The sequence below is a fragment of the Coptis chinensis genome, chromosome 9 (assembly GCF_015680905.1).
Source record: "Coptis chinensis isolate HL-2020 chromosome 9, ASM1568090v1, whole genome shotgun sequence".
NCBI lineage: Eukaryota > Viridiplantae > Streptophyta > Magnoliopsida > Ranunculales > Ranunculaceae > Coptis > Coptis chinensis.
In genome coordinates this window covers 79,415,509-79,532,079 of record NC_141464.1, presented here as the reverse complement: position 1 = coordinate 79,532,079, position 116,571 = coordinate 79,415,509, and the positions used below count along the sequence as shown (strand labels likewise).

The 116,571-nt window shown below is 36.9% G+C and overlaps 7 protein-coding genes and 1 pseudogene across 18 annotated transcripts; 6 read left to right on the top strand and 2 right to left on the bottom strand.

Annotated features, from left to right (window-relative positions):
- Positions 1-10,964: 10,964 nt before the first annotated feature.
- On the top strand, positions 10,965-16,586 carry LOC147478447 (C2 and GRAM domain-containing protein At1g03370-like). 2 transcript variants are annotated; one of them, XM_086583153.1, is made up of 9 exons: positions 10,965-11,456; positions 11,628-12,905; positions 13,469-13,651; positions 13,759-14,042; positions 14,135-14,251; positions 14,394-14,656; positions 15,058-15,253; positions 15,748-16,020; positions 16,148-16,421. In XM_086583153.1, exons 1-9 carry the CDS (start codon positions 11,108-11,110, stop codon positions 16,337-16,339), a joined length of 3,135 nt encoding a protein of 1,044 aa, XP_086439279.1. In that variant the 5' UTR covers positions 10,965-11,107; the 3' UTR covers positions 16,340-16,421. The 2 variants fall into 2 exon arrangements, with proteins under 2 accessions (XP_086439279.1, XP_086439280.1); XM_086583154.1 differs by having other exon boundaries at positions 10,966-11,456; positions 15,058-15,226; positions 16,148-16,586.
- Positions 16,587-29,619: 13,033 nt separating this feature from the next.
- Positions 29,620-36,368, top strand: LOC147478446 (mitogen-activated protein kinase 20-like). The gene is made up of 10 exons (XM_086581815.1): positions 29,620-30,141; positions 30,712-31,120; positions 31,902-32,029; positions 32,235-32,294; positions 33,437-33,586; positions 33,678-33,833; positions 34,114-34,325; positions 34,433-34,534; positions 35,415-35,584; positions 35,719-36,368. Exons 1-10 carry the CDS (start codon positions 30,118-30,120, stop codon positions 36,162-36,164), a joined length of 1,857 nt encoding a protein of 618 aa, XP_086437941.1. The 5' UTR covers positions 29,620-30,117; the 3' UTR covers positions 36,165-36,368.
- A 1,284-nt stretch (positions 36,369-37,652) lies between these two features.
- On the top strand, positions 37,653-38,735 carry LOC147478445 (uncharacterized). Its single transcript, XM_086586250.1, has one exon. The coding sequence runs from the start codon at positions 37,653-37,655 to the stop codon at positions 38,733-38,735; it is 1,083 nt and encodes a 360-aa protein (XP_086442376.1).
- Positions 38,736-39,723: 988 nt separating this feature from the next.
- On the top strand, positions 39,724-41,496 carry LOC147478444 (uncharacterized). Its single transcript, XM_086586249.1, has 3 exons — positions 39,724-39,982; positions 40,074-40,861; positions 40,948-41,496. Exons 1-3 carry the CDS (start codon positions 39,724-39,726, stop codon positions 41,494-41,496), a joined length of 1,596 nt encoding a protein of 531 aa, XP_086442375.1.
- A 9,862-nt stretch (positions 41,497-51,358) lies between these two features.
- LOC147478443 (inorganic pyrophosphatase TTM2-like) lies at positions 51,359-59,339 on the top strand. Its single transcript, XM_086583077.1, has 5 exons — positions 51,359-51,679; positions 51,766-51,890; positions 52,377-52,500; positions 52,606-52,883; positions 58,889-59,339. The coding sequence occupies exons 1-4, from the start codon at positions 51,677-51,679 to the stop codon at positions 52,813-52,815; spliced, it is 462 nt and encodes a 153-aa protein (XP_086439203.1). The 5' UTR covers positions 51,359-51,676; the 3' UTR covers positions 52,816-52,883; positions 58,889-59,339.
- A 681-nt stretch (positions 59,340-60,020) lies between these two features.
- On the bottom strand, positions 60,021-63,368 carry LOC147478442 (protein CLAVATA3 INSENSITIVE RECEPTOR KINASE 6-like; annotated as a pseudogene). Its single transcript, XR_015209865.1, has 9 exons — positions 63,279-63,368; positions 63,014-63,157; positions 62,830-62,901; positions 62,643-62,702; positions 62,455-62,552; positions 61,764-61,911; positions 61,320-61,661; positions 60,842-61,221; positions 60,021-60,582 (listed from the first exon to the last, which is right to left on the bottom strand). The product of XR_015209865.1 is annotated as a protein CLAVATA3 INSENSITIVE RECEPTOR KINASE 6-like (transcript).
- A 61-nt stretch (positions 63,369-63,429) lies between these two features.
- On the top strand, positions 63,430-70,580 carry LOC147478441 (uncharacterized). Of its 10 annotated transcripts, XM_086586237.1 has the most exons (10): positions 63,447-63,522; positions 64,196-64,239; positions 64,353-64,391; positions 64,461-64,676; positions 64,759-64,881; positions 66,129-66,209; positions 66,349-66,498; positions 68,065-68,162; positions 68,845-69,055; positions 70,279-70,580. In XM_086586237.1, exons 3-10 carry the CDS (start codon positions 64,388-64,390, stop codon positions 70,293-70,295), a joined length of 900 nt encoding a protein of 299 aa, XP_086442363.1. In that variant the 5' UTR covers positions 63,447-63,522; positions 64,196-64,239; positions 64,353-64,387; the 3' UTR covers positions 70,296-70,580. The 10 variants fall into 10 exon arrangements, with proteins under 10 accessions (XP_086442361.1, XP_086442360.1, XP_086442356.1 ...); XM_086586235.1 differs by lacking the exon at positions 64,196-64,239 and having other exon boundaries at positions 63,430-63,522; XM_086586234.1 differs by lacking the exons at positions 64,196-64,239; positions 70,279-70,580 and adding an exon at positions 69,144-69,204 and having other exon boundaries at positions 63,430-63,522.
- Positions 70,581-73,425: 2,845 nt separating this feature from the next.
- Positions 73,426-78,396, bottom strand: LOC147478440 (S-adenosylmethionine decarboxylase proenzyme-like). Its single transcript, XM_086586248.1, has 3 exons — positions 78,290-78,396; positions 74,590-74,914; positions 73,426-74,469 (listed from the first exon to the last, which is right to left on the bottom strand). The coding sequence occupies exons 1-3, from the start codon at positions 78,394-78,396 to the stop codon at positions 73,522-73,524; spliced, it is 1,380 nt and encodes a 459-aa protein (XP_086442374.1). The 3' UTR covers positions 73,426-73,521.
- Between the last annotated feature and the right edge of the window lie 38,175 nt (positions 78,397-116,571).

Here is a 116,571-nt window from a genome sequence, read left to right as displayed (position 1 = left end):
TAATATCCGATCCGATCACAAAATCACAAAACCAAACGTCAATCTGTTGCAATCACATTTAAAAACAAACCCCAAATCTCAACCCAAACTAAATCAGTGAGAAAAACAACATTTACATAGAAATCAATCAAATAAGCGAGACCCAATTAACTAACATATGAAAAAGCAAAAGCCCAACTTTAAAAATACTAGGTTTAATTTAAGAGCACATCAAAAATGCTATCAAGAGGAAGTAAGAATTGGTTTTGATATTGAATCTTAAGAAAAAAAAATGAATTGGAAAATATAGCATAAAAGCAAGATGGTTTCCCCCCAAAAAAAAAGAAGACGATGAACAACTTGTCCGGCCATAATCCATGTGCCATGTATCCAACTGGACTTCATTTACTTTTCTTCCGGTAAAAAGTATTACTTTGAATAGTGTGACAAGCCCAAGAAAAAAACGAAAGTCTTGTTTCTTTGTCTCTTTACTTTATATATACTAGATTGATGCACGCACGTTGTGGGTTTTGCTTAAAGCATAGAAGAGTAATATTATCAATCTACTAAAAAAAACAAGGGTAAAATAGTCAAAACAAAACCACGTAAGACAAAAAATGACCAAAAGATTTAGAGATACATAAAAAATTAATGTATTACTGTTGCAGAAATGTAGATGAGTTAAGTGCTAATAATTTATGGATATGATCTACTAACCATTGATAACATCTCTACAAAAATTCATCTCAATTAGAAATATCTAACCTAGTTAAAAATCGTTGTCAACTTAATTTTTTTTTTAACGGCTCAAAATTTTCGATTTTGCAATCATCTTTTGACATAGTTAAACATTATCAAATGAGTTGAAATTTTATAGAGGTGATCTTCATGGTTAGTTGAGCACATCCACAAAAAACTAGGTTATAATTCACGATGTAGGTAAATTTGTAGGGCATAATATAAACTATTGTATAAAAAGTGTGGTAAACAGAACCTGCTCCTCTATATATATAATAATTGTATTAATTAAATCGGATTCGGATATTATCCAACCGTTATGACTAGAATTTGCATCTGTATCCGAAAGTTTTAGATAACAAAATTTATCCGGATATGAAATTTTCAGATAATATCCGATTTTTCGAATACAAATACGAATCGGATTTGGATTTTTGGATTTCCGTCTACACCCCTATATGGAACTTAACTAGCTTCTTAGTTAGTTAGTTCCTACCATATATATAGTCAATGACTTCTGCTGATATTTTCCTATGCAAGCAACCACATGTTTTAAAACTCATTTAATAAAAATGTACAATAATCTACAAAACTCAAAGTCGAACCAATCTAGGTCTTTTACTCGACCTTTGTATTCAAACCAATTTTGTATATGATAATTGCTTAATTTTAAAAGGAAGAAATATATATATATAAAGAAGAAACATAATAGTTTTGGTTACTCAAAAATATAACATTCAGGTTACAATTTCTTCCTAGTTATAATAAGTGCAGGATAACTTGTTATGTTAAAAACTCTTCAACATGGAGAAAGGTTTGAGATTACAAATGTCATTATCACAATTTCAAATGATTACACTTTAAGTGAAATTATAACTTGGCTTGGATGTGAATAAAAAATAAGTTCAAAAATGAGAAAAAGTTTTAACCCCTTAACAATAATCTTCTAGACAAGTTTTTGTTATATAAAACAATTATCGATAAATTACAAAGGACAAAAAAATAAAGAGTTAATGCCGATGAAATAGGGCGGTTAGGGCTTGGTTAGAACTTGGTTAGGGTCGGGCCTATGCTTTTATGTATTTCGGACATTGGAGTCAATTATGTCATATTGGGGTAAATGTGTCACTTTTGTGAGATAAAGGAGCAAGGGTTGGTTGTTAAGAAGTTATGTGATTAAAGGCCAAGATTCAAGGAGAAAAACCTTTTTAAATCCCGGTGAAAAGACCACCAATTTTGTAAAAGTCAAAGTCAACATTCAAAGTTAAAAAACAAGACAAAATGTTAAAAACTTCAACAAGACCTTATCTTTGGACTCGATAAGAGTTCCCTGGATTTGGACCTACCTTACGTAATAAATAAAAACGACCTTTTATGGCTCGAAAAGGAAAGCTTTCCAATGGTCCAAGACAAAGAAAAACCCAATCAAAGGAGCAGAAGTGGACGAAAAGTCTGCTGAGGTCAAATCCAACTGAAAAGACCTTTATGGACTGAAGAAATTGGGTTTTGGGCTCGATTTTCCAGCCCAAAACATGGTTCTAGGCCCATGCACGAAATTGGGGATCTCTTTTTCTTCTTGAAAAGAGGAAAGGAGGAGACTCAATAGCTAGACCTAGATTGGAAAATAAATTAGTTTAGACTCCATTAATTAGTTTTTATTTACTTGTTTTTAATTCAGTTGTTGAATCAATACTCTTTTATTTCATTAGATCAATAAAGTTAGTTTGTTACTCATAATATAGTTTTAATTATTAAATCACTTAGATCTAATTTCAATCATTTAGTTATCAATTATTTCTTAGTTGTTAATTTAGTTTTGAATTATTGATTAGATCAATATAGTAAATTTATAATTTTTATATCATGTCTTGTTTAAATTCATATAGAAATAATAGTTTAATGACTCAAGGCTAAAACCTCCATTAGAGGGGTTTGAGGAAGCCTTGATGAAAACTTGATTTTGTTAGCTTAGAAATTGTCGTGATAATCTATTCAATTCTAGAAAGTAATTAGTTCACCATGAGAATGAGTTTGATTGCTTCACATGCTAGTTATTATTTGGTAGAGACTGCCATGAATAATTAGGGATTAGAAATACTAGTTTGTTATGCGAAAGTATTGAAATTTGGATTACAATATTCCTTTGTTAGTTGATTAAAGTCGAATCAAGGTGGAATCGAATTCCCCTAATTCATTCTCTATTATCAATTTAGTATTCCGTAGTTGAATTATCGTATCTTGTTAGTATAAATTCTATCGTAGTATAATTTCCGTGTTACTCTCATTGACTTTGATAGATTGATAATCTTAGTAAACTTAAATTCTAAAGAACTAGGAGTGGAATGAACTTTCTATTCTAACTATATTGCAATAACATCTAGAGTAGAAAACTTTGATAACCTCTAAGCTGAAAATAGTTTTAGTTTTACTTACATTTAAGTTTTATCGTTTATGCGTAGGTAAAACTATCATTTTATCTTTTATTATAACTCCATAACAACTAATATATAATCAGAAAGAGTGGCTCCTTGAGTCTTGACTTTGACGAACTCGAGATATAAATTCTCTCTTCTTCATTGCAGACTCGAGACTCGAGACACCATAAGAAAATGTTGCAGTACTCCATATCCACTAGTTTCTTACATACTAAATTCCCACTAGCATGACCAAATTAAAGTATATGGAATTTTCATTCTCCAACGAGTCTCTGGAATTAGCGGGAATGCAAGTGTTATAAGGTAACAAAAGCCTCCTCCATGGACACCATCTCGGAATACTACTAGTCGTTAAGGGTTTCAATTGAAAAGGAATTTGATCTCAAGAAGCAACTGGATCCAAGTTGTTAGGAGGACATGTGGCATTTGTCCCTCCAATTTCCAGCCTAATCCCTATTAGGAATTAGTATAACAAGTTATTGTCAATTTACGTATGCAATATTGTGAAAACCAGGAAACCAAAGGAAAAATATAAAAACTATTGGGATTAGGTAGCTTGCGTGCCAAGGATCTTTATAAAATGGAGTGGACGAGGATGTGCTTTAAGGTTTGATTAAGGCATTATTAGCAAAATCACTAATGCCTTTTTGACACTCTAGCGTTTAAACACAGAATTTAATCTAACTCTATATTAGAATATGTCATATATGTAAAGTCCCATGTTTCTATAAGTGTGGACATCCATATCTACTAGTTTCTATTCTCATGTCTTAGGTTAGTATAAATATGTAACTCTGGGTAGAGAACAATATCTCCAACTCTCTCAATCACTCTAACCCTAATCAATCTCTTAATCAATTTTTCTCCATTGTTATTCTTCTTGGTTTCTCTCAATATATCAATGTCACAACTCTCTTAGCATCACCACTAACATGGAATTTAACACTCTATGGCATTAGATCCTAATTCATATATCTATCCACTTCTTAGTGAAACTGTTTAATATGGTGTAGCCATATATATGTAAGGTGCTAATATATGAGTTAATATCTCTTAGCGGAAAAAGAAAATTATATATACAAATTACTATCTGATTCCATTCACAGAGTAACTAGTTTCTACCAATTTGAATCTAGAAAAGCCATGAACAAAAGAAAACAAAATAGATATCCATTTTTCCCTCCCTTGAATCTAGATAGCAGTATTTGGTCCTTATAATGGTAGTTTATATTATGATTAACTAAATGTAATTAGAACAGATATTGTCGGCCAATAGAATTTTAAATTACAATAGCAATGACTCATATCCGAAATTCTCTTTCAGTGATTATATACACATTGTTTTTTTAAAGATTAAGGCATCATATACAGTGTTTCAATCATTTTCCCAATAGTGATTGAACATTGGACATTTTACACAATGGTTTTAGGCTTTTAGCGTTTCATATTGTTTGTGTAATCACATCTGTGTCAACACAATAGTTTATTTGTTCTAATACATATCCAATTTGGAAACCAATGGGCAATCATGCACAAAATAGTCAAGGTTCTGTAGATGAATGGAGTATTATTGGTTTCTCTAATGGAAATAACGTTAACCATATTTTATTTTCCCATATGTTACTTCTTTAAAATGGAATTGATTCCAAATTTCCATGCACATTCACCTGTTTTAAGCACTTTCTGGAATTTGTTGTAATTAAACATTGGACAATGAAACTGTTTTTATTCTTACAATGATATTAGACATCCATTAAAAATAACTTCTTTTAGTAGTGCATTTACCATTTTAACTTCACAGTAGGAAATTTTATCTCTGCTGGTATGAAGGAATTCTTCTAAGGGCATCCATGGTCATGGGAATTGATCGGGCAATAGGTAAGAGTGGTTTATGATTTTTTGCTATATCAAATTTATTTAAACTTTTAGAATACTTAATTTCTTAGTACATTGACTGATTGACCCGATATGCAAGTGCCTCTACGCTATCATTTTAAACAAAAATATTTGTGACTATACCATACTTTTAGTACTAAAACCTTATAACTTCATATTCTTTATTATGATTTCATGTTGCATTAATTTGATGAGATGATCATGGTGGAGTTTAGATCTTTTTGAATTGAATTAGCCAAATGTGATGATGCAACTAATCTTCTGTGTTTCATTTCAATGAAGGATCATAGCTATGACCTAATACCAATCTACAAACCCATCTTGAGGGCTTTTCATGCCAAGTTAATTTTCTTCTCTATTTCATTGATGATGGGAGAGCTTCAATGATGAAAAGATTGAGATTGGAACTAAATTGAAGGAATACTTCGAAAGTCTCATTAAGAGATAAAGATAAGTCTTTACGGGTCTCAAACGCTCCTTTTCTTCGTTCAATGTTGATAGGTAGTTATGGATTTAAGTTTCAATTTATACATAGTTTGTTGAGAGAGAACACTTTGAAAGTATATATAACACTCACACTGTTAACATTGATTTAGATAATTAGATGCCATTTTATGTCACTGTTCCAGAATCTCAATGTCATAATGTAAGTATAGATCCAAGTTATGTATCTATATATGTATGCATAGACTAAGAATCACCAAATTTACTTATGTTCCAATATTTTGCACTTGCCTCCAATCCATGAAAGTTGTGTTTTCACTTATTTCAATGTTAACTCTAAAGTTATGATGGTTTGTTAGTATCTACTATTTATAAGAAATTGGAAAATACTTTAGAAATTGTTATGAAGGTCCTGATGGTTAGATCCGGCATCTTTGAGTGTCTCAACTACTAATTAACTGCATCCCATTTTATCGAAAAACTAAGTTCTTCGATCATTTTTATTTTTAGGGATTTGGTACTTCCTTTATTGGGTGTTCTTAAAATGCATGCATCTTATCTCAATTAGTAGAGTACACCATAATTAACATATATGGACATTTAAATTGGACCAACTTTTTTTCTATAATTAAATACTCCTGATAAAATATTCAAACAAATTATTCAATGCCTTTAAGAAGGATTACTTTGTCATTTCAAAATTTACTACCATTTATACCTTTCAGATGATATAGTACCTTAAGGACGTATGTGTAAATTCAAGTTGAAAATCAACTACACGCCACTATTCAATTGTTTGTGACTAATGTTTTCACATTAATGTTGAATTTATTACCATTTATACTGAATTTAAATATTAGGAAACCAGACGTCTTTCTTTTCTTCTTATGTTCCCATTTCTCTCTCTCAAATCTCTTTTAAATATCACTATGATTTCATGGTCGCAGAGGTAAAAGATTTTTTTTTGGAATTTATTATTAAATGTGTTAGTTTGGGGTTGATTTTGATGATTGGGTGTTGTTGTTTTTGTGAGAAGAAATGTTTGGATGATCAATTTTCACAGCTTTAGCAACTTCAAGAGGAGAGCACTACAGATTTTGCATTTGAAGTTGTTTCTCTCATTTTTTAAGACTGTCAGAAGATTTTTCATGACTTGGATAGAGTTTTATAAGTATTTTGAACACCCCCTTTTTTGTGTTTTTTTAAGATTAAGTTGAAAATGAGAAGTCCGAGTTGTTTGATTTATATTTTGTTACAGAAAACAACCAATGGTAGACTTCAAAACAGTTGATAATAATGCCCACACCTTGAAGGGTAGTAGCTCCAGGTAAGTTTTAGATTATAGTTGTCTACATAGTCCCATACCTTGAATGGCTTGAAGCATTTAGTGAAGTGAGTTGATAAGGCTTAACTAAGATTGGTGGAAGTATAAAATGTTAGTGTGCAATATGTAAATTGCCTAAAGAAGATTATATGTTGCATAAGCACAAGTTTCGTTGTGAGAAAATATCAATTGTCAATACTTTGAAATGACAATTGTTTTAAAATAACTCCCCAAGTCGTAAATTGTTGTAAAAATTGAAGTCAAGGTTGTTTGGACTCGAATGAAATCTTCTAATCTTAGTTTAGGATACCATGTCTTTTATAAAGAAATTTCATTATGTTTCATACTTTGCGTTCAACAAATAAGATGAGTTTGTTTCCATGACAATATTATTGGTGCAGCCAGAGTTACACATGTCTGCATTACCTTCCGTAACTTCTGTGATGAACACAACTTGGAAGGGTAAGAGTTGTTTTACTGGTAACTTCTTTTCTTTGATTCCTATTGTTACATTGGAGTTGGAGATTAGAATGGAAATCATGTATGTCTTGCTATTATGATGAAGAGAAGTTTTATTAATTCAGGTGTAAATATCACAACAAATGATTATCACTAATAACACCCTAATATTTACGTTTTTAAATTATCATTTTTTACCGATGATAATTAAACCATATGTCGTGTTTTTAGTTTAACTCATTATGCAAAGTTTGGTTTTGAGCGGTGGTGTCATGGTTATGGTTATCTTTTGTAGGACCCCTTTGCATAATGAATGTTTGCAAATTGCAAAGCAACAAAGTGAAACCAGTACTAGGTATGGTTTGATTATTCAGTTTTTGTTGTTTGTAGTTATGATATGGTGTGACATTTTCTGGGCAATTGCAGCAATGAAGTTCTATTTAAATTTTTGCGTATATTTATATGCTTATTTAAAGAATGGGAACTCATTTTGAATAAAAGGTGGAGTTATTGGTTTACTGTAGAAAGGTTGGAGAATAGGATAAAAAGGAATTGGTTCTATAGGAGTTGGTTATTGAGAGAAAGCCTTGAATGTCTGCTTTTTTGGTGGCTAGGCAGTTGTTCGTTTTTGTTCATTTCAGTAGTAACTTAGACTTAGGCCCTAGATTCCAAGTTTCATGGATTTTTTTAGCTTATTGCAAGTTTGCAGCTATTGCATAACTTCTTCCTCCAGGGGAATGTATTATAAATTCATAGGCTAGATTTGGAGAATCTATACAAGCCAACCCTTAAGTGTTTTGCCACACGAAATCTGGCACAAGTAATTCCAAGACCGAATGGATATCTCGAGATGTCATTTTGTCTTGAAAGAGACATGTGCAGTTGGGCAGAAGGTTCTATCACTTTTTTAATAGCCACTTGGTATGGTGGTTAGAAATTCTCTTTTTTTGAACTTTGAGGTTCAGAGAGTTGCTCTTTTTTGGGTGGGGTTCTTCTGTTTGCTGTCATTTTTAACTGATTCTCAACAACTTCAATAAGCATGGTTTTGGGTTGGTGTGGCATGGGGTTGTAAGCTAAGTGGAATTTGATTATCTGGAACCAGTAATTAGTGATGATACTAAGAAGTGTGGTCAAAAGAATAGTATATAAAGATATCTTTCATCTGTAAAGAAAACTCCTTGCATAACAGTTCCCTTTCCATCAAACTGGATTTTTGATTTTGCTAATTTACTTTGCCTTTTACATCGAAAAAAAAATGAATTTATTACAAACAAACAACTATTAACGTTTTTTTAGGACTTTGATTCACTAGAATCTAATGAATTTGCTCAGTTCAATGCACAACTTCAAGAAAAAGTTATAACAGCAGGATCATCAAGGTCAATTCAGGTTAGTTATTCCCATTCCCCCCCCCCTCTCTTATTTTATATATTAACTTTTTTTTCAATTAAATAGTTCTTTGCACAAGTACTAAAAACAGGCAGCTAGGTACCTTTTCAAATATTTTTTTTTTCAGCACGTGAAAAACAAAAATGCGGATGACTAAAGATGAAGCTGCAGTTGAGAAAAACAATTAGCATCTCCAAATTCAAATCCAAAACAATAATGCTGCGAATTATTATACTTACAATTATCTTATTATTTGGTCATATTAAATTATATATGAATAAATCAACTATATGACTTACACATGTAACACATGTGCCAATTTATTAAGAGTTCCTTCAACACAATGAAACCTTTCAAGCTGTTAAAGAAGCGTAATCTCTCTCACTATAGTTCCAAACTCTGTAACTCCCATAAAAAACTTGGGGTCTCTTATCCCAAGTTAAAATTCATATAAATTGGTTTACTAACTAGATTATTTATCTTTATTTATTCTGCGTGATAGTTGTTTTGTTTTCAACATCTTCAAGTTGCATATAAAAGCCACATATTGGTTGAGTATTATTTATTTATTTATTTTTTGCTTTTGGTATAGTTATGTAGGAAATCATAATATGGAACATAAACAAAAGAAAATATCCGTCGTTTACTTCTTTGTTGAAGCCCGAAACCTACAAAAATACTGCATGTGGAATTGGGTGCTAATAATATTTTCAAAATGAGGACCAATAACCAATGCAAGAATTGATCAAAGGATTGTGCGACTAACAACAGGGTGAAACATATGTAATTCAACGATGCAACTAGCATCCATAATAATTTCTTTTTTGTCATCGCCTCCAAACAGATGGTTTGAAAAATCATCACTCCATCATTTGAATCATTGAATCTTCATACACATGAAATAAGATTCACATTATATTGAAAACTTTTAAATGGTAATCTTGCCACATAGACATATTCCGGAAAGCTTTTATTTACACATTTAATTCACTCCATATATTATATCCGACTTAATAGATCTATAGAACAAATATTAACAGTGTCCAATCTATTTTTTCTAATTGTTTCTCAATGTGATCGTTTCTAAATATTAAAAAAAAAAAGCATTTGTTAGCTAGCTACAATTTCTTTCTCTGTCCAATAATGCTAGCTTATTTAATCACATTAAAAAAAGAGTTGATGGATTATCTAGATCATTTTGAAAACAATGATAAAAAAAATATATATTCTTCTTGCATTTTTTTTTGAGATATTTTATTCTCCAGTGTGGAATATCAATTATGTTGCACACCATAATATAATATTCTTATATTTTACAGGTAGTACACTCATATGAATCCAACAATATTCCTCAATCACATATAAATGCTCGACAAGATTTATTTGCAACATGACAGAGCAGCAAAAATTGAATCGAACAAAGAACACAACTAGCGTATTGAATTTTTTTTTCTTATTGAAATGTTTTGTCAGACCTCGACCTGTATTAATCTAAAACATGTTGTTACATAATCCATTCAAACAAATGTAATATATTACTATTCTAATTTACATAAGTTCATTCCTTTGATTTTCTCCACCCCAATTTTCTCACCTAGCACATGCAACAGAGCAGCAAAAATTGAATCGAACAAAGAACACAACTAGCGTTTTGATTTTTTTTTTTCTTATTGAAATGTTTTGTCAGACCTCGACCTGTATTAATCTAAAACATGTTGTTACATAATCCATTCAAACAAATGAATTAATATTCTAATTTACATAAGTTCATTCCTTTGATTTTCTCCACCCTAATTTTTTCACCTAAAAGCAAAATTATATATACAAATTACTATCTGATTCCATTCACAAAGTAACTAGTTTCTACCAATTTGAATCTGGAAAAGCCATGAACAAAAGAAAACAAAATAGATATCCATTTTTTCCTCCCTTGAATCTGGATAGCAGTATTTGGTTCTTATAATGGTAGTTTATATTATGGTTAACTAAATGTAATTAGAACAGACAATGCCGGCCAATAGAATTTTAAATTACAAAACCTATAATACCTACAGTGTAAAGATATACATATCCACAAGGCCAAAAATGCAGGCCAAAATATAACATCAAAAAAGACAAAGAAGAAAGATCAAAAAAATACTTAACAGAATTGACTATTCTCTCAAGTTTTCCATGGCACGTCTAACTTCCAGTCAACCTGGATTCTATCGATCATTTTTGTTTTTTGGCAAACACGGTTTTCATTGATCTTCAATAATCTATGTTCTTTGATTTATAATATTGTTTTTTTAGCTAACATATTTTTATCCAATATTGTTAGAACCAAATTAACTTCTCTGTTTGCCCACTTGCATTTTTTTTGTAGGGGTCTTTCCGAGTTATAGAAAGTGAAACCTTCAGACACTTCAGAACTACTACTACTACTACCTTCAGTTGTTAAACAATGAGGCTTTGTGTGCATGTATATGAAGCGCAGCGGTTGCGTGCAATGGACTTAAATGGTTCAAGTGATCCTTATGTCCGTATAAAGCTTGGAGAGAAAAAGTTCAGGACTAAGGTGGTGAAAAAGACCTTGAATCCTATTTGGGGAGAAGAATTTAGTTTTCCTATTAATGATCTCGACGAAGAGCTTCTTGTCTATGTCATGGATGAAGATAAGTACTTCAATGATGACTTAGTTGGACAGCTGAAATTTCCTATAGAAAAAATCTATGATGCGCCAGAGAAGAGTTTAGGAACTGTGTGGTATACTCTGCAACCAAAGAGCAAGAAGTCCAAACACAAAGATTGCGGTAATTTTCTTGTATTGTATCCAATGTAGTCTAAGTTCTTATTAGTTCCACTTCACTCAACTGTCTTGAAATTATAACTGATATGTTCCATTATGTTTTTCCTTTAGTAAAGTTTGAAGTTTCTTTGGTATGTCATGTGTGTTCTGTTTAATCCTTTTCTACATTTTTCAGGTGAAATTCTTCTTTCAATTTTCTTCACTGAATTTGCTCCAAAGAATCCTTTCTTAGACGGAGCACAGCCTCGCATTGGTAATTATTCACCACCCTATATGGACAGATATACAGACCAAATCAGTGAATCATCTTCGGTGTCTCTAAATGACCTCTTGGGATTATCTTTAACTAGTTCTCCGCGGTTATCATCATCAACTGAGGCAGAAGAAGCCACTTCAATTATTGAAGAGAAGTCATATGACATTGCTCCAATTTTAAATGATGGCGAAACAGCACCCCCCAATGATCGAGGTCTTGCTCAGTCAGACTCATCAGAGACATCCGAACCTGAGACCTATCATAATAAGTTTTATGAAAAGAAGAACAAAAATCAGTCAAGTACTGGCAACTTTGATGAAATGATGAAAATCTTCGAGTCAAAAAATCAAAGAGTGGAAGTACCCAGCAATTTAGCAGGAGGAGTACTCGTAGACCAGTCATATCTAGTTGCACCACCCGACTTGAACGTTCTACTATTTTCGCCAGATTCAAAGTTTGCCAGTTCTTTGGCAGACGTGAAGGGGAATAAGGAACTGCGACAAGAACCTTGGAAGTTTGAAAATGATGGAAAGAGCTTGAAAAGAATGGTTACCTACTTGAAGGCTGCTACAAAAATGATGAAGGCTGTGAAGGCCATAGAGGAGCAAACTTATCTGAAAGCTAATGGGAATAATTTTGCAGTTTTAGTTAGTGTGAGCACACCAGATGCAAAGTTTGGGAACACCTTTAAAGTGGAAACACTCTACTGTATCACACCTGGACCCGAGTTGTCATCAGGAGAAAAATCGTCCAGGTTGGCAATATCGTGGCGCATAAATTTTCTACAGAGCACTATGATGAAAAGCATGATAGAAGGTGGAGCACGAAAAGGTCTGAAGGAAAGCTTTGAGCAATATTCAAGTTTGTTATTTCAGAATGTTAAGCCAGTTGATCTGAAAGATCTTGGCTCCAACAAAGAGTACATTTTAGCTTCTTTACAGGTGGAGAAGCAGTCAGATTTGGCATTGGCAACTCAGTATCTTCTGAATTTTACTGTAGTTTCCGCCGCCTTTATGGGATTGTATGTCCTTATGCACATCTTGCTTGCCATGACTAGCACATTTCAAGGGCTAGAATTCAGAGGACTAGACTTGCCAGACTCATTTGCTGAAACGATTGTGTGTATGGTTCTGGTTCTCCAAGGGCAACGGGCTCTACCAATGATATCACGTTTCCTGCGAGCCAGAGTGCAGAAAGGTAACACCTATTTTGCTCTTGATATTGCACACTAAATCATTATATAAACAAAAAACCTAACTTCAAAACAATAAAAAATTTGATACCTAACTCGTAACGTTCTTATCAACTATTTGAATCACATTGTTTGCATACACAGACATGCTTTTTCTTTTGCTAGGTAAGTGGAAATTGTATTAAATAAAGTAAAGAAAAAACTGTACAAGATTAGGGTAGCTCATAGCTAATCCATTCGACAAAAGGTCAACTAAATTTCAAATAGCTGCAATTCGAAATAGCTAATCCATACACAGACATGCTACTGCTACTATACTACTATACGCATTAGGTGCAAGTATCTAGCTGCGATTCAAAAAGACTCTGGTTCATATCTATGAGAGATCTTTTATTTGCTAGTAGTGACCCTCTAGATTTGTCTGTTACTGATTCTATTGTAATTGCAAATCTTTCACTATTAAATATGCATCTTACCTTCGAAAATGCCCATCAACGTCCTTTGGATTCCGTGCTTTAAAGACATTTTAGTAACATATTTCTTTTCTTGTCACATTATCAAAAAACAGGAACTGATCATGGAGTAAAAGCACAAGGGGAAGGTTGGTTGTTAACCATTGCTTTGATTGAAGGTTATAGCTTAGCAGCTGTCGATTCTACTGGTTTCTCAGACCCATACATAATCTTTACCTGCAACGGTAAAACAAAAACCAGTTCTATCAAGTTCCAGAAACTTGATCCTCAATGGAATGGTAAGCTCCTTTTCCATGGAAGTGGCATTAACATTGTAAAAGCTACATATCTCTCAGTGAAATATTTTGCTTACCGTTCTACTCACTGATACTTGTACTGCATGCAGAGGTATTTGAGTTTGACGCCATGGATGAGCCTCCATCTGTGATGGACGTAGAAGTATTTGATTTTGAAGGACCTTTCAATGAAGCAAAATCCCTGGGACATGCTGAAATCAATTTTGTAAAATCTAATATATCGGATCTTGCTGATATATGGATCCCTCTTCAAGGAAAATTAGCTCAAGCATGCCAGTCTATGCTGCATTTGAAAATTTTCATGAATAATACAAAAGGTAACATGGCTATGAAAGAGTACTTGACAAAGGTGGAGAAGGAGGTTGGTAAGAAGGTATGCATCAGCTGATTCTTTCGGTGACTATTCCTGTTATGTACGTTTCGAACCTTATATTCATTTATCTTTGAAATTTATGTTCAATTTAGATCAACATGCCGTCGCCTGAAACAAATACGGCGTTCCAGAAACTATTTGAGCTTCCACCCGAGGAATTTCTTATCAATGATTTCACTTGTCGCTTGAAGCGCAAAATGTTACTCCAGGTGTTGTTACTGTCCTACATTTTATATTTGTGTGAATTCTGAAGCTAATAAGCACAAAATTCTAAGTCTCAAAATCCTTCAAAAGTTTGCACTGCATTTTACAAGTTTATAAAGTTGACTCTATATTTTCCGATCTGAGCAGGGCCGCCTCTTTCTTTCAGCAAGAATAATTGGTTTTCATGGAAACTTATTTGGAAACAGAACAACATTTTTCTTTCTCTGGGATGATATAGAAGACATTCAAGTGCTTTCTCCCACTCTGACATCAATGGGTAGTCAGTCACTTATCATAGTTCTCTGGCAAGGCAGAGGTTTGGATGCACGACATGGTGCCAAGAAGGAAGATGAAGAAGGCCGGCTAAAGTTCCACTTCCACTCCTTTGTGTCATTCGGTGTAGCACACAGGTACCTTTGAACATAAATTCTCCAACATAGACACACAGTGATGAATTAAACTAAGAGTTTCTCCTAATATTCTCTTCCCTTCCCACTCCAGAATCCTTGTATTTGTGATCTTTGAAATTCTATATTTAGCTTCCTATGAAACAGATTGAAACCTCGACATAGATAGATGACACTTATTGTAAGAATATTAAAATCGAGTATTTTCGAAGTAAGGGCATTTAACATACATGGTTGACAAACTTTTCCCTCCCAGACGTTTTTCGTGTTTTATGGTACGCTGATCATACTTGAATAGTGGAGTTTGTGCTTTTGAATCTAGTTGTTATGAAGAATCTTAAGATTCAGTGTTTTTGTTTGGTTACAGTAAAGGGTTATTAGTAAAATCCATTTTCTTTGAACAGGACAATCATGGCACTATGGAAAGCAAAGTCCTTGGGTCCTGAGCAAAAGGTGCAGATAGCTGAAGAAGAATCTGAAAGTAAACCTATTCAAACTGAAGAGACTGGAAACGTAGTAGACCAGGAGGATGTGAGCATGTCAGAGGTTTATTCTTCCACTATTTCTGTTCCTGTGAGCTCTCTCTCTCTCTCCCTAAATGTACGTCTATGGCGAATCCATGCATTGTTGTGAATGACGATGATTTTTCTGACATTTCGAAGATGATTATCCTGACAAATTAAAGTTTTAGTACAATATTAGTTTGAATTAACAATAGAGCACTTGTATGATTCATAAATAGATTCATAACAATTAACAATTCCATTCATCATTGTGGTACCCTTCATGGAGGTTCAACATATATTCACACCTTGATTTTCTGTCTCATCATGGAAAACTTTACGTACACCAAATTTAAGTTGATCTTAATTGATAATCCGAAGTCATGAATATATATATGATGTGACGGTCTATATTATCCACGTTGGATATGGATTTGTACTGTGGAGGTCTCACATGTAGGCATGCTGATGACTCCATGTTCTGTTATAAGTTATCTACTACATCTGTAGTGCATCTCTGCATTAATATCCATCCTCGGGATGTTTTCTAAACCACGACTCTCAAATTGTTTATGTTTGTTATATTCACAGATGAAGTTCTTCATGGATTTGTTTGGTGGAGGGTACTTAGACAGTAAAGTAATGGAGAAAGTAGGTTACCTCGACTATACTCATACATCATGGGAATCGGTGAAGCCTGATGTGTACCAGAGACAAATTTATTATAAATTTGACAAACATATTTCACACTATAGAGGAGAAGCAACCAGCACACAACAAATATCTCCCTTCTATGAAGGAAAAGGATGGCTTATCGAAGAGGTTTTGAACATCCAGGGAATTCCACAAAGCGACCATTTCACTGTATGAACACATCCTCTCATTCTTGCTCTGACATATTCATTTCTCCATCCAGGAATTAAGATTAATGCATCTTTCTTATTTTGGAAATATCTTAACTAATACAATTTTAATTCCATCTCACTTGCAGATTCACATCAGATATCAAGTAGAAGATCTCCCAAAACCTAACACATGTACTATCCAAATGTTCTTCGGGATTGCATGGCTTAAAAGCACCAAGAATCTGAAAAGGCTCACCAAGAATATTGAGTCTAATGTGGTTGATCGCTTGAAATCAATGTCAAGTCATGTTGAACAGGAATTCATACAAGAATCTTAAATGATTACTTTGCAGTCATCATGTGCAAGATTCTTGACAAATTCATCTAGGAAAGCTGATTATTAAGTCACGTCTTTATCTATTTTCATGATCTGAAATTTGTGATGGTGATAGCTGAAATGTGTACTCCTAGACGCCTAGTAGTTATCAAGATTTCTACTAAACACATCAAGGTGGGATGCCGTAAGCCCGTAACCTATATGAGATCCGGTAAATGGAGCATTCTAGCTTCAGATTGCTCTGCAAAGCTCAATTTTCCTACAGATTTTATGTCAGTGTAGTTATCAAAGTGGAGCATATTTTGATTGTTTGAGGTCTTCATTCTTATAATAACAGAACATCCGGATAATGGTTTTGACCTTGGTTGTGAGAGGATAAAAAAGGGGAAAACTCCTTCCAGACATAAACCGATAAACGTGACCTTGATCAAGAACATGCATAGAGTTATTCGCCTTGGATAAGTATAAATGTAAGTATGTGATCTGACTATTTTCAGAAAATTGTACATGCATATATAATTATATAAATACCGGCCTGCTGCAGTTTCAAAATCGTTTAGCGAGCTTAAAAGTTTTTTACAATGTCACAATGTCTAAATTAGATATTTACATTAGTTGCTTTAGCAGTGTATTAGCAGTGTATAAAACTACCATTTCTCCAATGAAACAACTCATCTCAAACGAAGACAAATAAGAACAAGTTGCATTGGCTCTATTCTACATAAAACTACAGACTAAATTTTCACTCTTAAACTTGAAGCGAAATAACGCAATATCAAGATATTCCACAGACAACTCTACGACAAAATGGACCCACTTTAGTTGTCATGCCAGGTATTTTGGAAAGTACAACGTGACATCTGTAGTGTTGATTCTTGCATAGGTGTAACAACAGACAAAGCAGAAGTAGCTGTTTTCAGGACTGCTCGGACTTTTGAAGTTTAGAGGCCACATCTTGGTTCCCAGTCTGAGCGATTTCTTTGAACTAGGAATCCCTGCAACAAGATTAAAAACACGATCACATATTCACATTCCACAGCACGCAAGAAACAATGTTGAAATTAAGGTTTTTATATTATTGTTTACAATGTCTGTGTAGAATTAAACATCTAATTAAGAGACAACACACAAGAATTATAGTGGTTTGGTGCCAATGCGGCAACCTATGTCTACGGGAGAAGAAAGATTTTGCTTAAAATTGATTTGGTTTGTGTTACAGAGGTGTTTATATATCACAACATGAGTGCATATTTGTGTCTATTGTTTCTAAAAGGATTGGAGATTTTCCTTTATAAAAACATACGAATATATCAAATTTGTATCAAAACTGACTAGGGCGCGACCCGCACTCTTGCCTTGACGAACCTCCAGGTGATTGAGCGTGCCCCGCCCTCGACTTTGCCTGACCAAGGGCACGCCCCGCGCCTTCTCTTACTTCTTCCACACTCCCCCTCAAGTTAGTGCGAAGATATCCAGCGAACCCAACTTGAAGAGAATATCATGGAACTGGGAAGCTGGAAGTCCCTTGGTAAAAATGTCTGCAAGATGTTGGTCACTTCGAACAAAGGAGGTAGTGACAATGTTAGACTGTACTTTTTCACACACAAAATGACAGTCAACTTCAATATGCTTAGTTATCTCATGAAACACTGGATTTGCAGCAATGCGCATAGCAGCTTGATTATCACAGTAAAGTGTAGTTGGTAGATACAACCCAAAACACAAATCCTTCAGAAGAGCGCGAAGCCATATGATATTTCACTAGTGGTGGAAGCCATAGCCCTGTACTCAGCTTCTGCGCTAGAACGAGCCACTACATTCTGTTTCTTGCTCTTCTAAGTGACTAAATTACCTCCCCTAAAGGTACAATAACCGGAAGTAGACCTCCGATCAATTTGGACATCGCCTAATCAAGATCGTAGATAAGGTAATAGATGTATGCCCATTTTTTCGCATCCAAATACCTCTGCCTGGTGACCCTTTCAGATACTGCAGTATTCTAGAAACTGTATTCATATGTGGAGTCTTTGGAGCATGCATAAAACGACTAACCAAGCTTACTACATAAGAAATATTTGGTCGGGTAATAGTTAAATATATTAATTTACCAACTAATCGCTGATACTGACCAATGTCAGTAAGAAGATCACCAATGTTGTCCAATTTGGCTCCATTGTCAGTTGGAGAATCAGATGGTTTTACCCCCAGCTAGCTTTCCTGCTTCACTCAAAATATCCAACACATACTTTCTTTGATTTAGAAATATACATTTTTTTGAATAAGCAATCTCGATCCCAAGAAAGTACTTCATAATACCCAGATCCTTGATGGAAAATTTCTTGTGCAGTAACTCCTTGAGCTTAGAAATCTTGATATGGTCATCACCTGTGATAACTATGTCATCAACATAAATAAGAACAATAACCAAGCCTGACCTGCTAAATTTAACAAATAAGGAAGGATCAGCATCACTTCGCTTAAGGCCAGTCATAGCTGTAACAGAACTAAGCTTGGCATACCATGCTCGTGGAGATTGTTTAAGTCCATAGATAGCATTTTTTAACTTGCATACTAATCTAACCTTAGTCTCCTTCGGATGTCCAGGTGGGATGCTCATACACACTTCTTCTTTAAGATTTCCATGTAAGAATGCATTTTTCACATCCATCTAAAATAATTTCCATTCTTGATTTACAGCTAGAGATATAAGAACTCTAAACGTGTTCATCTTTGCAACTGGTACAAAAGTCTCTTTGTAGTCCTGACCATAAGTTTGGGTGAATCCCCTATTCTCCTTGCAACAAGTCGAGCTTTAGACCTCTTTAAGGAACCATCACTGTTGAACTTGTTTCTAAACACCCACCGACAATCAATAGTTTTCTTTCCATACGGTAGCATAACAATATCTCAAGTTTTATTCTCGTCTAGAACACGAAGTTCTTCTTGCATCGCCTTTCTCCATACTAGATGAGAGTTAGCTTCTCTAAAGTTCTTGGGTTCTTGCACGTCATCGACTGTACTTAAGAAAGCATGATGAGATGAAGTGATATTGGCATACGGTATATACTCATGTAGAGGATATGAAACATCATGCAAAGAATAAAATTCCTGTGAGTCACTGGAGGATGCAGTTCTCTATCAGATTTATAGTAATCCTTGAGAGTTGTTGGAGGTCGTCTCTCTCGTTTAGATTGTCTAGAAACTGGAGGAGATGGAGGAGCACCAGAGCGTGCCTCGCCCTTAGTTTGCTTTCGATCAGTCTGTGAGCGCGCCCGCTCCCTTGCTCCAGTAGAGCCCAATTCTTCAGTGGCAGGAACTTCACTAACCGTTGGGACAGGAACAATGCCTTCACCAACTGCTGGGAGAGGAGCCAAATCAGCCGAAACAATTGGGAGAGGTGCCAAATCTTCCAAACACTCCCCCTGGGACCGATTCCCAGGCACAGCTGAATCGTGAAAGAAAGCTTCAGATTCCACAAATCGAACATCACGAGAGACAACCAGTTTTCTTGTCGCCGGATTGTAACATATGTAACCTTTCTGTGTGGTAGAATAACCAACAAACACACATCGAGTAGCCCAAGCATCAAATTTATCTCAATGAATAGTTTGCTGATGCACATAACAAACACACCCAAACACTCGCATATGAGAGAGATCTAGCGGCCTAGATTTGAGCACTTCCAATAGGGATTTGAAGCCAAGAACCCGATTGGGAAGACGATTAATCAAATAGGCAACAATTAAGACGCCATAAGACCAGTATTGCTTATGAACATTCATGCCCAACATAATAGCACGAGTGGTCTCCAAAAGGTGTATGTTCTTTCTTTCAAATCTGCTGAGGTGTGCCAACACAGCTAGTTTGATGAACTATCCCCTGGCTAAGAAGATACTCAGGTAACTGACCTTTACAAAACTCAGTGCCATTGTCAGATCTAAACATCTTGATGTTTGTACCAAATTGATTAGTAATCATAGTATGAAAATCCTTGAATACAATCACAACCTCAGTTTTCGATTTCAACAAATATAACCATGTAGCACGACGTTTATCATCAATAAACAACACAAAATACTTATAGCCATTATAAGAATTAACGGGAGCAGGTCCCCATAAATCAGAGTGAATTAACTCAAACAACTTATTTGACACAGAATTCGAGTTTGGAAAAGATAAACGAGTTTGTTTAGAAAATTGACAAACATCATAAACATCATTAGAGTTTAAATAAACATGCGGAAACAAATTTGACAGGACATTATTAGATGGATGCCCAAGTCTTTTATGCAAAATTCGACTCTCAAGTATAAATCACTATCTTGACACGCCTTCAATTCTTATGCGACTTCAACAAATAGAGTTCATTGGAATAAATTCCTTCACCAATCGTCCTCTTCGACTTTCGATCCTGAAAGACAACAGAGTTAGGAGAAAAAATGACATCACAATTTAAAGAATCGGTAAGTTTTACAACAGATAGAATTTGAACAGGGAATGAAGGAACAACTAGAGCATCACTCTTGAGACTTTGATAAAAAAAATCCACTTGACCACTACCTAGAATGGGAACGATGGAGCCATTGGATATAGAAATATTATGTTTTTGATTTTGGACACAAAATTATGGACAGAGGCAGGGCAATTAGCCGTATGATCCGTTGCCCCCGAATCAATTATCCATGAGTTACTATTTTCTGGCATAGTAAAATAGGCATGTAAACTACCTGACACATGAGTTGAGACAAACTGACCTTTGCTAGATGACATGGACTTAGTGAGTTGTTGGAGAATTTGACTCAACTGATGACTAATATCTGAGTTGGACATTGATTATCGGCAACATCGGCATGCTCTTTCTTGAATAGTTCTTTTTCCTTTTTAAGATGTGGATATAATTCCCAACAACGGTCTTTGGTGTGCCAGTTCTTTCCACAATTATCACAGTGAGACGGTTCCCTTTTTCCCTTATATTTTTCGAACCCCTGTGACTTCTTTCAAAAATCGTTTTCTTCAAGTAATACAGTAGATTCAGAGATTGAGGACTTTACCTCGGAGTTCATGGTTTTCTTCCTTGTTTCCTCTTTCTGAATATATAGTTGCACAAACAGCATCAAGTGATGGAAGAGTGCTTTCTATTAGAATATTGCTTTCCAGATTTTCATATTCTGGTTTAAGACTGCGAAATACTGTGAAGATTTTATCCTCTTCAGCCAGTTTCAAAAGAGTCTTAGCATCTGTGGTATGTGGATGATATATGTTTAACTCATCCCATAATTTCTTCAAATTCCCAAGGTGTTTTGTAAAAGTCTTCTCACCTTGTTGCAAAGCACCGATTGCGAGTTGAAGTTCAAACACATGGGCAAAATTGTTTTGGTTTTCGTATAAATCTTCAATTAAATCCCACATCTCCTTTGCAAAATCAAAGAAAGTAAAAATTCCAACAATAGTAGACTCCATATAATTGAGTAACCAAGATCGAACAAGCTGATCATTGGAAACCCAATTCTCATATTCGACATCATCAATGGTAGGACACACATTTGCAATATTAATGAACCCTAATTTCCTCTTGCCACCAAGCGATAGCGAAACAGGCCTAGACCAAGGTATATAGTTTGTTCCATTCAAGAGAATTGATGACAACTTACAACCAGGATTAGAATCAGTCTCTGTTGTAACAGCAGACTTTGGGTTTGGTTTTGGATCTGACATAGTGTATTGTGTTTATCTAAATTGATTTAGAGGAGAGATTAAGCTCTCCGTTCTGATACCATGTAGAATTAAACAACTAATTAAGAGACATCACACAATAATTATAGTGGTTCGGTGTCAATGCGGCAATCTACGTTCACGGGAGAATAAAGGTTTTGCTTAAAATTGATTTGGTTTGTGTTACAGAAGTGTTTATATAGCATAACATGAGTGTATAGTCGTGTCTATTGTTTCTAAAAAGATTGGAGACTTTCCTTTATAAAAAATATACGAATCTATCAAATATGTATCAAAATTGACTAGGGCGACCCGTGCTCACATTAGTCTTGCTCGAGGCGCGACCCGCGCTCTTGCCTTGACAAACATCCAGGCGATTAAGCGCGTCCCGCCCTCGACTTTGCCTGGACAAGTGCGCGCCCGGCGCCTTCTTTACTTCTCCCACAGTCTGTAAAATGGGCCTTGTTAATGTGTGACTTGGGTGTTTTGGAACCACATATATACCATTACCACCTAATTATCTATGTATATCTTCACTAGGAACACGAATTTTTTTATGAAATGTTACCTGGGTCCGAATTTGCGTGTACCTATCTTAAGTATGAGTTCCAGAAAAAGGAAAATCACTCATTATTAATCACTAATGAGTAATGACGATAAGTGCAAATGGGATCCTTTGCTAACACTAGCCATAGAAAATTTGTTTGATTACTTAAATCTAAGCTTATGTGATTATGTGAAGATTCCAATGCCGACACTAGAGATTTAATAAACATAATGTGGAAAGCATATGTTAGGTTATATACAGTTATCCACTATTCTACAAAATCTATTAGTTGTATGCATAATGGTTGTATGTTGGACCAGTGACGTTACACAGGGGCAAGTAGCATCAACCTATGGATGCAAAAGGTGCAAAAGTTTATTCAAAGGCATGGTCGCGTGGGGGACCGATTCAATGATATTGATATCCCTGGAATATTGTTGGAAAACTCGATATAATTTCAACAGAAATTTGGTTTTTAACTTTCCAGAAAGTACAGCAGAACTTGAGAAAATTAGAAGGTGGGCATGTACAAGTTTTAAATGAGAACTTCAAATTTCCAGCTTGCCAGAATTCCGTGGCGTCTGAAATTCTTTTCTCTGAATGCGACTTGGAGCTACTTATTTATAGACGAAAGTTATAGTGTCCAATTTCCTTATAATTTGATGCCACCTTAAGAAATGAGTAGATATGGTATCCCGTTTTCAGTAGATCATATATATATATATAGTGAGATAAACAGAAAAATCATCCGTGTCTAATGTAGTGTTTGAAAAAGAAAAACACCAAACTAAGAAGCATTTCATGGATCAACTGATTTGCCTTAACAAATAATAACGACAAATTGTACATATTGTAAAATTGTGGTTTGATATCAGAAAGAATTTTGGATTGAAGTCATAAAAAGTTGTTCGAATTGTACTTCCCTTTGTCTTCTATAGTTTCTTATTTCCTTCTTTGCCTTATTTTTGCTAAAAAGTGCGTACTGTTTTGAGTTTTATTACCTTTTATCTAGTGTCTACTTTATTTTCTTCTTCCTTGCTTCTTTCTTTCTTCCTTCACCTTATCATTGTCAAGACTCAAGAACGCGCGTTCATTGGTTGGTTAGTCAGAAATATGTTTGTGCAAGTCTCATGAAATTATATGTACCGCTCTTACATTTTTTTCAAAGTTACAATTATTTGGTCGATCGTTGAAAATAAACCATCAAGTGATGAAGACTTCATGTACGTCATTTCCTCTTTCACATTTTTATGCATTTGAGATGGTCATATCTAACTAGGATTTACAATCTAACATAGTTAGGTAGAGCAAGAATGTGCAGAGTATATACTACGCATATTGCATATATGCCGATTGTATCAACTACACTTAATGTTAGAGTACTACTGTTCAAGACATGCTAACAAGCAGCTATTTTTTTTTCTTTTGCTAATCCTAGCAACAGCAGTTCATGTCTCCACTCTCCACCGAGAGTTGTGTGCTAAAAACAGCACTGCCTACACACACACACACGCAAAAGTCCAATTTTGAGATACGGTTTTTTATTTTTCATCCACATAATGGTGAACAGAGTTGAACTCACCCATCGCTGTATTTCTTCAAATACACCCAAAATTAGGTGCGCTTGTCCCTTTGTAATTTAGAAGGTGTCGGCTTCCATATAAAGTGAACATGTGACAACCCCCACACAACTTTACTCAGCTCACAAGTCATAATCCAACCATGCACCGACATTAAGAACCTTCTATGTATACGACCCACAGTTGTTAACTTCATGATAGGTCATAACCGTCAACCTCATGATCAAATCTCAACCATTGATAAAAAACAATCAAAAAATATGTAAGTTTCAGTAAAACGACATTATCAAATGCATCAGTTTCATCTAACGGTAGTTGGACAACACTAGGTCCCACATGACATAGAACTGATCACGTGGTCACATATACGAAAAAAATGGAATATACTTGTGATGTACGTTAGGAATCCTTCTTTGTCGTACACTGTATAATGTATTCATTTTGAAACTAATACGATATACGTAGTAGATTTGATGTTGTATTATACGGTGAGGGTGAAATGGTAATTGGAGATATTAAGTGGGACCTACCAACAGAAGAATGCAGACGTGGACCAGGTTTGGACAAAAAACGTGTGGTGCTTAAATTGGGAATCCACCGAGTTAGTGGGAGTGAATTTATCCACAATGTAATAAAAGACAATTAATTATTGAGGATGCCTAAGTCAATGTCAGTGGTGACGTGGCTTACACGGTGGGCGTTGTATGTTTTTCGCTGTTGGCTTGTGGCTCGCTTTTCTCTCTAGTTTTGCTAGCTTGTTGACTTGTTGTTGGTAAGAGCATTCCCAATGCAGTACACTATTATTTACCTCCACCTATACAGTACTTTTTCTCTTTTTCACTATTTTGGTAGGGATGTCCAAACGGATACCCGGCCGGTCTGAATCAGAATTTTTAGGTTTTGAATGGGTATCGGGTACTCAAACCCAGACCGGTTTTCAGTGGGTTAGGTTCAGAGTCCGGTATTTTGTTGAGAAGTGTGACTAAATCCTACTCTAATCCTATATTTCGAGTACCCATCGGGATCGAGTTCGGGTTCAGATTTCAGGTTGAATAAAGGCGGTATAAATGAATAAAGAAGACAATAACAAACTTTATTTGAAATATATATCTATATTTTATTTATTTTTGGCTATCTACCAATCCTTCAAACAAAATCAAATTTCTAATGAATTTGTAAGTAATTATCACTTATACTCGAACATAATTATTTAATATGATTTAAAAATAGATGGATTTGGAATGAACTATATATACATGATCACGTGCAATTACTGAAAAAATTGGAAATCCCGACATAAATATTTTCATAATCCAATATATTAAATAACTCATCATTGTAAACATGAATGAGATCATAATTCAAATATTTATCTAACTCATTCTTTTATATAAGATTAGTAGTATGCAATTGAAATCGGATTTGGGGTTCGATTTCGGTCCGGGTTCGGTTTCGGGTTTTTTTTTGCCCTTTTAACGGGTTTAAGGCTAAATTATCGGGTCGGACTTGGGTCGGCTTGGGTTTAGAGAGTGTGACCAAACCCTACCCTATGTATTTCGGGTTGGGTTCGGGTTTGGGTTTTGTCGGGTTCGATACGGGTATTTTGTTCGGATTTTGGACGGGTTTCGGGCATGATGGACATCTCTACGTTTTGGTGAAAAACAAGATGAGACTGCCTAATGCAAAAGTGAATATTAATCTCGGACGGGGTGTTAGATTCCATCTGGACGAAAAAATGTCTAAAATTCGAAAAAAGAGAACATTCCGTCAAAAAATTTTAAAAAAACACAAAAAAAACCGAAAAAAATCCACTTTCTTAATTGAAGATTTCACTTTCGTTTTGATTTGGAAAAATAATCATCACCATATTCACTTTTGGCAAAAATTTTGAACAAAAAAGAGGTGAATAAAAGCACATACAGTGGGAATGCTCTATTATAACTCATCCAACTAAAATGATTTTTATTTTGATTTAAGAATTGACATTTGCAGAATTTGATTTGGATAAATTGAATTTGCAGAATGCATGTTGCAGGAAGACCCAAGTGCAATTGTATTCAATGTGACTCAGTCTAGATTGATCGAATTTCAGGAGAATGTTGGTCGTACGTAGATTATATTTATATATATTTTTGGTATCTATTGGAGTTTTGAAAAACAATTGCATTACATGCAGTGTGATTTTTGCCGGCGTTGGTTCCTAACTCAAAGGGATTTATCACCATAACGTTTCATTTTTTCCATAGCCGGTTACAGCTACCTGTATAAAACTTCAAAAGACTTGTTTTTCATAATTGTGAAAAATTTGGAATAAACCAATGTGACATCTTTCATGCAGTTACAACTATTTTCTGGACTGTCTCCATGACTTTTGGCTAAATTAAATATGAATATGCAAAATCGTAAATTGACATTTGCAGAATGCACCTTTTTGCAGAAGGTCATTGTGATGTTATCCAATTTCCATAACTGTTGGGTGTTTAATTGATTTCATTCAATCAGTCCCAAAATCAAAGATCTCTAAGCCTGTCCATTTTTGTCCTCACATTGTTAATGTAGTAGGTCCCCAATTTAATCGAACAATTAAGAAGATGGTTAGAAGAAGAATTGAAAAGAGAATTGAAGATCAGGAGAAGAATGTTGGTCGTACGTAGATTATATTTATATATATTTTTGGTATCTATTGGAGTTTTGAAAAACAATTGCATTACATTACACATACATGATATACATCCCATGGTCACTACAGTATATCCGGCCATTAGTAGCTAGTCTCTCTCTCTTACTTAACAACTACCTGATTAGTAAAGTATATCCGGCCATTAGTAGCTAGTCTCTCTCTTACTTAACAACTAGCTGATTAGTAAGTAATATGCACGTCCTGTTCCAGTAAGCCTGTACGTACGCCTGGTATTCGTATTACCTCATAGTTGAATTTAACTTAATTCACTCATTCTTTTTATGTAATTTTGTGTGTATGCTCAAGTCAGTGAGAGGCGTACTTTTAATTAAATGTGTCTGATTCTTTAGAATTATTCCCACTCATCTTTTGAGACAATATAAGCTGAAATCATTTTAGTACCTGTGAGATTGAAATTGACCCTAAAAACCGTTTCTAAACTTTTTTTTTTTTTGGTAAGCAACAGATATATATATTTAAGGTACTGAAAGTTCTGGGGTTACAGACAGTGTATCTTCCTCAAGATATTGAGTTAACCAACTAGGTGGCCTTGACAACCATTCAGTTTTGTCCAGAACTAATGGGCTACACAGTTGGCAGATCTATAGATCCACTTAATATTTACATTATCAAAAGTAACAAGCTCTTCTAAAACATCCTCAAGTATAGGCTTTGAGTACCAGGAAATGCTTGTTGGTTTATTTTGCAAAAATTGCAGACCTTTAAAAGCTCACTTTTCTGAACTTCCGACACCGTTTCTAAACTTGACTCGCTCCAAATATTTTTAGTCGAATCTCAACTTAATTATTACAAAGTAAAAGATATCAATGACGACCTATTTGGGAGTTCATCAGGGGAAGATAACTGTGTACTGTTCACTTTTCACAGCAATGTAGAATCTAACTCATTTCCAAACTAATAACTCTATTGATTGCTAATTTTGATCGATGACCTCAATAAACAATCATGCACATCACACGTACAAGTGTACAACTTGAGGTACAACTTGTAGAAAAAAATAGAAAAGCTTGATCAAATCAAGTCTCATATCATTGTTGTTAAATGACAGAGACATCAAACTTTATATTATTAGATAAAAAAATAGATGATTGGTTAAGCGCAACTTTCTATAGCTTCTGCATGATTGCAAATTAAATAGGTTTGTTAAACGATCTACTTCTCGCACTTCTCGTGTCTAATGTGTACATTTAACATTATTGAATGAATGCGTTTGTCCTGATAACACGTGTAGTAACATAAACCATGTGTATTAGCCAAGCCAAGTTGAGTTTGAAGTATTAGCCGAGTTGTTCTGACTTCTGATAAGTCAGGTTTGGTGTCGGTGGCGTTTCCCACCGACCGACCATGAAACTCTCTTACAATGTAGTTGGCAAAACTAACAAGGAAAATGTGGATCACCTGGCTATATAAAATTTGTGCCAGCTGATCCTTGGTACAGAAGAGCAATGGGGTAGCTTCGTTGATCACCTCTCCTCTCGTGACGTCTTATTAAGTGTGATCTGTGATGGACGCGTTCATCATGTTAGAATTTATTTGTAACGCGTGCTATTTATAGAGCTTAATTCACCTTATGTCATAGTGTTGAAAACAATATATTCATGTTCATTGGAAATATAAATGAAGTTCGATCAATATATGATTTGTCACTTGATTAGACATTATCAATTGGTTTGCCAAACATCAGTGTCGTCTATTACTACATATCATTTTGCTTCATTTTTCATATTTTTCAATACCAAATTCCAGAGTTGACACTCATCTTGCACTAGTTGTAACGTTGCATCAAACCTCATTTAACTATTAAAATTTTAATTATAGTGGGTGTTTTATATGTATAGAGGTTTAGTATTTTTGGACTTACGATTTGAGGTTGGGATTGATAAGAAATAGTTGCACTATTTATTGGGATAAAAGTTACCTATGTATTAAGTTTTTCGGAGTAAATTTGAATCAAACCTTACGTAATTCATTTATCTATATTTATAGATGTTTGAGCTGACCTTTTTATTTGTTTTAGACCGTTATCAATTGTAGATCTACATTGTGTGCTATCTTGATAATTCGCCATTACTCATGATATTACAAAATAAATATATTCTTGATTGGAGCGTTGACTTAACTCAAAGATTGTGCTGGATGATTTGCTTCTATATATAGCCATAATTGAGATTTGGGACGATTTAAGTTTGAATCGTTGTGACGTGTTGGTCAAGTGATACGAACTGGTGGAAATACGACCTGGTGTGGATACGTATGTTATAGCTAGTGACATGAGCGCAGAACGGAAGGTAGTTACACTAGGGCTTCCATTTTTAAACGTAGTTATACTTTTGAGTTTTGACAATTTATTTTTTGTAGAACACCACGCCCTTTAATCGATCTGATAAACTTTTCTGTCTATATTAGTCCATTGGAATAGATAATTAAACTTGATTTGAGATAGGATCAAAATCCAAATTGAACTAATATTTCCTTAACTATATATAGAGAATAACGAAATATCGAATATTTTTATTCTAGACGTTCTACGATATTTTCAACAGTGGGTTTAAAAAAGAGACAAAATCTCTAAAAAGGAGTAAAGAATCCAATACTCTACCGACCAATAAAGACCAACTAAAGTGAAAAACCAAAAGTATCCTTAAATGAAAAACAAAATTACCATATACGACCACTGCCGTATAAAAATACACTACGGATAAGAAAGAGTAAGTATAAAAAACCTCCCTAGATTCCTACTCGTTTCTTTCTTTCTCTCTCTTCACTTCTCTCTCTTCTTCTTCTTCTTCTTCTGCCCCTTCCTCAGATCTCCACTTTCCAATCGTCAAGATTCAATCTTTAACCACTCATTAGATCACAATTCAAATTCTAACAAACACCAAATCAAAATTTTGCGAAAAAACTGTATAAAAAAAAACGTTTTTTTTGTATGGTTATGAAATCTGTTTTATTTGATCTATGATTGTTGTGGAGAGAGTGGGCATTGAGAAATATAAAGAAAAAACGGATAAAGAGTTGTGCATGAGGGATTTGGTTATATGTTTTGTAAAGAAATCAGAGAAATTGAGAAGAGATTGTGGTCTTGTGATTCGAAGTAGGGGTAGATGGGGGAAATGTGGTTAATTGTTTGTTTGTAAAAAAGTTTTATTTGTAAAATTTTGATTTTTTTTTATTATTGGGTGAAATTTAGTTTTAGAAAGTGAAGTTATTTGGTGGAGAAAGCTGTGGAGAAAAAAATAATGCAACAAGATCAGAGAAAGAAGGTTTGATTCTTTTCCTTATTTTATTGAAATCAGCTGTGAAATAGATCCATTAGACTAATTTGATTGTCACTAGTTTATAAACATGTTATCAGCTGGTGCAAGTTTTTTTTTTTTTTTTTTTTTTTTTTGAAACTGTTGTTATTGTCTTATAGTTATATATCCAGCAATAGAACCTAATTCTGTTTTCAGAGAGTAATAAATTATGTTTATTGCCTTTATTGGTATGGGAAGAGATTGTGAGCCTTGTGTTTGTCTTAAAATGATTAATATATGGAGGAATCTATGAATAATTATTCCTTTTACCTTTTATGATTGGTCTTATTGCTTTTTTGGCTAAAAAGTATGAAATTATGCTTGAATGAGAGAGCCAACTTGTTTTTATGAGATAATTATGTTGTTATGGGGTATTCGCATCATTGACCTTGAAGCTCTATATCATTGTAGCTGATTGTGCTATAGTTTTAATGTGATCCATTTTCATGTGACTATAGTTTGAGTAGCTTTTTGGTGACTCACGTATACAGTATAGTTTCTGATTATGGGATTTGACTTGGTTCTTTATTTCAACAGAGTCCAACAGAAATGGATTTCTTTTCGGATTACGGTGATGCCAATAGATACAAAATTCAGGAGGTTGTTGGGAAAGGAAGCTATGGTGTTGTGTGCTCAGCCATAGACACACATACTGGAGAAAAAGTTGCAATAAAGAAAATACATGATATATTTGAGCATATCTCTGATGCTGCTCGAATACTCCGTGAGATAAAACTTCTCAGGCTTCTACGACATCCGGACATTGTTGAAATCAAACACATAATGCTTCCACCGTCAAGAAGGGATTTTAAGGATATTTATGTTGTTTTTGAGCTCATGGAGTCGGATCTTCATCAAGTTATCAAGGCCAATGATGACTTGACTCGGGAACACTATCAGTTCTTTCTTTATCAGTTGTTACGAGCGCTGAAGTATATACATACAGGTAATAAGATATTTCTTCTTATTCTTTTTCGACTTTACAATCTGTCATTTGAAGATTGTATCAATTGATTTTGTGGGTGAAGCTTTTCCTATTTAGTTACTTTAATATCTTAAACTTTGTTACATGATTGAGTGGTTCGTGCTTATGTTATTAATAGAGCCCAATTGCACAAATTTTCCTTCTGAAATGCGATCTCACTTGCAGAGTCTAAACTATATAGCTGGTCATATTGTGTTTAGTAAGTACCCACTTGTTAATAAATTCTGGTGGGATTTGGATCTTTTTTGGTTGGGGCTCCGATTATCCCTTGATAGGTTAAATGTTATCAACTTTTAATGCCGATGGCAAGTCAATAGTCTTGGTTGTAACGAGTTGGAAATTGTGGACTTAGAAAAGTGTTTTTGCGGGGGGTTCACATTTAGTATACATCATGCATTAACCATATTTTTCTTTCATGGTCACGCTTCCCGTATTCATTTCTGATTGAATGTATAATGTATTGTTATGTGGAACCATAATGCAAAGGATACCAAGGAGGTTTGTGTTTGTTCACCGTAGCTCTCTAAGCATAGGTAGGAGGTTTCGTAAGCCCATGATTGATGCTTACTTAATGAATATCTTAGAAAGAATTTCTCACATTTTGATCTTTTTTTCTGTGAATGTCGGTTTCAATTCCCTCATTGGGCCAACTATTGTAGTAGCTTGTTGTATTTGTTCTCTGGGAACCTGAACTTTGTGTTGATGAGTTTATGCATCTGATGCTCAATTTTTTTGGTTGCAGCGAATGTGTTCCATCGAGATTTAAAACCGAAGAATATACTGGCAAATGCAAATTGCAAACTCAAAATTTGTGATTTCGGGTTGGCAAGAGTTGCATTCAACGATACCCCTACTACAATATTTTGGACGTGAGTTTTGAATTTCGAGTTTGAGTTGTATTGTGTTTGAGTATATTTTGTTTCCCTGTTTCTTCACTCCATTCAAACAAATCCGCTTTTTAATGCATACCACTTTCCCTGTTACTTCTCTCCATTCAGACAAGTCTTCTTTTTAATGCGTAACACGTTTGATATATGCATCTTAATATTCTGTCCGAAACATATTCTTTTTGTAGGATTATGTTGCTACAAGATGGTATAGAGCTCCCGAGCTATGCGGATCATTTTTCTCAAAGGTGTGTTTTTTTCCCGGGCATTAGTTGATTTGGATATACTCTTCTTCTTCTTTTTCTTTTTCTTTTCCTTTTTTTTTGGCAATTTGTACGAACAGTTGTTACTGTTCCATAGATGAAAGTATGTAAACGTTTCCATCATTCAATCACTGTTTGCCCCTTTTCACTCAATATGGAATGGCGTTGCGTGGTGTTATTCCTATTTTGGACTTGGTTCCCTTGCATTGGCTTTTACTTGGACTTTTAGTATTTTATGGTATGAGAGTATTGCATGGAAATGATGTATTGGCTGAATGCGAGAGGTTTTATCTGAACCTAATCACATATGCCTATAAAGATGTATGTGCTGGCTAGGCGCTGTTGGTGGGGCAATTTTGAGCGAGCACTGACCCCTCTAGGCTTGAGGTGCTCCATTTGAGCTTAGGGCCTAGGCAAGCCTTTGACTGCTTAGATCTAAAACATCTTGTGTTATTTGAAATAATGTACTAGTACTAGCTAATATGCACTATTCTGTGTAGCAGTGTAGAATGTTGTTGTTTATGTTGACTACGATATATGCTTGATATGCTTTAGCACCCCCTCCTTGCCCATGTTCAGTTCTGTGGAAATATGTGTGTTGACTACATTATAAATTATAAACTAGATGCGCTTGATTACCTCTCTTTCGCTGTGTGTTTATTTATATCAATATATATATGCAACTCTACTTATGTCTCATTTTCTTGAACTTCCGTAGGAACTTCACCAATTTGACATCTATTCCTTACTTCTTCTTTTGATGTATCTATGCTGTTTATTATATTTGTTGGAAAGCAATTTATTATGTTTATTTATTTTATTTTTTTGTTTTGCTAAAAACAAGAATTCAAGTACAACTATGTAATGGAGTTTTGGTTTATGAGTGTGATCATTAACGTATTTACCGCAATCTTGAGTGATTGAAACTTCTATGTCATTCATGGGATTTTTTTAGTAATACTTAGAACAAATAAATGCTTGTTCAGGAAGGAGTATTGAACTCCCCTGCAAGTTGAAATGTATATTCAGGTACTTTCTTTGCTGTTAGTTTTGTCTTTACTTGTAATAAATATGGTATATATCTTGACAGCATTATTTAATTAGTTTTTTTCTGTTTTATATTGCAGTACACTCCTGCAATTGATATTTGGAGTATAGGTTGCATCTTTGCAGAGGTCTTAACTGGGAAGCCATTGTTTCCTGGTAAAAATGTTGTCCACCAATTGGATTTGATGACCGATCTGCTTGGAACACCTTCATTAGATACCATTTCTCGGGTATGATACCATGGACTATAATTTATGTTGGAGCTTATTCAAGTTTCATTTTATAATCCTTGCTAAACTGTAATATCCTTGTTGGTTTTAGGTTCGAAATGAAAAGGCACGGAGGTACTTAACCAGCATGAGGAAGAAGCAGCCGGTGACATTTGCGCAGAAGTTCCCAAATGCAGATCCTTTAGCAATTAAGTTGTTGGAGAGACTATTAGCATTTGATCCCAAAGATCGACCAACTGCTGAAGAGGTATAATTTTGTTGCAACAGGAAGTAAAGATTCTGAGTCTTGGATGTTGTAGTTTCTCTTCAGCTGTGATTGTAATATGAAATCAAATCTATATTTTGTCTAAGGTTGCATTGATTCAGTGATAGTAGTTCCTTCTTGTTTTCTGTCGTGTGACTTATGTTGTGTACTGAATCTAGAGTCCTTTTACCAGTTTTTATTGCACATCCTGAAGTAATTTTATCTTGTTTATCCATTGACATATAGTTAGTTGTGTTGATTGCCTTGTTATACTTTTCTGTAGGCACTGGCTGACCCCTACTTTAAAGGCCTAGCAAAAGTTGAGAGAGAGCCATCCTGCCAACCAATCTCTAAGCTGGAATTTGAGTTTGAGAGGCGGAGGGTGACAAAGGAGGACATTAGAGAGCTAATTTTCCGGGAAATACTGGAATACCATCCACAACTGTTAAAAGATTACATGAGTGGAACAGATAGGACGAACTTTCTTTACCCTAGGTTCGAATGCTTCCCTCATTAGGTTTCACTCTGCTATATACCTTCCAATATGGACTGTTATTTGTTTATTTTCCCACTGTACCAATATTTTCTCTCCTTTCTTGTAGTGCTGTTGACCAATTCAGGAAGCAATTTGCACATCTGGAGGAAAATGGTGGTAAAAGTGGGCCTGTCATTCCACTGGAGAGGAAGCATACTTCTCTTCCTAGGTGAATATGCTAGACACTTTTCTTTCTTATCCTTCCTTCATATATCTATTTTTCATTTATAAATTTGTTAAGAACTTCTAAAAAAAGGTGAAGCTGGACTTTGAAAATTGTGACACTGTAAAAATGGAATGTGAAGCTGTAAGATAACTTGTTCTTTTTTTAAGCCGCGTAATATGTATATACCAAAAGAGTCTGAAGATGCTCGACTGGGAGATTTTATTTTTATCTTTTATCTTTGTTTTATTCCTTGAATTTAAACATAGGAAATTTAATTTACTGGACAAATTTCTCTTTAACACTTTTTTCCAGAAGACTATATAGATTCTGCATCATTAGAAAGAAATATCCTAAAAACATTCAAGTTCAAAACTTGAAATGAAGTTTGAGTGTTGTTCTTAATCCTTGCTCAAGTTAGAACAATTAAAAGACGTGCAAGCGGCAGGCCTTGGAGGGAAGAAGTTTAAAAGATGTGTGTGCTTTTTAAATGTGGTGGAAGAGATTGCAGTCTCTGTTTGTACAAGTTGTGAGCCTTTCGAGGAACAGAGGCTTTTCTTAAAACATTGGGGCCATAACTGTCCAACTGTCCGAGTATTTTAAACTATTGATTTTCTGTTTACAAAGTACGCTTCCTTTTTCGTTTGGAAAGTTAGAAATATGGATGTGTAGAATTTGATTTTTTATTGCATGCTTGATTTCCATATAATTAATGTGCTTATGCTACGTATTCCTGTGCTTCTTACTTATGAGATATACCATCATCCAATACTTGATGAGATGATGTATTGATGTGTGCATTTTTTAGTACCCTCCAGCCATTTGATAATAGTAATACAGTTTTATACCTGTATGTGATAGGTCTAATTTTATTGTTTATTTGCAGATCAACAATAGTCCATTCAAACCCAATCCCGCTAAAGGAGCAACCAAATCTGGGTGTATACAAGGATCAGCAAGTTCGAGAAGATACGTGCAACAAGAATCCCAGGGAGACAGATGGAATGTCAGGAAATATGTCGAGGACATTCCAAGCCCAGCAGAGAATTCCAATGGGTTAGTACAGTTTGTTGAAATTTTTGAAATGACATTTGTTTTGAACAATGAATTTAGTTGGCTCATCATTTTTCTTTTCCCTGTCATTGCACTATATATGCTTTAATTTGTTTTAATTTCAAAAATCCCTGTAGCTAAACCTGGAAAAGTTGTTGGCCCAGTAGTGCAATATGAGAATGGGGGTAGTGTCAAAGATGCTTACGAGCCAAGGATGTATGTCAGAAATGCAGTGCTTCCTCCACAGCCCACCCCTTCTCCATATTGTGTACGCAGGACTAATGTGGCAAAACAAGAAAGGTCTGGGACAGAGGCCGAGAGGGACATGTCTCAAACCAGACCACAACTCCCGCAATGCAGCATGATGGCCAAGTTGGCTCCAGATGTAGCAATAGACATCAACTCTTCTTTCTATCTTGCACGAGCAGGGGTCACAAAATCGGACCAGGCAAATGATAGGATTGTCATTGATACGCACATGCTGCAGGTAAAATCTCAGTTTGGTGGGATTGGTGCTGCAGCTGCAGCAGCTGCTCATAGAAAGGTTGGCACTGTTCAGTTTGGCATGTCTAGAATGTACTAGAAAGGAAATGTGGGATACTTCGGTTGGCATGCGGAGCTTGTAATTTATGTGTGAATCGAAAAGAAACAGTGGTTGGAGGTGGTAATGGTAATCTGACATGTTTCTTTGTGAACTGAAAATGTATCAATGGGCTCCACGATAAACTAATTAAATTTTAGTCAAATTATACACTTCAACAGAACGTCATGCTGAAGTTTACAGTTCCCTGCTTCACTTCTAACTTATTTTGTCTCCATATAACTGTACAAGAAGGATGTAACGGTACTGAGCTTATAATTGAACAAAACAAATTCTGAAATATTTGCAACCTGAAGAGGTTACATATGGGCTTTTGACATTAGAACAATGACATGCTCGTTTGTGTAAATGATTTATCCAAATTAGGTTGTTGCTGGTTTCCCTTGTAAAGAGAAGGTAAAGAAAAATAGAAGAAGAAAAAAAATTAGACAAGTTACAAATATCCACGGGGTATGCCTATTAAAGTCTTATAAGTTAAAACTCAAAACAACCTATTCACCTTATGGAGTTTTGATATAGTTGTCCATTGATCATAATGTTTTTAATTTTTTGATAGTGATTGATCATAATGTCTGGAGCTCCACGAAAGGCAATTTTTTTAATTTTTTTAATAGGGTTAAGACAGACTTGCACCGGTTACATTGAAGGATCTTAGTATGAAGACTTACATTGCCCGAAAGCTCTTGCTGATGTGCTATTTTGAGTAGACACAATTGGCCAACCACCTCTACCATGTCCATGAAAACTTTATTTCGGTCTCCATACTGTAAGAAGGCTCTCGCAATGTGCCATTTTGAATAGACTCAACCAGCAGGCCGGCTCTCGGGGCAAGACCAACTAGGCAGCTGCCTAAGGTCCCAAAAAGACAATAAATACTATTTATGTCTAAATCGTTATACTAGCCAAAGCCAATAACTTACATTGTCCAGGCCCAATAATTAAATCTTCCTCTATTATTTAGATTCTAAACCTATATACCTGGTCCAAGCTCAATAATCAAGTACATATTCATTAGATTCTTAAAAATTTAGTGTACACTAGTGGGATTTGAACCCTGCTCCTCAAAATACAGTGGAAATCTCAAACACAACATCTTACGGCAATACAACAAAAAAAATATAAATAGCTTTGTTTGAATAGGCTCTATATAGGAAAAGGCGGAGTCAATTTCATAGTTTTCCCCTCTCTTTGTCTAAAATAAAAGCTCTGCTGCGGCTTAAAAAGCAGTTTTCTCTCTCTTTGTCTAAAATTCAAACTTCAAATTTCATAGTGATCTCCTTCTGTATTTAGTTTCTCTTCTTTCTCTGTTAATCACCTCTCTCTCTTTTACTTTTACAACATCTAATTCTCTTTGTGGGTACCTTTTATATCAATTTTGGTTGGATAATTTTACTGCCTTATCTTGTATTGTCCGTTAGATTTCTACCAACCTTATCTTCGTTTACCCCTTCTCTGTATTCTGGGGCTACCATGGACTCCTTGACAAAGGAGTCATCTACAAGGATGGAGACAGACGAATCATCCAAATCTAAGATTGAAAAACTCAAAGCTGAAATGCAGAACCTTTTCTGCTCTAAGGAAAAAAGGGTGATCGATATTGGCTGCAAGAATGAGGAAGAAAGTGCAGGGGGACATAACACCCTGATAGGTAAGTTGTTTGGAGGCAAATCCATACCCCTTCAAGCTCTGGCAGAGGAGCTGCATAGATGCTGGCAAACGAGGGGAAGCACAAAGATCGAATCTGTTACAAAAAGTTTGTATAAATTGGAGTTTGAGAACCCTGTGGAATATGATCATGTCAGGAAGAATGGGCCTTGGATGGTGCAAGGTTTCATTATCTCTGTTAAGAAATGGAAGCCCTATGAGCCAGCAGATGAGGACTGGAAGTTTGATATGGTGAATTTCTGGGTTCGGATATATGGGCTACCAAATAATCGGATTAACGAAGAGAATGTAAATAAAGTGGGGCTAAGCTTGGGCAAAGTTAAGGCGGTCAACCTGCTGTGCTCACCGGAGTTCAAAAAACCGGTGGCAAGGGTCAGAGTGAGGATGGATATCAAGGAGAGGCTACTCAAAGGCATAGATCTCCGAACGGAATTGGGAGAAACTTTCCCAGTCACCTTCAAGTATGAGAAGTTGGACATTTTCTGCTACTTCTGTGGATGTATTGGTCATGATATCCACTTCTGTTACCAGCGAGAAAAGTACAGTATGGACATAAGGAAGTATGGGGGCTCTCCCAGGGATGTAAAGAACAATTTCTCCTTCATGATGAGAGCTAATGTGTTCTATAATGGGGCAGCAAGTCCTAGCCTTGTGTCAGTTATGATTTCTGGAACACCACAAAAACTGAGGTATGACCAGATTCCAGCAAGGAACAGAGGCTCATCGATGAAACGGAATTGGAGCGGGGCTGGGATTTTGACAACACCACCAAGAAGAACACATGTGGAAATCCTCACTGACAACAGGCCAGTGGCAGATGAGGAGAGAGAACTAGGTTTACATGATAGCAGAACGGATCTTTCCGAAAGGTTTTGTCTGGGTCAGTGACCGTTACTGTTCCTCGGTTGGGGGGCCCAACTCTTTTGAAATAGATCATGGGCCAGGTCTTTTTGCCCAAGCCCAAAAAGTACAAGAGAGATGTATGTGCCTTTTAATAACGATAGGACCTATTTTTGGGGCCTTGGTTGTCTAGAACCCAGATAGAAACGGGTCGGATATGGACCTGGACGAGGATATGGGTAAGGAATGTGGCCAGGAAGACATGGTGATGGGTCAAGATACAGATCTAGCTTCTGGAAGAATTGGAAATAACCCAGAATTGGGGAGTGTCACGGTGGGAACATAAGACCTAGGCTTGGAGGGGGCTAGCTTGGGAACTGGGAAAGCTATAGGGAGTGATTATACCTCGCCAAATAACAGTGATTGTCACCTTACCGAGGCAATTATTCCTCTCCTTGAATACAAGAGATTAGATGGGACTAAGCGTGCCTCCTTCCAGACTGGAGCTGAGTCATCTTTTTTTCGTTTCATTGGGCAACCAACACGAGGTAGAGGGAAAAAAGCTTTGGTTGCTCGAGGAGCAAAAAAGAGAGGTTTCTTCATATGTATTAGAAAGGAATCAATAGAGACTGGTGTGGGGAAAAAAAGGAAAGTGTTTAATCTCTCAGAAAAGGGTTTTGAAACAGAAGACATGGGTGATCATGGGTGGGGTAGGATTAGTTTGAGGTTGGCCTTACAGAAATCAAAGAGGGAAAAACTTGAAGCTGATGATCTGAGGTCAAGAGGGATGGGGAACATGCTGATACCGGAGAATGCCCCAGTCTATCCAGTTTCTAGCGATTCTAGGGAATCAAGTGTTCCATCCGAACATGCTTTGGATTCTAGTGAGCCTTCTGTAGATGGCGGAGGGGACATCCCTGAAGAAGACATTCCTTCAGATGCTTTCTCAGAGGAAGAGGAAGATTATTCCTCATAGGAAGATGCTTACTCAACAGACGAGGAAGAAGATGATCCATATGACGAAGAAGAACAAGGCATGGAGGTGTACAATGAGAACCATCCGGAGGAGGTTTCACTAGGGAATGCCCCTAGGAATTTGGTCTATGAGTCTGAGGAAAGTATCTCCCAACCTCAGCCTCTTGCTGTTGATGACTCAACGGTGGTGAAACGTCTCAATCTCAAGTTCAGAGAGCAGCAGAAAGCCAAGAAAAACAGGAAACACAGGGGTGCATGTAGTGGGCATGGTGGTGGTGCTAGATCCAAGGGTAACAGTGGTGAGTCAAGTAGCAGTGGAGGTCTGTGTGGTCCTCCTCCAAGGTTCGCGGTAGCTGTCCTCAAACAGCTGCCTCTTCAGAAATGATACAAGCCTGGAATTGCCGGGAATAGGTTCCTCCACGGCAATTCAAAATCGAAAGGATCTGGTTAGGCAACATCAACCTGAGATCATTTGCTTGTCTGAAACAAAAGTAGGAGAAAATAAGATCAGTCAGTTAAGTAGAGAGATAAAGTATGATAATTTCTTTTGTGTTCCGGCTAATGGGCTGAGAGGTGGTCTGGTAATGTTTTGGAATTTGAGAGTCAATTTGGAGGTTCTAGGAGCTACGACAAACCAGATAACAGGTAAGCTTTCAGATTACCACAGTTCTACTACTTGGTTTTTTAGTTTTGTTTATGGTGAACCAAATGCACATCTTAGGCCTAGATTCTGGGCTGAATTTAGAGATACTGCCCCTGCTTTACCTGGCCCTTGGATCATTTTTGGAGATTTTAATGCCATAAAATCTTTTGATGAGAAAGTAGGGGGCAGAGCTATTTTTACCAACTACATGCTTGATTTTAATTCTTTGATCAATGATTTGGGTTTGATTGACCTGGGTTATAAAGGACCCAAATTCACTTGGAATAACAATAGAAAGGTTAAAGATAACATCCTTGAGAGGCTTAATCGTGCTTTTGCCATTGCTAATTGGATGGATCTTTTTCCCAGTATGGTGGTCAAGAATGTGGCTAATGCTACATCAGATCACTTGTATCTTATGATCCATCTCAAGCCTAAAGTAGAGAATGCGGATAGGCCTTTTAGATTCTTTGGCATATGGCTTAAGGATGCCTTCTGTAAGCCTGTGATTGATAAGGCATGGAATGAGGTAACTCATGACATGCCTGATTGGAAGGTTATAAATAGACTAAAGAATACTGAAAAAAGTCTTACCTCTTGGAATAAAAAAGTGTTTGATAATATCTTCCATAATATCAAAAGAATACAAAAAATCTTGATAGGGTCCTCCAAAAAGCCTTCAATCCTACCAACCATGAGAAGGCAAAACAGCTGAAAGCTAGTTTGTTTGATTGGTATGAGAAGGAGGAAGACTTCTGGAAGCAGAAGTCTAGCCAACACTGGATCAAAGAAGGTGGGAGGAACACAAAGTTCTTCCACCTATCCACTATTTATAGAAGAAGGAAAAATCATAATGAAAAGATTAAAGACAATGAGGGCAGCTGGAAGGAGGGTAGGCAGGAGGTGGGAATGGCAGTAAAAGAATACTTTGATGATATCTATGCCTCAGATGAACCTGATATCAATGAAGATATTCTTACACTGTTCTCTCATTGCATAACTGATAGAGGAAATGAGATTCTTACTGCTTGCCCTACTGGGGATGATATTTGGAATGTGGTTAAGAAGATGGGAGCTTTGAAAGCACCTGGACCTGATGGGTTCCAGGGCTGCTTCTATCAGCAGTGCTGGGATGTTATTGGCCCATCCATTACTGACTGTGTTCAAATTTTTTTACCCAAGGGTGCATGAACCCTAGTTTCAATGAAACTTTTATTGCTCTTATTCCTAAAATCTCTAATCCGGATCATATGTCAAAGTTCAGACCTATTAGCCTGTGCAATTTCTACTACAATATTATAGCAAAGATTATGGCCAATAGGCTCAAAGCACATATTAGTAAGATTGTCTCCCCTTTTTAAGGAGCCTTCATAAAAGGGAGAAGTATAGGAGACAATATTGGCCTAGCTAGTGAGATCTTTCACAATATGAATCATATGAAAACAAAAAAAGGGTTTTTGGCCCTTAAGATGGATATAGCTAAAGCTTATGATAGAGTGGAGTGGTCCTTCATAGACAATATCTTTCAAAGGTTGGGGTTCAGTGCTAAGTGGAGACTCCTCATCTCCCAATCACTAGGTGAAAACATGGGTTTTTTGACTTCTGGCCCGGGTAGGAATTGACGGGTACTAATCGTCAAGAATATATTTGATGGGCTTTTTATGAAATTGATGGTCCATAACCGTCAAACAAAAACTTGACCAAGCATGTCAAGAACATTTTCCCCGAAACCCAGCCCAAAGCGCGAATATCTTCCCCCCAAAATTTTCGCTCTTTTCCAATTTTCTCTCTTTTGGTTTTTATTTGGTCAAAACCGCAACTTGCCGTCATATACAACAAATTCCGCCAAAGCTAACAATTTCATCTCTACATCAACTTCAAAGAAATAGAGTAGTTATCAGCAAGCTTCAATTTCACGGTTTGTTTCTTATATTAAAAAAAGATGTTATTTTTTCTTTAATTAGTATATTGGGATGATGCATCTTTCTCATGAAATTTATTAGAGTTGTTTAGGGTTTGTTTATGATATGGGGGTGTATTAAAAAATTGTTTTGTGAATATTTCATTGTTGTTGTGATGTGAATTATTAAGTGATTGAGGAGTTTTAGTCAGTTCAATTTATTGAATTTGTAAGAAATGAATGATTAAAAAAAAACTAATTTCAAAGAACTATCATTCCGTTGATAAACAATTTGACTGGAGTTTTGCCTACTCTTCTTTTGACTAAGTCTAAACTTAGGTACAATTTCTTTGTAGTTATTTCAATTATTTATAGCACCTATAACTCCATGAGCTAATTCATCTGTTACATATGTTGGGTATATCTGTTACTAGCTTTGAGCTTAGAGTGAAATATCATTTTTGTAGTATTGCAATCAGTACTTGCTGTATCTTGTAGCAGTTAGTAGTTGTTTATTTTTGTAGAAGATTGTACTTGTATGTTGTAGAGGTATAAATTGGTATCATAACCTTTGTTTTTTTTCCCATTCTTATAATGGGTTGTGTCAAAACTCTAACTTTTTAAATTGGTTGTTTTGCATATACACTACCACAACTAGCTTTGATGGAATTTTAGTTAGTTTGCATCTCATAAAGGTTTGTTTTTTTTTTTTGTTTAAAAAAATTTCTTTGTTTTAAGAAATGTAACACATCATTATCGTTGTTATTGACATGCTATTGTTACTGCGAATTAATATTGTATAACGTTGTGACTTTTTAGTGCTTTATCAAAAAAATTGAGTAAATTATTGTTGTTAAAATTGTGAGTTTTCACTATTCGTTTTACTGAGTAATGGAAGTTTTCATCCTTTAATTGGATGCACTTCTTGGTGAAGATGTTGTCCATCAATTCTAACGATTGTTTTTATAAACTATGTTTTGTTCAACATGGTGAGGGTGTTGGCTTGTCGGAAATGTTATTCAATTTGCGTGGTGGTTGTGTTAGGGGCAGAACTAGGAATTTAGAGTGTGTGTGTGTACAAAAACATACCAAAGTGTACAAAAAAAGAAGATTGGGAAAGCTTTATAGAAATTTGCTCGACTGATGAAGAGAAAAGTAAGCGAGAAAATGGCAAATTATCTAGGGAGCACATGAAGTTGCCACACACATCTGGTAGACTTGGATGTGCTAGAATCGAAGAGGGTATTTTCTATTGTTGCTAACAACTTTTGGATTTACCGAATATTGTTATATGCTTAAGAGTTTGTTTTCTTTTTGAAGGAGACTGTAAGCAAGTTGTATAGAATCTACAGAACTCTTGTAACTTAGATGCTCTGAATTGGAAATTAGACTCGATCAGGTGTATGATTATGGGCTTATGTCAGCCTTTTATCTTTTGTAAGGTTAACTGGATTAGTAGAGGTTCAAATTTTGAAGCGCACGACCTAGCTAAGTGGGCTTTCAAAAATCAAGATGTGAGTCTGCTGCCTGGACATATGTTGGAATGTAGTACTGTACTTTTAATGCTATAATATATGACATGTTTCTATCAAAAAATAAAAAAAAAGAATAGGCTCTATTTTTTTGGCGGCCAACCACCTCCATCTTGTCTACGAAGACTTGATTTTAGTCCCCGCCAACCACTTCAACCTTGTCTATGAAAATTTGATTTCGGTCCCCATCTTTAATATATAGAAAAAAGAGGGGCGAGTGTGCGTGGACGTAGGGACATTTTAGTAATTTCATATTTTATTATTATTATTTTTAACTTTTTAGAGGTAAAATAGTAATTTAATGTTTAGAAGTTAAAAAAAAAAAATAAAAAAAAAGTTTGTGGATCCCACGTGCACAGTAGCTAGTACCATAAAAATGCTCTAGCTAGCAGATGTGTCATTTTGCGTAGACCCAATTCCACAAGACTTGATTTCGTTCCATAGTCCCCATACCGTAGCAGCACAATTTTAATTCATTTTGTTTACTCAGCAACCCATAATAATCAGGTAGCTGTTCACTCAAAATGATTAGACAAGCCCTATAACTAAATGGTGTACATATCAATCATCTCATGGTGCGTATTTTAGGTTATATTTTGCGATCATTGCAAGTATGGTCATCATTCTGCAAATAAAAGCTCTCAAACTGGCACATGATCAATCACCACAGCTATAATTGCTACAGAACGAATTTGTGGACAAGTTTGTCCACAAACATCAACTTTTGCTGCACATTCCCCGAATTCCTATAAATGCACAAAAGTCGACTAAACATTAAGCGACTAAACATTCTATTCAGTCGACATCGGACGCCCACTATGCCAGTTCGGTGTAAATGTCTGGTCGTTGTATATCACTTCTTGGTCCTTTTCACCAGGGCCGAAACGGAAAGTATATTGGAGCTTTAGAAAATAAGGACATGAGATTACGACGAGTTAGTTACATGCCATAATCACGGTAACAGTTTGGGAGCTAGTTCTCAGTCACCCAGGTTGAGTTCGAGGAATATATGGGGTTAATTAGTTAATATGAAGAAAACTTCGATAAACTGGTATTTAGAACAGATAATCCATGGAAAAATGGATAGTAGGAGTTGAGACTTAGGATCAAGCGATCAACCTGAGCACAAACTATTAACACAGTTCCTTGTCCAAGTGCAGACGACCACAGTACCCTTTTAAATGTCACTTGGGGTATTTGTGTGATCTTTAAACAGTGGGGATGTTGAAAATTAAATTTGGGGTTTTAATGATAAGTGGTCATGATGGAAACATGGAATTATCACTTGGTAGTAGGCGCTTCTACATATATAAAAGGCCCGTCCTACTATCCAGGGGTAGTAGTTCCATTCAGTTTGAGAGTACTTTTGGGATGTTTGATCAACCTTATATTGATTGTCTTTCCACCGTTGCCATAGCCATGGATGAAGAAGCTGTTGGGGATTATACCAATACCAATCGGTTCCTCCACTACACAGATAACTTGTATTTGAACACAATTCAACTCCGGACAAAATCTAAATATCAACTACAACCTATACTAACATGCCCAACTCATTAAACATATATCAACAACAAATAATAATGTAAAGCGGTAAAAAGCAAAACCACAACACAAAGATTTACCGTGGTCGCCAATGATGCCTACTTCCACAAGAGCCAGTTCTTAATAAAATGGGAAGGAAGATTACAATCTCTCCTTACGGTCTCTCACCTTACTAGATCACTCTTATCTCTTTCTGAGGGTTGTATCTCGTAAAAGGTCTCTCTCTTTGTTTTAGTCCGGATTCCAATCCTTTCCGACTTGTTAGGTTCTCGTAGGGTTTTCCAAAACCTTGATTTTGGTTTTATCTCCAAAACCAAATTTCAAGGGTAATCTTGAAAAGGCCCACAAAATTATGCTATGCTGGCGCTATCACTCTCGGCCGAAGTCTACTGAAGACTGGAAGGCTGGCGCTCACTTTGGCTGGTCGCCTCTATGTTCTTGGAACTCTGGCTGGCGCTTCATCATCTGGGAGCGGGAGCCTCGACTTAAGGCGATGCGAATTCGCTTGTTTCTCTCCACTCGGTTTCTCTCCTTATGTGAGGGATAACTCGACAATCTCCCCCCGAACGGTGAGGGGCTTCCTCCATGCAATTTCCAAATCAGCGGGAGGAGTGTCTTTTGCCATTCCGCAATAGACAACAAACATCAAACTTACCTTTCGTAAAGAAGACTTTGGTCATCATATCCGACCCGTTCTTGTCGGTATGGATCTTCTCGATACACAAATGCTTGTCCTCGAGTACTTCTCTAATCCAATGATAACGCGACGTGTATGTCTTGGATCTAGAATGAAAACTTCGGATTCTTGCTCAAGTGGATGGCGCCCGACCGGTCACATAGTAATACAAGCAAACCGCTTTAGCCCTATTTAGTCAAAGAACCTCTTCATCCATAGCAACTCTTTTGCAACACTTTCGGTGGCTGCAATATACACAAATTCAGAAGTGGAGAGGGCAACACACTTTTGCAACTTAGATTGCCAAGAAACCGCCCCCGCAAAAGTAACGGATAACGGGAGGTGGACTTCATCGAGTCAACATCACCGCCATGTATCCGCGATCGGTGTAGGCCTTCAAGTAAGGGCTTACTTCCACCAAAACACAAACATGATTTGGAAGTGCCTTTGAGATATCTCAATATCCACTTAACACCTTCCCAATGTTCTTTACCCGATTTGATGAAATCGCTTACCACCCCAACGGGCGAAAAGCAATATCCGGGCCTAGTACACACCATGGCATACATCAAAGCGCCCATCGCGGATGCATAAGGAATCTTTTCCATCTGACTTTGCTCATGCTCACCCTTAGGACACATCTCTTTGGTCATGCGGGCTGGCCACCAAGCGGGATTAACCGACGGGTTTCGGCTGATCCATGTTGAATCTCTTCAACACCTTCTCAATGTAGCTTTCGAGAAAGCCACAACTTCCCACTCTTTTCAATCACGAAAGTGATCCGTGATCCCAAGTATCTCGCTTTTGCTTGACCCGGATCCTTCATCTCAAAGGACTTACTCAAGTCTTTCTTTAGCTTGGATATCTTGTTGATGTTTGGGCTAACTATCAACATATCATCGACATACAAAGAATAACACAATGAAATCCCCATCCGAAATCTCGAACAAACACACAATGATCGAAGCGGACTTTTGTATCCTTGTTTCGCCATAAAGGAGTCAAACTTTATGTACCAATTGTCTCGGTGCTTGCTTCAACCCATACAAGCTCTTTTATCACTTGCATACTAGGTGCTCCTTGCCTTTGACCTCAAAACCCTACGGGTTGGTCCATGTAGACATCTTCTTCAAGGTCTCCATGAAGAAAAGTCATCTTAACATCTATTCGCTCAACCTCTAGGTTCATACTTGCGGCCATACCCAATACCACCGGATAGAAGTCATCTTCACTACAGAGAGAAAATCTCATCAAAGTCGATTCCTTTCCTTTGGACCGAATCCCTTCACAACAAAGCGAGCTTTGTGCCTTGGGTGAGGATTGTTCTCCTCATGCTTGACTTTGTATATCCACTTATTCTTGAGAACTTTTCTCCCCGTGGGTTTCTCAACTAACTCATAAGTGTGATTCTTATGCAAAGAATCCATCTCGTCATGCATGGCCTTCAACCACTTTTCTTTGTCTGTACCTTCAAGTGCCTCTTGATAGTACATAGGTTCTCCACCATCCGATAGTAGCACGCGTATGTGGTGGATACCTGGTTGAAGCTAGTCTCTCTCTGTCAGACCTCCTTGCCCCATCTGCTGGTGCCTCAGGAGGATGCACTTCTGCTTGCTCTGGTGGTGGTTCATGCATCTCATCTGCATCTTCTATACCAATAGGTTCTATCCCATCATGAGCAATATGATTCTCATCATGAGCTTCAAACTCATGGTTCTCTGCATTCTCAATGCCTTCTGCACGTTCCCGCGGTAGGAACTTTCGGTTACGAATCAACAAGATCATTAGTGAAAGCTTGTGGCTTCTCACCCTCCTCAAAGTCTGCTATGGTTTGGTCTTCCGGGGAACCACAACATCTCGACTTGGATTACCTTCTTGTTAATCGGCAGAACACAACATCTCGACTTCGGATTACCTTCTTGTTAATCGGATCATAGAGTTTGTAACCAAACTTTTCATCTCCATAACCGGAAAAATACACCGCTTGGCTTTGTCATCAAGCTTTGAATCTCTCATCGCCGGAATATGCACAAATGCCCCGCACCCAAATACCTCAAGTATCCATAATCAACATCTCCGCCGACCATATCTCTGCGGATAATCACTATTCGGAGGCTTTGCTGGTGACGGGTTGATCACATGCACCAGACGCGATTTGCTTCTACCAAAGAGTTTCTAGGTAGCTTAGAGTGAGATAGCATGCATCTTATCCTCTCTACAATGGTGCGGTTCATTCTCTCTTCGCTATTCCATTACATTTGCGGTGTCTTGGGAACGGTGCGCTCATGGCGAATCCCATGACTCGGGCAATACTCTTCAAATGGCCCAATGTACTCACCCCCATTATCCGGCGAATACACTTCAACAACTTCGATCTCTCTTTCCACCATCTTTGTGGAATTTCTCAAACACGCCAAGTACTTCATCCTTGGTCTTCGTGACTATAGGCCCATATCTTTCTTGGACGCATCATCAATGAATGTCAAGAAGTACGAAACTCCCCTGGTGGGACTTCACTCTCATAGGACCACATAAGTTGCGGTGCACTAGCTCAAGGGCGATGTGTCCTTTCGTGGAGCGGGGAATCTTTGGAAAGACACCCGTGTTGCTTTCCTACCAAACAATGAGTACATGTATTTAAATGTGTACCTTTAATGTCCGGCATGGCCTTTTGCTTAGCAAGAACTTCCATCCCTTTTATGCCCATGTGACCGCGGTCTACGCCTCTTTGCCATTCGGATGAAGCTTCTTCTTCTGCGCGTGATTAACGCTTTACAAACTAGCTAGCACGTGTTTTGTAAAGAGAGCAAGTTTTCTTTCCTCTGGGTCGCTACAATGGAACCTCTCGCCGGTTTCCATACCCGTTACCAAACGAGTTTACAAAGCCATCATCATCTAATTTTCGGCCCGAAATTAGCTTAACCGTATGTCGGGGACATGTCTTACATCCTCGAGTGTCAAGGTGTAGCCGACATTGGTTTCTACATGAACATCTCAATGCCTATAATCTTGAGACTCAATCATTTACCCATCCTTACTTCACCATATTCACCACAACTGTAGGTAGTGAAGAATCCCTTGTGTGTGGACGTGATAGGATGCCCTCAGTATCTATCACCCACTCAGATATCGACATGAGGTCTTTAAGGCAAAGACACACCACACTGATATAATTCCCACTAGGGTCGCCGAACTAGATGCGGTAGTATCTCGCTGTGTTTCCGTTCCTCCGCACCATGTCTTCATGTACCGCGGTTATTCTTCTCATCCTCTTCGTTGTCGCCCGCACTCATATCTGAAGTGGCCTTTGGTGGCACAATAGTAACATTGCCTCTGCCTTAGGAGTTCTAGCTTCACCCCTAGATTTACATCATCACCTCTAGAACGCGAGATGGTTTTCTGTTTTGACCTCTCCCGTTTCTCGCGTGAAAAGGACCCTCCGAGTGAGAAGAGCTGCTTCTTGCACTCCTTCTAGTCTCCTCATTCAACAAAGGCGTGGTAGCCATCTCCATGGTAACAATTCCATCCTTGGTCGCTCCATGTAAACCGCTAATGTCTCCCCAACTTTCGGGTAGAGAGCCTAATAGAAACAAAGCCTCAACTTCGTCTCCCAAATTGATCTTCATCAAATGCATCCGATTGATGATGATATTCGTACTTCATTAAGATCTTTCGGACATTGAAGAACCTTCTTGGTACTGCGGTTAATGCGCAAACTTCTTAACGACTAACACTTTGTTTCCACTTGGAGCTTCCTCTCATAAAGGTCTTCGAAGTTTCTTCCATAGATCAAGGTTTGTAGTCTCGGGGCCACATGGTGAAAAACTGCCGCGTCTATCCATTGTCGAATGTACCCAATAGCTTTTCTCAAGCTTTTTCCACTCGGCCTCATCGGTTTTACGGTTTTACTCCCTCATTCTCGATGGGAAGTGCCAAGTCCTCGCGGTATAGCAAAAGTCTTCCATCTTGGCTTTCCGGATGGTGTAGTTCTTCCTATTCGGACTCATCATAATGAAAGTGTTCACGGAATGGTCCATCTCTACAAGTTATTTAACCTCAAATCTTTCTCTCGGGAATTTCGGCCAAACACCTTCCCGACCAAGATTGGATAACACCCTAAAAGCTATTTCTAACCAAGGCTCGATACCACTTGTGGGGATTATACCAATACCAATCGGTTCCCATTACACGGATAACTTGTATTTGAACACAATTCAACTCGGACAAAATCTAAATATCAACTTCGACTACCTATACTAACATGTCCAACTCATTAAACAACTATCAACAACAAATAATAATGTAAAGCGGTAAAAGCAAACCACAACACAAAGATTTACGTGGTTCGCCAATGATGCCTACTTCCACAAGAGCGAGTTCTTAATAAAATGGGAAGGAAGATTACAATCTCTCTACGGTCTCTCACCTACTTAGATCACTCTTTATCTCTTTCTGAGGTCAGTTGTATCTCGTAAAGGTTCTCTCTCTTTGTTTTAGTCCGGATTCCAATCCTTTTGACTTGTTAGGTTACATTAGGTTTTCCAAAACCTTGATTTTGGTTTTATCTCCAAAACCAAATTTCGTGCGGAATCTTGTAGCAAGGCCCACAAAAATTATGCACTGCCTCGGCTCTCACTGGGCTGAAGTCGTATTTGAAGACTGAAGCCTGTTTTGGTAAGCCTCTATGTCTTTGGAACTCGAAGGCTGGGGCATCCCTCATCGGCTGGCCTTCGACTTGTGCGATGCCGAATTCGCTTGTTTCTCTCCAGCTCCAGTTTCTCTCCTCATGTGAGGGATAACTCCAACAGAAGCACTTACTGACTATGCGACTAAATATGATAAGAGGATCACCTGGAATGTAACTTTGATGACAACTCCCATAGTTTGGGAAGTCTATGCGCCTGTTTGCACTTTGCATTTTTTGTGTTCTAGATCAAGTTACATGTATGTCGCTTACAGGTAGACTTGTACTATTTAGGAATGGAGACTCGGCTATGAGCAAATCATATTCAGCTAGGTCTATGTTGGTGAAGTTTGCTAAATACACTTCCTTAGGTGCTGGATTCCTTGAAAAGAACCAAGTTACTAAATGCATCTTTGTGAGAGTTCACTGTTAGATAAAAATTAAATACAAGAAAGAAAATTATGACTTACTCGTCAGTAGTGTATAATGGGTTATGGATATGAACCCATCCATTTGATATGAATTATATAGTATGCCTTCTGTGTTATGGGTCTAATATGGATCTACATATATATTAGATTCAATTTCAGGTATTCTGCTGACATATTTCATAATTCATTAATGAAAATGAGAGTTTCTTGATTTCTAGTAGATCCATATTAAAAATTCATATAGCCCACAAGCAAGATTCAAGACATTCAAATGATGTGATCCACTCGGGATGTCACCGTTTCTGTAAACCTGGTCATTGTGGTACTCAAGAGAACCTTCTTGGTGATAGAATCTTAGCATAATTTGATAGTATAGACCACTTTTATACTCAATCGTTCTATAATAGATTGTCAATCTAAGCTTTCTGGATTGGTTATACTTAGCTAGCCACCAACATGATTTTCTACTGATTTTGGTAAAAGGTACAAGGTAGAGATCGTTTATATGTAAAATTTGTCGCGGAACAACTGGGTTTGGAAGGTTCATATGTTCCTTGTACTTATATACAACAGATTCAGCTGGAGAAGCTTGTGAACGAAGTAATGGTATGTCGTCATTTGGAACGTCTCTTTAAATTAAATTTTCTTTCTGTTTTCCATGTTAATTATTTAATATTTTGGTCGTTCCACAGGCACTGCCAGATGATTTAAAGACAAAGCTCAGCATAGATGAGGATTTAGGGGCTTCAAGCCCCAAAGAAGCACTATCCCGCGTCTCAGGAGATAGGATTGCAATGAGGAATAAGGATTCCAAGAGGTACAGTATTCTGATCCCTGTTTTTCATAAATCTAATCAAGGAAAAGAGTAGTCCAAGAAACCAGGGTATTAGTGTCGGACCTTTATTTTACGGATATACATCAAATAGATTTTGTACATAAAAAAGGGATTAATTTAATTTTCTCAATAGATTTATATAGTCTAGTTGCCCATTACTAGTGTACCTGAGGAAATATCCTTCAATATCCTGAAATACTTACCAATCTAGGAATTTTGATTTCGTGAAGAGACAGGAGTTCAACATTACCAGGTAATCTGAAAATCTGTCAGATTAAAAGAAAAAGAAAAGAAGAAGAAAAAACAGTAAAAAAAATGGTGGGGAACAGGCTGAGTTCAATACTTAATAAGTTATTGTCCAAGTGTTTTGAAAATTATTTGAAGCTCAAGGTTTTCCTCATCTCGTTTGGATAATGGTTCGCTGGACTCTTTTTTGACACAGTTTATTTTCATTTCTACGTTGAGTAGTGGTATATCACACTCATACTCGACCCAAGGTGATAGGAAATTTCCCAAGCTTACTAGACTTGCTGTCAACAATCGAAAGTTTGATGAAAGGAGTCTAGAATCACCTGCAGAGTCCCCTAATCAGGTTAGTTCTTGAAATGATTGGGAAACTAAGGTACTTAAGGGCCTGATACTTCAAAATTATGCGTTCATTTTCTTGATCTGTACTACCCTCACTTCTCGTTCATAGGGTGTCATCACTCAACTGTTGGAACAAATTTCCACCCTGAGTGAGAGAATAGAAGAGTTTACTGCTCGGATTGAAGAGTTGAATTCCAATTTCAAAACCAGAAACGTTTCTGCTAGCCAACAAAATTTAGCTGTACAAAATGAAGCATGCAATGGGTCTGAGCTGCACCAACGTCTTACTTTGTGTCTGGCCTGGGAAATGGTTGTTTGACTGGATCACTACTACCCAATTCCTCTTCTTCTTCTCAGTTGGCAAAGGAAGCTCCATTGATGGAAGAGGTACCATACTATCATCCATCATATTTTTTCGATGTTTTGTTGTGTTTTATTTGGTTTTCGAAACACCCATCAGTCCTATGGAAATTGGGAAATATAGGGGCTCAAATATTGATGAATTCAGTTTGACTTGGACCTGGTTATGGACATCTAATGTTGGAAATATGGTGCTTCAATATGTATAAATGTTTTTTTTTTATTGGCAAGCCTGTTTTAAATGAGATCAGTAACTCTTTGGTGCTAGCGGGGTTCGAACCCCAGACCTTTGGTATCATCACCTAAAGATTTTACCAACTTTGCTAGTTGGCACCTGCATATGTATATGTTGGGCTGTGGAACCATCGAGTGAATGAAGCTCCGGTATCTCACCAGCAAGCTTTAGAGTTCTGAAACTTTTTGAAATTTCAATGATTTGTCGATATTTCGGCCCCAAGCCCATATTTCTCAATTTTTCTATGTGTACCTATATAAAGGAAATAGATTAGGGTTTTGAGACAACTTTTTGAGAGATTTATTTCTTGGGTATTGTGGGAGCTCTATTGAGCTAGGGTTTGAGTGAGGCCTCTTGTTCTTGATTCTTGATATCTCTTGTAAACTCTCCAATCTTTGCTATAAAGGAAACTTGGCTCTTGTGTGGATGTAGGTAACATTTACCGAACCACCTAAATCTTTGTGTCTCTTTGCATATTTACTTTCTTATTTATTGTTTGTTTTGCTATGGGTGATGATAAATTAGTGGCTTTGCTTGTTTGAGTTTGTTGTGATAATTACCAAAGTCTTGGGTGGGTGATTTTCGGGTGTGAGCTAAGTTGAAATCATTTGGGATAGAAAGTAACTAGATTGAGGTGTGACTTTCTAGTGAAATCTCCCAACAAGTGGTATCGAGACTCTGATTGAATCATTGGAACAAGGTGTGTAAGGAAAGTTTCCATCTTTAGAGAGAGAGGCTAGGTGTTTGAAGAAATTCCTTTGAGAGAGTTTCCACCGTTGTGTTGGTTCAAGTGGAAGTCATGACAACCGAAAAGGAAAGTTACAAGATAGAAGTTTGTGGAACAAATTTGGCTATTGGAAGATGCAAATCAAGGGGCGTACTCTATCAAAAGAATTTGATGGAAACATTGATATGTGAGAAGCCCTTGGATGAGATTCCATAAGACAAATGGGATTTGCAAGATAGAAAGGCATTGGCCACAATCGATTGAGTCTCTCAAAGTCGGTAGCCTTTAATATTAAAATTGAGAAGACGCGAAGTCTCATGGAGGCACTTTACTACGATGTATGAACAACCCTACCGCGCGAACAAGGTCTATTTGATCACCAAGCTATTTAGTATGAGAATGTGGGAGGGACCTCCTTCAAGGATCACCTAAATGAATTCAACCAAACTAAGGACCAATTGGAGTGGGTTGAGATTACATTTAGTGATGAGGTGCTAGCTTTGGCGATACTTGGACAATTGCCTCCAAGTTGGAAGGACTATGGCGGCTATTAGTGGCTCTGCTGGGAATGACCAAGTTGAAGTTTGAGCACGTTGTTAGTATGGTACTAACCGAGAAATCTGGAGCAGGATTGTCCTTCATCTTCGGGTCAACTTCGTGTGGGCATTAAGCGAAAGTGGGGAAGAAATTCAAACAGAGTCGTAGTAAGAAAAGTGGGGGGAGATCGAAATCTCAAGCCCCGAGAGTGCAAAGCGTTGAACACAATCCTCGAGACATAAGTGAAATTATATGTTACAATTGTGGTAAGCATGGCCACTTTAGTAACAATTGCCCGGCACCAAGAAACAATAACAAACATTAATAAGAACAAGAAAAGAATCAAGAAGCTAATGTTGTTGAGATGGTAGATGATGCTTTGATATGTTCGATGGAGCCTGCTAAGGAGTCTTGGGTACTTGATTTCGGCCAAGATCTTTCCATGCTACCTCACATCGAGAGTTCCTTGAGAACTACACGAATCGAAGGTGACCTTGGAACGGTCTTTCTCGGTGATGACCAACCTTGTGACATTGTCGGCAAGGGTGGCGTGCATGTCAAGATGAATGGCTCGTCATGGTTATTGAGGGACGTCGACACGCCCAGATTTGAGGAAGAATTTGATTTCGTGGGGCAATTGGCAAGTGAAGGATTTGTTACAGTCTTCACCGGTGATACTTGGAAGGTCTCGAAGGGTTCAATGGTTGTTGCAAATGGTAAGAAAGATGGTACTCTCTACATGATTGCACATGGTTGTGAGGTGATTGTTGTGGCACATGGCAAAGAGGATCAAAATGTTTGGCACCGCAGACTTGGTCACATGAGTGAGAAAGGAATGAAAATCCTTCACTCTTCTAGTAAACTCCCAAAGTTATAGTCAACTGAAATTGACTTATGTGAGAACTGTGTATTTGGAAAGCAGAAGCGGGTGAGTTTTCAGAGAATGGGTGGTCAAAGCTTGAAAGCTAGAAGGGCGAGTTGATTCATATAGATGTCCGGGGGCGACTAATGTCTCTTCACTTGGCGGGAAAGTCATATTTTGTGACTTTCGTTGATGACCATACTAGGGAAGGTGTGGGTCTATTTCTTGAGACACAAGTCGGAAGTATTTGAAGTGTTCAAGACTTGGAAGGCCATGGTTGAGAATGAGACAAGCTTGAAAGTAAAGAATTTGAGATCCGACAACGGTGGAAGTATGAGGATTCAGGGTTTAAAAGCTGTCGCGGTCGACAATGGCATCAAGATGGAAAAAGACTTTGCCGGGGACACCTCGTGAGAATGGGGTTGCAGAGCGGATGAATAGAACACGCTTGCGAGAGAGAGCTAGGTGTATCGTACACTCAGCGAGCTTACTTGCCTAAGCAGTCTCCGCAGAAAGTGTTAGCACATCGCCTTACCTAATCAATAGAGGACCATCGGTACCTTTGGATTTTAAGATTCCAGAGGAAGTGTGGAGCGGGAAGGATGTGAACCTTTCCCATTTGAAGGTGTTTGGTTGTGTGTCCTATGTTCACATTAGTGACCAAGCTAGAAGCAAGCTTGATGCTAAGTCACTAAAGTGCACCTTCATAAATTTATGGCGGTGATGATTTTGGGTATCGCTTTTGGGATGATCAAAATCGGAAAATCATTCGTAGTAGAGATGTTGTGTTTAATGGGAAGGTGATGTACAAGGACAGAGATGAAGCACAAACCAAAGAATCGAGTACAGAGAGCGGCACAGAGTATGTTGGGTTGGAAGACTTCGATGTAAGTCGTGGTATAGTGGGAGCCCCACAGTTAGAGGATGACATTAGTAGTGACTCAGAGAATAATGAGGATATTACACCACCGAGTTCATCTCCACCTCGTGCCCCAAGAAAGACATTCAGGCCACATGTATCGAGTATGAGATATCCACCCTCTACCTATGTGAATTACTTGCTACTTATTGATGGTGGTGAGCCTCAATGCTATGATGAAGCATTGGAGGCGAGTGATGCAAGCAAGTGGGAGCTTGCTATGCAAGATGAGATGAAGTCCCTCATCTCTAATGGCATGGGAGTTAGCCATACTACCCGTGGGTAAGAAGGCTCTGAGAACAAATGGGTGTTTAGAGTCAAAGAGGAACATGATGGTTCCTAGAGATACAAAAGAGGCTAGTAGTCAAGGGTTTTCGCAGAAAAGCGGTTGACTTCAGAGATATTCTCCCCGGTGGTGGCGAATACCATTCATTGGTCGGTGTTGAAGTATTGTTGCAGCCGGAAGATTTATATCTTGGCAGTTGGATGTTAAAACTGCCTTCCTCCATGGTGACCTAGTTGAGGAAATTTACATGCAAAACAACCGAGAGGGTTTCATCAAGAAGGGTAAAGAGAATATGGTATGCAGCTCGAAAAGAGCTTGTATGGTTTGAAACAAGCCCCTAGGTAAAGGGTACAAGAAGTTTGATAACTTCATGCAAGGAAATGGCTACTATAAGTCTGGCGTTGACCATTGTTGCTACTTGAGAGGTTCGACTCTAGCTCACGTCATCTGTTGCTATATGTTGATGATATGTTAGTAGCGAAGTTTCGATATGTCGAAATTGGGAGATTGAAAAGAAGTTAGCAAGTGAGTTCTCTATGAAGGACTTGGGTCTGTGAAACAAATTCTAGGGATGAGGATCGGGAAGAGATAAAGCGTAAAGGTATTCGGAATTGTCTCGCCGAGTATATTGAGAAGGTATTGAAGAGGTTCAACATGGGTAGTCGCGAAACCCGGTTTGCACACCTTTGCGATCCAACTTCAAGTTGTCAAGGAACACTCTTCCAAGGTTGAGGAAAGAAACTTCATGACTAAGGTACCATACCTCGCCATTGGAAGTCTTATGTATGCCATGGTTTGCGTGTCCGGATATAACCCAAGCATTGGGAGCTGTTAGTAGATTTATGTCTAATCTGGCAAGCAACATTGGGAAGCCGTGTAGTGGATATTGAGATATCTGAGAGGTACTACAGAGAAATGCCTATGTTATGGAAGGGGTGTTGTGAAACCCGCAAGAGTATGTGGATGCCGATTTTGCGGGGAGAAGTAGATCGCTTGAAGAAGCACTCTTGGTTATGTCTTTACAAAGGTGGGTGCGCTGCGATGATGAGTTGGATTTTCGATTCTGAGTAAGATTGTTGCTTTGTCTACCACAAAAGCAGAGTATGTGGTCATTCTGAGAGGCAAGCAAAGAGATGATCCAGTTCACGTGGATTGATGGAAGAGCTTGGGATGAAGAAGCAAGAGAAGTGTGTTATGATGTGGCGATCGAGTGCTATACATCTTGCTAAAATTACGCCTTTCATTCTAGGACCAAGCACATTGGTCTCGGTATCATTTTATCCGATCTCTGTTGGAGGATGAGGTTTTCGCACTTGAGAAGATCCAAGCGGAGTGAGAATCCGTGGGATATGTTGACCAAGACCGCGGCCCATCGGAGAAGTTGAAGTTGTGTTCAACCCGGTGGGTCTTCTTGCTTGAAGACCATGATGGATGAAGCGAAGTGTTTCATTAGTAAATTGGATTTGGATTGAGTTGTTACAATTGAGATGTGATGTGTATGTAGAATCTCAAAGGTTCCAAGTGGGAGATTGTTCAACGTGGAACCGCCGGTTTAATGAAGCTCCGGTATCTCACCAAACAAACTTTGAGTTCAAACTTTTCGAATTTTGATGATTTGTCGATATTTCGCCCCAAGCCCCATATTTCTCACCTTTTTCTATGTGTACCTATATAAAGGAAATAGATTAGGGTTTTGAGACAACTTTTTGAGAGATTTATTTCTTGGGTATTGTGGGAGCTCTATTGAGCTAGGGTTTGAGTGATGCCTCTTGTTCTTGATTCTTGATATCTCTTGTAAACTCTCCAATCTTTGCTATAAAGGAAATTTGGCTCTTGTGTGGATGTAGGTAACATTTACCGAACCACCTAAATCTTTGTGTCTCTTTGCATATTTACTTCCTTATTTATTGTTTGCTTGCTATGAGTGATGATAAATTAGTGGCTTTGCTTCTTTGAGTTTGTTGTGATAACTACCAAAGTCTTGGGTGAGTGATTTCTTTGGTGTGAGCTCCAAGTTGAAATCATTTGGGATAGAAAGTAACTAGATTGAGGTGTGACTTTCTAGTGAAATCTCCCAACAATATAAATGTTTAAATGTCTATGTGGTGTGTTTGGTTTGACAAGGGAATTTACCATGATTAACCCATTTTTTGGTAGATAATTTCATAAGATAGAACCATGATAATTTCACTTAACCGAACAAAAAAAACCATGACAGGGAACTTACCGAACTCTATACCACCCTCATCAACAACTTTGTTGTGGATTGTAACATAAGGATGGTATGGCAGGAGAGCATATGGTACAGCTTCCCATGAAAGTTTTGGAAAGTGACTAAAGATTCCCTTGTATGCTATCTGTTGAAGATTCTCCACCAAAAGGTGGAGAATTCTGCAGTAACACACCCTTAGTTCTGTTAATATACTGTCTAATACTGTGGTATTCTGTCAATTTGCTTCCAATTAGGTAGTGGTCATCACCCGAGGCAGCGCCAGCTCATGCATCAATTAGATAATCTTAGCAACTTTGTTCACGAAAATATAGAACAGGTACACCATGGAAGAAAAGAAAGGAGCAGATTAATGAATATCAAATTCGTTGGAATTCCAATTATTTTGTCTCTGGCTGTTGGCGGCGTGGGAATTATCTTGTTTAAGGGTGTATCATCTCGAAATTGAGTTCTTGCCTTGGACATTAGTTTGTTATGGATTCGTTGTACATAAGTTTTTCCTTTTTGGTGCCACCAGCCACCATAGAATGTCTAGCGTGGTCTATCCCTCTGCTTAGCATTTACCATTACTGAGGATCATCTTTCATTAGCTGTCAAAGTAAACCGTGAGAAGAAAAATTGTCGTGTGAATTTGTAAGTGATGTTGGGAATTGAGACATTGGAGTACAGATATTATTTGTGTTTCAATATTTCCAACATTTTCACTCCCAATCATTTTGTTTGTAATGGTATGACTGCTACTATTGTTGCTGGTGTCAGGTGTAACTTATTTATTGTTTTAATGATCAATGCAAAAGCTTTAGTAAATGGTGATTAGCTACATCATATGCTCTGGTCTGTAGTCTGAAAGTATTCAAGATGGAGTTCTTTTATTTTAAGTACATTATATTGAACTGGGAGATCCTTACCGTTTCAGAGTAATTGATTTCTTGCATTGGTTTTAGTTTATTTTATGTTCTTTTTCTTTAAGCGAGCAGTAATGCAGAATGTGATCCAAGGCCTCAATTTTATTGTGATTGATAAGGGAAGAGTAGGCGTGATTGATAAAAGTGATAACAAGTGCTCAAGGAGGTGTTCTTCACTTCTTCATCCAAGTAAAAAACGGAGACAAACTTGAAGTGTGATTCTTTTCGTTGGAAGAAATGCAGTTGTTTTTGTGATTCGCTGAGATTATAGATCAATATATCATGCTCAAACTCGTGGCCTTATTTTAAATGGTGCTCGAGTTACCACCTCCTTTTGATACGAAAACTACAACAATGAAAATTTACACAAGTCGCATTACGCCTGTTGAACTGAAGGTTAACTCGTCCCACGTCCACGATACATCAGAACTATTGTGATATGTATACAATAAAAGATGATGCAAGTTGGAAGAATAATTTCTTTTCTTTATAAGATCATTATTCATACAAGCTCATTACACTAACTTGGATACCTAACAGATTCTTTCTTCACTCAGAAAATGACATTATGAATCAGTCCATGTCTATACATTAATAACTGAACTTCACTAACTTAATTATGATGTTCTTATATGACGCTAACTACTATACAACCGATATTTTATGAAGATTCTAGTTTTTATCCTTTTTTGAAGATGTATTCACCTTGGGCCAGATAGTTCCATTGCTTGTGCTAGTAAGGAAGAGTCGTCGGTAAGATCAGATTATCTCTCTGATGAAGAGAATGAATGGGATGCTTTGTATTTGGTTCCGTCGGTTCTCTGTGAAGCTTCCCATCTCTCAGCAAGCCCATCACCTTCAAGCATTCTTATCACCTCAGACATCTTGGGTCGGTGACCTGGAAGGTACTGTGTACATAACAAAGCCACTTGAACTATCTCCTCAAGCTCAATAAGATCGTAGTTATTCTTGAGGTCTTTGTCGACAAGAACATCAAGCTTTTTTTCTTGGTGAATTTTCTTAACCTGTAATTGTTAACGAATGTTAGATCAATGAACCAAAAAAAGGTTTGTGGAGTAATTAATGATCCGTTTGTTACTCAAGAATAAAGGAAAACATCAGAAGATCAAATTAGCACTCATCACCTGGCACAAAATGACACTCACGTTTAAGACAAATAAAGGAAAGTCTACTTGTGTAGAAGTGCATTTGTGTATCTGATAGAAAATGTCAACATTGAGCTTGTCAAAACATTTTGTTCGATGTAATGGCAATAAGACTTACCCAGTCGAGCATGGCACCTTTCTGGTTTGCTGCTTTACCAAACTCTAATGCTCTCTGGCCTGTGATCAATTCTAGGAGAAGGATACCAAAGCCGAACACATCAGTTTTCTCTGAGGACTGGCCTGTTGACAGATACTCCGGTGCTATGTGCCCCACTGTGCCTCGCACAGCTGTTGTCACATGCGAGTCTCGGTGATCCAAAAGCTTTGCCAATCCAAAGTCTCCTACCACTGCCTCGCAATAGTCGTCGAGCAGTATATTTGCAGCCTTAACATCCCTATGTATTATCTTAGGATCACATTGCTCATGAAGGTATAATAGACCCCTTCAGGCTCCCAATGCAATTCTCTTTCTAGTACTCCAATCCAAGGCTGGCTTTCCTATAAAACAAAATGAATTAATAAATTCCAATAATTATTTCTGGAGAATATGTGAGAATATGTAAAATGGAGATACAGAACATTTGTAGTTTCTTTACCTTTGAGACGAGAAGCAACACTACCATTGGACATGTAGGGGTAAACCAGAAGTCTCTCAGAGTTCGTCATACAAAACCCAATAAGCCGGAGAAGATTTTGATGCACTGCTAGGCTGATCATCTCAACTCCAGTCTGCAACTGGATCTCCCCGCCAGCAGGATTCCCATCCTTGAGTCTTTTTACGGCCACATCAGTCCCATCTCGTAAGTACCCTTTATAAACATTACCAAATCCACCTTTTCCAACTAAGTTCTTGCTGCTGAAGTTGTCAGTGGCAACCTGAAGTTCCCTGAATGGAAATCTCTTCAAATTTCCAAGGCATACCTCCTCACGATGTTGGTCTGAAAATTTGGAATAATGTGGTAGTTAGAGGAATGAGATACTTTAATGGCGATGTTTGTTCTTATTTTGGTCCTGCTTTATTGAGTTTGATTTCTACAAACCGGTAACATCAAAGAAGATTTGTTTGTTGTATCTACGCCTCCACCAGAAAAGGATCCAGAATCCAAGTATGAGTAAACAGATGCAGCCTAGGCTTGAACCAAAGGCAAGGCCCTAGTTTGTGACTTTTTGGTCTGCCTGGAGGTTGATCTTGATAGGCAAGAAGATAGAGGAGTAGTCAGGAAAAAACATCAAGACTGACATCCAGGAGACCAGGACAATAAGAACAAAGTAACAAGCATATAACTGCAAGAACATTCCTAGGAGTAAACTCTGGTTTGATATTGTTACTCTCAATGTAAATTTATATATTCACCACTAGACAGAATATGTGCAAAATTTCATGATTTCATCAATACTTTGCAAGTACTTCTGCACGGCAAAATTGGAAAAGTTCTACACCTCTCTATGTTCTGATCGATCTTTGTTTATACCGACTATATTATACGCAAAGTCTTTGTAATCAATCATATGTGCTTAACACTATTACTTCCATTAATTGATCTCTGATTCTGCTCTTAATTTCAATTTTAAATATCATTTTTAGCTTGCATTGTACTAAGCAGATTCTAAGAGTACTTGAAACATCACCAAACTAGTAGTATTAATGTGACGCGGGACTCAAATTTTTATAGAAAACAGTTATAGAAAAAAAAAATATACATAATTAAATAAAAATATTAAATTCCATACTTTGTGAGCTACTCAAGTTGAAGGAAAGTGGCAGAGGTGTTGTTCCAGAGCACTCTTGCTCCTTCCCAGTAGCAAAAATCAGAGGATTTCCTACAATGCTAAACAACAGAGAAACAGAATGATAAATGTTCGATACAACAGTTTATTTTGCTTAAAAAACAGAAAAATCGTTAACAAGTGTGACTCACTTAAATGTTCTGGCAGGAAATCTTGGTATAGGGCCACTTAAATTATTGTAAGAGAAGTCCCTGAAACAAAAATAACATAACCAAATCAAACCTCACATATATTCAAATTTCTACAAGAGAAATAACAATTACAGAAAAGCAACTGGTCCTGAAACCACAGTGGAGGTCAACTGGTCATAACACTTACAGAAAAGCAAGCTGTGACATGTTTACTAAAGACAAAGGGACTGGCCCGGACAGACTATTATTGTTAAGCCTCCTGTTTCAAAAAAACATGAAAAACAGTACGTTAAGTAATAATCCAAACTGAAAACCAGAAGATTAAAACGTCATATAAGATAACATTAGTTTTTCTATGCATTCTTACTTACAGGTATTGTAGAGTTTTCAAGTGGCCTAGAGAACTGGGAACTTCTCCAGTTAGAACATTATTAGAGATATCAAAAGTATGCAGATTCGCAAGCCTTCCAATCTCTTTTGGAATTGGTCCTGTAATGTTATTGTTCTGTAATAACCTGGAAAAGAAAAATCAAATCATCAAAACCATATCAAATCAAATCAAATCTCCCAAAAAATATGAAATATGATATGGTCATACTTGCAATACAAAATATAAAATCGAAAATAATGGCATACAAAAACAGAATCTGAAAGTAAAACTGCACTTTCAACAGATTCCACTCCATTAGATTTGAAAAAAGACATACATCCAATTAGTAAGGCATCCTATAGATAAAAAAAGTAATTAAAAAAGACATCCGGGCGAGTTAATAGTGTGAAATCGGGCCTTTTTTTTTAGCCCGCGAAACAGAAATTAAAAAAGGTCCAAACCAAAAATTTAGGGCTCGCGAAACCCAAAAACGCACAGACAGCAGCACAGGTACGCTCACTTCTCCAGTTCTCCTCACTTCTTTGTAATCCAATAAAAAAATCCGCTTTGAGAGATTGAGATCTTTGAACTTACTTTGTCTTGGTCTGCATCTGTTAAAAGGTATATATATATGATTAAACATTTTTTTTAGCTGATATGTTTAGTTTAGTGGATTAGAGAAACTGATGTATTTCTATGATTATATAGGATATGGTAGTTTTGATATATGTGATGGGAGACGATTAGGAATTAACTTGTGTCCATTTGATTACAGTGTGCTTATGGATCTTCTAATTATGTGCTTCAAGCCATGACAAGTCCTACCGAATGTTTTCTAGATATAATGATTGTCTAATGGCAATGCTGTCAAAGTTTAGAAAAAGGCAAATCAACTCTCACTTGTTTTAAAGATCAAATGCTTGTAAAGAAATATAGTGTTTTAAAAAATCACCCGATTAATCCCCGACCAAGTAGACCTCGCTAGTAGCGGTTTAAAAAATCACCAGGCTGGGATTCGAACGTGGAATTCTAACCACTAAACTACAGCCACATCATGTCATCCACTAACTTTATCTAATCGACATCTATCACTAATTTTGCCAAACCTAATTGGCGAACTCATAAACCAGACTTGTCTTATTAATTCTTCTCTCACAAACTCTATTCTTTTGGGTCTTCCCAGTTCCAGTATTTACTACCACTCTTGCGGCACTTATTATTATATTTGTAAGATTTTTTTTTTTTCCGTTTCAATTTTACGACGTAACATAATAGATATGGTCTTGTATTATTAGTCTCATTGGGCCGGGGTAGAATAATAATAAATTATTGTTTGGCAGGGTTAGAGCAATTGCTTGCCGGGTCTCTATCTACAATGGGTACGTTTATATTTTTCTTTAGTTTTATGTTTTAGTTTTATGTTTATATTCATTTTAGCTGATTTTTAGATAATGGTGGAGGGAATACGAGCCGGGGAATTAAGCATAGGAAGAAGTTACTTGAAAATGTGACTTTAGTTGAATCACATCATGAAAACTTAATGAAAGAGAACAAGAAGAAGTTTTCAGGGAAGAAAAGGAAAAATCAGAATGTAAGTGGAGCTGATGTGGACGATACTGATCAGCTTCATTCTGAGGATGAACCTGACTCCGAAATGCTCAAATGTGAGCTTACTATATAACTTTGGCATGTACTACATGATTTGATTTTTTTTTTTTTTTTTTAATGTTTAATTGTGTTTGTCAGTGGTAGTTATAGATGAAAAGTTGGCCGAGGGAAACGAAGAAAAGAAAAAGAGCAAAAAATCAAGAAAGAAAAGAAAAGAGCAGAATGCAAGCGAAGCTGATCAGCTTGGTTATAACGGCAAAGGTGAGTCTGAAAAGCTAAAATGTGTGTATACTCGTAAGAACTATTTAATTACTTATTTGTTTACTGGCACGAGCTTTGTATCTTTACCCTGACGTGCTGTTTCAGTTTTGGATTGAATATTTTTTAAGAAAAGGGTTCAGTGCTCAAGGATGTCTTGTTTATACATGCTAATGTTTTACTCCATTACATATAGCTAAGAATGCTGCATCAATCTGATATTTTATGATTTATTTAGGCACAACCCTGTAAAATTTGCATATTCCGTTTATCCAATTTCTTGCAACATGTCCTTAGTTTCCACAGTTCCCCTGTATAATCCACAATTTCACAACTTGGAGACCATGGTCATATGATGATATTATGTCGACAACGTTATGATAGTAATCTTCGTGAGGATCATTTTAAAGACCTCAGCTTATTTTGAGATTTCTAAACCTTCACTGCTAACTTGAAACTTCATACCACAATATAAAGACATACCAATATATCATATTTTTGTATGCCATCTCCATGTTGTGGAGATCCTCTCCACCAACCATCAACCTTTGCTTGTCTTTGTGATCCCAATTATGATGGTTGTTTGTGTGCTCAATTTTGTTTTCAAACTTTAGGCCTTTTCCATTTATTGCATCCTATTTTCCATTTTATGTCAAAGCTGTCAGGGTGCACCGATAATGTATAAAATATTAAAATTGTATTTAATACATTGGAATTGGATAATTGATACTAAATATTATCACCAGCAATTTGTGTCTACCATTTTTTAACCTTATTTCAAATCTTCAATCTAGCCTCTAGGCGCGTCTCTCCTTTTTTGTTTCATTTCCTTTCCCAATATAATATGGACGAAACATTGCTAGAACTCTTCCTGTGACATTTTACTAGACATACTTTTTTCATAAAGTCAGCCATTATTGCTATACTTCACCAAACAACAACAACAACAACAACTGAAAAAAAAAACGTTACTGTGATCATAGAAAGTAGAAGTACAAAGGATTGGAAGTAGGAGTACTGAAAATAGACCAAGAGTGAGAGAATTATTCTGACGACATCGTGTGATTTAAAAGCTAATTGTCTGAAGTCGGTACTTTATCCACACTCCTTCGAAGTTTAGTCACTGTCTCTTTTGAGGTGTGTGCTAAGTTAGTATCATTTGCTTTACTGTTTCTCTTGTTTCATTTGCCTTTTCTTTTTCTCTTTTGTCCTACCTGCCGCAAATTAATTTTAAATTCTTTTTGCCTAAGATGGTAATTCACAGTCGGAAGCTTCCAAGAAGAAGAAATCTACAAGACTTCAGGAGGCAGATGTTGAAGTGAATGGAACTAGTAAATATTTTGCTGACTCTATAATCTCTTATTCTAGAATCATAAATACTTCTCTTATTTGTCAATTTTAAAAAATTATTGTGTAGTGGTTCACCAAGTGTAGGTGTGTATAATTTTAATTCCTCTGCTTTACTTGCAGATAAGTCCAAAAAAGCTGTCAAGAAGAAAAAGAAGGATCTGGTTTCATCAGAGAAAAGTAGTAACATAATCAATAAAGGAAGTGGATCTGTAGGAAGCGAGGTTTATCAAATTTCATCAGTGGATGTGGACTGCTCCAAAGGAATGAAAAGTATGGATAAGTTTTTTGACATATTTTCTTTTTCTTTTTCTATGCCCTTCATTTGTGGAGTATTACATTCTGCAAAATGTATGTTTTTCTGTCTACTTTTCTTTTTTAGCTAAGTCTACACGTTAGTAGCGTTTTTTGCATGGTTGTGTTGGCGGACATATATATATATATACGTATGCTTGTGCTTCCTTGTCTTTTTGCGTGTGTGAAGGAAGTAGATTTTTTTTTTTGTATATAGGATGTATTGTGGCGTTAGAGGATTACATGGAATCAATAATGGTGCCAATTCTTTTTTGCAAGGTCTAAAAACTTGTGGAGTCGATCCGAAACTTATGACGAATCAATTTCGAGTCCATCAGATATCAAATACTTATTCATACTAGTTTTACTTAGCAGAACTCTATTTCTGTTTTCTATTTTTTAATAATTATATTTCAAAAGTTTGTTTGTTTTGTACTTTTGTCTTGCTTGTTACTATTTTGAGAGAAACGTTTTGTGCCATACCAAATTACATTGATTAGGGGGAAAAAAAGGTAATGATTATTGTGTAAATTGACTAAATTCAGATAATCAGAGAAGTGAAGAAATGTGGAGAAATCGTGCTAAATTGAGTACCCTCAAGAAGGATGCGTACTATTTCTTCTGGACATTGAAAATTAACTTAATTTCTATTGATTTAAAGTGTGACCCACCCTACACTAGAACAATAGAATGAGCGAAGACGGATTGATGTGTCAAGAGGGCGTTGATTATAAGAACGATGGAAGTCTGGGACACACCGATAAGTATATGAAGTTTCAAGTGTAACCACGTCCTAGATTTTGTGAAGTTCAGTTTCATTCCTTTTTAATTTTTATGACAAAAGAAAAAAGGTAATTCTGTTTTATTCCTCCATATGCGTTATTGTGTCAGTGCCAGTTTCTTTATCCAGGCATCAGAGACTCAGGTGTCTCTTGTGGAGAAACACTTCCATGCTAATCAGTTGAAGGCATGGGACTGCGGGAAGTAAAATTTGTTGGATGGGATTCTGATTTGACGCTTCTCAGTGACTTCTTAAGAGAATAACTGATACGAAGAAGGTTCAGCCAAACAATCTTCTCTTGTAGGTTTCCACGGATGAAGCATTGAATTGAAAGAGAAAAGTGATGATTATGATGGATTGGAATTTCCCATTTTAAAAATTTGTAGGTTTAATTCTCCGTTGTTGTCCCTGGGAAATATATTAGGGTCTTATAAGCTATTATTCCTTACTACACTTCCATTTCTTAGGACACCTGATGAGGGAGAAATACGAGTGTCAATTCATTTGGAAAGCAACTTCGCTTCCTCGATATGTAATTCCATGTGCATAGTTTATTTCTTCATTCTCAATAGGCATTCATCCATGATCTTTGATCACTCTTTTCTTTTTTTGTCTATATTTTATTTTTTTGAGATCGAGAATCTATCCATATTTTCATCTACCTTGGTTTCTATATTTCTTTATGCTTCTCTATATTTTCTGGTTTAGTTTTGTTTTTTTGGCTCAACTCGCTTGTAAGACAATTTCTTTCTGTGGGTTGTCAGAGTGGATTACCAACTATTATCAGAGTAGGCCTGGCTTGAAGATACTGCAAGAAAGAATTGATGAATTTATAATCTCTCACGAGGCACAGAAGGAACAGGTGTCTTATCTTAATATTTATTACAGGTTTTATACTCTTGGTCACATAGACATCAAGTGTGTACTTAAACATATACATGAAGAGTTAATTTTGAATATTTTTAGTTGAGATGTTTAGAAGATTCCCACATCGGACAGTTATGTTCCTGGGGCCCCTCAACTCATTGCCTAATTGGTGTTGAGTTGGATGCTCCAACCTGGTGAAAGAAAATAAAGTTAAGGATTTTTTTTTTGGATCTGTTAAGAAAGTGAAGGATGTTATCTATCAAAAAAAAAAGTGACAGAATAGAAAGGAGAAAGAGGAGATGAAGAAGAGAATGAGAAAAGAGGGTGCAATAGGTTATAAACCTACTTCTCACATTATTTTTAATGAAATTGTTGTTTATTGAGCAAAAATATAAATCATGTGAGGTTAAAACCCAAGGTGACACCTCAGTTATTTCTATATTTACTTCTGTACTAGTTAGTAGTTACACCTACAACTTACTACACCGCATAATTAAGTACGTCCGCATTCATGAGTACACCCACAAAGTAAATAAATGCTGATAGTTATGACTCGAAAAGAAAAAAAAAAGAATTTGAGATGCAATTTTGTTGCCTTTCTCTTGGTGTTTGTACATTGTAATTTAGAGTACTTTTCATTCCCAGAGAACAGTTCTTAATTACTTACTGAAAAGCAGGCAAGAAAAGAGAAAGAAGCAGAAGCTGCAGATGGTGGATGGACTGTAGTTGGACAGCACAAAGGCAGGAAGAAAACTACAGATGCTGAAAGTGGAACAACCATGGGCTCTGTTGCTCTAGCTGCTGTTCTGGAAAAGATGGGAAAAAAGAAAAGTAATGATGTTGGACTGAATTTCTACAAATTTCAGAGAAAGGAGGCCCAGAGAAATGGTATGTTGAATATCCTCAAAATTTGTATATTTTGTCATTTTCTTTTGAGTTTTAATATACCATAGGCAACTGAAACAAATACTTGCAGAAAATGGATGCTTATACAACATTCTCTTGGTGCTAAGTAAAAACTAAAGCGTAATTGACGATCTTGTTTATGATGGATATATATGCTACTCTAATGTTAGCTGTATTACATAAAAAAACAACAGATACCACATATGTTATCATCATGAGAGCAACAATTTAAAAATCATGTCAGTGACTTCTTCTCAATAATTAGTTATCATATCTTTGTAATTTCCGTAAGTTGCTCAAAGGAAAGCAATTTTCATTAAACATGTGGCTCCTGAAGATCATAAAGTACTCGGAAGAATGGGCAAACCGCAAACATTGTTAGTTAGTGGTATTGTCTAATACATTCAATTATGTATATGTTAACCTAGTGTAGGCACCTGCTGCAATGATATTGTAGCCCAACGACACTGCACTCGTATAAAGCATGCTATTTTGAGCTCCCAGTTCCAAGGAATTTGTCATTTAAGCTGGTTTAGCAAATATGGATCGCAAAAGGTGTACAGAGTAACTGGGGTTGCCAATGAGTAAAATTATACATGTATCCAATAGAAGCCGATACAAATGATATTGAATTATCAATTCAATAGGTTAATTAATGGAAGGAATTGTAACCGTTTCATTCGTCAGTATTTTATAAGTAAATTCATATAGTCTAAGTTACTTTATGAATATGGTTGTGTGGTGTCCTGCCAGTCCTAGCATTCTCAAATTGTGTACCTATTTGGAATATAGCATGAGCACATTTTAAAGCTCTCTTTGCGGTAGTCTCTTTTTTGGAAATGAAGTAAGATATCTAGTTGTCTAGGCTTTCTCTTAAACGGACTGTCCGTTTATGGATATGTTATATAGTGTCTTGCACAACTTATATAGTGTCATATATAAGTTGCCCACAAACAAGTTAATAAACGTAAATTAAAAAGATGTTCAAGACACTATATAAGCTGCCCCACTAACATGTCCATTAACGGACATATCCGTTTAAGAGAAAGCCTGTCTAGTTGTCAGTCCAGTAAAACTACAATTTTATTGTCCACTTCTATCTTGTTCTCTCAAACCATTTATTTTCTCATAAATGCTATTATAATTTACAAAGTAATTTGGTAATTTGGAGAAGAGTGAAGTAAGTTTTTTTTTTTTCCCTGCAGAGATAATGATGTTCTGAGCAAATTTGAGCGGGGATAAAAGCGGATACAACAGCTGAGAGCTGCAAGAAAGTTCAGACCATACTAAATGTAGCCAAACTTGTTTCAGGTGAGGTGCAGCAAATCTTTCATGTGTTTGTTTTCCAATGAGAAGGGAAGGAGAGAACTTCTTTGAATGCTTGTTAAGGAGAGTGAAACTTGTATTATGTGAAAAAGAATATTTTTTTCAACAATTTAGGATTTTGATTGCATAGCAGAAAATGTTTTCCCAGTATAGATATATGATGAATGAAAGTTATCATGCTTATGTTGGTTGTCGTTCTATTAACTTTGGTGGTTGCCCAAAGCAAGCGTATGTCTCTCATGAACATAGCGGATCCAATGGTCCAACACTCCGACTCTGAGTTGTATATATGGTTCTACCTCTTTAGAACCCCAGTTTGCATACACAAGAACTGTATAGAAGAGGAATCAACTCCAAGGGTATCTCTATCAGAAGATGGGACGATTGTTATCTAAACCAGTTCCTAAGGAGTTTGGGGAGAATATAATAAACTAATAATGGCAATGAATAGATGGATTTCTCTTAAACATATATATCTGAGATGTTTCATAGATTTATTTATTTATTTATTTTTGGTAATCAACGATATATTTATATAAAGTCAGTTGACAGAGCCTGTACATATGGGTATGGATGTCCTATCTTTATCAATGGCATCCATTGAGGGAGAGAATGAGAGAGAGGAATCTTCTCCAGAGGAATGATTCTCTTAGAAATTAAGTCTACTATGCCATTTCCTTACAAAAGAAATTCAAAGTAAACAAAATTAGTTGCTAGAGATGTGATAAATGTCTTTTAGAGTGCCAAGAAAAATTAGATGATAACTAACCCATTCCTTTGAAATTGCTTGAGCATCGATCTCCAATTCTAGGTGAGTGAGCTGTTGTTCTAAGGCCCTTTGGGTGGCGGAAGAACCCTCGGCATTCGACCTCCCTGCTGTGGTGGTGGCATGTCTGTCCCAAGTACTGGCGATAAGGCGTTCTGTGAGAGTCTCGCATAATAAAGCCAATACTGAATGAGAGTGTTTGGATAATGAATGAAGCATCTATATTCATTTTAAGGAAAGGTGGTTTAGGTGGTTGCCACAATGGGCTGGTAGTATGCTGTGTAATTGGAGGTGATTGAACCGGAAGGGATGTGATATGATGTGTAGTTAGAGTTTTAGACGTTTGAGTTGATTTAGCTATCTGCATTATGCGGGCGATGTTTGGAATCTTTTTTTCAAAAGTAGCTTTACATCTTTCTTTCCATATAAGCCAGGTGATATCAACACAGAAGGTACTCTACGCATCAAGGTAGAAGCCCCAATTTTTTGGAGGGGAAAGCCAAAGACTTATCCAAATTTTAGGATTCAGGTGACGCACTCGATCAAGTTGGAAACTCCACTTGGAGGCATACCAACATGCTCTCGTGAAAGGGCATTCAAGAAGCATATGATGTAGAGACTCGTTGTGGTAGTTACAGATAGGACAAGCTGTGGTAGGGATGTTTATGTGAGTGCCAATTGTTGCTCTTGTCGGTGCGAAACCGTGATAGCATTTCCATGTGAAGTTGAGATCTCGTGGTGAGCTTTTCACGTGCCAAGGAAAAGTGTTACAACTGGTCTAAAACTTGTTAAAAAAAACTCCATCTGGAGAGTTGGTAATGGCTCCAATATCTCCATTTGGGACAATAACTGGATACTAGGTCTGCCACTAATATCCACCTTTCAACCTCCTTCGTTCAAGACCTCATTCATCCCTCCCAAGCAACTTGGAATGTACCCCTCATTCACACACTCTTTGATGCGCGAACTACTCAACAAATCACCACCATTCATCTAAGTCAACATGACTTAACTGATAAGCTACAATGATCTCTCACAAAAAAGGGAATCTTCACAACCCGCTCGATTTATAAAAAACTCTGTGATTATGATCCTCCTCTCCATGCTCACGACCCCATTGGCCCTAAGGTTTCATAGATCTTTTCAAATGCTTTCGATTTTAATCTTATCGGTTTCTTTTGTAAGTAGTCCAGCATGTAATTAAAGTTCAAACAAAGTTATATTTGTTATGTGAAAAAAAAGGTCTACTTTCCTTGATGGATGGTCCTTGAACATCTTTTGTGAATACGTGAGTGAGCAGTGGTACATTGGAGCATTCTAGATCCGGATCGTAAGTACTTGATATGTCAAAAATACTAGAGTCAAGCCATTTCACCTGGCATAAGGACATAAGCAATACTAGGATATCATAGTATGGGTAATTTCTTGAAATTTTTTGTTCCCTACCATGTTGTATGCTTACTGCTTAGGCACCAATCAAATGTGCCACATTTGCTACCATATAAGCAGATTGGCTGCAGTTTCTTTTCCTCATCGGCTGCTAATGTTCCTCAAAATCTTAGTTATTACTTATTACTACGGCTTTTCACTATTGCAGTTTGATGGACAAATACCCGTCAAAATCTATCCGCTCAGTATACTCAACAGGAAAAATATATGGTTACTCCAGCTCCTCAAAATAGACAGTCTGAGTCGCACTTACAAGTTTACAAAAACTAAAATACTACAAGATACAACGTACTTTTTTCTGAACCAATTGATACAATGTACATCAAGTAACTAACCAATTTATACAAATATGATTTCAGGCCAAAGTAGAGTACCGGATTTACTATGATAAGTTGAAAATTCATTGATTGCACACTGATAAGTTAGAAAATTATTTTGGTATTTATGTCATACTTAGAAAGCTTATGGCTGCCACCATTTTTTTTTTTTTTTCCTCATTTTACAAATAGGTATGAAAACTATATTTGAGATTTAGACTGACGAGCCTAGAAAATATTCCAGGGCACTCAAAGCTGTATATTCTTCATACATGAGCTAGCTCTAAAGATTATACCATATTACCATCACATACGCGATACATCATACATTACCACCTACGATTATAACAAACCTGCGTATTGGGTCAATTCATAACGCAGAAGTTAGTGGCAGAAGGAATGTCTCGCTACTAGAAGTAGAAAGTAGAAAGTAGAAACTATACAGTTACCAAGTTAACAAGCCAAGAAAATTAAAAACAAAGACAACGAAAATAGGAACCAGAATGCAAATACCACAACATAACTAGTATTCGAATACATTGATAATACCCATTTCAACATATTGGGCAATAGTACTTTCAAGTTAAGTTTCAACTGTCATGCACATCACGGCAATCCCACTGAAATTTATCATTTGCATCTTCCGCATGTACAGCAATGGAGAATTCAGTTGGTCCAAAACAAGCTAATACCCTCTCAATGAGCTCCTCAAGACTCACAGATTTTGGGTCGTATCCTGCCGCTTCAAAGCTTGCATAGCTGAAACCATCTTCTGGTGTAACATGAATTGTGGAAATTGCTGAGCCTTCAATAGCATTCATAGAGTAACCACAAGGATCGAATTCAAAATCATTGTTCTCAGATTGAGGCAAAATCGTCCTTATCCCAGACGCATTTGTCATTTGAGCTGCTGAACTTGATTGGGTCTTGTAGGAGACAGATGCTAGATTCTTGTCCAACCCAGTCATGCACATCTCAAGTGTATAAAGGGTCTCCGGATGGTCCATAGATTCAGCACAGGAGGAGTAAACATGCCAATTTTGGGATCTGGTGATAGAGCCCATCATATATGCTCTGCTACCTACCCCTAGATTGCCAAAATAACCATCGAGTACAGAAACTTCCTCCGAGAAGCTGCGGTGTGGATATGACTGGGCGCCTGGAAATACAAAACTCCCAGGTGTGTACTTGACTGCTTTCACAGAAAGAGAAAGAGTATTTGCAAGCCTTAGGATGTGAGGAATGGACAGAAGCAGCTTTGTGGTTCCACATGTTTTAATTATGATCTTGTAAGAGAAGACAAAAAGGCTGGACTCTGAAAGAACATACGAGTCAAGATCCGCATTTGATAGAGATGCTACGATGGTGCACTCAGCTGGATTTAGAATCTCATCCAGTTGAGTATTGGACAAAGAACGAAGGCCTCTTCTTTGAGCATCAGCAAACAGTCCTGGCTCGAAGAATGAAATCTGAAGCCTCTTCTCAAAGCCTTCAAATCCAATTGCAGGACCCACCTCTTGATTGCTGTGACCTTGGTGCTGTCACCCGTTGTGACCAAACACCACCACCAATGGAAACTCTAAGTTGTTGTGACTGAACCCCATCATTATCATCAAAACTTGGAGGACCACCACCACCTACTCGACTCGGACCACTACCATCTCCACAACCACCACCACCTTCTCGATTTGACCACTGGCACGAACTTGAGCATGATCATCAACATCGCTATCATTATCGTCATCAACAACATTGTAAGCATTATCGTGCTCCCTATCACTAGGCATTCTCCATGCATTAGGATTATAATATGTTTCACCATCAAGTTGAGTGTCATTAGGAAATTGAGCTGCTTTAAAGTTATCCTCAGGATTGGGATCCAGAATAGGTTCCCAATTTCCATCTATTGGCACACCAGATTGCTTTGCAATGTATAAATTAGGACGACCGCTTTCATCTAATAATGCCTCAGGGGTTCTCTCTCTGTCATCGATCCAATAAAAAATAGGACAATTTGAGTCATTATTGACTGGGTACAATGATGTGAGGTCCAAGATCTTCTTCTCTTCTTCGAATTAGTTCTTTAGTTGGACATGCTTGCTTTTCAGTCGAAGGTTGTAGTGGACAAAGACACTCGATCCTCCAATGACTCGGTTATCGAGTTACAATGTTTCGCCAAGTGTACGAATCCAAACGTGCTCCAATTCCTCTCACATCCAGATGATGAGGTAGTTTGTGAGAGGATTGATATAACGTAAAACAATAGTTTTACATACTCTTAACTATTTATGCTACGAATAAGTAAAACTAGATGCTATTACAAAATTATGATCAAAGATTCTACTCTCGGTTATCGTGAAAGATGTGGAGTAGAGAATTCATTCCACTCCTAGCTTGTTTAAACGTAAGGTTTTCTAGTTCAATCGATACTAACAAAACTAATGAGAGTAATGAAGTGTACTTATACTAAAATGTGAATATGAAGAAGGGATTAGGGGAATTCGATTCCACTTGATGTATTCCTAATATGCTAGTGTAGATTATTACAATCCTAACCAATTAAGATTAAGTGTTTGATCCCTAATTATTCATGGCAATCTCTGCCAAATAATAATTAGCATGTGAAGAAGTTCAACCCATTCTCATGGCGAATCAACTAACCTACTAGAGTGAAACTCTTAAGAAGCAATAATCCTAACTAACACATCAATTCTTCATCAAGTTTCATCACCCCTCTAATGGAGGTTTAGCTAGAAGTCATTAGACTGTCATTAATAAAGAGATAAGAAGAAGACATAATGAAGAACAATAATTTTCTTTTATTAATCTAATTGAAGAATGAAGAACAAACAACTAACTTAAAACTAATGAAAAGCTATATGAATTAAAACCTAAATAGTCTAAACTAAATAATAACTAAGTATATGTCTAAGTATATCAAGTTTGTGTTTGGTTCAAGGAAAAGTGAGGAAAAGAGAGTGTTTTCATGGAAATTGAAAACTTTCAACTGTTTGGTTCAACCTGGAAAATGAAAAATTGGAAAATGGATTCTTTAAATGGGTTGAAAAGGAGGAAAGCAACCTCCACTTTCAGAAAAAAGAAGTTGTTTTTTAACTTTGGCCACCTGACGCCAGGAGAGAGAGGAGGAGAGATGTGAAGATAGCTGGTTTTGATTGAATGCTTCGCAGGTTTCATAAGCCTTGATCTGGTACTCCCGAGCTAAACTCAACTAAAAATAAATTTTTTCATTTATAACCAGACAAACATAATCTAGTTTCTTGAAAAACCAATTAATGGAAACACAAATCAAAGAATCTAATTTCAATTTGGAATTGATTTTCAGCGAACCAAACACAGTCCAAGAGTTATGCCTTAGTCCTCTTTATCTCTATTAGTAAAATACACCATAATTAACCTGGCCTTTTAAATTAGACCAGCCTTTTTTCTACCACCAAATACCCTTGATCAAATATTAAAACAAATGATTCAATGCCCTTAAAATGGACTATTTCGTCATTTAGGTTTTGCTTCGTTTATACCCTTAAGTTTACATAATACCTTTAGGGATTGTTGTGTAAATTCAAGTTGGAAATAAAATGCACGCACCATTTCAATTGTTCATGAGGTAATGCGTTTACCATTAATACCACTTTTATTAACATTTATACCGACTTCATTACTAGAAAACCGTTACATCGTTCTAGCTTCTCTTTTTTCTCTCTAATCTCCTCTCATTATTGAAAAATTATAAGGCCATGGACAAGAAAACCATCGACTATTTCTCTAAATTAGGTATGATTGTTACTTTCAATTTTCTAAATCACGAGAATTTCCTTTTATTCATCGATTTTGATTTTTTTGAGATTTTTGTTTGGATTAATTCACCGCTAAAAAGATGATGTAGAAGATGAAGGGAAGGGTTTTTGAGGGTGTTGGGGATTTGAATAGAGATGGGAAAGAGTTATCGGTGTCCCCGATCTGAGTCTTTTTCTTTCTTCTCCTTTGTATATTGAGTTATTTTAACAAGTAGAATGGAACCCAAAAGTGCAAAAGCGACCACGGTGCCCCGCGTCCTCTTCTTCCCAACAATGTGACCATTTTTAACTCCATTTTTTCCCCAAAAGTGGTGGTAGAATCTACTATGTATTCCTCAATATTACCAGATATATGGAGAGTGTTTTCCATATTGATCAAGCAAAAACTATTGTGCTCACTCTGTGATTCTCACGAAATGTAGTTGTGGAGATCTTTGGAAAACTTGGTGTTCATATCGAATCGCGAGCAATTTCGTGACATATTTTCTGAAGTCGATGAATTATCCACTTGATGAAGCCGCAAACATGTCCACAAATTTTATGGGAACCTCTTTCACGATCACAAGATTTGGTGGTTTTATAAGTGGCGCTTTCATCCCAAGGTTTTGGACCTTCATGCTCTTTGGTATAGTGGAACTACCGGTAAGGCTTATATAACTCATCACTCACTCTATTTAATATCAACTTTCATTTTCTGAACCAACACGCGATTGGAGAATAAATATATACTTCAATCACTACTGCGGCGACAATCTTTGTTGAGACCAAACCAAAGGGCTTCACGATTCACATGCATCTTTGGCACCAATCTTTTGAAGTCATTAACAGCTGTGAAGTATGATTTCCCATCCTACTATTTTCCGGTAGCTTTCTCTTTGTTAAATTAAATTGAGGACAAGGCGATTGTAATGAAGAAGATTGATATAAAATTTGTTTCATGTGAAAGGGGGTAGAAAAACACATGAAGACATTCCACCATCGGAGAAGAAAAAAGTGAGTAAAGGCCTCATCTTTTTTTCCTTACATTTAAGGAAGGAAACTAAAATCTTACCTACTTTTTGAGAAACTCTTACCGAAAGTTGTTCTTCCAATTTCAATTCTGGTTGCCTCAATTTCTCACTTCACTTCACCTTTTGATTGTTTTCTTTTCGGATGATTGTAAACATGTTTTTCAAATATCGTATATTTATTGAAATGTCGAAAAAAAAAATAAAACATTATAAAGCAAAGGAAAAAGAGAACCTCGGCTTGACCAAATCCCTAATGTAGATAAGCGATAAATGTTAAGACTTCCGCATTTAAGGCGGGGATGGCGAAGTAAGAAACAATGGTTAGTGCCATATACGTAATGAAACATAACTAGATTTCGGGACAACTCCTTGATATTAAGCTTTAATGTAATATGTACAACGGTACAAGTTGTGTTCGAGGAGATCGGTAGAGATAATTAACATGAAACTTATCGAGAAATTTTACAATCACATACACTCTATATTGATAGTAACACCTCTCTACTGCCGAGCAAGTAATTTGGTTGATGTACCGACACAAACTCTCCCATTCTAGAGAATCGTTGGAGAAATCAATCAAGTCTTTCTCAACAGATGGATGGGTCGCACCAAAACTCTCAAAGAGAGCCAACAAATTCATGCTTTATAAGCTAGATGTGGGGTGTTGATTGGATTTGCAATGGGTGGTATGAAGGTTAGTTTTGAGTTATTTGTCATTTGAAATGCCAATTGTAATGCTGAAATGGGTAGGCTCCCAATGGCCTTTGTTGTATGAGTTTTCGTTTGAAAGAACCAAGCCTTTGCTTGACAAGCTGTACTTTCATGGTGACAAAGCTTATGCACATAGTTTACGTAATCTAAATCGAAGCATAATCCGATATTCCTAACACAAGCCCCTTGATAGCTTACTGAAAATGTTAAATGGGGTTGTACTAAACTGGGGTTTTGTGGAACTAAATTCTTTTTGGTTTCTTTTCAAATAATCAAAGGCTAATTGATGTAAACTTATGCTTCAATTTTAATTCGTCGGTTTTTTTTGTATTTCTTTTACTGTTGTGTTGTTTAATTCACCTACACACTGGTAGTCAATCCAGCGATAATAAGAGTGTCAGTGTGTGTATATCAATTAGCATTGATTGGAATTTAGTGTGGTGTTGAAGATATATTGGCGGTTGCAAAATCACAATATGCGAACCCATTGTGTAAGAATTTTGTTTGGGAATTTTGTTGAATGTGACTTGGGAGCATGCTTTTAAAAGTTACCATACTTTGTCGGCGACACTGGCGAGTGAGTTAGTAATTGGGGGATAAAACTCATAAAAGATGAGAGCAATTCTGGGAATAACGTAAACCGATAGCTATCGACCACTCTGTAACTTTCTCCCTGACAACATAGAAGTTTTTGAATTCTTTTCCAATTTCCTTTCTTAATTGAACTTTATTTATTGATCTTGCAACGGATAAACACTTGCAAGCGGTTTCTACTTGTGATTGGTTCTCTCCTAACAAGGCATATAAGCCCAAGGTGTGGACCAAAACCGGATTGGTTGGTAAGTGTCTGTATCTCTTGCAATGAAAGTCGCTGATTGTTCTGTCTACAATATCTTTTTTAAGATATGTTTATAGAGTTATAATCCCTTAGAGGCAAGTCCAATCTAATTGTCATTTCCCATCTGTTTGGGTCCCGGGTTTCTGAGGATTTGGAGGTCTGTTCCTCACCCGACCGGTGAAGGCGTAGCATTTTTCAGTTGCTAGGTTTATCTGAAAGGTGGATCATACATGAATTACTACATGGTAAAGCGTATCTTTGTTTAATTAATTGAAAGCTATGTATCCAACTCATGTTTTCTTGGACTGTTGATAACTGGTCCTGTCTTCATATAGTGATTTCAGTTACTCATGCTATACATTGATTCATATATGACTTCTTTATGTTTAGATTTTCTAATATCACTTTTCGCCCTTAATATTTCCATGATCATTGGAATTGCTACAAAACATTTTAACTCCGCCAATGCAAACTTCTGGTTTTATGCTGTTGGTCCCAAGTCTAGATAAAGGAGGAGGGAAAAGAGTTACACTATGCAGTTGTGTACTCTAGAATTTTACTGCCCCTGCCCCACCACAGCTCCAAATTGTCAAGACTCAAGCCATCAATTCATAAAATGTGGTTTCGAACAAATAGGTCTGATTTGGGAGTGCTATCATTATTGGGATTCATGAGTTGGAAAATTGTAGATTCAGGTGGGATTCAATGAATGTGTGTCCTTCTTCTTTGTCACTACGGACCGAAGGTAACAAAGGTAATAAAGTGCTTTAGAATACCTAGATGTTGATATCCGTGTAGGAAGTAGTACTAGCAATGACATAATTTTATAACTAATTGAATGACACAATTTGTTTGGTTTGCGAGAATCATAATTTTGTAACTAAAATGACAAAGAAGCATGACATGGTAGTGGGGTGATGCGATTCTACTATTGGATAATCAATTGATATAGATTTGTTTATCATACTTAATGGCTTATTAAGAGTTGTATGCCCTTTTTGGTTTCAGTTGAACTCTAAGAGTTCATTATTGGAAATAGGGCCATGCTTATACACCCGCTCACTGTTGACATTAATCATCATCAATAGCATCTATGCGCGGCGACATATATCTCATTGTCTTCCCCATGTGAAAAATCAACGGCGGCCTTAAACTGCCTATTTGCTCAAACGGTTGCCTTAAGACTGCTCAAATGTCAAAGGATAGGAGTTGAATGTCCTTGACACCCTCACGACAAGCCTAGCTGTCAACTTTCTTTATAGGATTGTGTTTCCCTTTACTTTAACTTCCGAGTAAAGTTTGAATATACATTTTATGGAGTTCAAATTATACACCAAGTAAATTCTATCAACATTATAATAGGGATGGAATTGCGGAGAGGTATCATTGTAATTGATCAAATCTAAACCCTGCACGGGGAATGGTCTAATTGGTAGAGCAGGAAATTGTTGTTTGTGACTTGACTTGGAATTTTAACTCAAGCTATATTTTGCATTTTGCGCGGTATTGCTATCATTGGAAAGGATCGAACAAGATGAGGAGCTCACATATGAGGTTGTTTGTCTTTGTGCTTTTCTCCTCTTCTTGAGATCTTTCTCACGAGCTTCTTTTACCTAATGCAGCAATTATTGGTTTTGGAGACAAATTTGTTCTTGAGTGGTCTTGGTTTTAAGTGATCGCATCGGGATATGAGACTTGACATTGACAACATGTCGTATATGAGGTTTGTTATTTTTCTTAATAGGCTGTGGATTTTTTGAGATCATATTCCCTTACTTTTTTTTTTTTTCTTTCCCTTTCATTTTCATTAGTTCTCTTTTTCCAATAATATTTAGGTGGAGCTTTCTCTGAAGGAATTTTTAATTGTAGTGTCAAATCCTGCTTCCTTAAATGAGGCATTATGCGTCCTGTTTATGATCTAAATTCTATGTATAAAATATTTAATCTAAGATTTCAGAGTAGTGCTTTCCTTATATATGCTTATTGCTATAACAGGAATTGTTAGCACTAGGTGAGAAGATGGATGCTTGTCGGCCGCAGGCCTTACGGAAGCAAAATTCTCAAACTGCCTGAAAAGGAGCTTCTATATGCCTACGCCTCCAAACTTCAGGATCAGGACAGGAGGTGATGATGCCAAATGCAGTGTTTGTCAGGTACAATACTTCTTAACTAGAACCCAGAATAACAAGTTCAAACTTCAATCATCATAAAGTGGATTTTGGTAGTGTTTGTATGGGATTCTGGGAGTTCTTTTGAGGTGCTTATTAGTGTAGGTAGTAACTGAATTCCAATAGTATACCAAGATTGCAGTGACCGAATAAGGAACTGTTTGATTCCATCTGTAATGGAATCAAGATTGTGCTAAAATTTCAATCCTTGAAATTTATTAATGTTGGTTGCTGCATGAAGAGTATGCTGAGGGAGATGAGATGGTCAACTTGCGGTGCGATCATCATTATCATTTGGTCTGTATCAATCGATTGGCATTTTTTGAAGAATGGTGCCCAATCCGCAAGGCTCAAGCTGCAGATTTATAGATGCATATTGGACCCGAAGATTGTCACATCTTGATCTTGTGTAGTATGAGGTCTCCCATCTCTTTCTTTTTGTACATATTTTCTATTTTATTTTTGTGAAATAAGCAAAACAGCTTGGAAAACCGTTTCTGTATATATGGTGATCCTGGCTTAGCAATGGAAAAATTCCATTTTATCATTAACAAAATCAATGAAAATTTTCATAAACTATTGTCTTCCTCGCGATATTTGTTGCTCAATAGAATTTCTGATTTCTCAAACTAAATTTAACTCTTCCCAAAAACAGAGCCATTAAGAAGCTAACTTTGTTGTGAATTTGCCCATAAAATTGCACCTTAATCGAGAAGACCTCTTTCAGTTCTGAACAGATTCTTAAAGAAGCAGGGCTTCGTCAAATTTAAGCATTTCTTGTAGACGATAGTGCAGTACTCCAGGCATTAACAAACCAAACATAACCAGTAAGGAGATTATGTTACAAAAAGTCTGAATAATGAAATACAAAAATCGTAATAGAATAATATTATGATTTCTATCGTATATGACACTATGGTTTTTACTCGGACGAGAAGCTTTATGTTTCTTACAATTTGAATAAATGGTGTTAGTTAACTTGCAAAATTCAGGTATACAATATTGAAGAGCAAAACGCTTACCTATATCCTTCTTTAAATGTTAAGTTCATTCCCTCAACAAGAAAATTTAGCAACCATAAACACAATTATGAACGATTACATCAATTTCCCGAGTTGTTACCAAATAAGAAAGGTGTTAAGCAAATTATGTTTACACTCTTCCTTAAGTTTTGTTTGACATCGCGTGCATAGCACGTGCATCTTGCTAGTATATATAAGAGAGGGCTAGGTTTATAATTTCGTGCATGGGCTTTGGAGCCATGTTTTGGGCCGTGAAATCAAGCCCAAAACCTAATTACTTAATTCCAAAAAGGGTTTCTCTATTGAAAATTACTGCAATAGCCTTTTCGTCCATTTCTACTCTCCTGATTGGGTCAAGGTCTATACCATTAGAAAGCTCTTTCCGAGCTAGTCGTTTTGACATATAATAGGCCAAATTCGAGGTCTGAGTCCAAAGATACTGCTTGTGGAAGTTCTGTTAACTTGCCTGCTCTATTTCTGCCTGCGTTGACTTTGACTTTTCAGCTTTGACTGGGCTTTAAAAAGGCTTTTTCTCCTTGAATCTTGACCTTTAAACATAGAACTTCTTAGCAACCAACCTTTGCTCCTTTATCTCGCAAAAAAGATATGTTTCTTCATATATTTGACTCCAAGACCTGAAATACACAAAACACGTAAACAATACTAACTTTTCTTTATTATACACATAATTGGTCTAAATGTAATGATATTAAGGGGTTAAAACTACAATTTTGGGCTCTTATCAAAGCACCCCAAACAACATTTTGTTTGTCCTCAAGCAAATATGAGAAATTAATATAAGTGACCAAAAATGGAGTTCTAACTAATCTCGTTTTCGCTGAGTGCGATTGCATTTACCATATGCAGTAAAGCATTAAACCACTAGGAATTTCCTAGTGGACGAGTTATAGCCTCGTGAGAGTTTTCCAGCGAAGGTACTAACAAACTTCATCTATACTACAACAACTAAGAAATAAAATTACTGTTTCCTACTTTATTCTCAGATATTTATACATCTCACTAGCAATGAATACAAAATAATCAATTCGAAATCTAAGCTAATACGTGCATAATAATCAATCATCTACGGATAAACATATATACAATGAACTATGCTATGAAATGCAATAACAGGTCCATTTCTGAAACGTTGGAATATCGTCTTTAAGTAGGTCCTCACATATATGTCAAGACAAAAATCACTCTGATTTTTCCACTCAAGTTTCGTTCACTCCAGTGCGCAGTTGCGCAGTGAACACACTTTACCTTACAATATCAATGACACACAAGGAAGCCGAAGTTGATCAAACACATTTGCCACTTACTATCACACTAACCTATTCCTAATTGAGTTAGAGGTCTTTATTAGATATTACGGGGATTAGGTGATGCATTAAGAAGGAAGGAAATGGATATTCAAAAAGGACAAGTCTGAGATAATAGAGTCTTCATATTATGTAACTAGAGAAAACCTTGTTCTTATTTTGCTTCTACACTTTGTTTCCATCCTTTGCCATTTTTTTTTTTAATTTTTTTTTTTGGATGAAAACTTTCTTTTTCTTTTCTTATTAATTTGAACCAACTAACAAATTCTTGGTGATCTACAAGTCTTTCTCTTTTCTATTCTTCATTTCATCTCTATTCTCAGACTAATTCAAAAATGGGTAGGCTGATTTTATTTTTATTTTGTTTTGTAAAAGGGTAAAGGATTTGCGGTTTATGAAGGACTAAAGAAAGGCTCAGAGGGGCAACTAACATAAAATAATTTCATAAGGTTTGAATTTCTGGTTATATCGATCCAAAGGGGGCCTAAATTCTCGCTTAGGATATGGTATAGTGATCAAGCAAGTGGACGTGTGATTTCTCTATTCAGAATTTACTTCTCCCCTGTGTCATTTCTCAAATATTTCACTCATATAAGGCTTTAGACTATATTTTCACAGGATTTGAAGAATAAGTACTCTAGCCTATATTTCAGAAACTTACTGCCAAACAATCATAGATACTCATGCAATATATTTATGAAAAGATGCAATGACTATTACCTACATATTAACCTAAATTTCTAAAGACTATTCTAATTTAAGAGCTAATGTGAAATATCTAGACTATTATCATCATAGAGAAAAAAACAATACCATTATTTCCTAAGTGTATATATAGCATAAATTTTTTTTTTTTTTTTTTTTTTTTTTTTTTTTTTTAAATTTTTTTACTAGAAAACAAGTGCATATTATACATGTATTATCCTAATAGGTGCCTTAAATTATGCGTGTTTCTATGCCACCCCCAAACAAGAACATGCTTTGTCCTTAAAGTATTAAAATAAGAAGGGTAGGAAATACCATGGAAACACGTGAAAATTGAAGAACACCTGCAAAAAAAAATTTAGAACATACTAATATAGATAAATAAAAACAGACGCAACTTTATATGAGTTCCACCCGTTATGGGGTTAACAAGAAGTAAATTGCTTGGGACATAAGCAGACAAGAACAAAAATTAAAACTTACCTCATATCCCGCATTTACACGTTGTTCTCTTCCTCAATAAAGAAGCGAGGTTCTTTTGCGTCTTGCCATGCCATGATAACTTGCCAAGCCTTTCTCCATATATCATTAACGATCGCTAACCTGTTAAGCGCCACTTGGTCGGATGGAGTGTAAGGGGCAACCCAATTAGGTTGAATCTTCCACCCCGGCCAAGTCATTGCAAGGAAAGAACGTATAATGCAGTTGGTGGGTCGCACAATGTCAACCCTAACCCAATCTGTGAAACGGGCACAAAAATCAAGAAAAAAGAAACGCATGATGCGGCAAACCAAAACAGGCATAAGAAGGTACTTATGCCTCATGCTATGAGCTCTTGCTAGACTAGCCACTAAAACCTGGGGAATGTCATATAAGAAACATCCCTCAGCTAAAGCAAGGAAAACGTCACCAGCGACATTATTTGCAGAAGAAAACTGCCATTCCCCTAAGATATTCATCATGATAAAGAACATGGCAGTGCCTACGTTCAGGGACAGGCTACCAAGGGCTATGTTATATTGCCCTTGGTCCTCTACACGAAAAGCCCCTGCCCTATAAGTCTCATGAAAATACTCATAGTTATAAAGGTATACATTATTAGACAGATAGCCCCATGAGTTTTTAGGAACAGGCATAGGCATTCTCACAGCAAAGGCAACCAAAAACTTGCTGAAATCCATTGTCGTACCATTAATTACTACAGAGAACACTTGTTCTCCATCTGGACTATAAAAGAACTTAGAATTATTATAGAAATTGTAAAGTCTTAAATTATTATTAAGGGTAAATTAGTAAAAGACACTTGAACCTTAGGGGCGATTACGCATTTGGCGATCGGATAGGCGGTTAGCGACGTAGCGTAAATTTATTTAGCAACCGCCGAGAAAACCAAGTTAGTTCGGGGAAAACCTCTCGAAAAATTCCAAGGTTTCATATAACTGGCTACTTAGAATATTCGAAAATCGAAAAGAAGATAAATAATATGTGATAAAATAATTCGATACCGGGTAAATTCGTGTGCGCATAATTAAATACTTGCATAGTCAATAAGAGTCTGTCGCCTGTAAACCGGAAACTTTAAAAACTGGACAAGTCATTCGACGACAGCGTTGTAATTTTAGTATCAGCGCAATAAAATTTGGGCGTTGCACGCGAGAGCGGGGGATTCAAAACCTTGTTGGATGCTAAATTAAGAGGTAAGGGTAGGATGGTCTTTTTATCAAAAAAAAAATTAGAAATCGCACAAAGCAAAAACCAAACCACATGAAATCAAAAATTGCACCCAATTCTCCAATTTCACCAATACTGAAAACCTAGGAGAGAGAAAACTCCATTCTCCCAAATTCGATCGATCTAAACCAAAAATTCTCGCCACCCACCTCTTGTAAACACTAGAGTCAAGTGTGGAGCTTCAAAATTGATTAGAAGTTCGTCGTATCACAGCGACAGGTGAGTAAATTCTTCTCAAATCGCTAGTGTAAACTCGATTTCGATTTAATTGGTTGTATTTTGATGAGAGATAATTGATATGGGGTGGTGGTGTGGTATTCGGCAGTAGCTTGTTTGGAGAAGTAGAGCTTGCGAAATTGGTGGAGAAGCAAGCTAAGGAGCCATTCTTGCTGACTTGGTAAGGATTTCGGTATATTCGATCAATTTTAGAGCATTGATGTTAGTTCACACTTGTTTAAGATCATGTTGAGTATTGAGTGAGTGAGAAAGAGCACCCACTTGGTATTATTGGATTTAATATGAATTGAAGAGTGGAATTTGTTGTAGTTAGAGTTGGGAAAAAAAAAATCATAATCGTTAGTGGATTGATAGATATGATTGGCATTGACGTCTTGGGTTCTACGGTGGCTGTAAATGACTCTGAGAGCCTGTCGAGGAACAAGTGCTAACAATGGCCTGTAGCTCTGTTAGCTACGAAACCAAATTCTTAGCGTCGAGATTTCTTCTCGACTTACATTAGATAAGAATTTCCTCGTTAGTTTGATAAACTCTAACGATCTACGTATATATATATATATATATGATGTTATAGGAGTAAATATGAGTGGATTCGGTTAAGTGGGCTTGAGGAGAACGAAGCTTGCTAAGGTAGGAACCTACATACCAATATATAGTCTGCTTATTTTCATGCATGATTTGAGTTGCTTAAAATGATAAGAGATAGTTTGCGTATCAACCATGCATGTATATATGATATTCATGTTTTTGCATTGTAGTTTTCCTCGATATAAATTAAGTATATGGATAGCTTTCGGGTGAAATGGTTTTTTTTGTGAAATCTGGGTAGCGGGGATTTGTTTTCTTTGTTAAAAGAGTAAAACTAGTTTTGGGAAGGGTTCTCGTCTCTTGTCTCTGTAATGAGACAGAGAGATGGATTTTGTAATGCGGGTAATGATTACTCGGTTGTTTGTAACTATGCGTGGGGTTCTGGATTGTCCTAGGGATGGTTGTTGTTATTTACGATGATTCGCCGTTTGGGAATCATCGGTTGTCATTTACTATGACTGGCCCGTTTGGGAGTCATAGGTTGCGTTTACTCGATTATGGGAAATCCAGGAACTCACACATACAAAACCTACAGTTTTAAAAGAAAAACTAAATATGTAACTATAGTATTTGGAAATAATTGGTAATACGAGTATATATATAGATATTACTATGCTTATCACGAGGGGATTTAGAAAAGGAATTGTGAATTCCTATAAAGAAGGAACTGTTGTGCTTGAATTTTGAGACAGCTGATTCACTCTAGATTCAAGCTGTGGTGTACACCTTTCGAGGTGGTGGGCCACCTTTAAAGGGATGCATCACTGGATGTAGTCCGGGAATTCCTTTTCTACTTTTCTAGATAACCATGCTTTATGCGTGTCACTTATTTGTATGGTGATTAGCTTGTGTGGGGTTACATGTTACCTCGATGAGGTTTACGCGAGGAGTGAGAGTTTAGTCCACTCGGATGTGTGTCAAGATCTGGCGTCTGCGATCGTCGAAGCGGTTGACCACCGTAAGTTAGGTGATAGCCCGTATGGGGGTCGGTGGTCTGGGGCCCACCGAGCCTTAAAAGCTTTGGGATTTTTTGTGTACAAATACGACAACGACATTTCAGCTCCCTGCCGATAAAATCAGGAAAACAACGGTGCATGGTTCACACTGGAAAGTACTGAACCGAGATTTGCCTGTGACTGGGGCTGAGTACCAGTCGTACCCTCACCATTCTAATAGGACGATGCAGCGGCCACAATAGTTGTATGATGATTGTGAAGAACTCTATTTTGTATATCAATGAAGCATGTCGAGATGATTTCTGCTAGTTAGTGATGTATATATATAGTCACGATATTTGAATACTTTTATGGAAACCCTGCATGTTTTAAATGTTTTCTATAAGTAAACTATTTATTGGTTATGTGCGTTTCTACTGGGCATAGTTGTTTTGCTCATCATACATTAACATTTCAGTCGATCCCGTTGCAGAGGAGACTTTCCCTACCGCCGAGGATGATGGTTATGGGGATTTGGGTGGTTTCCTCCATGTTTGACGAGGGACAGAGTCAAGTTCATATTTTGGGTTGTATAGAGATAGTCTAGTTTATTCTTTTGTTGTATATAAAGAGCATAACTCTTTTCTTTTGGTTGTATAGGAGAGCTTCGCTCATTTTGGATGTAATACTCGATGTATTGGAGTGTAGTTAATCTTAAACATTTTGGATATGTATATGGACATCACTGTTATGTATAAAGTTAGGATTTATGTATATGGTGGTTGTTAAGGATGAATTATGCGATGTCCAGGGTTTATGACAGGTTTTGAGTATACGAAACGTCGATTAAACAAAGGAGACTCCGCCGAAATTTTGTTAGAATCGGGATAGCGACCGCCTCGAGATTCACTCCTCGTCCTCGGGAGGTGTGTTGAGTCTCGGGGCGTGACAGAAATATTCAATAAGTTTAGGTGAATACGAGTCAACAGGACTTACCAGTAGATTCTGCCATCTTGACTGCACGATCTTTTCGCGGAACCATCCTCTATAGGTCTCACTCCCAAGCAAATCCTCGAAGGACTGCTCTGGTATGATTTGAGGAGACTTCATATCACACACACACACACACTCTAGAACTGCTGGAAACAACCTCGAAAGAACCCACAAAAAATCAGAACTGGAATTGGCTGCGGAGGTGAAGGGTGTGGGCGCGCTCTTGCCTTGCGAGAGGTCCAGTGTTTTGAGGGCGGGCGCGCTCTGACTTAGGCAAAGTAGAGGGCGTGCGCGCTCCATGTATGTGAAGTGCTATGAAGTAAAAATCAAAGGTAAAAGTGAGAGATGCAAAGTGAGAGGTGTGATATGAAGCTGAGAGTGAACCAAGAATTTATAGAGAACTAGTTTCTAAGTTCCACAAGTTTCCCAACTAGTTAAGGCAACATGATGGAATAAGACAGTTCTAAATCCAAAATAGAAATAGACAAGAGGCATACTCCAAAACCAAACCAATAGCTTTTTGGCTGGAATTAAAATATCAATCATCTAATTATGACTCCTTGAGGTTGCACTAAACAACACGAGCTAATTTTAGCGACACCATTTTAGTAACATACTCACATGAACACATCATTATCAAGCAGGCAATAAATTTCGACAAAAATACGTGGATATGATTAGAGGCATTCACGATACACAACACATCATATGCCGAAAATTAAAACAACTTTAAATTTAAAATAACGAATACATAATTCAAATTTAACTACTTAACTAAACAATTCGGAAACAAAAACTACTAAAAACAGGGAAAATGTCTTAACACAACAAAAATACAATAAAACTACTAGCCACGAGACAAGGATGGGCCAGAGTCATCCGTCCTGTGTCGATGACGCTCATGCCTCACAGAGTCATTAGAAGAAGAACCCTCATGAGGTGGCAAGCGTCATAGAACTTATACGTGGAAACGGTGTTGTTGCTCCATAAATGCATTCATGGATTCCCAACGCTTATTCTCACTCTGGACAAGAGTCTCCACGTTAGCCTGGAGATCCCGGTGATTATCGCTGATCTTCTCAAAATTCTCATGAATAGTAACCTGCCTAGTCCTAAGATCCTCACAAATGGTATTAAGAGAACGCATGCCACGATACAGTAAGGAGGCACGGGCTTCATCCGTAGTAGCCTTTTCCCAAACTCCGGCATTAAAACACGATGTCTCATCCTCATCCTCCTCACTCGATTCCGTCTCAACACCCCTATCCTCAGGCAACTTTCACTTCCTCTGAATGCATTCCTTATAAATCAGTAAATTTGCATGCAATTTCAACATAATCCTATCAGTCTTTGAAACACAGCCCCATTGCATTATAATCTTTGTAATCAAAGTAGGGAAGGGTGCATTATTAATACCAACGCATCGAATCTTAGCTATCAAAAAGTCGAGGATGCATGCAAAAATCAAGAGCAAAACCCGAGGAGAATGTGCGGGCCGAATTAAAACGACTTTTCGTAGTGCAATTGACATTTCTGAGCTCACCGGTGGTTGGTTCTTAGAGACGATTGTCGAATACAATGTGATTTCGTATTGTACTTCCCTTCCAATTAGGGGTGGGCAATCAGTCCGCCCTAAACATTTAAAGCCGCCGGATATTTCATCGGGTCGGTCGGTCACAAGTCTAAATCTCAAGCCGACCGACCTAGCCCTCTTTAAAGGGCTTAGGGTCGAGCTTTAGGGGCCCGGGCTTTAGGGTAGGGCCTATATATTTTTTTTTTTTACTACATGGGTTTTAAAACTCATTTATATTACAAAAATGTACAATAATCTACAAACTCAAAGTCCAACCAATCTAGTAATAATTACGTATAAGTCTAAAATTTAAAATGCACATCCACAATCTAATGAACTCAAGACATCGAGAGTTCGAATTTGTTCTTCCTTGTACTCAAACCTACACTAAAATTACATTTAACATTGAAATACATAGACAAATAATTATATTATCATTTTAAAGGAAGAAGTAATAGATATAAAGAAGAAACATAATAGTTTTGGTTAAGGGTCATGGAAGTTGTTAAACTATTTGTAATATCATAAATTATTTCTATAATAGATTCAAACAAATATAATATTACCTTTCTTCTAATTTAAAAGTGATTCAAGCTTTGTATATGGAAATGAAAATATTGGCTTTTGAACAAGTGATGGAAAAAGGTTTGAGATTATAAATGTCATTTTTCGACAAAGGGTGTTTTTGGTTTCTATGTTACAAATGTCCGCTCAGTATTTTTTTGCTTTAATGGTGTGGAAGGAAACCTTTAGTTTTAGACTTGGCTTGGATGTGAATAAAAATATAATTTATAAGAAATAAGTGAGAAAAAGAAATTGAGAATAATAAGTTATGGACTTTGACTTGATGATCAAAGGAATAAAGTCTTATTTTTTATTAGGCTAGTGCTCATTGTTCTTCATGGCTGCTAAGTTGACAAGTTTTTGTTATATAAAACAAGTTATTGGAAGTACCCTTGGGTGTAAGTGATAAATTACAAAGGACAATGTTATTTTAATTGAAAATATTTAACAAAGAGTTGGACAATTATAGTATGTGTATTTATAGTGAAAGTATGAAACAGGGCCGGTTAGGGCTTGGTTAGGGCTTAGTTAGGGTCGGGCCTATGTTTTAGAATCTTAGCCCTAGCCCTGCCCTAGAAAGCATTAGGGCCGGGCCGGCCCGGCCCTAAACTCTGTGAGGGCTTTAGTTGTGAGGGCTTTATAGGGCTTAGGGTCGGGTCGGTCAGGGCCGGGTTAGGGTCGTTAGGGCCAAATTCCCACCCCTACTTCCAATACAGTCTCTCTCATCAAAGCCTCGATTCCTTCGAACTGAGATTCCTATAATGTAAGTGTGAGGCATTTTGCCTTAATGCCAAGAATCCTAGACAACACACCTGTACACAATTCTCTCCTCCTACCATTCACTTTCAAGAAAATCTTCCGACCATCAATCTCCCTCTTCTTATAAAAACTCAACACCAAATCGGTGTGATAAAAATCATTCGCTGAATACCACAGCCCTTGTCACCTACTAATCATCTCGGTATCATAAAAGGGTGAAAGTTGGTTAGAAGCAAAAGCTTGTTCCAGAAGAATTTTTCAGTTTTGAGTAGCCATTGGGGTTTGGATTTCAAATTTAAGGTGAATGCAAGGTGGGAAAGAGTTTTAATTGAAACTCTATCGAAAAAAATTGGAGTGGGTCGCGGTGGTTTTTTTATTTTTTATTTTTTTTATTATGAATCGATGCTGTTCTTGGAGGCATGGAGAAGATGAAGAACGTGAAGGGGTTTAAACATGTAGGGTTTAACCTTTTGGGCCCAAGCCCAAACCAATTTCCAAAATACCCATTCCGTCCTATGCCGCGTAAAATTAAAACTAAAATACCCGATTCGTTAACAGTCCGATTTTTGCAAATGAGCTATGAAAACGATCATCAAAGAGAGTAAAATCCAATGATCTATAAAAAAACTCAAATCTAACCGTGGTTGACATATAAGAAAATGGAAAATGTCTCAAAGTGCGTGCATGACATAAGTTATGTGAGCAAAAGGAATCTAAATTCATAGATCGATAGTATCAACCCGAATCAAAATATGACTAAACGGCATAAACAACAAGAATAGAAAGTTGAGCGATCAAGAATGGAAAGACCAACACCCCACCCCCAAACAAATTTTTGCAAACATAGTTTATAAAATTTGTTTAAACACGTAGGTCTTTTAAAGTCAGATTTCGAGACTTGCTAAATTACTATTTTTATTTATTAATTTTTTACTTTTTATGAATAAGGTTGAATATAAAGGAATACAATAAAGCAATAAAGACATAATTCACACCATAGAGAAACATGATTCAAAAACGAGAAAACATGCAAGAGTGGAAAACATGAATTATGTTAAATGTGGACTTAGGATGCGGTACTTACAGCCACACACTCCAAAGGGAGGGCCCAGTTACCTGAATGGTGCACTCACCAAGATATGAAAATGAAAGAAAGTACGCCAAATATCAAAGGTCAGTCATCATAGATAGGGTCCTGTAAAAGGATATTCTCCACATCTGAGGATATTAACTCATGAAAATATTTTAACCGTTGGCCATTAACTTGAAAGGTACTATTGTCCTTGGGATTTACCAAGGCGATTGCCCCGTAAGGGGTGACTTCAGTAACCAGAAAAGGACCATACCAACGGGTTTTCAATTTGTCAGGGAAAATGTGCAAACGGGAGTTGTAAAGCAAGACCTTTTGACGAACTACAAACTCTTTTCACAAAATTTGTTTATCATGAACACGTTTCATGTTAGCTTTATAATGCTTTCGCAAGATCATAAGAATCGCTACGGATTTCTTTAAGCTCAATTAATTGCAATTTGCGCCTGACACCTGCCTCATCATAATTGAAGTTGAGGCTTTTTATAGCCCACATAGCACGGTGCTCTAATTCAACGGGAGAGTGACAAGGTTTTCCAAACACAAGTCTAAAGGGAGACATACCTATAAGAGTTTTAAAAGTAATCCGATAATGCCCATAAGGCATCAGTAAGACGCTTAGACCAATATTTTCTATCAGGATTTACTGTTGTTTCTAATATTTTTTTTATTTCCCTATTAGAGACTTCTACCTGGCCACTAGTTTGTGGATGATAAGGAGTTGCAACCTTATGGGTAACTCCATACTTTTTAACTAAAGAAGCAACAACTCTGTTACAAAAATGCGTTCCACCATCATCGATGATGGCTTTAGGAATACCAAAACGACAGAAAATGTATTCCTTAACAAAATACACAACTGTCTTATAGTCATTGCTACGGCAAGCCATGGCCTCTATCCATTTGGAAACATAGTCCACAACAACAAAAATAAAAATAAAACCGTGGGAAACAGGAAAAGGACCCATGAAATCAATGCCCCAGACATCAAAAATTTCTACCACCAAAATGGGATTTAAAGGCATCATATTACGTTTAGTAATACGCCCAAGTTGTTGGCAACGAACACACGTCTTACAATGAACTTGGGCATCTTTAAAAAGGGTAGGCCAATAAAAACCACATTGAAGAACTTTAGCAGTCGTTTTCATACCACTAAAATGGCCGCCACACTCTTTGTCATGGCAGAAGTATAAAACCTCATTATATTCCCATTGGAAAATACAACGACGAATAATCTGATCCGCACAATACTTAAAAAGGTAGGGCTCATCCCAGTAGTAGAGCTTAACTTTGGCCAAAAATTTCTTACGTTTATTTCTTGACCAAATATCAGGAATAATGTCAGAAGCTAAATAATTCACAATGTCGGCATACTAAGGTGCAGAAAAAATAGCATAAAGATGCTCATCAGGAAAAGAATTAGGTATAGATTCAGAATCACTATCACTATCATTGGTAAGTCTACATAAGTGATCGGCAACTACATTTTCTACCCCTCGTTTATCCTTAATTTCTAGGGTAAACTCTTGTAGGAGAGGAATCCATCGGATCATTCTCTGTTTAGCATCCTTCTTGGCGAGAAGGTACCTAAGAGCTGCATGGTCGGTGTAGACTAAGATCTTACAAATAACCAAATAAGGGCGGAACTTATCTAAAACATAAACCACAGCTAAAAATTCCTTTTCAGTAGTAGTGTAATTGCGTTGAGCATTATTTAAAATTTTACTAGCATAATAAATCACGGTGGACTTATCATCTAGTTTTTGGCCTAACATAGCACCCACAGCATAATCGGTAGTGTCACATATAAGCTCGAAAGGTTTAGACCAATCGGGAGGTTGTATAATCGGTGCGGATGTTAGAATCGCTTTATAAGTTTCAAAAGCCTGCTTGTAGTCATAATTAAAATCAAATATGACATCTTTTAAAAGCAGATTAGTTAAAAGCCTATCTAGAAATTTGATATAACGTAAAACAATAGTTTTACCTACTCTTAACTATTTATGCTAAGAATAAGTAAAACTAAATACTATTACAATACTATGATCAAAGATTTTACTCTCAGTTATCGTGAAAGATGTGGAGTAGAGAATTCGTTCCCACTCCTAGCTTGTTTAAACGTAAGGTTTCCTAGTTCAATTGATACTAACAAAACTAATGAGAGTAATGAAGTGTACTTATACTAATATGGTGATTGAATACTAAAATGTGAATATGAATAAGGGATTAGGGGAATTCGATTCCACTTGATGTATTCCTAATATGCTAGTGTAGATTATTACAATCCTAACTAATTAAGATTAAGTGTTTGATCTCTAATTATTCATGGCAATCTCTGCCAACTAATAATTAGCATGTGAAGAAGTTCAACCCATTCTCATGGCAAATCAACTAACCTACTAGAGTGAAACTCTTAAGAAGCAATAATCCTAACTAACACATCAAGTCTTCATCAAGTTTCATCACCCCTCTAATGGAGGTTTAGCTAGAAGTCATTAGACTGTCATTAATAAAGAGATAAGAAGAAGACATAATGAAGAACAATAATTTTCTTTTATTAATCTAATTGAAGAATGAAGAACAAACAACTAACTTAAAACTAATGAAAAGCTATATGAATTAAAACCTAAATAGTCTAAACTAAATAATAACTAAGTATATGTCTAAGTATATCAAGAGTTATGCCTTAGTCCTCTTTATATAAGAGAGAGCTAGGTTTACAATTTCGTGCAGGGGCTTTGGAGCCATGCTTTGGGCCATGAAATCAAACCCAAAACCTAATTACTTAAGTCCAAAAAGGGTTTCTCTATTTGAAATTAACAATAGCATTTTCTTCCATTTTTATCCCTCTGATTGGGTCAATGCCTAAATTGTTAGAAAGTTCTTTCCGAGCCGGTCGTTTTGACATATAATAGGCCAAATTCCAAGGTCTGAGTCAAAAGATACGGCCCACTGAAGTTCTGTTGACTTTTTGCTTAGTCTAAACACTATGTTCTCTGCATTAATTTTTGTTTAACATGTTATTATTCCACTCAATCCGACATTACATGAAGCACACATTATAAAAGTGATACTTAAGGAGAGAGATTGTGCGGATGAAGCAAATTGTTAGTAATGTTAGTAGTGGGTCACTGGGTTTAGTAGCGTATACTCATAGGAGACTTATGTGAAAGAGCCATATAACTTAAATCTTTTCCATCAAAAAGTGCTAGACCAAAACCACAAATGGAAATGGAGGCCTTGCTTGGACTGCATAGGACACATGTGATAGATTGATAGAGTACGCATTGGAGCACATTTTATCTTAATAGTGTTTCAGTACATAAACAATGTTCGAATATTGAGATTTATATACGCAAAATACCTAAAAGATCTCGGGCGTATGCCCGGGGTTCAAAATCTATCTATCTAGTCTTTATATTAAAGTTGAGTACGTCTGAGGTGGACTTGAAAATCCTATGTGGCAATTTCCCAATACTTGGTTCTGCCATGTGGATCACTTAAATAACGTTTTTCATGGAGTTGTACAACTATAGGAAACAGCTACGCCCTCGAACTCAAATCCTTTTACCCAAAACAATACTCGCTCAAACTGCAAAACAATAGTTCGGCTATTAGTGCGTCTCCAATGTAGTATCTCCAATCAGCTATGTTCTTTTCTCCAACCTCTTCACAAAAAGGCCGTAAACTTTTGTTGTTGCATCTGGCTGGAATACCTATCATATTTTATCTCCATTGTGAAGGTCCTTCGCACCATTGATCGAGGTTGATGCTACTGTCGACCGAAGGAAAGGATCTCGCTAAGCGTATGGCAGAAAGTTGAGTCTGTATTCATCTCTGTATAATCTTTTTCTATTGGCCGAGTTTTCTGGTGTTAATCTTTTTGAGTTTCTATTGGCTATTATTTACAGTACTTTTCTGGCATGGTGTCAATCTTTGTTCTCCGAACCAAAGATGACGATAACATGTGTGTGAGGAACAATATGCTTATAGGGAGAATTTTTTTTGTAGGTTATGTCTTCATTACTTCAATTAAATTCTGTATGGGTTCATTATTATCAATTAAAAGTTTTTGGCGATGTTTTCTCAAAGTAATGAGGAGCAGAGTAAACAACAATATGAAGTTGGTGGATCTTCAAAGAGAACTTGGTGATGAAGTTCAGCAGGAATGAATACTACTTCAAAGAGAACTTGGTGATGAAGTTCAGCAGGAATGAATACTACGTTCTTTGGCCCATTGGCCCAGGTGAGTTACTACTTTATCAAACTTAAATATTTCTTCTATGATTCACTTTGGGATACCCTTGGTTGTTATCAATTCCATGACGTGCCTGATAATTTGATCATCCAAGCGATTGATAGAGTTTAAATTTTTAAGACCACTTTTATCTTGAGCATGTAAGCACACTTCGTCTTACTAAAACTCCCCAATTGATAGAAAGCCCACTTTTATCTCTTTTCCCCTGTGGCGCCCTCTCTCTTCCCCATCCAGAGATATATTACGCATGAAGTATAATATCGTCTACCCGAAGTACTCGACACTGTAGGCTTTCTTCTTGAGTAAATATTTACGATTAAGAAGGTAACCATCTCAATTTAAAAAGTTTTATCAAATAGATGTTAGTAATATAGTTTCTTAGAGCATCTTTAGGAGTGATACCAACCTAGCATCAAACACCAAATTTTCAACAATTTGGTATTTTTTCAACTTCAGGAGAGTCACATGTTGATGAAAACACAAAAAAAATACCAAACCAAACACCAAATCGGCCAATATTTGGTTCTAGCTTTGGTGCTGTATCAAATCACTCACGCGGTTTTAGAAAAACCGCACGGTTTTACCAACACCGCGTGGGCTTGGGCTAGATTGTGGGTTTCAATCACCGTGCAGTTTTGCCGTGGGCTTTGGCTAGATTGTGGGCTTCAATCACGCGGTTTTGCCCAAACCGCGTGAGAGATTGGGAAAGAAAAAAAATAAGAAAATTGATCGCGCGCGCGGTTTTTCAAAAACCGCGTGGGCTTGGGCTTTTAATATTGGCTTCACTACGCGGTGTTGGGAAAACCGCGTGGGCTATATGGCGCGGTTTATCCAAAACCGCGTAGTTTGATGTCGAAAATTTGATGTTGCTCCTAAAGTTGGATGGTGTTTTTTTGGTTTGGTGTTTTTTTGGTTCAAAATTTTGGTGTTTTTTTGGTTGCTCTCCTAAAGATGCTCTTAATAGTTAAATTTTGTTTCTGATTTTTGTATTTTATATTTTATTTCGAATGGAGATTTGGGATTGCATTCTCAGCTATTGCGGCCAAAACATGTTGATTATTGATTGCGAGTTATAATCTAATTAGGATAAAGATACACACTGATATATTTTTGTTGATCTCCTATATTGTCATATAAATAATTAAGTTAACAAACACAAAACACATGCATGATTGCTCAACAATAGCTATAGTGGCTACAAATATTCCTTAAACATAAAAATTTCAGTCCAAATTAGACCCATTAACTATGTATGTATAGGTATTTTTATTTCATTTAGTGTCTTGGACATGACAATGTGTAAAAATAAAACCTAGCCACCTATTAGATTGTGTATAGTTGATTTGGGCTTAAATGGAAATACAAGACCATTCTAGGCTCTTTGATGGAAATACATTAACCATGAAACAGTACGCGGGCAGAGTGTATCGAGGTCACAGTAGATGTGAAAATCAAGGTAAGGTAGTTATCTATGTATCAATGAGAATTACAAAATTCAGTATTCATAGATCATAATTACAATATGAAATGTAGCATTATTTGATTTGTTATGAGAACTTCAGTTTTGTGTAGGCATTGAGTACAGATTTTTGCTAGAGCTGGGACTTTAAAGAGATATTTCTAAACAATGTATATATCCTATCAAGTTCATAATGATAATGAGGCAACTATGCATGGAGCCGGCAATGTTCTTAAGAAGATTAAGCAGGCTTAAAAATTTTATAATTAATCTTTTTTAGAAATTTTGTAGTTTGATATGATGTTTGTTCTTAAAGTGTCACACTTACTCAAAGAAGTGTGGCTAGTCACATAAATATGCTACAGATGTGCTGGATAATTTGATTGATACTTAAATGGAAATGGATTCTAAAAGCTGCTGGATTAGAGATGCCAGAGTTGAGTTATTGTTACTATAGTATTTAAACTATAATATTTAGCAGAATTAAACTGAGTTATTGTTACTATAGCATTTAAACTATAATATTTAGTAGAATTAAATTGATTTTTCCATTCAGATAATGTTCCATAAAAACATTGTGCAAGAGAAATAAAACCTATTTTAGCAGTTCAGCATACACAATATTTGAAAGAGGGCTGGGTCGAAAACCTTGTATATATAATAGCAGTCCCTTTTCCTGGTCTCTAAGGGTATCCACGTAAGCAAATTTTAAGTAATCACTTTACTCACAGCGAAATCAGGAGAGGAAAAAATTACTCGCGGGGAAATAAGGAGAGAAAAAAGAAACTACCTAGAAAAACCTTCTCTTTTACAAACAAAAAAAATCAGGATACAAAGAATTTTACTTAAAAATAAAAAGAAAAAACTTCACCAACCTTACAAATGTTTGTATGCTCCACGTGAGAATCCTTCTTCTCTTATCTGATCTGTGGAGTTTATGTTGAGATGGTTTCATATCTTGATACAAAAATGGAAGATTACCAATTTACTTCTCTAAATAAGAAAAAACTTTACGAGTGAGTAAGTACTTCCATGACCGATTCTCTCCTCATTACCTTAACATAAACTCAAAAACTTTCATAGATTCTCTTTCTTCAACCTCAACTTTAGTTCGATGGGTGTTCTCGAGTTTTGTTAGATTCTTTTACGGTGGGATTGTTAACCTACTACAATCTATTGGATAGTTTCTAAGTGGTGGGTCTATAAATTCGACTACTGCTTCCACATCGGATGATGAGATTGGATCATCATCAAGTGGTGTGACTCATCATTCATCCACACAAGTGTTGAAGAATTTTAATGAGATTTGTAGTCTTCAAATTGAGCTGCTCAGTGGGGAATTGGGGATAGGGGATGCTGTTTTATTGAAATGGCGAGCGAATTTTGGTTCATCGCTTGATAATTGTTTCATTTTAGGCGCGTCGTCAGTTATTCCTAAGGAGAATAATGTTACTGGGGCTGTTGGTATAGTAATAGTTCAGATGATAATGGGAGTATTCCTGAATTGTTTTATACAAATGGGGGTTTGAAATTGCGAGTGGTTTGGACTATTAGCTCTTTGATTGCTGCTTCGGCTAGGCATTATTTGCTACAGCCTATAATTGCTAAGCATTAGACGTTTAACAGTTTGGTTTTAACTTATGCGGATGGGCAAGGGATGTTTTGTATGAATAAAGATCAGCTGGAGGAACTGAGGGTGAAGCCGTTATCGCCTCTACCACATTTGAGCCTTATGGTACTGCGGTGAAAAGACAGACCTGATGAATTCATTATGCATTCTAGCCAAGGTAAATTCTATTGTTTCCTAATTATGTTAAAAAAATATTACTAGACGGTTATGTGGTATGAACTGTAGTGTAATCTTAGATGCCAGTACAGAGACTATATCAGTAACAAAGATACAAATGTAGATATCTTATGAATATGATTGTTGAAACAGTATAATATATAAGAATTATATTACAGTATAAAGTATATATACTACTGTATAGGAGCATATTTTGCAATGGAGTATCCGAAAAAGAATTACAATCACATTTCATGTAATGGTAGATGAGGTCCCCATTTGGTGTTGCTATAATTTTGTAGTTTTTTTTCCTTTGATTGGTGGCTCACTCCAAAAAAAATAAAACCTATGATCCGTATAACAGGTTAAGTTATGGGCACTCATAACTTACCTTTCTTTTAATATTAACTACTTAAAAAAAAAATAGTTTAGTTATAGGTGTTGTGGTTTACTCAACTAACCCATATAACAGTATATGTGGTAGTTAGGGTGTGATCTTTATTAATTCCTAAAAAAAAGTTAAAAAATTAATTGAAACTGTTGCACCCCCAGCTCTGACCGTGACCCTCCGGTCCTCTTATGACTTGGCTGCACCTCTTGGGTTGCCTACGTATCCCTTCCGGGAATCAAGCCGTCGTAGTTCACTTTTATCTCTCTCTTTCTCCTCCTCATCCTTTCTATCAGCTGCCTCCTTTTCCCTTTTATATCTCCCTCTTTAGGTTTACTTCTTGGGGCCTAATATGGTCTTAGGCCTATTCTCTGGGCCCAATACATACTATGATCCTTCTATGAATATGGCTAATACATTTGCCCCCTCAGGTTCGGCTGTGATGACGACGGTGGACCCAAGAAGTCCTTGAACTTCCCTGTCTCTCTCTTTGAACTCTAGATATCCGCAGTATCCTGAGGCTGTATGCAGCCTTCTTCTCCTCCGGATGTTTCATATCCGTGTACTCTGCTACTGGACCGTATGTCTGTAAAGTACTCAGTCTATATTCTCTTTGTCCGCGTACTTTTGAACTTTGCACTCTCATATTTCTTGATTCTGTGACTTTGTTAGCTACGAATTGTATTATAATCCTCCGCTCGTCTCACTCTTCCTTCATCACTACTATATCCGCGGCGTGTCTCAGCCCATCCATAAGCTTTCCTTCATAGGGCTCACTCCCATCTCCGCGAAGTGTCTCACCCTTTCGTTTCTCTTTAGTAGAACTCAACATTGTATCCGCAAAGGGTCTCATCCCCTTCGTACTTACTCCTAGAACTCGACGTCATGTCTGCGAAGGGTCTCATCCTCTCTATTTCTCTTTTGTAGAACTCTATAGTATAGTTCCCTCTTGATATGTTGCTTGCTCCCAATTGCAATTTGGAACTCTGGCTCGCGGAGGGCTCATCCCCCCACTGTCTCTACTTAGGAGTGGAATCTGTTAAGGGGCAACTCAGTTCGCCCCCAAGTTTGGTTCGGACCACAGGTTCGCGGAAGGCTCATCCCCCCCGCTGTCTCTGCTCTGGAGTGAAGTCTGATGAGGGGCAACTCAATTTGCTCCCAAGTGGAATTCGGACCTCATCGTCCGCGAAGGGCTCATCCCCTCCACTGTCTTTGTGTTGGGGGCAGCTCAGTTTGCCCCCAAGTTGAATTTGAACCTCATTGTCTGCGAAGGGCTCATCCCCTCCGCTGTCCCTGCGTTGGAGGGCTCATCCCCCCCAAGTTGAATTTGGACCTCATCGTCCGCGAAAGGTTTATCCCCCCCTTCTCTGCGTTGGGGGGATCATCCACCCAGTTGAATTGGGATCTCATCGTCCGCAAATGGCTCATCCCCTCCGTTGTCTCAACGTTGGAGGGCTCATCACCCATCAAGTTGAATTTGGACCTCATCGCCCCACGAATGGCTCATCTCCCCTCCCCCCCCATCTCTGCGTTAGGGGGCTCTTCCCCCCCAAGTTGAATTCGGACTTCATCGTTCGCGAAGGGCTCATCCCCCCCCCCGTCTCTAGCTTAGAGGCCACTCATTTTGCTCTAAGCTTGATTTGGACACGATGGTCCACGAAGGACTCATCCCCCCGTTCTCTGGCTTAGAGGCAGCTCATTTAGCCCCAAGCTTGATTCAGACACTACGGTCCACGAAGGGCTCATCCCCTCCGTTCTCTGGCTTAGAGGCAACTCATTTTGCTTCAAGCTTGATTCGTACACTGCGGTCCACGAAGGGCTCATCCCCGTTCTGCGGCAGAGGCAACTCATTTTTCTCCAAGCTTGATTCAGACACTGCGGTCCACGAAGGGCTCATCCCCCCGTTCTCTTGCTTAGAGGCAACTCATTTTGCTCCAAGCTTGATTCGGACACTGTGGTCCACGAAGGGCTCATCCCCCCTCCCCCCATTCTCTGGCTTAGAGGCATCTCATTTTGCCCCAAGCTTGATTTGGACACTGCGGTCCACGAAGGGCTCACCCCCGTTCTCTGGCTTAAAGGTAACTCATTTTGCACCAAGCTTGATTCGGACATTGCAGGTCCACGAAGGGCTTATCCCCCCCCCCCGGTTCTCTGGCTTAAAGGCAACTCATTTTGCGCCAAGCTTGATCTGGACACTGCGGTCCACGAAGGGCTCATTTCCCCCGTTCTTTGGCTTAGAGACAGCTCATTTTGCCCCAAGCTTAATTCGGACAACTGCGGTCCATGAATGGCTCATCCCCTGTTTTCTGGCTTAGAGGCAGCTCATTTTGCCCCAAACTTGATTCGGACACTGCGGTCCACGAAGGGCTCATCCCCCCCGTTCTCTGGCTTAGAGGAAACTCATTTTGCTCCAAGCTTGATTCGGACGCTGTGGTCCACGAAGGGCTCATCCTCCCCATTCTCTGGCTTAGAGGCAGCTCATTTTGCCCCAAGTTTGATTTGGACACTGCGGTCCACGAAGAGATTATCCCCCCGTTCTCTGGCTTAGAGGCAACTTGTCTCTATCTCTTCCCACCAGCTCAATCTCCACTCTGTTCCGCGGTACCGCGGATCTTTTCTTTCTCTGTAACCGGAAACTTTCATATTTGAGTTTTTCACAAATAACACGTGAGTTTTAACGAGGAACATTAATTTAGCATAAGTATTTGCATACAAATATAATGGCGATCATGTGCTCCAAATAGTGTACCATCCGTCTTACCCTGAGGTGTACAACCACGTTTCTCATTCATGATCCGCGACCTCCCAGTGTTTGGGGACAATTCCAATCTGTCTCCACATACATCTCTGCCAAGGTCGGGGGCAAGACTTGCTTGCCCCCAGTGTAATTAGAGTGAATAGGTTTGCGGAATACCACGAAGTCTAGGGACAATCCCAATCTATCCTCACATACAGAGACGGGGACAAGGCTTGCTTGCCCCCAGTGTAACTATGGCTGACGAACGAGTAGTGACTTGGCCATCAATTGTGTGCATGACGGTAAAAGAAACGAGTTACCTGCCGCGGTGTATGCCTCTCTACATTTTTTGTAATCATCTTACCATCCGTATTTAGACGCTCCAAGCCGTCAATCTCACCCCCAATCTATTGATCTCATTGTTCCTCTGTCTCCAACTTCCTTGTCGTCGATGTTGTTACGTTGAATACTCTACAAAAACTAAAATCACCAATAACACAAAGGAGGGAACTGTGTTGCCCCTTGTTAGACCCGTCACCATTCTGACAATACTCGGCGTGATTGTCAAACCCCTTTTTAACATCCCCACACAAACCGGAGGTGGTACACCTATCCTGCTACCACCGTCCACACCCTACTAGTCCACCAGTTCCCACACTTTACCCCCAGTTCCCACACTACACCATCACCCACACTCCATAAGTCGACACACTACTCCACAACCCAAATAGCTAAGAGGCCCAACAACATCCAAATAAGCCCATTTTGCCAAGATCTGAAATGGATCCAAACCGCCCTATTTCCCCATCTTCTCCACCCATCTCTCCACTCACCACCACTCCACCAGATCTGACCAATTCACCACCACCACCAACAAGCAAAATCCTCATCCCAGCTGAAGTACCACCCTCCTCCTCTTCTCTTATGAGATTCCCATCAGAATTTCAGCAACATTTTCGGCTTCAAACAACCTCCATAGCACATCCTCTACTTCTTCATCCATACAAAACATTTCTTGTTCTGCAGAGTGTAGCTTTAAGTTCGGCTCTTCTTTAATGTTTCTTGAATCAGCTAGCTTCTTTTCCAAATCTAGCCCTCTCGCAAGAGATTTCTCTAACATTCTCAGTATATGTCTTTGTTGTTCGGCCGATTGCATTTTTATGTTGCTGAAAAGAAGTGGATTCTGTTATTGACCGACTCCATTCTCGCGGACTCAAGGTACGACGGTTCAACCAATTTCTCAATCTATACAGCGCAGCCATGGTTGAGATTTTTGATTTCCAGTTGATAGATAATGAGTTTCCCGCAAGTAAGTACTGAATTAAGCCGAGGTTATACCCCATTCCCTTCAGTTGATCGAATTCTCATTCCTCAAATTGTCTAGAGCCCAACCCCATTTGGATCCTTGACATTCTTTCCACCGCCTGTGTTTTCTCAGCAATTTCGCCCTTGATAACCACGACAGAGGCCTTCATGGCATTAGCACTTGCGTCTCTTCGTACTTTCGTCTTACTAGACGACAGCTTGCGCTTATGAGCCTTTTCTTTCACAACACTCAATCTCGACTCGTACTCCCTCCTCTCTTTGTTATGCTTCTTTTCCCTCTTCTCTGGAAAGGTGCCACCTTTCTCTGGTTTTCATAAACCCCCAATAGTGTTGGCGGCCACCTTTTTCTCACCCACATCTCTCTACTCATCGGTCCCCACAGACGGCGCCATTTGTTGCACCCTCAGCTCTGACCGTGACCCCTCCGGTCCTCTTATGACTTGGCTGCACCTCTTGGGTTGCCTACGTATCCCTTCTGGGAATCAAGCCGTCGTAGTTCACTCTTATCTCTCTCTTTCTCCTCCTCCTCCTTTCTATCAGTTGCCTTCTCTTCCCTTTTATATATCCCTCTTTAGGTTTACTTCTTGGGGCCTAGTATGGTATTGGGCATACATACTATGGTCCTTCTATGAATATGACTAATACAGAAACCATGAGCACATCTCTAATCATCAATGTTGGCATGAAAAATGTAGCTTTTTAATCGTTTTTTGAGTGAAGTTGTCTTTCCCGGAAGGATAATAGGACGAACCTAGGATGAGATCACTCGCTTTCTCTGCTCGCTACCCATTGGAAGGAGATTTGATAGGTGCAGTTACCAATAGATTTATTAATTTCTTGATACCGCCGTCATTTTTTCTCTAGGTTTGTTTTTACATACTTGATTCACCCAGGGTCATTAGGCTCTTTTGTAGCTCTCTCAGGGTGTCCACGTCACTTTTTACTCATGGGAAATCAGGATGACAAAATAGGAATATTACGAACAAAACTTTTGCAAATAAAAAAAAAACAAAAAAAAACCCTTCGCCCTCCCGAAACACTATGGATTAATTTCTTTCCTCTCTCTCTCTCTCTCAATCTTCGCTGGCTTACTTCTGTAAGCTTGGCCACCGCCATCAACGAGTCAAACACCTAGAAAAGTCATTAATTTCTCTCTTCAACCTCATTAAATTTTTGGGGTTTGGCGAGGAATTTTTCAGGTGAGATCTTTTGCTAATTTTGTGGTTTCTTTAATTACTTGCGAATTCCTCAGAGTGTTAGTTGCTCTACTACTTAGTGATTTTGAAGTAAAAAATATCTTTTTGACAACTTCTTCAATTGTTCCATTCTTAATTTTCAATTAGTAATAGTTGTTGAATTAATTTGGGGTCTAAGTGTTTGTGACAATGTCTTACTGAGTAGGAGAAAAAGAAAGAAAGAAGGGAACATCGGAACTATGTCAGTGATTTATTATTTCTACTAAAGCTGAAATATTGTTAAGAAGTGGAAGTTCATGCATAAGTGTTTTTTTTCTATGACTATAATGATATGAGGGATGCTACAGTTCTTCTACATAGTTCAGAGGTATCTAAATCCTAGAAGAAGAGATTAAATGCATCTGCCTTTTCTTATTATGAGGACTTTGATTTGTACGTTCATTCATAAACTTTATGTTGTTCTTTTTGTGATTTCATCTTGAAATTGGACGTCAATGTCCAAAGTTTACGCGCATGTGTTGCCTCAATCAACTTTTAGCCTGATCGTATAATCAATCAATTTCTACACTACTAAATTTATTTTCCTCCTTCAATTCATATTGACTATTTCTCTTCTGTTTGGTCTTAGACCTTAGTTGAATTCATGTGAAGCTTTAATTTAATCTTTCCGTTGAATATATACTTATGATAAGAACTTATATAATATCAATGCATGTGTCTTCTTTGTTTTGTGACACAATGTCAAGAAGTAATCAGAAAAGGTTTTCACTTGCATTACCTTAAATCTATATCTGAGCTTTTCAATTTGGTTTATTTCTGATTCTGTTCTTTCTTTCTTTAAAGGCGTTGTAAAGTCTAGACAACAATGGTAATATCCTTGTCTTAGTTACAAGATGACTTTATGCCTGCCACCAAACAAGTGCACCGTTCTAAACTACAAAGTTATATAATTACAATAAAGTTACCTAGCGATCCCAAGTTAGGCTGCACTATGACCTTTGAGGGTTTCGGGCTAAGCTAGCTAACGATCATCAAGTAGCTACAACATAGCCAAAGACTGGTCGACATTCACAACTCAAGTAACAATTTATCCTTATAAGGCTAAGTCGGATTTTTACATATCTAGACATGTCTTCATTTTAACTAATTATCTAATTAGGTCCTATTATTATCATTTTGTAATCACTTCCTTTCCCGTCTTAGAAATTCTTTCTTTTTAGTCTCCGGCCCAAGCCATCATGAAACTTCTAACTAAAGAAGTGCGTGAGTCAAGGTTAGGAGTGTAAAAACCGTTGTTGACCATCATCCGGTAGGGTACCCGGTCTTCACCCGCCACCCAAACCCGCACTGACCCGAAAATAGACCCACCCCGCCCCGCCACCATTTTTGTGCGGTCGGGCTAGGGGTGTAGGTTTTATGCTCAAACCCAACCCATCAAACCGCCCGACCCATACCGTGTCAAAAGCCGTTGACCCGCACAATTTCAATACTCTAACTCTAATATTTTTGTATTTTGTTTATAATTTCTTTCAACTTTTGTAGGAATTTGATAGATATGAATACAAACTTATGAGTTCAACATCAATTTCACATATTCAAGTTTGAACATTAGGAAAATATCAAAAGTTCAAATTCAACTTTCGAATTTTGAAGAAGATAAATCATTCATCTTTGTATTAATTTTGAATTCTTTTAGTTCATATTTTATTGTTTTGTACCATAGATCCTTGCTCCCATCTTCATTTTATCATACTATGGAAAATAATCAATTTACAAATGGTAAATCACGATAAATAAGTTTCAAATTTACAGATATGGTTTTGGGTTCAAATTCAAGTTTTTTTTATTTTTGTTTATTTTTTATTGATTGATTCAATTTTTTCTCTATGCTGTGAATTGAAAATATATTACTTGCAGAATTAGAAAGTGTTTTTTTGAGTGAAATTGGGTTAAAATGATAATTTCCACCCGACCCAGATGACCCGCCCTGTAAGCTGACCCAACAGGCCGGGTGATAGTACTAAGACATGACACTTCAACCATACAGGACCCATCACTATTTGACCCGCGGTTGACCCGGCCTGCCCCGTATTACACCCCTAGTCAAGGTGTACTTCTCTGACTTGAATGGGCTGCATAGGATTGTTGTTTTTTTTGCTAAAGAATCAGTTTCTTTTTAAATTCTTGGCAATGATGGGATGCTTATGCTCAAGAGCTTTGTTTAATTCCTATCCTAGGTGATCTTTGCTGTGAAAGTAACCCATCACACCGATCCTCTATTTCTTTATATATATATAATAGTAGTCCCTTTTGGAGCTCTCTAAGAGTGTCCACGTCATTTTTTTACTCATGGAAAATCAGGGGATGTGTCCGACTTAAATGGAAAAGTAAAACCCAAAAAAGCCCGTGACTAGAAACTATAATCATGCATCCAAGAAAAACCCCGAATGCAGCTAATAAACCGAACTCTCTAAAACCCTTAGAACGACTTTCCTCTCCCATGAATGGAGGCTGCTCGACTACTTTCCATGACCGATTGTAACTGATATCTCCACTGCAAATGAAATAATCAAAGCTTTACAGTGATTTTATATAGGTAGTTGTATACAATCCACTTACTCAAGAAAAAATCACGTGGATAGCCTTAGATGATCACAAACCTTGATTTTTTTAGTTGTTTGTTGATACACTACAAATTTTATAAAGGGTTAACTAGTATTACGCCCCTCCAGATGAGCCAATTAGGATTTCCCCCAACTAGATTGGGAAATTAGGGTCTCTTGTTCCCCAAATACACACAAAAAAAAACTAGAATTTTATTGGTTTAGATTGGTTGTTTATTGTTGTTGTTATACTGTGGCTTTCTGTGAATCAAAACTTATCATAATTGGACCTTATTCAATTTAGAATTTTTGTGATTGTTATTCATAAGTCTTCTCGATCCATTTAGATAGATTGCCTGGCACTTTTTATAGTTTTAGCGCGTGTTATTGAGTCGAATGGAACTAGATTTCTCAGTTAAGTATGTGGCAAATCATCATAGTACTAGAATGACACAAGTAAGCTTATAGAATAGGACTGGTTCCTTAAAAGTGTTTAGCTCCTATTGTTATCTTTCGAAAATGAAGTATTTAGCTCCTAAGGTTTTAAAGTCCGTTGACAAGCATTTTACAATTATGTGATATTGGAGTATCCTATTTTAGTCGTTGATGTGAGCTATTCATTCTCATTTAAATCAAGCTATTTTATTATTATTATTATTTTGAAGTTGTTCTATTAGGAGTGTTGATTTTTATTTTTTGGGTTTGGTTATGAACTTATGATGATGAAGATTAGTTCCTCATATTTGTTATATATTTCCAGAAACGAAATTTGAGATCTCTGCAATCTAGGGGTTTCCAACACTAATTTTCTCCCATTCAATCTTAGAAATCTGGTAAATTATCATTTCTTTTTTGAGCACTGTGATTCAACAATTATTAGAACTGCACCAATTTATTTTCTTTTTACTGATTTTAATCAATATGTTCTACTTTCTTAAAGCAATTTATCATTTGTTAATTCGCCGCACTCAGCCACTGGAGTCTATCATTCGAAATCTTGATCTGCATGTATATTTAATATATTAAGTAAATTAATTTGACGAGCACGCTACCCCTTCCTATTTGCCATCAATCTATACCAGTCGGGCTGTGTTGCATGGGTACGGGTACGAGTGTCGGGTTTAGACACGGGTACGGCGGTTTGGACACGGCGAGGTCTAAAAATCAAGACACAGGGACACGGCTAATATTTTAATTTAATATTATATTTTATTAAAATATAAATTATTTTAAATAGAAAAAAAAATATATATTTTGATAAAGCCCATTAGCCATTTAAAATTGTTTTTGTTAACTTTAGATATTGAATATAACCATTCTAAAAAAGCCCAAATCGATATTGCTTATTAAAAGCCCCAATTAATCTTATTTAAGTATCTATGGAAAAAAGAAACAAAATAGCCCAAGCCCACATCCCTTATTAAAACAAACAAACCCTAGATCTTAGATCTGGGTTGCAGCCACCGGCCATAGAAGAAGATGGTCTGTCCACATCAATCCACCACCACTCAGGAATTCAGGTCAGTCTATTCTATTTCTCTCTTTCTTCCTTCTTTTTTAATCTTCCTTCTTTCTTAATCTTATTTTTTTTTTCTTTGAAACTGAAAATAGATTCAAATCACTGAATCATTATCGCGGTCGGTGTCGATTGTCGGTGCGACGACACCTACACGGACTGACCGAATAATAGGCGTACCCATGCAACATAGCAGTCGGGTGTTGAAACTTTTGACTCATTGGACAAATTTTTTGAGCTTTTTAGTATTTTGTTTTCCATTAGGTTCGAACCTAGGCAGCAACGTAAACAATGTATTTAAGTTTTTTAAGATAGGTGTACAGAAGGAAAGAATGTTTCCTTATGATATGTATTTAGTAGTGAATGTATAGTGTAATGGAGATTGCCTGTTTGAGACTTTTGAATCTAATGTAATCCAGGAGAACCAAAACTCATTCAATATGCCTATATTAAATGTGTAACCGACATGTTTTTTTTTTCGGGTCTAATATGATATGCCTGTACTAATTGGGTCCGTTTTGATGGCCCTAATAATTATAATCAATGTAAGCTACTTTGATTGCTTTTTATATTTTTTGAAATTATGCTATTTACTAGATTACAAAATAACATATAGATCTTGCCGACAGAGGTTCAAGTTTTGTTCATGCCTACTGTACAAAATTGCGAGAACATGTTTGTTACTAAACATAAACGGGGGAATCTTTATGTTCCTGTTGCCTTAACATTAATTCTTTTGTGTCATGTGCTGGGTAATTACAAAGTTAGTCAGATGTTAACATTGAGACCATGAGTGGCGACTCTATAAATATGGAATATGTCATCAAGTAAATCAAACGAACCCCTCTTAGTGAGGTTAGTAATGTCCTTTACCCCTTACTCCTGTCTTCGATCTTTGTCAGTCCACGAGTTATATTTTGTGAATTATATCGGGTAAGAGATTAAAGGTGTTTAATTGAAAAGTTCTTCATATGGATTACTAATCCATTACTTTTTAGGGGTGAACTATATGTTGAACACAACACTATTGTTCGGGTTTATCTTCATTGGTCAAGGTTAGTGGGAATTCCATGGATATATAATATTCCAAATACACGATATTGACTTCCAATAGGTTTGTTTGAGTGTTCTATTTGGTATATATAGTGATCATTTTGAGTTTTTGGGCATTACAAGTATTTCGTCATTAGTCTAAGATTTTGTCAAGGGTATATATAAGTGTACTCTTTCCCAACTTATATGGACGGTATTACTGAGTTTGTAAAAGCAGTGGCTGTGAGTTGAGAAATCATTTGAAGGGCTATAAGCACCACAGAGACCAAAACATAATTTCCCACCAAGCCAAAATTTATTTTGTGCTTTCGTGATTGTAGTGTGGCAATGCTTTGTATTCGACCTAAAATTTGTTCCTGTTAGTACTTCTAGGTCACTGTTGTCTTTTCCATAATAGATGAACATATTAATCCAAATAATATATGAATTTTAATTTTCATAATCCATATTTACTGCAATATATTTTGACGATGAGCTCATGCATACATCTACTACAAAAAAGCCCCCGTCCAGAGAAAAATGAAGAATTCTCAATGGATCAGTGATTTTCTTTTTAATTCTCCTTTTTCGTTTTTTTTTTCAGGTTTGGAACTTTTGGACTTTGGAGGTGGATGAAGAATGCAATTAAAACCCATATACCTGTATGTGCCATTTAAGATGCCGCATAAGATTCAAATGTGATCTATCGCGGTTAGCCCAAAGGTATTATCCTAAACTCGAATCTATACATATAATAAGACCTTATTGAACATTACAAAGTTATTAGTAGCACATGCCATACCAAATCTATAAAACATGCATGCAACAAAACCACCGATTTGAATACGTTATAAACCTATCACTTTTCAAGAAAAAAAAATGTAGGTGGAGTGCTTATATAAACTCAATTTATAAGGGAGAAAATCATATTTATTTAATTGTTATAGTTCTTGGTGTCGCGGCTTATCAGTTTCTTTTGGTTTTGTGGCAAGAGAGTCCATGGAAAAGATTATTCCTTAGATAATAAAGTCAATGCACAATATGCCAACTTTGAGTCTTCTATTGCAACTTTAGCTAAGTGGATTACATTATACACTTTAGCTTTGGCGATTTGAATTGTGAGACTAATTCTTCAAGGGTGTGGACCTTGATAAGATATTGTTTATCAAAAAATTAAATAAAAGACAACACTATATAGTAGCTATCCATTAGGAGTATACGAATCCTAAAATTATTCAAGATATGGGTACGGTTCTTTCTACTGCTTTGGTGTCTTATGTACTTAATTTTTGTTAAAATATCATGTATGCTTATGGGTCATGAGGAAGTCCGTGGTCTATATATGCTGGTATTAAAACTGAAATAGAAAACTATATGACCTGATTCAAATATGGCCATGTTCAACATTAACCGTGGATATGCTTTGGTGGCATAGGATGTTGTCTCTGCTGTAGCCACCACTGTGTTATAGCTTGCACCAACAAATAGACTCCCATCAAACTCATGTTAGTTCACAATACATACGCCAGCTCGCTCAGATGAATTTGGAAGTATCAAGTATAAGACATACACTATTGTTGGAAGCACTTTTAGGGACCAAAAAACTATATATTAATGTGTCTAAGAACACATCGATAATTCGTTCTAAAAACTTGGCAACTGAATACCACATCTTCTCCTCGAAGGAGCTAAAATATTTGGATTGGAAAAGCTTCCCAAAATAATGAACTTGGCGTGAAATTGTCCCTAAATAATCTTACTGCTTCTTCAGTATATATGACCAATGGTGTGTGATGCAAGTATACAACTAAAGAAAATCAGAGAAAGGGTAAAAATATTGCATGAAGTATAGTACGATAATGTATGAACTTTGGCCTATCTACAATCCACTTTATGAATTTGTTAGTTCTTTATTTCAGACTGCTTATGTTTGCGTTGATAGACTCTGACACTATCAGATGCTGCAAAGGAATGCAGAGTTATAATTGACACAGTTGAAACCACACTGCCCAATGTTCTGCCAGAGAGTTTTGTCGAGGACTGCGAGTTATTCAAAGATTGAATGGCATATATGGAATGGCTTCGTTAATCAATGGCTAATTTAAGGTAGCTATTATATCATTTCATAGATCACATGAATGACTACATCTTATTTGAACTTTTGTATAATCACAAGCTCATCTGAAGTTGAAGCCTTACTTTATCCACCAAAGGTAGACAAGTAAATGAAGACACTTCTTTCTTCCCTCCTTCATGTAACTAATTTTTTATTTTTCCATTTTATCTTAGCATAAACATCATCTGTTAAGTTTGCTTAAGTTGACCATTAGAGTTATCTGATAGTTTTATTTTTTTTCGTGGGAGTGAATATATCAGTGCACAGGTGAATAACATGATAAGATCGCCTCAAAGAAAAGGAATAGAAGGTTTACACTTTCTCATTTTTTGAGCTTCCTCACCGTCTTTGGTTAAAGCTACCTAGCTGCTAGCGGTCACGGAAGGAATATAATCCTTCATTTTGAGGAGGTATTACTGTTTCAGCATGTGCTGCACAAACTCGACGGACCGCAAGTTGGGAAATTGTCTTGGCAAAACTGCTATTCTTTAGCAGAAATACTTGCCAAAACAAAAATAGGCATGTTTGTCTAATGATTATCTTCCTCCCTTAAGCGATTCAAGGTCAGCTGCGTAGACAAGGCTTGAGGTACTTGAGAAAGGCCTTTGCAGCTGTGGCAGCAAGGCCTACCTTGAATAACATGGAAGGGGTAGTTCATAGTACGATAGCAAAGGCTGTTAACTATGAAGTGATCTAAAGAGGTCTATCAAGTAAGGAAAACAGCCTTGATTTGCAAATTCAATAAAACGGAAGAAAAAGTTTGTATACAACTACAGCATATTTTGTTGATCACTTAATCAGCTAATGCCACGATTTCCATCCGTAATTGTTGGCTGGAGGAGGCACATGGTGCTTGTGATAAATTTGGGTCTGACACGTGGGTAACATTAAAGATCAGGATAATAAAAAAATACTGGATGGTGGCCCGGAGTCCAAGGGAGTAGCGATCATTCGACAAAAAGTTGGCTAGGTTATGGGACTAACAAAACCGGGGATTCCGTCTCCCCTAATTTACCAATTTGCTAATGACACTATCCAAATAATAAAACACAAATGATTGACATGGAGCTGCGTAACTGTGGAGAAACAGTCCTCAGGCAGGAGCAGTTTCGTCTATATGTTACCTCGGTCGAAAGTTCGACCCTTTACTAAACTAATCATCTTGATATTGGGTTCTGATCGATTTTCTTTAGTGATGTACAAACAGATTAATCGACACCCAAACATTATTGAACTTGAAGAGACTTTGAGCATATGTATATGAGTAGGTTGCAAATTTGGAAAAAAAAAAACATGTTCTTCAAACTATATGACAAATAATCTATTATAGTTATCATAATTATTTTATAGTATAAAAGAACGTGTTTGGTAGAGAATTTGAAAAACCATTGTCTCATTTTCAAAATGAGATAATCAATTAATTCATAATGAGAAACAAAAATTGTGGAGCTTTCCTCTTCAAATGAGTTACCTTTTTTTTTTTTTTTTTTTTTAGTAATTTTCTCTTTCTATATTTGTTCGAGTCATTAAATCATAAATTGTTTTGTATTTGGTTGTTTGGTATCATTTCTTCCATAAAGGTTTAAGTCAAAATCATTTATGTGAAAATTGATTTTAAGAATAAAATTAGTTCTTACAATAATAGTTGCCAAATGGGCACTATGAAAATTGATTGAACGTAGAAGAACTTTAATAATACCCTTTATTTAGTAAGTTAAATTATATGGACTCTAAGATTTTATTTAGTAAGGGAGATTTCTAAATTATCATCAAATATTTGTCAAAATTATGTGTTTTTTTCCCTATATGGACAATCTAATAATAGAGATAAAAATTTTAACTAATCACTAATATTGTCACGCTTTTTTCCCTATATCACTAGTATTTTTGAAAATAGGGGGTTAACACTAATTGCAACTAATAATGGGGTATTATATATAACTCAGGTTATATCATGCATGTATGAGGCTACATGCAGTCTTAAAAGGACGACTTATATTCTAATTATCAAGTGGAAACATGCAGTCCTCATCTAGCTCTTGGTTTGGAGAAGGATATAAAACCACTGCCTGTACAAAGTATTTGTACACCTGCAAAAACATTATATGATAAAACTGCATTTAGTAAGCGAATGAGTTGAATTATTAAATAATTTACAAAATTCTTCTGCAATCGTAGTCACGGAGATCGAGATTTGTCCATATTGGTGGGCATATAAATCCCTCTTGAACTTCAATAGTCCTAACAGATTATCTACGTATGAATATTGTTTTAATTAAATAACATAGGGGTTGTAACCCTAGATAACCCTATTATATATAACTCAGGTTATATCATGCATGTATGAGGCTACATGCAGTTTTAAAAGGACGACTTATATTCTAATTATCAAGTGGAAATAGGGGTGTAATCTGGGCTGGTCGGGTCAACCGTGGTCAAATAGTGATGGTGATAGGGGCGGGTTGAAGTGTCATGTCTTAGTACCATCACTGTTAGGGGTCTTTACGGGTGGTCATCATCCGAAGTCAGTGGAAATTATCATTTTATCCCAATTTCACCTAAAAAAAACTTTTCTAATTCGCAGCAAGTAATATATTTTCAATTCACAATATAGAAAAAATGGAATCAATCAATAAAAAATAAACAAAAATAAAAAACTTGAACTTGAATCCAAAACCATATCCGCAAATTTGAAAAACTTGATTTATTTGTAAATTGATTATTTTCCATATTATGATAAAATGAAGATGAGAGCAAGGATCTATAGTACAAAACAATAAAATATAAACTAAAAGAATTCGAAATTAATACAAGAATGAATGATTCATCTTCTCCAAAATTCGGAAGTTGAATTTGAACTTTCAATTCACAATATAGAGAAAAAAATGGAATCAATCAATAAAAAATAAACAAAAATAAAAAAACTTGAACTTGAATCCAAAACCATATCTGCAAATTTGAAACTTCTTTCTCGTGATTTATTTGTAAATTGATTATTTTCCATAGTATGATAAAATGAAGATGAGAGCAAGGATCTATAGTACAAAACAATAAAATATAAACTAAAAGAATTCGAAATTAATACAAGAATGAATAATTCATCTTCTCCAAAATTCGGAAGTTGAATTTGAACTTTTGATATTTGCCCAATGTTCA

Bases quoted from the DNA above. Each gene is read 5' to 3' on its own strand.
- LOC147478446 (XM_086581815.1), top strand. From the start codon at position 30,118: ATGCAACAAGATCAGAGAAAGAAG. The intron at 33,587-33,677 runs GTATGATACCAT...TGTTGGTTTTAG, and splicing joins CATTAGATACCATTTCTCGG to GTTCGAAATGAAAAGGCACG. The intron at 34,535-35,414 runs GTGAATATGCTA...GTTTATTTGCAG, and splicing joins AAGCATACTTCTCTTCCTAG to ATCAACAATAGTCCATTCAA.
- LOC147478447 (XM_086583153.1), top strand. From the start codon at position 11,108: ATGAGGCTTTGTGTGCATGTATATGAAGCGCAGCGGTTGCGTGCAATG. The intron at 12,906-13,468 runs GTAACACCTATT...ATCAAAAAACAG, and splicing joins GCGAGCCAGAGTGCAGAAAG to GAACTGATCATGGAGTAAAA. The intron at 14,657-15,057 runs GTACCTTTGAAC...TTCTTTGAACAG, and splicing joins TCATTCGGTGTAGCACACAG to GACAATCATGGCACTATGGA.
- LOC147478445 (XM_086586250.1), top strand. From the start codon at position 37,653: ATGGACTCCTTGACAAAGGAGTCATCTACAAGGATGGAGACAGACGAA.
- LOC147478441 (XM_086586230.1), top strand. The intron at 64,882-66,128 runs GTGAGTCTGAAA...TTTTTGCCTAAG, and splicing joins GCTTGGTTATAACGGCAAAG to ATGGTAATTCACAGTCGGAA. The intron at 68,163-68,844 runs GTGTCTTATCTT...ACTGAAAAGCAG, and splicing joins ACGAGGCACAGAAGGAACAG to GCAAGAAAAGAGAAAGAAGC.
- LOC147478444 (XM_086586249.1), top strand. From the start codon at position 39,724: ATGGAGGTGTACAATGAGAACCATCCGGAGGAGGTTTCACTAGGGAAT. The intron at 39,983-40,073 runs GTCTGTGTGGTC...TGCCGGGAATAG, and splicing joins TGAGTCAAGTAGCAGTGGAG to GTTCCTCCACGGCAATTCAA. The intron at 40,862-40,947 runs GTTATAAATAGA...TAATATCAAAAG, and splicing joins ATGACATGCCTGATTGGAAG to AATACAAAAAATCTTGATAG.
- LOC147478443 (XM_086583077.1), top strand. The intron at 51,891-52,376 runs GTACAGTATTCT...TACGTTGAGTAG, and splicing joins AGGAATAAGGATTCCAAGAG to TGGTATATCACACTCATACT. The intron at 52,501-52,605 runs GTTAGTTCTTGA...TCTCGTTCATAG, and splicing joins CTGCAGAGTCCCCTAATCAG to GGTGTCATCACTCAACTGTT.
- LOC147478440 (XM_086586248.1), bottom strand. From the start codon at position 78,396: ATGAATTTGTTGGCTCTCTTTGAGAGTTTTGGTGCGACCCATCCATCT. The intron at 74,915-78,289 runs GTACATCAACCA...GATCGATGACAG, and splicing joins GAATGGGAGAGTTTGTGTCG to AGAGAGAACCCCTGAGGCAT. The intron at 74,470-74,589 runs GTAGTGGTCCGA...AACGGGTGACAG, and splicing joins TGGTGGTGGTTGTGGAGATG to CACCAAGGTCACAGCAATCA.